Source organism: Pan troglodytes, chromosome 19, assembly GCF_028858775.2.
Source record: "Pan troglodytes isolate AG18354 chromosome 19, NHGRI_mPanTro3-v2.0_pri, whole genome shotgun sequence".
Classification (NCBI taxonomy): domain Eukaryota; kingdom Metazoa; phylum Chordata; class Mammalia; order Primates; family Hominidae; genus Pan; species Pan troglodytes.
The window spans coordinates 27,560,168-27,683,226 of NC_072417.2; the positions used below are offsets into that span (position 1 = coordinate 27,560,168).

General features: G+C 51.2%; 2 protein-coding genes, 1 long non-coding RNA gene and 1 pseudogene across 3 annotated transcripts; 2 read left to right on the forward strand and 2 right to left on the reverse strand.

Moving 5' to 3' along the window:
• Positions 1-14,021: 14,021 nt before the first annotated feature.
• Positions 14,022-27,322, reverse strand: LOC134808946 (uncharacterized). The gene is made up of 4 exons (XR_010153225.1): positions 27,138-27,322; positions 23,337-23,446; positions 19,655-19,845; positions 14,022-14,580 (listed from the first exon to the last, which is right to left on the reverse strand). It is a non-coding gene; the product is annotated as an uncharacterized LOC134808946 (long non-coding RNA).
• A 15,864-nt stretch (positions 27,323-43,186) lies between these two features.
• On the forward strand, positions 43,187-68,983 carry TNS4 (tensin 4). The gene is made up of 13 exons (XM_511476.7): positions 43,187-43,287; positions 48,307-48,840; positions 55,875-56,298; positions 57,391-57,815; positions 59,839-59,925; positions 60,237-60,362; positions 62,436-62,528; positions 62,646-62,723; positions 64,076-64,144; positions 65,004-65,172; positions 66,201-66,269; positions 66,516-66,542; positions 67,120-68,983. Exons 2-13 carry the CDS (start codon positions 48,402-48,404, stop codon positions 67,259-67,261), a joined length of 2,148 nt encoding a protein of 715 aa, XP_511476.7. The 5' UTR covers positions 43,187-43,287; positions 48,307-48,401; the 3' UTR covers positions 67,262-68,983.
• Positions 68,984-86,615: 17,632 nt separating this feature from the next.
• IGFBP4 (insulin like growth factor binding protein 4) lies at positions 86,616-101,085 on the reverse strand. Its single transcript, XM_511475.6, has 4 exons — positions 100,219-101,085; positions 91,212-91,369; positions 90,279-90,413; positions 86,616-87,895 (listed from the first exon to the last, which is right to left on the reverse strand). Exons 1-4 carry the CDS (start codon positions 100,565-100,567, stop codon positions 87,761-87,763), a joined length of 777 nt encoding a protein of 258 aa, XP_511475.2. The 5' UTR covers positions 100,568-101,085; the 3' UTR covers positions 86,616-87,760.
• A 2,459-nt stretch (positions 101,086-103,544) lies between these two features.
• Positions 103,545-104,969, forward strand: LOC468236 (large ribosomal subunit protein uL23-like; annotated as a pseudogene).
• Positions 104,970-123,059: the final 18,090 nt, after the last annotated feature.

Sequence of the window (123,059 nt, forward strand, 5' to 3'; positions counted from 1 at the left end):
CGGGGACAGTGCCTCTGGCCTGTCTAGGTCTCTGTGGGGTATCTGTTTTCTCCCTGAACTCTTGGCATTGTGCTGGGCACCGAGAAAGGGATTGATAAGACCCTTGACCCTCAAAAGAGCCAGAGAGACCTGGGATGGGAATAATTCCCAAATAAACCAGTGCTTCCCCTCTCTAAACTTTCTCATAACTCAGGGTCCTCCAAGCCTCAAAAACATCTCAGGGCCATGTTCTGCCACATACAAGCGATGAGGTGTCCTCAGAGTAAGTTCTCAATGGTTGGCGACTGTTCCTATTTTTCATCACATCAAAGGGCAGCCACCTTCCTCCGCCAGTGGGGCAACTGAGTGGAGGAGCTCCGTGCCCCAACCACCCACTCAACTTGTGGTCTTGGCGATGTACAAAGTGTCACAGCCGGAAGGGACACGAAGGTCACAGCCAGGAAAGTGTTTTGCTCAGCCTCTCACTCCCAGGCATCCACACTCACTGCTCAGAGTGTGACCTGAACCCGCAGCCTCAGCACCACCCAGGAGCTTGTGAAAAACCAGAGCCTCAGGCCCCAGACCTAAGGAATCTGAACCTGCATCTTCACAATGCCCTCAGCTGATTTTTAGCCCAATAGGTTTGAGACTCCCTACTCCCCCACGCTGGGCTCAGCCCGGGCCTAGGCCTCCTAAGAGCTACATTATGCCCAAAGAGCTGGTCAGCCATGCCCAAGAGAGGCTGTGGCCAACCCACCATGGCCACCACTGCCCTGTTCCTCCAGCCACGTGTCAGATGAGGTTGATGTTGTGCTGAGCTTAGGTCCTAGCTGCCCACGTTGAAGAAGAGCAGGGGGCAACAGCTTTGCTCCTCTGTGCACAGAGGACCTCCATGCTCTACTCTGCCCCAGATGCCACCTCTCCTCCACCTTCCAGACCTTGTCTTTCTTGAAGCAAGGGGCAGTGGTGGGCCACACGCTTGGTCTCATCTTATCTGACCTAAGCTTATAAGGCCAACTGGCTCACCCGCGCTCTAGGAGCTGACGGTGGTCACCAAGGTGACCCTGTACTCCAGTTCTGCCTGCCTCCTGTACCTTGGCTTGTGTCCCCTGGGTTAGATTCCCAGCCACAGACTAGAGCCAAAACGTGGGCCTCTATACTCTGCAGCAGTCAGCTCTCCAGCTGAGCCACAGGCGCTTCAGAGAGGAGAGTGGTGCTGCTGAGAAGGCCATGTGTAGAACCCGACAGCCATTAACAGCTATCAACACCCCTAGGGTGTGAATACCATTGATTCCTTTATTGCTATTAACATTTTAGTGTGAATTAGCTGCTGGCTGTTTGTCAATTGGCTGGCAGAGAGTGGCTGGGGCATCCATACTGTTAAGTTTTGATAGGAGATACTGGTCCTCCAGAGGGGAAAAGCCCAGTCCAGCTATTGCCACCTCTCCCATGCTACCCTACCTAGCCACACTTGCTTGTCTCAGCCTCACTTGGGCCCTAAAGCAAGGGGTGCCAGAGCAGATTCTCCCCAGAGGTGGTGAGTGCTGTAATCGCTCCCATCGCTATGCTAGGGTTCTGCACCTGGGGCTCAGATCACTACATTCCTTTTAACAATAGTGGTGCCTCAGATAAATCTCATCAGCTATTGGGTACAGCCAGTGTGCGAAGCTTGGAGATCACCTATTTCCTGTTGTTCTCCAGTCTTCTGGCCTGGGATTCTGAGGGGTTCTATGATGAAGGAGGCCACCTCTAAGTACGTACAGCTCTCTCAACTCAGATCTCTGCCCTCAAGGCAGCCATCATATTCCCCAGATAGAAGGAAGGAAGGAAAGAAGGAGAGAAGGAGGGAAGGAGGGAATGAAGGAAGGAAGGAGGGAAGGAAGGAAGGAAGGAAGGAAGGAAGGAAGGAAGGAAGGGAGGAAACTGATATTTAAGGGCTCCCAATATGTGTTGGTCACTATGTTAACTCTAACCATTAGCTCATCCAGTTCTCATAACACTGTGAGTTGGTGTTATTATTCCCATTTTACAATCAAGGAAACTGAGGCTGGAAGAGGTTAATAACGTGCACAAGGTTACCTAGTTAATAAGTGGCAGAGCCAGGATTAGAACCAAGATCTGTCTGATTCTCCCACTACCTGCCAGGTCTAGAGAAGTGAGGCCATGAGTCATGTGCTCTCATTCCAAGGCTGGCCAAAGGAAGTGGGCAGCTCAGACACGTCCCTCCTGATGGACTTTGGGAAAAAACTGGCAAAATGAGCTGTATCCTGTAGACTCTTCCTCTCTGTCTCTCCTCATAGGGAAGATTAACCAAAGGAAAGGGAGACGGCAAGCCAGCCTGTGTCGCAGCGGCTGATGACCTGGATTCCTGCCCCTCTTCTGGACCGAGTGGCTGTGCCAGTGTGGGCATGGGGCCCAAGGCTGCCGGCCTCCCAGGCATTCACATTCCACTCCCAGGAGCCCACAGCCTCTAGTGCTGCAGAGCTCCTGCCAGCCTGATTGGAGCAGCTTATGACATGACAGTGGCCAGAATGACACAGACCTCAGTCCCATAACCGTCCCTCCAGGTGAGCATGAGGGCAGGGGATGGAGCCAGCTAGGCCTGAGAAGGCGGTAGTGCTTCCAGCCACCACTGACCTTCTTCCCCCAAACATTTCAGGCACAAGATGAAAAGGGACAGGCAGCCACAGCCACCCTCCAGGCTGAACCACCAGTGGCACCAATTCACTGATCCTCTCCCCCTGCCCCCACCCACTCCAAGTGAAAAACTATTTGTTAAACACAACTATAAATAAGCCAGAGCAGCTATTCCATTTACCATGAGCAGTGGGTGCTGCTATTCCACATCACGTTGAGGAAACCAAGGCCCAGAACGGTTTACCAATGTGCCCAGGACCCACAGTCAGAAGCTGAGAGGCAAGCCCAGGCTTCTGGCTCTCCCTCAACTCTGGCCTGATACTTCCCTTTAAAGGTGAACCTGACTTGATTCTTTTTTTTTTTTTTTTTTTTGAGATGGAATTTCATTCTTATTGACCAGGCTAGAGTGCAGTGGCGCAATCTCGGCTCACTGCAACCTCAGCCTCCCGATCCTCCTGCCTCAGCCTCCCAAGTAACTGGAATTAACAGGCATATGCCACCATGCCTAGCTAAATTTTTCTATTTAATAAAGACAGAGTTTCACCACATTGGTCAGGCTGGTCTCGAACTCCTGACATCAGGTGATCCGCCTGCCTGAGCCTCCAAAAGTGCTGGGATTACAGGCGTAGCCCCCACACCCGACTTCTTTCCTCCACCTTTGCGTGGGCTCTCCCTTCTCCCTGAAATAACCTCCCAGCCATCTTCACCTGTCAGATCTTATGCCTTCTTCATGAGCCATCACAAATGTTACTTCCTCCCAGTAATTTTTTTTTTTTTGAGATGCAGTCTCACTCTTGTCACCCAGGCTGGAGTGTAGTGGCACGATCTTAGCTCACTGCCACCTCTGCCTCCCATTCAAGCGATTCTCCTGCCTCAGTCTCCTGAGTAGCTGGGATTACAGGCACCTGCCACCACATCCGGCTAATTCTTGTACTTTTAGTACAGACAGGGTTTCACCATGTTGGCCAGGCTGGTCTCGAACTCCTGGCCTCAGGTGATCCGCCCGCCTCAGCCTCCCAAAGAGCTGGGATTACAGGTGTGAACCACCAGGCCCCGCCCCCAGTAATATTTTAACATGAATCCTCCTTTCTTTGGTTCCCCATAGGTCTGTGCCTCTTTTGTGGTACTTCCCAGGGTTTATAGTTCTCTAAGTAATATCTCATTCCCCCAATCTATGATAAGCTCCTGAGTGTAGAAGCCGTCTTGTCTCCTGGTGCCCGTCACAGTGCAGGGTACACGGTAGGTGCCCAGCAGACCTGGGGGGGAATCACCTTGCCAAAGCATCTCTCTGGAGGTGGGTCTTGCACTCAGAGGGCTGAGACAGCTCAAAAAGAGCCTCTGGCTTCCTGAGGTGCAGGGTGTTCTTGAGCAAGACTCTGCCCCTCTCTGAGGCTGATTAGAGATGCCAGCTCTGTCACCGGGAATCATGAGAAATCTGGGAACAGCGAGCAGGGCCAAGGAATGTCCCACCCATGGCATCTGGAGCCACTTCCTTCCTGGAAGGAGAACAAAGCAGAAAGAGGAGATCAAGCCTCTCCCTGTGGATGGAGCAATGGGGCCCAAGGGGGTGGACCTCCAGGAAGGAGGCTGCCAGGTGACAACTGGGGCCCCAGAGGAGCTGGAGAGCCTCAGGGAGAAGGATGAGCATGGGGTCAGGCAAGCCCCCTTTCCTCCTACACCTTCCAGCCTCTCCTCTGTGAACCCCAGACTGTCCTCCCTTAACTGCTTTCTCTTTCTCCCTCCTCACCTCCTCCTCCCCACCTGGCACTCTTATCCCACAACCACCCCCTCCCCTGGACTATGCTGCAGAGAGACCATGCGTGACTCCGCGTCTCCACACCCTTATCTTGACGTTCCAGGCCTTCCGGGTGGGCTGCCAGCACACCTCTCCACCCCTTCCCGCCTTGGACTCTCTCTCGGCCTGGATTTTCCTGCCTCTTGACCGTTCATGTGACTCCCTCAGCTCACAGTGACCTTCCCTCCCTGCTCTCTCCATCCCACCCTGTGGAACTCCTGCCTCTCTCCAAGCCCCCTGGACGCTGTCTTCCCTGGGCAGCACTGCTGGATCCCCAATCAGCTCAATCCCCGATCACCCCACTTTTTAAACTCCTACTATGCTTTCACCCCCCCATCCAGGGCTTATCACTCTGTCCTGGATGGAAATAGCAACAGCAATCATGGGAATAGACATTTCTGTCACCAAAGACTCCTGCTTCCCCTTGCCTAGTGCGTGGGGTTGACATTGAGAAGTATATGGAGTTGACACTGAGATCTGACACTGCCCAGTCAGTGACTGTATTTCCCAGCCCCCGTGGCATTAAGATGGGGCCATGTGACTAGTTCTCACCCATGGAATGTGAGCTGAAGTGGCACTTCTGGGCCAAAGCAGTTAAGAAGCTGATGTGCCTTCTCCACTCTCTCTTCCCCACCCACTAGCTAGAAGCCGATGGCCAAAGTGATCTCAGAAGATACCTGTTAAAGATGGCAGGGCTAATTAGCCAGGCACACACCTGTAGTCTCAGCTACTCGAGAGGCTGAGGCAGGAGAACCATTTGAACCCGGGAGGTGGAGGTTGCAATGAGCCAAGATTGCACCACGGCACTCCAGCCTGGGCAACAGAGCAAAACTCCATCTCAAAATAAAAAAAAAACGGCAGAGCTGTCAGAAACCTGGTCTCTAGTTGAGCCTCACTGCTAACCTGGTATTTTCTTAGACCATTAGAGGGGCAAGAAACAAGATTCCATTGTCTCTAAGCCATCACACATTCTTGGGTCTATTTGTTACACCAGTTAGCATATCCTGACCAATACAGGTAGCTATCAATTTATGGAGCACTTACTATATACCAGGAACTACATGAAGTGTTTTTACATTTATTATCTCACTTAATCCTCACAGTACTTCCACAAGGGAGCTATTTTAAAGTATCTGTTTTATAGATGAGAAAACTGAGGCTTAGAAAGGTTAAATAACTTGGCCAAAGTGACCCAAGTAATAAATTGCGTTCTAAACTGCAACCAGAGTGCCTCACCACCTACAGTGAGCTTGGCACATGTCTGCTATCCTCCCCAGACCATTCTCACTGTGAAGATCAGAGTGGAAGAAAGATCACACCTTTCCCTCCTGCAGAGACAAGAGTCTGACCCACACTAGATTTTTTTTTTTTTTCTAGACGAAGTCTCATTCTGTCGCCCAGGCCGGAGTGCAGTGGCACGATCTCAACTCACTGCGAACTTCAGCCTCCCGGATTCAAACGATTCTCCTGCTTCAGCCTCCCAAGTAGCTGGGATTACAGGCCCCCGCCACCACACCTGGCTAATTTTTTTGTATTTTTAGTAGAGACGGGGTTTCACCATGTTGACCAGGCTAGTCTTGAACTCCTGACCTGAAGTGATCTGCCCGCCTTAGCTGCCCAAAGTCCTGGCATTACAGGTGTGAGCCACCACACTAGATATTTTGTAATATCATTACTTTTCAGCTCCCATTTTCCGAGAGCCTGCTAGGTCCTACACAGAGTCCGGGGGGCGCATTTCGCATATAGCAGCTCTAATCATCACGGAAGCCCTGCCAGGTGGGTATGTACTTTGCTGAGCTGGAAGCAGGCTCTGGGAAGCTCAGTAACCTCCCCAAGGTGACCTGCCTGAGTGGCCAAGCATAAAAGAAACTGGGTCTGCTGAGCTCTCACCTCCACTCTGCCTCTGCACTCCACCCCTCCCTTGTCAGACCACTCTGACCTGGGAGGCAGCTGGAGGTTTCCAGCAGAGCAGGGGTAGGGCGGGAATAGAGGAGTGTGTGTGTGTGTGTGTGTGTGTGTGTGTGAGAGAGAGAGAGAGAGAAAGTGTGTGTGTGTGTGAGAGAGAGTGTGTGTGTGTCCTACATGTGTATACCAATGTCTCACTGCTTTCTATCACTCAGTCTGGTTTTCATTTCTTTAGGGAAGAGGATGGGGCATGAAAGACCAGTGGAAGAAATGGGAATTCCTCAGGCTGAGGGAATAAAAGGTCAGAAAACATCAAAGTTGATGGAAACTGTGGCTTTCATGGCCAAATCCCCTGGCTTAGTCCAGGAGGAAACTCCGGCCCAAAAAAAAGGACTTGCTCAGGGAGTTGGGGTACAGCCTGCACTTCCAAAACCCCACTAATGCTTTTTGTACCAAGCCCTCTGCCCCAAAGCCAGGGAGAGGATAGATCACTCACAGTTCATAGCTCAGCTCAGATGTCACCTCCTCCAGGCAGCCTTCCTTCCCCCTCCACAGCCGCTCTGCCCCTCCTCTGGGAATATGGTAAAAACACTCACTCTTCATATTTACTGAATATTTACCAAGTGCTAGACTAGCACGCCACAGGTTTACTCACCTGTCTGTCTCACCCACTGGATTGTGAGAGGATGGAAACAGATTCTGTCTTGGTCACTGTAGCCTCCCCAGACCTCAGGAGACCCGGTACATAGTAAGTACTCAATAAACAACTGTGGGACTGAATGTCCAAATCAGTGAAAGGATCAACCGAATGGTTATACAAGCTATTCTACATAACAATGTCCTCCTGTGCGCACAGGGCTTTCATTTTTCAAATCACATTAATCACATCGTCTCAGTGGAACCCAGTGAGAGACCCCAGTAACAAGGAGAGTGGTATCAAGTGTATGCCCACATACACACCTGCACACCAGCACATGCAGCTCCCCTCCATGTTTATGTAAGTGTACAGAGACCCATACACCCATGCCTTCCTAGCCGGCAAGAAAGATGCCATGACGTGCTATTTCCTGTTTTGTCTGCAAACATGGAGGCCTCCCCCACCTTCTTCCCCACCCCGAGACACACACACACACACACACACACACACACACACACACACACACACAGAGCCAGTTTTCCTCTTCAGCTGAAAGAGTGAAAGAAAGCCAGCTGTCCACAAGGGGGCATTCAAGGACCATCCAACTCAATATCTCAAAGCTAAGACTGCTACTTGGTCTCAGAGAGACGAGATCCCAGGAAAAACTGAAGAACCAGGGTGGGGTCTCACGTGGAAACCCAGAAGAGGAGGTGGTCAGCCACTACAGAAGCAGGGCTGATGGAGATGGAGTCTCCGTCTGAATAATAGAAATGGTAATACCACTCACTCTACATATTTACCAAGTGCTAGTCCCTGGTCTAAGCACTTCACATGTCATGACTCGTTTAATCTTCCTCTCACCTCCTCAAGGCTTAGTGTTGCTATAATTCCTGCTTTATAGATGAAAAAACTAATGACTCAGAAAAATTAAGTAACTTGCCCAGGGTCACTTAGTGGTGAAGGCAGAATTCGAACTCAGGACCTGTTGTCCATAGGTCATACTGTTAACTGCTCACTCTGCTGCCTCGAGGCTGGACTTTCAGACATCCTACTTCTCAGCCCGGGATTCTCTGTGCTGGACTCCACTTCTCACATCTCCAGGCCCTTTTGGGTGGTTGATGAAGGACCTGGAAGCTGATTTCCTAAGAGTGAATAACTTGGTGCCCTGAAGCTGACCCCTCATCCGCTATAAACTGTCGATGCTGGGTTGGTATAGTGCCTTTGGAAAGCAGTAAAGCAATTACCAGCAAAAGGCATGAAGCTCTTCCTCCCCCTTTGACCCAGTAATCTCTTTTCCTGGGAAATTATTCCAAGGAAATTATCCAAACGAAGCCAAGTGTTATCTGCATACATGTGTGCATTGAAGTCTTTCTTTAAAGGTCAAAAACTGGGAACCACAATAAGGAAGTGGTTTAATAAACTGGGACATCAACACAATGGACAATCAGGCCTGGAAATCCACAGCTGTGTGACTGTGATGGGGAATGGGAACATGGAGAATGCTTCTACTACACAGTGTATCACCACTACACTCCCACCTAACTAGCTAATTCAACAAATCACGCTTGTCAAGGAGAGAGAAGTCTCTCTGTTCATGTTCAAAATAAACTCAGCCTCTGACACCACAAAGGAACAGAAGAGAAGCTTAAATGCAACAAACACAATAAGCTCAATAATTCTTGGCTTTTGAGTTTCCAAGGCCCCAGGTCCTGATGATGTATGACATTTTCTGAGAGTGATTTTGATGATTGGTTATTGATGATTTTCACCTTTCACACTGTACTTGTTATTAAGCCATATAATTCGTCATATTAAATTTTGTTAAGATACCTGGTGTGGTTTCTGTTTTCTGGCCAGACTCTGATACATACACAGACCATGGACCCTGATGAATGATATCTCCCCCATAATGATAAGTGATTTTTTAAGACTTCAAAATTAGTGCACCCACCATGATTTCAACTTATTCAAATGTATACTTAAGGAGGGTACAGGTATGGCTGGTCTCCTCCAAATTATACTTTGTACTAGTTGCCTCTTGATGCATAATAAAGTACCCTAAAGCTCAGTGTCTTCAAACAACAACTTTTATCATCTCACAGTTTCTGTGGGTCACAGATCCAGGTGCAGCTTAGCTGAGTCCTCCACTTCAGCACCTCTGCAGGCTGCAATCAAGCTGTCAGCTGAGCTGGAGTCATCTCAAGGCTCAACTGGGGACCCAATACCAAGCTTACTCGAGTGCAGGGTTCAGTTCCTCGTGGACCACTGGATTCAAGGCCCCGATGCCTTTCACTGCCTGTGCCCTCTGTTCCTCAGCACGTTGGCAGTTCCATGGGGCAGCCTCCAACATGGCAGCTGCTTCATCAGAACACATAAGAAAGAAGTCTCGAAGCGTGTGAGCAGGAGGGGAGTCCCAGTTTTGTATAGTCTAATCTCAAAAGTGACATTCCCCCACTTTTACCATATTTTACTCATTAGGAGCAAGTCACCAGGTCCAGCCTACACTCAGGGGAGGGGATTACACAAGGACGCGTGGTATGCCTACCACATACTTGAACATTTATAGCATCTTCTCAATAACAAAAACAGTATTTTCTCAAGTTACTTGTCTAATATGGAAACTTTCTAAATCCGTTGGTAAATGCCCACACCCATTTCTCTCAAGCAACAGCCCCCTGGTCCCCCTGGTCCCCCGCCCCCACCAGACTTAGTGGAAAGTCCCTGCTGGGTGAGTGAGTGGCTTTTTGCCAGATTGGGGGTGGGGTGGGTGGCAGGATGGAGGCAACATGGGCACCTTCAGAAATCAAATGTCAGAGGAGGGAGGCAACTCAGGACTCGCCTTTGAAAAAGGTTCAGTTGGTGCCCGCCCCAGGTCATTACCATTGCTTTAGGCTGAATTCTTAACCAGCCCAACAAGGCCTGGCCAGATGTGGCTCCGCCTGCTTTCTCCAAGCTCAACTCGCCTTTCTGTTCGCTCTCCACACACTAACCACAGTGGCCTCTTCTCTGGCCTCAGACAGGCCAGGCTCTTCTTCTCCCATCAAGGCATTTGCTATGCTCTTTCCTCTCCTGGATCCCCACCCTGCCCCCCAAAGCCTCACCTGCCTGACTCCTACTGAGCCTTCAGACCTCTGCTTGGACAGCGCTTCCTTGCAGGCGGCCACCCCCAAGCCTCCAGTCTCGGCCAGGTCCCTGAGCTACTGTGATTCCCCTCCCAGGAGATCTCTGATTCCAACCAGGAATAGCATTTCCAACCAGCCCTTAGGCAATTTTTAAAATAGGGCAAGTTTGGGAGGCACTGCCCACTGTCTTCACAAGCTCACATGGCACCCGTCCCTCTCCAGTTCCACTCAGCACACCTAGAGCTGATGAGTTAGTTCTGCCCTGTGGACCCCTGCGGGCCAGGCCCACATGTGTCTTGCCTAAGCCCAGTAGGGGTGAGTAGGTAGGGGGAGAGCAGGCTGGAGGGAGATGGACAGGCACTGCCAAGGCAAAGGTGGGGTGGAGTGAATGAGCACATTGCTGCTGAGATGGGCAGAAGAGAAGCTTAGCTGGGCACTGTTGGGGGAGGCAGGTGCCACAGGACATCCAGGTCCCACTGAGAACACTCAGGATGCTAAGAGACAGTCAGAGATCCAGGACGAGGGGAGATCTTCCAGTGCTCCTACAGTCACCAGGCAGAAAACCATGACCCTCAGGCTCTTTCTGGGATAGTGTAGGCTGCTCACAGCCCAACTGCTCAGGATTACAATGGCGGAGATTGAGGTTTAGGGTTGTCAGGTTTACCAAAGAAAAACACAGAAGCCCTGTTAAACTGGAATTTCAAATAAAAAACAAATAATTTTGTAACATAAGTATGTCCCAAATATGACTCAGGTATCCCATATTTTAGCTGGCAATCCTGCCAAGGTTATGAGTTGATGCTAAGGCCCCAAGGCTAGGGTCTATGATTACTCCAAGGGTTTCCTGGAGACAAGAATAAACTCAGGGCCAGGCACAGTGGCTCACACCTATAATCCCAGCACTTTGGAAGGCCAAGGTGGGAGGATCACTTGAGGCTAGGAGTTCGAAACCAGCCTGGGCAACATGGCAAAACCCTGTCTTTACAAAAAAAAAAAAAAGTTAGCCAGGCATGGTGGTACACACCTGTAGTCCCAGTTACTCAGAAGGCTGAGGTAGGAGGAACCCTTGAGTTTGGGAGGTTGAGGCTGCAGTGAGTCATGATCACACCACTGCACCCCAGCCTGGGCAACAGAGTGAGACCCAATCTCAAAAAAAAACGGGGGACTGGACACAGTGACTCACGCCTGTAATCCCAGCACTTTGGGAGGCTGAGGCAGGCAGATCACTTGAGGTCAGGAGTTCAAGACCAGCCTGGCCAACATGGCAGAACCCCAACTTTACTAAACATACAAAAATTAGCTGGGCATGGTGGCACACGCCTGTTAGTCTCAGCTACTTAGGTGGCTAAGGTACAAGAATTGCTCGAACCCAGGAGGCAGAGGTTGCAGTGAGCCAAGATTACGCCACTTCTTTCCAGCCTGGGCAACAGAGTGAGACCCTTTCTCTAAAAAAAAAAAAAAAACCTCCTAGGGCTCCCCTCTCCAAACAGTCCATGGAAGCAGTTTTCATTGTTATGATAGTTCAACACTGGAAGCAACCTAAATACACCTGAAGAGGCAGGGATTCATTTCCTAGGGCTGCTGTAATCAACTGCCACAAACTGAGTGGCTTAAAACAACAGAAATGGATTGTCTTGCAATCTGGAGACCAGAAGTCCCAAATCAAGGTGTCGGCAGGGTTCTGTTCCCTCCAAGGCTCTGGGAAAACTTCTTCCTTGCCTCTTCTAGATTCTGACGGGCGACTATCCGCCCTCAGCGCTTCTTGGCTTGCAGCTGCATCACACCAATCTTTCTTCTGTCATTGTGTGACATCCTCCCTGTGTCTCTGTTTCTGTCTCACGCTCACTCTTTTTTTTTTTTTACTTTAAGTTCTTTTTTTTTTTTTTACTTTAAGATACATGTGCAGAGCGTGCAAGTTTGTTACATAGGTATATATGTGCCATGGTGGTTTGCTGCATCTATGAACCTGTCACGTAGGTTTGAAGCCCCACATGCATTAGGTATTTGTCCTAATGCTCTCACTCCCCTTGCCCTTCAACCCCTGTCCAGCCCTGGTGTGTGATGTTCCCCTCCCTGTGTCCATGTGTTCTCATTGTTCAACTCCCACTTACGAGTGAGAACATGCGGTGTTTGGTTTTCTGTTCCTGTGTTAGTTTGCTGAGAATGATGGCTTCCAGCTTCATCCATGTCCCTGCAAAAGACATAAACTCATTCTTTTTTATGGCTGCAGTCTCTGTCTCTTTTTATAAAGGCACCAGTTATATTGGATTAGGACCCACCCTAATCGAGCATGGCCTCATCTTAACTTGATCATGTCTGCAAATACCCCATTTCCAAATAAGGTAACATTCATAGGTACCAGGGATTAGATACCTATGACTTCTTTTTTTTTTTTTTTTGAAACAGGATCTCACTCTGTCGCCCAGGCTGGAATGCAGTGACATGATCTCAGCTCACTGGTTCAAGTGATTCTCCTGCCTTAGCCTCCTGAGTAGCTAGGATTATAGGCACCCACCACCATGCCCAACTAATTTTTGTATTTTTAGTAGAGACAGGGTTTCACCATGTCGGCCAGGCTGTTCTCGATCTCCTGACCTCAGGTCATCCACCTGCCTCAGCCTCCCAGGGTGCTGGGGATGACAGGTGTGAGCCACAGTGCCTGACCTGGGATTAGGACTTCAGTGTAGCTTTTGAGGGCGATACAATTCAACCCAGCACAAGAGGAATGGGTAAATTAGGAACCAATACATGGAGGGATTCCATGAGAGATTTTTGAGTGAAAAAAAAAAAAAAACAAGGAAGGTGCAAGAAAAAAAACATATGTGGCATGATTTCCTTTTCAATCTTTAAAAAAATAGCTATCTATGAGCCTTTATGTGTGATTACTACTTATGCACTAGTTCAATCAGCAAGTATTTCCTGGGCACCCACCAGGGCTACAGCAGTGGGTAAGGCAGATGCCATCCCTGCCCTCCTAGAGCCTGCAGTTAAATATGCAGCTTAATGGAAGGACACACATCTACCCATTATTTCTTTTTCCAAGTGGGCTTGGAGGGGACAAGAGAAAGACTTTTTCCTTTCAATTTTTTTTTCTTTATTGCTTAAATTTTTATAACAAGCATGTTACTCATTTGTGACTTTTTTAAAAATGCTTAACTTTTTTTTTAATCCAAAAGGCCAGCCCTTTGGAAGCCTCTTTGTTGTCTTCCCGAGAGCGATGGCTGGGACACAGCTGCAGTAGTGGCACCGCTGTGTGTGACTGCTGGACCCTGCAAGGTTTGCCCTGAGTGTGGATAACTGAGAAGAAGTAGGAATCTTCACAATCCAAATGACCACTTACGAACATTTAATGGCTCAACAAGTGAAATATTTGTAATTGTCCACTTATTTGTGGTGTGTTTGATGTCTGTCTTTTCTATGAGACTCTAAACCCCAAATGGCAGGGGCCAGGTTTGTTTTGTACATCACAGAGCCAGCTGCCAGCACACACTCAACACATACTCAATAAAAAGGGGTCAAATGAATGAAAGAACACCGAAGCTTGGGATGGCCCTCATGGATCATCTAGTCTAACCTCCTCATTTTATATAATTGGTAAAATTGAAGCCCAGAGAAGTCAAGGGACAGAGTGAGTAAGTGGTAGCCAAGACTCAGAAGAGCCTTATCACTCTCAATCCAGGCTCTTACCTTCAAAAAGAAAATTTAAAAAAAATTTTTTAAACCCACATGATACACATTTTATAGTAAGATCAAAGGACATACAAACAAGGATAGAGAAGTATTGTCTAATAATTATCAGAATTTTAAACCAGTGTTTTCATCTAACTTTGGCTTTTCCCGCTGGGGCTAAATATTCAACAGATGTTGGGGTTTGCGGGTGCTAGTTAATCACATCCCTCACTTCTCCGAGGTCTGATCCAATTGAGAAATAGTCACAGGAGACAAGTAGGGATTAAAATGTCAGCTTTATTGCTAGTCCAGATGGACTGGAGGATGTGGCTAAGACCCAAGGCCCAAATGAGCTTTCTGTGTCTTCTCCTCTGACTTGAACTCACTCACCCACTCGCGGCAGAGCAGCTGGACTATTGAAGTCCTCCCAAGCAAGGGCTGGACCCGCCCTGGTGCTCATTGCCTGGAGGAGGCAGGAGCAGAGAGAGAACATGCTGCTTGCAGTCAGGTCAGTCCCAGAGAGAGAGCCAGGAACAGGCTGAGCCATGCACACTTGATACCCTTTTCCCAACAACACCAATCCAAGAGGTCCCTCCTCCTCTCACAGAGAGGAACCAGTGAAGATTGTACAGAGAAAATCGAAAAGTTTCTTCCCAATTCTTCCAAGAGGTTGTCAGTTCCTGTTTTATGGGCTGATAGGAGAATGGGGAGGGGAGATAGTTGCCCCCTTAACAGAGCCTTCAATTCATTCAATACCTTTTCATAGAATCTGAAAACTTCTGTGTTACAAGAAGCAGCTCTGAGGTGAAAGATTGTATCAATTGAAAGTGAATTTGCTGCAAATAACAGAAAATTGAGATCAGTAACTTAAACTAAAAAGGGACATATTTTTCTAACGCAACAGGAAATTCAGAGGGGGGGCAGATCTGGGCTGGGCATGCTCCATGATGGTGCCAGGGAGCAGGACTCCTGCCTTTCTGCTCCACCATCCTTAGAAAGTGGCTTTTGTCTTCACACTTTTAAGATTGCTCCTCCACGTCTAGGCATCCTGTCTACATTCCAGACAAGGCAGGGAGGACAAAGGGACAGCTAAGTCTGTCCCTTTTTATCAGGAAACTGATACCTTTTCCAGAAACTCTATTCAGTAAATGTGTGTTTTCATCTCATGGGCCAAAACTGTGTCACTTGCCCCACTCTCTGAAAGGGAGTCCATGAAATTGAACTTTGAACTTGGCAAAATTGGATTCTTTTCAATAAAGGAAGAAGACTGAATATTGGGTAGCAGAATGACGTCCACAAAAGGCACAAAATGGTGAAAGAAAATAGAAAATATTGTCCAAAAAGTGTTTTTTAAAAAAAGATGTGGACAATTGTTTTTTTTTTGTTTTTGTTTTTTTTTTTATTGATCATTCTTGGGTGTTTCTCGCAGAGGGGGATCTGGCAGGGTCACAGGACAATAGTGGAGGGAAAGTCAGTAGATAAACAAGTGAACAAAGGTCTCTGATTTTCCTAGGCAGAGGACCCTGCGGCCTTCCGCAGTGTTTGTGTCCCTGGGTACTTGAGATTAGGGAGTGGTGATGACTCTTAACGAGCATGCTGCCTTCAAGCATCTGTTTAACAAAGCACATCTTGCACCACCCTTAATCCATTCAACCCTGAGTGGACACAGCACATGTTTCAGAGAGCACAGGGTTGGGGGCAAGGTCACAGATCAACATGAGCCCAAGGCAGAAGAATTTTTCTTAGTACAGAACAAAATGAAAAGTCTACCATGTCTACCTCTTTCTACACAGACACGGCAACCATCCGATCTCTCAATCTTTTTGCCACCTTTCCCCCTTCTTTCTATTCCACAAAACCGCCATTGTCATCATGGCCCGTTCTCAATGAGCTGTTGGGTACACCTCCCAGACGGGGTGGTGGCCGGGCAGAGGGGCTCCTCACTTCCCAGTAGGGGTGGCTGGGCAGAGGCGCCCCTCACCTCCCGGACGAGGCGGCTGGCCAGGCGGGGGGCTGACCCCCCCACCTCCCTCCTGGACAGGACGGCTGGCCGGGTGGGGGGCTGACCCCCCTACCTCCCTCCCGGATGGGGCGGCTGGCTGGGCGGGGGCCGAGCCCCCCACCTCCCTCCCAGACGGGGCGGCTGGCCGGGCGGCGGGGCTGACCCCCCCACCTCCCTCCCGGCCGGGGCAGCTGGCCGGGCAGAGGGGCTCCTCACTTCCCAGTAGGGGTGGCCGGGCAGAGGCGCCCCTCACCTCCCGGACGGGGTGGCTGGCCGGGTAGGGGGCTGAGCCCCCCACCTCCCTCCCGGACGGGGCGGCTGGCCGGGCGGGGGGCTGACCCCCCACCTCCCTCCCGGACAGGGCGGCTGGCCGGGCAGAGGGGCTCCTCACTTCCCAGTAGGGGCGGCCGGGCAGAGGCGCCCCTCACCTCCCAGACGGGGCGGCTGGCCGGGCGGGGGGCTGACCCCCCCACCTCCCTCCCAGACGGGGCGGCTGGCCGGGCAGAGGCGCCCCTCACCTCCCGGACGGGGTGGCTGGCCGGGTAGGGGGCTGAGCCCCCCACCTCCCTCCCGGACGGGGCGGCTGGCCGGGCGGGGGGCTGACCCCCCACCTCCCTCCCGGACAGGGCGGCTGGCCGGGCAGAGGGGCTCCTCACTTCCCAGTAGGGGCGGCCGGGCAGAGGCGCCCCTCACCTCCCGGATGGGGCAGCTGGCCGGGTGGGGGGCTGACCCCCCCACCTCCCTCCTGGATGTGGTGGCTGCCAGGCGGAGACGCTCCTCACTTCCCAGACAGGGTGGCAGCCGGGCGGTGGGGCTCCTCACTTCTCAGACGGGGCGGTTGCCAGGCGGAAGGTCTCCTCACTTCTCAGACGGGGTGGCTGGGCAGAGACGCTCCTCACCTCCCAGACGGGGTCGCGGCCTGGCCGAGGCGCTCCTCACATCCCAGACGGGGCGGCGGGGCAGAGGCACTCCCCACATCTCAGACGATGGGCGGCCGGGCAGAGACGCTCCTCACTTCCTAGATGGGATGGCGGCCGGGGAGAGGCACTCCTCACTTCCCAGGTGGGATGGCGGCTGGGCAGAGACGCTCCTCACTTTCCAGACTGGGCAGCCAGGCAGAGGGGCTCCTCACATCCCAGATGATGGGCGGCCGGGCAGAGACGCTCCTCACTTCCCAGACGGGGTGGCAGCCGGGCAGAGGCTGCAATCTCCGCACTTTGGGGGGCCAAGGCAGGCGGCTGGGAGGTGGAGGCCGTAGCGAGCCGAGATCACGCCACTGCACTCCAGCCTGGGCACCATTGAGCACTGAGTTAACGAGACTCCGTCTGCAATCCCGGCCCCTCGGGAGGCCGAGGCTGGCGGATCACTCACGGCTAGGAGCTGGAGACCAGTCCAGCCAACACAGTGAAACCCACCAAAAAAACATGAAAACCAGTCAGGCGTGGTGGCGTGAGTGCAATCGCAGGCACTCGGCAGGCTGGGGCAGGAGAATCAGGCAGGGAGGCTGCAGCGAGCCGAGATGGCAGCAGTACAGTCCAGCTTTGGCCCGGCATGAGAGGGAGACCGTGGAAAGGAGAGGGAGAGGGAGACGGGAGAGGGAGATGGGAGAGGGAGACGGGAGAGGGAGACGGGAGACGGGAGAGGGAGACCGACAATTGTTTTTGCAAACATTCAAGAAGGAGATTATTCCCTGTGCAAACTCTTTCAGAGAATAAAAACGTAGAAAACTCAGTTCATCTTACAAAGCTAGCATAACCCTGGCACCTAAACCCAATAACAGAAAACACACACTAAATAAACAAATTAATTAAAACTACATACCAAGCTAACTTATAAACTGACAAAAATTCCATGCTTTTCTCATTCTTGGTTTCTCCTTTGTTTTACTGCTGCACATCCTCTATTGCTGTCTTTTTTTCCAGGAGCATTACCACAAGGAGTCTATAGGAAGTAAACTTCCTCAGTCCTCATGTGTCTTAAAGTGTCTTTGATTTGCCCTCTTAACCAGTAGACAGTTTAGCTAGGTATTGAATTCTAAGTTGAAAATCTCTCTCTCAGAACTTGGAAGAGATTGCATCATTGTCTTTTGTCATCCAATGCTGCTAGTGAGAAGTCTGGTGCCTTTCTGATTTTCATTCCTTTATAGGTGATTTTTTTCTCTCTGGAAACTTTTAGCATCTTCTTATTTTCCCAAGTATTCTGAAATTTCTAAATCTTGTGTGTTTTTTTTTTGCTGGGGGCTTGCTTGATGAATCCTGTTATTCTGAAGACTGGAGTGTTTTGTGTCTAAAAAATTCTGTTCAGTCATTTATTTGAAAATTCTCTCCCTTGATTTCTCTCTTCTGTCTGAAATCTTTATAAATCAAACATGGACCTCCTGTATTAATTTTTTATGTCTCATATATTATCTAATAAAATTCTGTTTCTTTAACCTTTTGCTTTATTTTCTGAGAGATTACCTTGACCTGAACTTTCAACATTTCCAATGAATTTTAATTACATTTTTCTATGTCTGGGGCTTTTGTGTTCTCTAATTGTTTCTTTTTTCATATCACTACTCATGTTTTATAGATTCAGTGTCTTCTTGAGTTCTTTTTTTAAGTTCTATTCTACGTATGAATTGTCTTTGTTTCCTCAGAGGTCTTATTTTCACTTTGTTTATCTTAGTCTCTCTATTTCATATTTCAGGCTTCCTCAAATAGCTTCTGGCTTATGGTTGTCCATTCATATTTAAGAATGAAGCAGTAGAAAACTTTCCTGGAAGCTCTGTGTACATGGATAAGAGGAGATGAATGGCAGGCTTTGTTTCCACGTAAACTGATCTTTATGCCTTGAGATTTCTAAATGTCAGCCTGCAATGTGCTTTGCTCTCAGATGCCACCTTAAAACCCAGCTATCCTAGTCTTCCTCAGGCAGTTTAATTTCTTTAAAGAAGAAATTAGGGGAAGGAGCAAAATGGGGGACAGAGCAAACATCTGCTGGCTGAACAGTTTGCATATAAGAGTCAGGGATTTAACTGTTCCATTTTTAGACTTCCAATTAAGCTCCCCCTTTTCAGCCACATATCCCTTTCCCACCCTCCATTGCACCTAGCACATCCAAGTCCTGAGCTTCTCTGGGCCTCTGCTGGTGGGTCAGCTCCCTCTTTGGCTGCAAACCCAGCCATGTGCATTCCACACAGCAGCTTCCTCTGTCCTGCTTACTCAGTCATCATTCCCCATCGAACCACTTCTCCAGAAATTTGTTGGGATTTCTCTTGTCCACAGGTGCCCCCTCCCAATTCAAATTCTCCTTTGGAAGCATTGATATGTTTATTATTTATTACAAAGACATTTCTGGAAGAGGTAAAGATAAGCCCATGTGCATTTAGTCAACCCTCTTGGATTGGAAGTCCCACCGACCTTGTAATGAAGGCTGGTGGGCATGGGTGTGTGCTTTTACATAGACAGACCTGAGCAGACTGTGCAGTCCTTCTAATCAATGACACATTTACAAGAAACTCAAAAATATGCACAGAGATGGAAGGAAAGCTTTTTTTTGTTACATAACACATTTCAGTGTCTGTTGATTATAATATATTTTAAATATGAAACTAAAATTATACGTGTCCCTAAAGCACCTCCTCAGAACCCTAAAAATTTTGTAGAATATACTGGGAAAACCACTGGCATGATTAAAAAAAAAGAGCATGGAGTTTGGAGTCAAACAAACCTGATTCAAATCCTGGTTCAACCATCTGTTCTCTCCAAATGTTAGTTCCCACATCAGTACCTACCTTCTCAGATTGCTGTGAGGATTAAGTGAGATAATATATATGCAGAGCACCTAGCACAGAATCCAGTGATTAGTAGGTGCTCAATAAATGCTCATTGCTATTCCTCCTTCCCACTCCATACTAGACTACTCACCATGCCCCACCTCGTTCATGCTATTTCCACCTCCCCTCTTCTGTACTTCTTGGGTCTCTGCTTGTTCTTCAAGGTTCAAATCAAACATCCCCTGATTCACAAAATCTTCTCCAACCTTCCGGAAGAGTAACTGCTCTTTCTTCTGTGTCCCCGTGACACCTGTTCATACCTTTGCTGTAGTTCCAATCTCTCTGCAACAAAGAGAGCTTTGCACACACCTGTCCCTCTGGTAGAGAGGGATTCCTTAAAGGGAGTGTCCTGATCTAATTCCTCATATTTCCCCTGCACCCAGTCCTATAGCTAGCACACAGTGGGCAATCAATAAGTATTGGAGTCTAATTGAGTTGCAGCAAGCTGAACTGGATTATGAAGATCCCAAACCCACTGCCAGGCAGAGATATGAAAGCCAAGCTATCATGGCCAGGTGCGGTGGCTCACGCCTGTGATCCCAGCACTCTGGGAGGCCGAGGCAGGTGGGTCACTTGAGGTCAGGAGTTTGAGACCAGCCTGGCCAACATAGTGAAACCCCATCTCTACTAAAAATACAAAAATTAGCCGGGCATGGTGGCATGCACCTGTAATCCCAGCTACTTGGGAGGCTGAGGCAGGAGAAATCACTTGAGCCCGGGAGGGGGAGGTTGCAGTGAGCTGAGATCGCACCACTGCAATCCAGCCTGGGCGACAGGGTAAGACCCTGTCTCAAAAACAAAAAAAAAGAAAGAAAGAAAGAAGAAAGAAAGAAAGAAAGAGAGAGAGAAAGAGAGAAAGAGGAAGGTAGGAAGGAAGGAAGGAAGGAAGGAAGAAAGGAAGGAAGGAAGGGAGGGAGGGAAAGGGAAGGGAGAGAGGGAGGGAGGGAGGAAGAAAGGAAGCCAAACTATGACCCAGACAGACAGATTCTAACTTGTCCACAACGCAAACACTTTGTTCCTTTCTTGCAGGAGCTTCTGAGCTGTTGTCATGACCTCTGTAGCCAACCCTGCCACTTTGCCAAACACAAGTAAACACGTTCCACCCCACGAGACAGATCCTTGGTTTGGCTTGGCCCTTGCCCCACCCCATGAGACACAGTCAGAGGAAGAAAGACAGTTAGACCAGACAGAGCTCACCTGGAATTCTGAGAACCCACTGGGTGGGGATGGAATTTTTCATTCTCTAGAATGACGTTTAGCTCTGGGGCAGGGCTGGGGCAGGATGCTTTCTCTGTTCTTCTCTTTACCGCCTTGGGCAGCACAAGTCAGAAGAAAACACCTCAGGCCTTGAGCTCTGCCTTCTTCCTCCCTCTACCTTTGCCTCCCACCCAGGCAGAGTTAGGCCCATTAGTCAGACAAATATGGAGCTAAGACACAGTCTGTGAGCAGGATCCTGTTCTCAGGCCTCGAGCAGAGCCAAAAGGAGGAAGAGCATCACCCACACTGGGAGTTGCAGGTCTAATGAAGAAAGCAGGACAGGAAGAATCCCTGTCCTCAAGGAGCTTCTCATCTAATATGGTGGGGGGTGGGAGGGCAGGGAAACAAAATAGAGTCCCAGGCTTCAAGTCACTCCCAGGCTGATGTGATCCAACCCACACTCAGGAAACACCCAGTCCAATATGGGAGACAGTACACGTGCACACAAGTGTCATCCAAATTGAGAGGATACAGCACCAGTCACTGTGCCTACTGTGTCCCTACTGTGTGCTAAGCATGTTACGTAGGGGTATCACTTATAACACCGTCATGCAAATGGTCCAGTCTCAAAGCTGTGTTATCATCAAGGATGGCAACCAGGCTGGGCGCAGTAGCTCATGCCTGTAATCCCAGCACTTTGGGAGGCTAAGGCAGGAAGATCACTTGAAGCCAGGAGTTTGAGACCACCCTGGGCAATATAACAAGACCCTGTCGCTACAAAAAAAAATTGGCTGCAGTGAGCTATGATCTCACCACTGCGTCACTCCAGCCTAGGCGACAGAGCAAGATCCCATCTCAAAGAAAAAAAAAAAGAGACAGAGTGGGAGAGGAGAGAAAAAATAGCAACCAAAAAATAATAATTTCACAATAACTCTGTTTACTTGAATTTCTTAAACTTGACTACAAAGATTCATGGATCATAGTGATGCTTCTCAAATCTCCTTTCTCCCACCCACTCTCTTCCCTCACCCATTACAGCTGCTCAAACCTCCCTCCTCCCTCAGTCTTGCTGCTAATCCTTCTTCCCTCTCTCTCTCTCCTCCCAGTTCTATATCGCCTATGCCTAAGGACTATTCCAATAAATCAGCACCTTTCTTAGAGGGTTAAGGGAGGCGTGCACACACATACACACACACACACATACACACACAATTCAAATAGGCCAAGTCAGGATTTCCTCTGATGAGCAGAGAGAAGGGAGAGACTGGGATGGAACACTCGACCCCCACCCGCCCCCGCCGATGGCTTTCCTCCTGCCACACACACATTATCTCACTTGACCCTCACAACCACCATATAAGGTTGATGCTATTATCCTTATTCTACCTATGAAAAAACTGAGATTAGCAAGTAATGCTTGACCCAGGCCATGCCATTAGTTAGCAGTGGAGCAGGGACTTGAACCCATGTCTGCCGAAAGGACAAATATCCTTGTTCCTGGCAGGGTGTCCAGAGTGAAGGAGTTGGGTGACTCAGGGCTTGGAGAGAGTGCTTTGTGGAAAGCAATCTTCAGGGTGTGGTGAATTCTTCTTCAATACCTCAGGATATGTATATGTTTGTGTCTGTGTGCGTCTGGGGATGGGGGTGACCTGACCACAGGGAGTTCTTCTCAGCCATGCTCCACTTCCTACAGAGTGGGAGGACATTCCCTGTGGAGCCAGTCATCCTGAGGCAGCTCAGGGAGGACTGCAAGGGCACCCTCCACAGCAGGGAGGATACGTGGGGACTCTCCCTGGGGGTCAGAGTGGGGCAGGGAACTCCAGAAGCCCGAAGGCAGGAGACTCCTGGGGGCCAGGCTGACAGTATGATTCGCTCATGGCATCTTGTTACAGGAACAGGAAGCTTCCGTCTCCTTAGAGCCTCCCTTCAGCAACATGAAGCTGGAAGGGCAGAGCGTGGCCCCATTTTACAAGTAAGAAAACTGAGTCCCAAAGCAGTTCCTCCACTGTAGAGGAGACAAGGCTAGGCCTCAACACAGACCCTCTGGCATCCCGCCACGCCCCACACACAGCCTAGGCTGCCAGGAGGACTCCACAGCCCTGCATCCCACCTCCACTTCCCCCGGCCCATCCGAAACAGTGCCTCCTTCTCTCCTTCCTGAGGCCACCAAGCGACTCTTGTCCCTGGACTTTGAGTCCTTCGGGCAGACCCAGAGGAACCTGTCCTGCCCGCTGTGTCCTGCTGGGGTCTGGCAGGAGAAGACACTGTGTGAATGGAGGGATGCAGGCGGCAACAGACAGGCTGGGGTAAGAGAGGGAGTGCTAGGCAGGAGGCCTCGTGACCTCTTCCCGCTCCACCACAAACCAGTACCCTGGGTGGTCTTGGGGAAGCCGCCCTCCATCTCTGCATCTCCCTCCTTCATTGCATAGGAGGGGGTGGGGACACATCAGGCTGCACAGAACCCAGGTGTGGGGGGTGCAGGAGGATGGAGAGGGCTGGACGGCTAAGGCGCTGACCCCCTCCCTCAGTGCCCACCTCCACCAGCACCCCCTCCAACTGGATTAGCCTTGACCTACCTGTTATATTAGTCTGCACTTACTGGTAAGCTTCTGTTTGAAGAAAGGATTCTGGCATCCACCTTCTTTCTTACAAATACCTCTGTATGGTGTCGGTTCATAATCCTGTTCTGTTGATTGTTATTAAATAAGGATTTTCCTGTACATTTAGGAGGAGGTTCCAGAGTAAGGGGTGGGAATGGGCTGGGGGATTCACTGCTTCACTACTCCTGGATCCCCCCACCCTGCTATTGGTACTGGAAGTATTCAACATGTGGCTTCCCTTTGAGACCGCCTCCATGGGACACCTCCCCTGACCCTCACCCCCTAAATATGTAAACCTTCTGAGCTTGTTGCCTATTTTACCCCAGTGGTTCTGCCCAATTCGCTTTTTTGTTTTTTTGTTTTTTTCTTTGATATGGAGTCTCACTCTGTCGCCCAGGCTGGAGTGCAGTGGTGCCCTCTCGGCTCACTGCAACCTCTGCCTCCTGGGTTCAAGTGATTCTCCTGCCTCAGCCTCCCAAGTAGCTGGGATTACAGGTGCATGCCACCACACCTGGCTAATTTTTGCATTTTTAGTAGAGACGGGTTTTCGCCATGTCGGCCAGGCTGGTCTCGAACTCCTGACCTCAGGTGATCTGCCCACCTCGGCCTCCCACAGTGCTGGGATTACAGGCATGAGCCATCACACCCGGCCGGTTCTGACCAGTTTGGATGCGACTCCCAAGAGCTTGTTCCTCAGTCCTTCCAGAAGGGAGTGTGTATGGGATATTTCTGAGGCCCTCAAAGGCACAGGCTGCCCCCAGTGCCCTCCGATCTTCCCATAGCCCCTCCTGCTTCCCTGGGTCTCAGTTGGTCTTTTTGCTTCACCCACACCTTGAAGCCTGTGGAGCTGCTCCCAGCTGTCGAGGACTCCACTTAGAATGCCTGTTAGAGATCAACTGTTTTTCTCTTCCCCTAAACTCTGCTGCCTCCTTTAAAGCTCTACAGTTCCGTGCTACACCATCCAAAGTCTGAGAGTGCTGGGATGCAGGGGGCAGGTGGGGGGAGCAGGCACCCTATTCTCCCAAGAGCCCCTTGATGTGATCTTAGGAGGCTGGGTGGACACCAAAGTGTAGTGAGACCAGAGCAAGGAAAGGCTCCTGCTTCAGGTCCCAGCTCACATTGGAGAGGGTCCTCCCCTTGGCAGGAAGGCAGGGACTGGAGCAGGTGACTGTGAGCTCCCAGCCCTGGGGACCAACCATGGGGCTGCCCCAGATGCCCTGGTGCTGGTCAGCAGAGTCTCTTTCCAACTGAACTTCTGCTGACTAGAAGGCAGCTCTTACCCTCTCTGTGCAGTTCTGCTGCGGGTCTATAAAGCAGACCCAGGAGCCCAGGCATGGGGCAGAGGAGGGAGCCAGACGCTGTCAGGAGACAGCACTGCTGTCAGTGCCCTCGGGAGTCAGGAAAGCCAGGCTGGAGAGCACAAGCTGACCTCCATGAGCCCCCAGCAGTCCCTTAAACCCGGCCCCATTTCCAGTCACAGCAGAGAGTACGACCTGGGGCTTTTTGGATGAAATGGACAGAGTGGGCTCTGATGGGGAAGCACCCTCAGAGACTATGTATACTCCCCACAGCCAGGGCGTGAAGCCCTCTAGACAGTCCTCAGCAGCAGGAAAGTAGTTGGGGAGGCAGCTGGAGCCCCACAAACCCATCCCACAACCTGCCACTCCATATAACAGGAGGATCCCTCAGAGCCCTTTGAGGGGCAGAGGGGTGGCGGGAGGGTGGTTGGCAACAAGCCTGTGGGTGAGAAACCCTCCTCAAGGCCTTGGAGGAGCCCTAATCGCCAAGCAAAGAAATATACCTGTCCTGCCCTCAGGGAGCTCCCACTCCAAGGGGGAGACCCAGGCCCTACTTGGGGATGGGGATGCAGGGATAGGGGTGGGGGCTCAGGCTTGCTCACTGAGACACCCCAGGGAAGGGCGCAGGCCTGCAGGTGGAGGGCGGAGACTCCATGAGTAATCAGGTTTACAGAGGAATGCACTTCCAAGGAAAATGAGTCAGAGGCAGGAAGAAGAGAGTGAGAGCCCAGTCTGGATGCCACCCTCACCTGACCTACAAGGCTCGCTGCCCCAGGCACTTGGGGAGACCCCTGTTCCCTCTCATACTCTCAGCCCTACTATAGGCCCCGGTGAAATGCAGGGAAGATCCCTGTAGCCAAAAGTCCTATAAATGATGGTGAGGAGTCAGGAAGGAGACCCTAATGAATCCTCTCCCAGCACCCTGTTTTCTCTTCTGCCTGGAACTCAAACAGTATTTGCAGGAAAGCACCCACTGAAGGTGCTCCTTCTTCCTCTGGGCATGCACTCTAGGAGGCATGCTTGCTATTTGAACATCCCTGAGCACTTTGCATTTTCAGCCTGGCCAATCTGCCTCCAACTTGCACTCCCAGAAGACTGAGAGCTGCCTAAAGGCAGAACCCAGCCTGGCTCTCTGGTCCTTAGAGTCATGGTGTTTAAAACTGTTGAATGGACAAATTCAACTCTACTGTATTGGACTATATTGGACTGTACTTACTAAGTACTGTACTTCTCAAAGCCAGTCATGTGCCTGTATCTCCACCACCACCACCCTAGGCTCCTGCCCTCTGCACTTGATCAGCTCCCCAACCCTTTAGCCATACCACACCCAGAGGATCTTGCAAAACACAATGTCTTGGGAGGATTGCTGGATCCCAGGAGGTCAAGGCTACAGTGAGCTATGATCATGCCACTGTACTCCAGCATGGGTGACAGAGCAAGACCTTGTCTCAAAAATAAACCAAAACAGGGCCGGGCACTGTGGCTCACTGCTGTAATCCCAGCACTTCAGGAGGCCGAGATGGGCAGATCACGAGGTCAGGAGATTGAGACGATCCTGGCTAACAGGGTGAAGCCCCGTCTCTACTAAAAATACAAAAAAATTAGCTGGGTATGGTGGCATGTGCCTGTAGTCCCAGCTACTCAGGAGGCTGAGGCAGGAGAATTCTTGAACCCGGGAGGTGGAGATTGCAGTGAGCTGAGATAGCACCACTGCACTCCAGCCTGGGCGACAGAGCGAGACCCTGTCTCAAAAATACATAAATAAAAATAAAAATAGATAAACAAAAACAAATAAAAAAAACCAAACACAATGTCATCACGCTTCTACAAATGTTCTGTTGCTTCCCACTGTTCTCAAGGTAAATCCAAAACCTCTAAGCTGGTGCACTGGGGCTGGCCCCTAGGTGCCTCTCTGGCCTCCTTGTTGTAAATCCTTCTGTCTTTGTCCACCAGCTGCACTGAGTTTTCTTCAGCTCCTCAACAGGACCGCTATCACTCACTCCTACCCCAGGACCTTTGCACCTGCAGTCTCTTCCATCTGCAAGTTCTTTCTCTCTCCTTTACCCTTTTTGCCTGGCTAGCTTCTATTGTATTCAGATCTTGGATTAATTGAGGCAGCTATCCGTGATCCCCTATAGGCATGTCCCTTGTTACACATTCTCAAGGCAACCTTGACTTTTCCTTCATAGCCTCTTTCACAGTCCGTAATTAGACATCTGCATGGTTATTTCATCAATGTCTACCCTCCATCCTCATCCCCCATCCTGTCCCAAAGACCATCAACAGGATGTGGACCGATGCCCAGGCCCAGCCCTAGCACCTGCCCCGCAGGAGGCTGGAATCAGAAGGACACGCCTGACCCAGAAAGGCCCCACACCCCAGGAGCCTGAGATCTGGGAAGTACTTGGCCCAAAAGGGCAGCCCCACCCTGTGCTGCCAAAGTTGCAAGAGGAAGAACTGGGGCTCTGGGTATACTTACCTGGAAAGAGAAAGCTGAGGAATGTTTGGAGACAGAGATAAGATGGCCAGAAAGCAGGAAATGAGCTGCAGATAGCTGTTGGCTGAGGCAGGGCAGTTTAGAATTAAGGCTGCAGATCAAAGCCACAGGAAGTGGGCTGGTATTTTTCGGTAACAGCAAAATCTGATAGAAGCCACACTTTCCTGTCTGGGTGGGACAGGCAATTCATTCACTCATTCATACATATTTGTTCCTATCATATGGTCATTCAACAAATATTGATTGAGCACCTTTCTGGGTGCCAGACACTGTGCAGTGGCCTGGGGGACCGCAGTGAGTACAAGTGAATTAAGTCCCTACTCTCCTGAATTTGCAGGCATCTATCTTGTTGTATAGACCTTTTTCCCAACTGCCAGCCTATAGTCCATTTAGTGAGTCACAGCCAGCATTTTTTTAAATGCAATACAGAATGGGATAGAAAATATCAGTGTAGCCCAAGCAGTGAGGATAAGCATTCAGTTACACATGTATTACATGAACTGGGTCCTGGCATAAAATGTATTTCTTCCTGTGGTTCATAATCAGAAAAGTTTGAGAAACATCATTCTAAGCATTATTTAAATAATTCCAAGGCCAGGCATGGTGGCTCACACCTGTAATCCCAGCACTTTGGGAGGCCGAGGCAGGTGGATCACCTGAGGTCAGTAGTACGAGGCAAGCCTGACCAACATGGTGAAACCCCATCTCTACTAAAAATACAAAAAAAAATTAGCCAGGCGTGGTGGTGCATGCCGGTAATCCCAGCTACTCAGGAGGCTGAGGTAGGAGAATCGCTTGAACCCAGGAGGCGGAAGTTGCAGTGAGCCGAGATCGTGCCACTGCATTCCAGCCTGGGCAACAAGAGCGAAACTCCGTCTCAAAAAAAAAAAAAATTCATAACCGAAGTCAATGATAGGGAGCATGAAGAAATACACAGAGTGCTACAGGAGGTTAGAACAGTAGGGCCCCAACTGGTCTGGGCTGGGGACGGTGGTCAGGGACATCTTTGCTGCAGAGAGGATGCCTGAGTGAGAAGGGGGTGGGGAGGGAGAAATGGAGGAGTGCTAAGGGAAGGATGGGGGAGGAGGTGTGAACTAGTACTGTGTCAAAAGGATGGCTTGGCGAAGGAGCAGTCAGGCAGAGACCGGCATGTGCCACACGCGCCATCGGGGAGGAAAGCACATGGAAAATTGAAGAGGAAGAGAAGGAGAGACCTGAGTGACTGCAGTTCAGAGGGTGGGGGGGGGTGGCGGGACGTGGAGGTGGAGAGGTGGGAAGGAGCCTTGTGAAGCTTATTGAACAGTTGGGTCTCGATCCTAAAAGCAATGAGAAGCCACTGGTGGGTTTATTCATTCATATATCCAACAACCGCTTGCTGAGGAATCCCTTCCCCTGGCATCCTGGTGCTGGAGACACAGAGATGAAAACACCCTGAAGCCACTTCCAGGCCAGTTGAGAGTCAAGACATGCTGGAAACATGAAGAAGCAATCAAGACAGGAAGCAGTCAATGCAGACGCACATCCTACTGAAGGAAACCAGTGTTTTAGAACGGGTTCCCCAGAAGCAGACTCTGAGACAAGGATGAGCATGAGATTCATTGACTTGGCAGGTGATCCCAGGAAGCACTGTAGGGAAATGGAAGAGTGACACAGAAAGGGGGAGGAAGCCAATGGAGGAGGACTGACAAGCACCTGTGGGCAACTGGGAACTCAAACGCAATCCCACCGGAAGCCCCTGGGAGATGGCAGAACACACCTACAGGAAGTGAAGATGGTTTTCATCATCCAGTTCGCATCTGTCACTGGCTGAAGGCTGCTCCTGGGGTCATCAACTCCACAGCACTCCTAACCTGTCCCATGCACAGGACAGACAGCCTGCTTCTGTCTGCAGAGAAGGCCTCTGGCAGAACTGCAGGGATGCAGGCAGAAGCCTCAGCATGCAGGGGAACAGCGAATGCTAATGGTGGATGCACAGGGCACCAAAGTCATCCTGTGCAGCTTCCAGAGCATTCTGTGGCCCCTTAACTCATCTGTATTTGATGTAGGATGATGAGCCCCAAATATCAAACAACAGCCCTAACTTTTATTTGGCCTCCAAATCTTTATATCAACTCTCCCTCAGACATCTCACTTTGGATGTCCCATGAGCACCTCAAATCATCAGGTCCTCAAACTTAATGCATATGCATCTCCATCCTCATCATTAAACCTATACACCTCCTGTTTCCCTACTGGGATGGATGGTGCCCCCAATTACCCAGTCACTCAAGCCCAAACCAGCTAAGCACAATCCCTCAATCCTGTTACTTCTCTCACTGCCCAGCCTTAGGGTGACTCCCCTACCCCACCCCATCTCACCCAGATCACGGTATCAGCTTTCCAGGTGTCCTCCCCACCCCCATCATGCCCTCTGTGGGGCAGCCCAGGCAGACTTTCCAACACACAGATCTGGTTGTGTCCATCCCCTGCTTGAAATCCTTCATGCTTCCCAATGCCTCGCCAGCCTAACATCCCCGCACCATCATTGCCACCATGCCACTTTGTATTATCCAACTCTTCCAAGTTATTCCACATTTCCCTGCCACATGTTCATTCCTTTGCACTTGCTGAGTCTGCTGCTTTTTGTTTGTTTATTCAGACAGGATCTCACTCTGTCACCCAGGCTTGAGTGCAGTGGCACCATCATAGCTCATTGCAGCCTCAAATTCCTGGGCTCAAGGGATCCTCCTACCTCAGCCTCCCAAGTAGCTAGGACTACAGATGTGCACCACTGCACCCAACCTGAACCCACTTTCTAAACTCAATGACCTCTGCTTTCGTCCACCTGGCAAATAACCCTTCTCGTTGTATCTCAGCCCTGCCTCCTCTAGCAAGTGGGAGCACGGAGGTCCTGATTCCCTCCGTGCTCCCACTGTGCTGCTCACCTCCTCCTCGGCAGAGCAAGGACATCATGAAATAGCCATCGTTAAACTGCAGGTCTGCCTTCTCCACTAGACTGTGAGCTCCTCCTTGAGAACAGGGACATTATTTTATTTTAGTTTCCCCAGCACCTTAGCACAGAGCCTGCTCCCAGGAATCCCTCCATATATGAAGTGACTAGGCTAAGGTGACCCCACTGGACAGTGTCTGAACCACGATGACACTCATTCCCACCTTCTCTCCTTCTGCTGGATAGAGCCACCAAGTACAGGTGACATGTGCCTGTTAAGGTGAGGGACAAAATAGAGCAGTGCTTCGTCTACCAACTTGGCACTCCTGAACCCTCCCAGCAGGGTTATAATAGTGGGGACAGGGTGCACCAAACCATCAGTGGCCTCTCAGGTTGGACGCAGGGTCACACCAACAGACAGGTGTGGAACCTGGGCAGAACGAGGAGATTCTGTCCCACTGGGCACTAAAGACAGCCTTGGCCTCAGGGACCCTGGATTCTACCCATGTGGGCCAAATGGCCAGAGAGCATCTGGAGCTAGATCTGCTATCTTCCTGGGTGATAAAAGTCAGGAAGATCTTCTAGATCTTCACTTGAGGAGCCTATTTTTCAGGGCAGTTTAATTCCACATTGTTTGTTCTCTGCTCTGCAGACGCCTAGGAATTCTGTGCCAGGAACCCAGCTGAGAAACTCCGCTGAGGAAACCACGGGAATCTCATTTGAAGATTCAAATGGAAAAGCTGCTTCTCCTCTCTGAGCCTCAATTTTCCCGTTTGTAAAATGGTAACTTGTACCCAAGTCCATTCCAGCTCAAAAATACTATGTCTCCTTTCTTAACTAGGAGGAGTTAAGGGGAAGAAAACTATTATTTCAACTGTGATCTTACCAAGGAACAAGTCTGAGGACTGAGTCGGGGGCCAGTGGCATGGTGTGGAGCACTCAGCATTCGAGGATGACCACCCTCTGCCCAGCCCCTCCCCTGGTACCTGTTACTCTTGGGGAGTCCCCTTCTCCTTTCTTGGTTTCCTTGTCTATAAAAGAGAATGATGCCAGCCACACCAGAGGACCACCGTAAGGAGAAATGCAATGTATTATATAAAGTGCCTGGAGCGGGCCAGGCGCGGTGGCTTACGCCTGTAATCCCAGCACTTTGGGAGGCCGAGGCGAGCGGATCACGAGGTCAGGAGATTGAGACCATCCTGGCTAGCACGGTGAAACCCTGTCTCTACTAAAAATACAAAAAAAATTAGCCGGGCATGGTGGCGGGCACCTGCAGTCTCAGCTACTCGGGAGGCTGAGGCAGGAGAATGGCGTGAAACCCGGGAGGCGGAGCTTGCAGTGAGCCGAGATTGCGCCACTGCACTCCAGCCTGGGCGACAGAGCGAGACTCCGTCTCAAAAAAAAAAAAAAGTGCCTGGAGCAGTCCTTGACCCATAGCTGACAAATCATTATCGACATAGTTTCCTTTCCCTGGGTAACAAGTGCTGGGTACCTCCCCTGCTCAGCCTGCAGAGCCTGGAGACCAGAACACTCTACTCTCACTCACCGCCTCCGTCCACCCCAATCCGTGGCTTCCCTCCCCGTCAAGCTCAGCTCCTTGCCCGAGTTGGTCCAAAGGCCAGAGTGGCCAGGTGAGCGTGGTTAGCCACAGACGTGACCACCCAAGACCCCATGACCCGAGTGGCAAGCCTGAATCCACACCGAAGCCTGAATCCACACCGAGGCCTGGGGACCAAGTCCAGTGCTTTTGTCACAAAATAGCAGACCCCATGCGATGCAGGCCCAAGGGCTCACTGCCTACTCGCTGTCCAGCCATCTCCCTCTGTCCCCAGGTGACCCCATTGCATTCCTGTGGTTTGGGGTTTGCTGGTGTGGCGGCGGCGACTGAAGTCTTGGCACCCTCCCACCAGTAAGTGGGGAGGGGGCTCCAGGGGCCAAATTCCTCTTCAAATGAGATTCCCGTGGTTTCCTCAGCTGAGTTCCTCAGCTCGGTTCCTGGCACAGAACTCCGAGGCGTCTGCAGAGCAGAGAACAAACAATGTGGAATTAAATTTCTCTGGAAAATAGGCTCCACAAGTGAAGAGCTAAGCATCTCTTTGGGCTTGGGTCCGATTGCTGTGCCCCGTGCCAGGATGGACTCCCTCCGCCCTACAGGCACAGCAGTTGAGCAAGCCCAACTCCTTCCCCCCACCCACCACCTCTCCCCACTGTCGGACCTCAGAGCTGTCCCCAGAGACGGGCTTTGGCTTTTCCCAGACTCTGCTGAGGCACCCTGACCAGAGACAGCTGGGATCCCCGAAACAGGAGCATCCTCCTGGGATGGGGTCACACCAGCTCCAGCTCTGTCTGATGTTGTCGCCACCGCCAGGCAGGATTCAGGATCAGGTTGCAAAGACTAGGGGACATGGTGAGACAGGCTGTCTCCCTGGGTCCCCGAGCCTCAGCAGCATATTCTAAAGTGACAAACCCCAAGAGGCATGGAGGAGAAAAAGAAAAAGAGGTAAAGTCACCAGCTGACCTCTCCCAAGCCCCAGCCCAATACCATCTTTGATCCTGGCAGGAAAGGCCCCTGGACATACGGTTTATCCGTGCAATGGAATGTTATTCTGCCTTAGAAAGGAATGAGCTGCTGAAATGAGCTCCAGCATGGAGGAACCTGAAGTCATTATACTAAGTGAAAAAAGCCAGACACAAAAGGCTGCATAGTGTGTGACTCCATTTATATCAACTATCCAGAATAGGTAAAGCCATAAAGACAGAATGCAGATTAGTGGTTGCCAGGGCCTGGAGGAGAGGGAGATGGGAGTGACTGCTTAATGGGTATAGAGTTTCCTTTTGGGGCTATGAAAATGTTCTGGACCGAAATAGAGGTGGTGGTTGCACAACATTGTGAATGTATTAAATTCACAATAGTGAATTTGATGTCATACATATTTTACTACAATAAAAGGACAAAATGAAAGGCCCTTGGCCTGGGTCCCCGGCTATAGAGGAATTCTGCTCTGGTCACCCCCATGGAATGAAGAATCTGTGGGTCCGAGTGGATGTCACCAGAACCACAGCCTCCCTTCTAGACCATGCATTGCCCATGGAGGACCATGGTATTCCTGCCCATACAGCCCTGAAACTCTTCTCCAGGTTAATTTCCCCAAAGCAAGTCACACCCTGGGCCCAAGGGATAGCTGTTTGAAGGAGAGCGGTTAGAATTTGGCTTCTCCAGGCTCTTCTGTCCCCCAACTTCTGGTGCAGGATGAAGCCAGGAATGAGAAGGTAAGAAGGACCAGACCACCAGCGAGGGACTGGGATCCAGGGGCCAGCCCTCCCCAGGCAGCTACCTCCTGGCACAGAACTCCTAGTTGTCAGAGAATTATGATTTTGACCCTGGCCTCCACAGTCATTATAAAAAAAAAAAAATCAAGGTAGATGGATAGAACATATTTTATTAACAGTTTGTAAGCTTGACTTATGACTTTTGAATATTTAGACTTATGGTATGTATTCATCTTCTACTTCTATATAAAAAGTGACCACAGATTTAGTGGCTTAAAACAACACCCATTTATTAACTCACAGTTAACACGTGGCTCCAGGGATGCCGTGTGCAAAAGGGCTGCCCCATGTTGTCAGTGACAACAAGCCAAACCCCAGAAGGGAAGACAAAGGTGGGCATGCCGCGGTGGGGCCAGGGAGGTGTGAGAGCACAGCATGTCCTCTTACTCAGCCGCCAGGCTCAGCAGGAGGCTTGACTCATCCCATGAGCTCACCTTGGGCCTAGGGCCATGCAGGATCGCACACGAGCTGGCCGGGGATGCCCTTCTCGTGGCCAGCGTCTGGACAGACGGTCCAGCAGCTTGGGTCATTGCTGCACAGGTACCGATGCCTCCAAGAGCAGCCCTGCACTTCCCCTCCTCCAAGGACAGCGAGAGGTCCAGGAGGGCAAGCCCAAGGACGGCAGTGCCCAGCCCCCCGCCTATCTGTTTCTGGGCACAGATGGCTGATTTGCTTTTCAGATCTAACTGAGGTGTACAAATCAGCAAATTATGTCCCAAAGCCAAGAACAACTTCCTTGGTTCTGAGAGGCCCACATAACTTACCCCTGGTCACGGTGATCTAGACTTGGTCTGAGAGGCCTGGCTCTGACGTGAGGAAGGAAGGGAGTGGGAAAAGAAAGGGACATTCTAATCAGAACCACACCTGTTCTTGGGCTCACCCGGTGCTGCTCCCCAGAGAGCACAGAGCAGAGCAGATGTTGAAGTTCTGGCCCTGAGTCCAGGGAGACAGGTATTCTTAGGGCCACAGGACCCTATGCAGGGGTGGGGCTTGCACAGGCTACCCTGCATCACCTCCACATCCACACTGTCAGGGTCCAGGGAGGATCGTGGAAGGCAAGGACCTGAGTTTCAGTCTGGCATTATCACCCCATTGGCAATGGGGCCCATAGGCAACCCCCACACTAAGCCTCAGCTCACCTGTCAGTCCAATGAGGTTGCACATACATACTCCAAAAGTACTGTGGAATGTGGAAAGAAAATTTTAGAATTCATATACATGTATTTGTATCTAAAAGTAAGAAAGAGGGAGGGTGCAGTGGCTCATGCCTGTGATCCCAACACTTTGGGAGGCCAAGGCAGGAGGATTGTTTGAGTCCAGGAGTTCAAGACCAGCCTGGGCACCATAGTGAGACCCCCATCTCTACAAAAATAAAAAAAGAATAAATTTTTTTTTAAAGAAAGAAAGAGGCGGGGCACAGTGGCTCAAGCCTGTAATCCCAGCACTTTGGGAGGTCGAGGAGGGCGGATCACCTGAGGTCAGGAGTTCAAGAACAGCCTGGCCAACATGGCAAAAAACACATCTACTAAAAAATACAAAAATTAGCCAGGCGTTGTGGCAGGCGCCTGTAATCCCAGCTACTCAGGAAGCTGAGGCAGGGAGAATTGCTTAAACCTGGGAGCTGGAGGTTGCAGTAAGCCAAGATCACACCACTGCACTCCAGCCTGGGTGACAGAGTGAGACTCTGTCTCAAAAAACAAAAACAAAGAAAGAGAGAGAGAAGGAAGGAAGGAGAGAGAGAGAAAGAAGGAAGGAAGGAAGGAAGGAAGGAAGGAAGGAAGGAAGGAAGGAAGGAAGGAAGGAAGAAAGAGGCAGGGCGCAGTGGTTCACGCCTGTAATCCCAGCACTTTGGGAGGCCAAGGTGGGTGGATCACGAGGTCAGGAGATCAAGACCATCCTGGCTAACATGGTGAAACCCCGTCTCTATTAAAAATACAAAAAATTAGCCAGGCGTGGTGGCGGGCGCCTGTAGTCCCAGCTACTCAGGAGGCTGAGGCAGGAGAATGGCGTGAACACGGGAGGCGGAGCTTGCAGTGAGCCGAGATCACGCCACTGCACTCCAGCCTGGGCGACAGAGCGAGACTCCGTCTCAAAAAAAAAAAAAAAAAGAAAAAAGAAAAGAAAGAGAAAAATAACTAAATAAATAAATTCAGGTCAACTAATATTTAACATACAGATTGACCTAGGCACCCTCACTCAGTCTGTTTGTTGGCCAATTGTGTCCCCTGAATTAGTCACTCCGTCAGGCAGAGAACTTGAGGGCTATACTCTCACTCTGTTGCTCACTTTCAATGTATTGTGACATATTGATGTCTGCATATCCCAGTTTATACTGCCTGATTCAAACTAAATTAGCCCTCCTTCAAAAAAAAAAAAAAAGGATAAACGGCCTAAAAAGATTTCTGCAAAGAAACAGCAAGAAAATAGTAGAAGATCGCCTCATTTGCCATATCACAAAGGAAGAACAAGTATTGCCTATTGAGTGCTACAGTAGAGATTTCCAAAAATGAAATCTCTTTTCATCAGGATAAAGGTGAAGTGCAGCCAAGTTATCAAGGAAGCAACCGTGGGGGAAGGAAAAGAATATGACAGAGCATTTGAAAATAAGGTTTGAAAGTGTTCCTATTGTTACATGATTTTGTGGCTGAAAACCTCATGTGTTCCCAAGATCCTTCATATCTGCCCTTCAAACAACGAACTAAAAAAGAAATGTTTAATTTGCTTAAAAATCTTCTAAATGAAGAGTTTGAGTGGGTTTAAAAGCCATTTGCTGAAAGTATTATAATGCAACATATTCCAATTTCTTTGCAAGAACAACTGATTGACATGAGAGAAGATGGAAATTTGCAAGCCAATTTTGAACAAAACCTTTGCATAATTGGTGGATGAAATTGAAAATTGAAAATTAATGTCATGATTTAATGAGCTGAGCCCACAATGCACCCCATCCGTCTGGATCTAGGTATCTTCGTGAGGCCTTCTTTTCAGCTGTGACAACCATTAAAACTGAATATTGAAATAAACTGAATTTAGAATGAGACATTCAAATCACTGTTCCACATAGTGTTTTCAGATTTCACAAACCAGGATTTTCAAAAATAAACAAGCATATTCAATCACGTTGCTCTTATTGTGAGAACAAAAGGGTTTTAATTAAATGAAATGCCATAAAATTACTTTTAAATATATCATTGAAAAAGATGCAATGTATTTTTTCTTCATCTTTATTTAAAATTTTAGAATGTATATAATATAGTTTACACATATATGTATAATGAGCATAACATATTTTATAATGTACATATATTTTGGTAATGTAAATACTAATATATTTATGTATATATAGCTCATGTATATAATTTGTAAAGTTCCACGTACGTAATGTTTTTGGGTTTTTTTTTGAGATGGAGTCTCGCTCTGTCATCCAGGCTAGAGTGCAGTGGCATGATCTTGGCTCACTGCAACCTCCACCTCCTGGCTTCAAGCGATCCTCCCACCTCAGTCTCCCAAGTAGCTGGGATTACAAGCGTGCACCACCACATCCAGCTAATTCTTATATTTTTAGTAGAGATGGGGTTTCACCATATTGGCCAGACTGGTCTTGAACTCCTGACCTCAAGTGATCCACCCACCTCAGTTTCCCAAAGTGCTGGGATTATAGGTGTGAGCCACCACACCTGGCCTATATATCTGTAATTTATAAACAAATAGTTGTTAGGGTGCCTGCTCAACATTTTTTACCGATGGGATGTGTGAACAACAGAGTTTGAGTCTGAGGATGCGGCAGTGCCTGAGGGGCCCTCCATTCTGGGGTTGGAGAATGCATGGGGCCACCCTGACCTGGATGTAAGCCTTCATAATAAAGATGTTCCTGAATTGGACTTTACCTGCCCTGCAGAGGCAAGCCATTGACTAGAGCTTCAGGCATGTGGGTGTTATTATTATTATTATTTTTATTATTATTATTATTATTATTTTGAAATAGGGTCTCACTCTGTCACCCAGGCTGGAATGCAGTGGCACCATCATGGCTCACTGCAGCCTCAGCCTACCTGGGCTCAGGTGATCCTCCCACCTCAGCCTCCCAAGTAGCTGGGACTACAGACAGGCACCACTATTCCCAGCTAATTTTTTTTTTAAGGAGATACAAGGGTTTCACCATGTTGCCCAGGCTGGTCTCAAACTCCTGAGGCTCAGATCCACCTGCCTCAGCCTCCCCAAGTATTGGAATTACAGGTGTGAGACACTGCGCCCGGCCAGGCATGTGCATTTTATAGCTAGGGGGGTCAGAGGTCCAAAAGCATAAGACCTGAGAGCAGCCCCATTGGAAAGAACATCATCTCCTCCCCTGGAAAAAGAAGGACCCCTCTCGCCACTGCCCCTCACCCCTCCTACACAACAGGAGGAGGAAAACTTTCCTCCCTCTCAGAGGGACTTCAGAGGCCCTAAAAGGGTAACTCTCTTTCCTGGAGTATCACAGTAAATTGGCAATGGAGACTAAGTGTGAATTCAGACACCCAGAGCGCCAGTGCCGAGCTTTTACCTGCTCTGTTCTCTCTTGATCCCGAGCCTGGTTTTTGGTTACCAAAATTCTCACTATCCTCTGTACTGTAAAGTCCTCCCTGCTATTCATTTTAGATTTGCATGTTGCAAATAAAGCCTAGAATGCTCAGGAGGCTAAACACTCAAAGTCAATGACCTGCCCCATTGAGGCAAAGAACATCTCTCTCCAATCTTTTGGGTCTGTCTTAACCCCAAAGAAGAGGGACTCCCAGAAAGCAGTGAAGTCTGCACCTCTGCTACCTTCTCAGGGGGCTCAGCACCTCCCTGAAGCAACAGGACCTCCCTAAGGCACACATATGCTCATGTCATTCCCTCCCTGACCTTGCCCTGCTTAAAGGCTCCCCGTGTATCTCCACTGCCCACCACAGAAAATTCCCACTGCTCAGGCCAGTCTATACCCTGGCCCCACCCATTCTCATCAGTCACCTGCAAGAAACAGAAGCCACACTAGCTAGTGTAAGCAGAGAGGAATTTCATGCAGTATTCTGTCCTTAGAAAATGATCAAGAGGGCTAGAGGAGCAAGCTGCACTGCAGGAATAGCTCCCAGAACACAGGGGCCGAGCAACCCACCTGGGAGTCTTGCCCTCTGGTACCATCAGGAGAGTAAGGAATCAGGAGTGGCTGGGCACAGTGGCCCACACTTGTAATCCCAGCACTATGGGAGGCCGAGGCAGACGGATCACTTGAGGTCAGGAGTTCCAGACCAGCCTAGCAACATGGCAAAACCCCATCTCTACTAAAAATATTTTAAAAAAATCTGGGCATGGTGGCACACACCTGTAGTCCCAGCTATTCGGGAGGCTTGAGGAGAACCGCTTGAACCCAGGAGGTGGAGGTTGCAGTGTGAGCTGAGATCGCGCCACTGCACTCCAGCCTGGGCAACAGAGTAAGACTCCATCTCAGAAAAAAAAAAAAAGAATCAGGAGCCGCTCAGGGTCTGTGGACTTCAAGAACCATCATCACAACTGATTCAGGAAGTTGTTTCAGCAACAAGCTCTTCATGCCCACAAAGCTGAACACTGGATGTTAGAAAACAGCTGCTAAAAAATATACCCAGTGTCCAGCTGGGCGTGGCGACTCAGGCCTGTAATCACAGCAACTCGGGAGGCTGAGGTGGGAGGATCAGTTGAGGCCAAGAGTTTGAGACCAACCTGGACAAAATAGTGAGACTTCCATCTCTACAAAAAAATTAAAAGCTTAGCTGGGTGTGGTGGCATGTGCCTATAGTGCCACCTACTCAGGAGGCTGAAGCAAGAGGATTGCTTGAGCCTGGGAGTTCAAGGCTGCAGTGAGCCATGATGGTACCACTGCACTTCAGCCTGAGAAACAAAGCAAGACCCTCTCTCAAAATAAAGAAAATAAAAGGGAGGCAAAGGGAGACTAGACAGACAGAAGAGGAGAAGGAGATGTGAAGACACAGACTGAGACTGGAGTGATGTGGCCACAAGCCCAGGAATTCCAGGACAGCCACCAGAAATTTGAAGAGGCAAGGAATGGATTCTCTCTTTCAGTCCCTGAAAGGAGCATGGCTCTGTCCAATTTCAGGCTCCAGACTGTGACAGAATAAATGTTTGTTGTTTTAAAGCATCAGGTTTGTGGTAATTTGTTACGATAGTCTCGAGAAACTAATAAAACACATCTTAAAAAGTAAAAAGAAGCAGAGGAAATTAATTTTAATAATGTTTTTATTTAACCCAGTATCTATAAAACAGCATCATTTCCACACACAATCAATATAAAAAATTACTGAGCAAGCATGGTGGCTCACACCTGTAATCCCAGCCCTTTGGGAGGCCGAGGTGGGAGTATAGCTTGAAGCCAGGAGTTTGAGACCAGCCTGGGCAACATAATGTTACTGCATTTCTAGAAAAAAAAAAAATTATTCAATTACTATTGAGATATTTCATATAATTTTTCATACTGAGTCTTTAAAATCTGAATTGTATTTTGCACCCACAGCACATCTTTGTTTAGACTAGCCACATTTCAGGCGCTCGGTATCCACACGCGACTAACGCTGACAGAAGATGGCTCAGCTCCAGCCTTTTGTAGGCCTCTTGGTTGCACCAGGCTGAGATTTGGGGGCCTTTCTGTCTATGAGTCATACTCCCCCATGAACAGTGTGCTCCTTGCGGGCAGGAGCCTTGTCCCATTCATCTCTATATCCTAACATCTGAATGCAGGGGCACTCAATAAATTGTTGTTTTTTGTTTATTTGTTTGTTTGTTTGTTTTAGATGGAGTCTCACTCTGACACCCAGGCTGGAGTACAGTGGCGTAATCTCAGCTCACTGCAACCTCCACCTCCCAGGTTCAGGAGATTCTCCTGCCTCAGCCTCCCGAGTAGCTGGGATTACAGGTGCCCACCACCATGCCTGGCTAGTTTTTGTGGTTTTAGTAGAGACGGGATTTCACCATGTTGGCCAGGCTGGTCTCAAACTCCTGATCTCAGGCGATCTGCCCACCTTGGCAGTGTGCCCTCCCAAAGTGCTGGGATTACAGGCGTGAGCCACCACACCCAACCAAATAAATGTATTTTGAATGAATGAGTAATGTGGGTTCTCTACAAGAAAAAAACTCAGTCAGAAATTACATTTCTTAGTTTCTTTTTTTTTTGAGATGGAGTCTTGCTCTGTCACCCAGGCTGGAGTGCAGCGGTGCGATCTCGGCTCACTGCAAGCTCTGCCTCCTGGGTTCACGCCATTCTCCTGCCTCAGCCTCCCGAGTAGCTGGGACTGCAGGCACCCGCCACCACGCCCGGCTCATTTTTTGTATTTTAATAGAGACGGGGTTTCACTGTGTTGGCCAGGATGGTCTCGATCTCCTGACCTCGTGATCCACCCACCTCGGCCTCCCAAAGTGCTGGGATTACAGGCGTGAGCCACTGCACCCGGCCATTTCTTAGTTTCTTTAATTGATTTTCCTTCTCCCTTAGTAAGAGACATGCAGAATACATCAAAATATAGGCTGGACTTTTTTTTTTTTTAATCTACTTGGAATCCCTTCTCTCAGAAGAGTAGATGTAGGACAAGGTGCCCCCGTCAACTAGGGAAATAGTGTATTTTGAGGTTGAAAAGAAATGCTGTGAATAGGCTTATATCTAGCAAAGAAATTGAATTAATAATTAATAACCTTCCAAAACAGAAAGCACCAGGACCAGACAGTTTTACTGGTGAAATCTACCAAACATTTGAGGAAGAAATAGGACCACTTCTCTACAACCTCTTTCAGAAGATAGAAGCAGAAGGAACACTTCCCAACTCATTTTATAAGGCCAGCATTGCTGAAACCAGAGATACAAAAGAAAACTAGACACCAATATCACTCATGAACATAGATGCAAAAATCCTCAACAAAATGTTAGCAAATTGAACCCAACAATGTATTAGAATAATTATACAGACCCAGGCATAGTGGTACATGTCTGTAATCCCAGCTACTCCAAAGTCTGAAGTGGGAAGATCACTTGAGTCCGGGAGGTTGAGACCAGCCTGGGCAACATAGCAAGACCCCATCTCAAAAAAAAAAAGAATTATATACCATGACCAGGGGGTTCATCCCAGGTATGCAAGGAGGGTTCAAAATTCAAAAGTAAATTAATGTAATCTATCACATCCATAGGCTAAAGAAAAAATGTCATATCTATAGATGTATAAAGAAATGCCACTCCATCCATCCCTTGATGATCATGGCAAAGGGCAGTGATGTGGTGTTGGGCAGGGTTTGTGAGGCAGCTGGGGCTGAAATCACTGTTCTGAGACCATCTTAAGCTAAAGGAAGCAGCTGGGTGTGAAACAAAAGAGCCAATCTGCCAAGAAAGACCATAACCCCAAGGTATGGGTCTGTAAGGTTGGAGGACCCCCTGGCCCTGAAGAACCACTGCAGAGGCTATCCATACCAGTCCCAGGGGAGATGGCCAGGGTTACCCCGGAGTTGCCACAGTCTCTGCCCAACACTTCGCCCTACTGTAACCTGCCCCTTCCACTCAAGAAACTCACGAGTCACCCCTCCCACTCTCCCACAATCATGAGCCACAGCCTCATGGGGGAAGCCGCCATGTGCAGTGACATCCACTCCAGGGCAGGAGCACCACATTTTTCATCCAAAGACATAATTGCTCATCAAGCCAACAAGGCTGCATGGACACCTAGGGACACCTTTTATGTCACCATCAGGAAGGGGCACCTTATATAACTTTCCATAGCTTTGCTCACCGGCCTCCCATGCACTAGTTCACCATGCCTCAGTGAAACCCCAGGGCATAAAAAACTGTAAGGCCAGAAGCCCTTCCACTGGGCATAATGGGGGCATGGGGCAACCCACCCCTGAGATTAGCCTACTGGGATCACCATGAGTCCCTGGGCTGGAGACTTCACCAGCTCCCTCACTTCAGACCAGCGCTCCCAGACCAGGCTCTGCCATCAGCACCCTCCCCTCACCATGTCTGAACACCTCCTTACAACATTCTAGGACCCCTGGCCCCTCTAGAACAGGGAGAGAGTTGGAACCATGGAGAAGGAGCTACCAGACCAGACTTCTGGGCTTCCTGATCTCACCCTCCAATGTCCTCCCCTCAGGGAACTTCCACCCTGGGGCACAGACCAGACGAGGGACAGAGATAGCCCATGAGTGAAGGAACAGCTATAAGCCCCTTCTCAAAGCCCTCCAGACACTTCAGCCTCCTTTCGTTGAGTTAGAGGCCCCATCCCAGGCTAGAGTCATTACTGTAAAAGGAGAGAAAGAAGAAAAGACAAGCTCGTGCCTAGCCTTACTTCCAGTGGGCCCTTACCCTGTGCCTGTCCCAGTGTGACCCAGCACAAAGGGGGACTGCAGAGGGTCTCCTGACCACTGGCATCCTGCTTTGTCAAGGCCCTCACTCTCTGCCAGCTCTGCCAACCCATGGCCTCTGCCCCAGCCAGCACCTGAGGAGTGCCCACTGCACACCTTGATTCTAGCTATGCCCTGTCCAAGCAAGGACTCCCTGGCCATGTGGTGCCACGAGAAGCCCAAGCAGGAACTTGGGAGCCCCTCACACACACCCAGACCCAAAACCCACCACCCAGTGCTTCCCTTCCGGCTGCCTGTGCCAGCCCCACCTGAGCTCATTGGACCCAGCAGGGGTGGGGCCTACTGCTGTCAGGGCCACGTGCAGGGCCCGCCCGGAGGGGAGGAGAGAAGGCGGGCAAGCTGCTTTTAAGGCAGGTCTGGAGGTGAACTGGCGCCTCTCCTGACTCTTCACCTGGACTCTGAGTCGTCTTGGTCCCAGGAGCCAGTAGTGAAGGCAACAGTCTGCCCACCTGTGGACACCAGGTAGGTGCCTTTATTCTTTAAGAAGAGAGGAACACGGAGCACCTTTGCTGGCCCTGATTCATTTAAACATTTAATTTTTTTTTTTTTTTTTTTTTTGAGATGGAGTCTTGCTCTGTCACCCAGGCTGGAGTGCAGTGGCGCGATCTCGGCTCACTGCCAACGTCTGCCTCCAGGGTTCAAGCGATTCTCCTGCCTCAGCCTCCCAAGTAACAGGGATTACAGATGTTTGCCACCATGCCCGGCTAATTTTCTTATGTTTAGTAGAGACGCGGTTTCACCATGTTGGCCAGGCTGGTCTCAAACTCCTGACCTCAGGTGATCCTCCCACCTTAGCCTCCCAAAGTGCTGGAATTACAGGCGTGAGCCCAGCCTCATTTAACCTTTTGTCTTCAGCTTCTCCATTTCTCAGGGCTCAGAGTGAAGGTGGGGAGAAATGGGGTGGAGGATGTGGATGAGACAGAGATGGTCTCAGGATCACAGACCGCGGAGTTCAGCAGTTCAAGGGAACTAAACCTGTGCCCCTCGGCAAATAGATGAGAGAGCTGAGGGCCAGAGAGAAGAGGCTTGCCTGAGGTCATGGAAAGGGACTGGACACAGAACCCAGGCCTCTCGCCTCCCAGCGCTCTGGGAGCCCTCTGGGCACTTCAGAGGTAGACAGGAATGGGAGATGGGGCGGCTGGCCTTCACTGGTCCTATGGGTCCCTGCCTGCGGTCCACGTCCTGCGTCACCGGGTCTGGGTGGGAGGGATGGGAAGATCGGGAGCCAGTTTTCAAAAATAGGGGGTGCAGTGGAGATTGGGCTAATGAGGCAAAGTGCTTTGGGGGAGACTCAGGCTTTACCCTTGCCCCACCCTCTCCCTTCACTGACCTGGGCTCATCGGGAGAGAGTAAGTCAGGAGAAGAGGTTGGCAATGACACGGAAGAGGGGATTCGCCAAGGCACCAGGACTCCCCAGAGTCCTTGGGAACAAAGAAAGAGATCTGAGTCAGAATCAGAAGTGGGAGCGGGTAGGGGGCACCTACAAATAGAGCAGAGGTGGCTGGAGCCCTCCTTGCCCCCGCCCCGTGCCTCCCAACCACACAGAGCCCCGGGCCCAGGGACTCTCCCCACCACTTATAGCAAGAAAGAGCAAGTTAGAGGAGTGTGCGGGGCCGCGAAGGGGGCAGCATTCAGGAATACAGGAGTAAGATGGAGCCCTGCCCTGGTACATCCAAGGGCGACGCAGAGCCTTAAAAGTGAGGGGAGGCTGAAGAGGAGCATAGGGGCTGCCTGCCCTTTGCTCAGCTCCAGGTCTGTCCCTCTTGGTTCCAGAATCCCAGAAGGGGCAGCGGTGGACAGGGTTCTTAAATATGTGAAGCAGCAGCAGAGGCTAAAAGTGTGGGACCGTGGAGCAAGACCACCTGGGTTTAAACCCCAATTCACAGTTTGAGTTGTATGACCTTGGGCAAATTCCTCAACCTCTCCAGCCCTGCAGCAATAGCACCCTCCTCAACAGAGAACTGTTGAGAAAATGCAAGGTGTTCAGTGTCTGTTATTATCACATCCCCATCACACAGATGGGACAACTGAGGTCTGCCCAGAGAGGAAAGGACGCTTGCCCAGCGTGGCACAAAAGCTGTGTCCAAATTAGTAAGCAGGTATACTGGGTCCTGGTTGCGAGGGGACACCCAGCCCTCCTTGAGCTCTGCAAAGTCAGCCGCCCCAGCCTCCTCTGCAGGACACAGCCAGAAAACCCTGCAGGGAGCGCCCAGATCCTGTCCCAACAAACCCAGTCCACTTGGAGCCTGTGTGGAAAAAGCTGCGGTTCCGGCTCTGTGTCCTCAGCTGTCCCGGGAGGGCGGGAGCGCAGAGGCCGGCTCCCTTCCACTTCCATTTATAGAAAGCTTCCCGTGCCCGGGATGCCCCGCCCCCTGCAGGACCTGGCCAAGGAAAAGTCTGGCATCAGACCTACCGGAGCCGCGGGCGTTGGGGGAAGCAGGAGAGGGGAAGGGGCCCTGGCTTTTCTCATGAAACCTGTGCGACCTTCAGCCAATCATGCCCCCTCTCTAGATCCCAGGTGTCCCTCTGCACTTGAATTCCATGTAGCATTGTAGCAGGACGAGCCGCAGACAAAACTCCTCAGACACCAAGTTAAAGAAGGAAGGGGTTTATTCGGCCGGGGGCATCAGCAAGACTCCTGTCTCAAGAGCCGAGCTCCCCGAGTGAGCATTTCCTGTCCCTTTTAAGGGCTCACAACTCTAAGGGGGTGCGCGTGAGAGGGTCGTGATCGATTGAGCAAGCAGGGGGTACGTGACTGGGGGCTGCACGCACCGGTAATTTGATGGGAACAAAACAGGAAAGGGATTTTCACAGTGCATTTCTATACAGTGTCTGTAATCTATAGATAACATAACCGATTAGGTCAGGGGTCCATCTTTAACTACCAGGCCCAGGGTGTGGCACCGGGCTGTCTGCTTGTGGATTTCATTTCTGCCTTTTAGTTTTTACTTTTTCTTTCTTTGGAGGCAGAAATTGGGCATAAGACAATATGAGGGGTGGTCTCCTCCCTTAGCATAAGGAATTAAGATTCCAAAATCCCACACCTGGGTTTGAATCCCAGCTCCACCATCTTTCTGGATGTGAAGCGTGTTTCTTGACCTCTCCGAGTCTCAGCATCTTCATCTGTAAAATGGACTGACAACTCAAAATAAATAAATAAGGCCAGGCACAGCGGCTCACACCTGTAATCCTAGCACTTTGGGAGGCTGAGGAAGGAGGAGCACTTGAGCCCAGGAGTTCAAGACCAGCCTGGGCAACAAAGTGAGACCCTCTTTCTACAAAAAATTCTCTGGGTATAGGGCACAAGCCTGTAGTCCCAGCTACTCGGGAGGGTGAGCTGGGAGAATCGCTTGAGCCCCAGGAGGTCAAGGCTGCAGTGAGCCATGACTGTGCCACTGCACTCTAGCCTGGGCAACAGAGCGACACCTTGTCTCAAGAAAAAAAAACAAGAGGACTGACAATAGGGTGCAGTGCTTCCTAGAGCTGTGAGAGGATTGAGTTACCAATGTAATTCGTATGTAAACTACTTGGCACATGGTCAGCGCTCAATAAATGGAAGCTACTATTATGAGGCTGTTATACTCCATAAGTCCTTATTTCTAAGTACTATTTAGAATTGCCTAACTACCTTCACAAGGAGCACCTCACTGGTTCCATAACACTCTCTGGGAGGGTGCAGGAATTCTCACTACCATCTCACAGATGAGGAAACTCAGGGTCAGAGTCACACCATAAGGAGCTATTTGAGCTAGAAGTCAAATCTAAACCTTCGGATCCCAGAGTCCATTTTCTCTTCTCCCAGGCTAGTCTCAGATACCTTTTCCAGTGCTAAGGTCTGACTCCAAAACAGGACGTAAAGGAGGCATTTTGGCAATGAGAAGAAAGAGAGTTGGGGGGTGTTGGTGGGGCCTGGGGACCAGCAGCGAAGCTCAGAGCAGGCAATGGGAGTGCAACCAGCACATTGCAGCTCTGTACAGTTTTCTTGGCAGCCTCAGTCCCAGAACTTCTTACCTCCTTACCAAGCCCCACCTACAAGAAACTAGCATGTGGCATTAAGGTTAGACAATGGAAAGGACTTTTCACAGTAAGGAAAATGAGGAGGTTGAGACATCTCTTTCCCAAATGAGCCCCAAGGAAATGAATATCATCTGATGATGTCACTCCCCAGCTCAAAACTTTTCAGAGCCTCCCTGTTGCCCTCAGGGTTGAGCTGGCAGTCCTGAGCCCAGCCTGCAAGGCCCTACGGGATCTGGCCAGCCTGCCTCCCCAACCCCATCTCCTCCACCCACCCCGGGTGCTCTGTTACTCAGGTGCTCAACAGTGTCTTGTGAGCTTCCCTGCTGGCCAGACTTTTGCACAAATGGTCCCCTCTACTTTGTTTATTTGTTTGTTTATTTAGAGACAGAGTCTTGCTCTGTCATCCAGGCTGCAATGCATTGGCTCGATCTCGGCTCACTGCAACCTCTGCCTCCCAGCTTCAAGCAATCCTCCTGCCCCAGTCTCCTGAGTAGCTGGAATTACAGGCACGTGCCATCATGCCAGCTAATTTTTATATTTTTAGTAGAGATGGGGTTTCACCATGTTCGCCAGGCTGGTCTCGAACTCCTGACCTCAAGGGACCAGCCCACCTCAGACTCCCAAAGTGCTGGGATTACAGGTGTGAGCCATCACGCCCAGCTCATCCCCTCTAACTTAAATCTTCCTCTCTGCCTCCTCATCCCTACTCACCTTGCGCAGCTACCTCTTGCTTTTCCTTCTTATCTCCCTTTACGTGTCCTTTCCTCCAGGAAGATCTCCCTAACCTCCCCCACTGAACTAGAAAAGTCCACTGTCCCTTCCCTCCTCTCTCGTGACACTGCTTACGGTTGTTCACCCACTTACTTGTCTGTTTCACCAACCGGCCCAAGTGCAGGTGCTTGGACATCAGGCAGCCGAGGGCCCAGTCCTTCTCTACACTTGTTGGCAGTGTGACCCTTGGGCAAGTTACCTACCTCTCTGTGCCTCAGTTCTCTCCCTGTAAAATGGGATAATAATACCCACCTTATACAGTTGTTATAAGGATTTTTAAAGCCTTTATGTAAAAATACCAGAGCTTATGTGGATAATAATTACTTAGCAAACGTTAGGTAGTATTTACTTAATAAACACACCTGGGATGTAGTAGATGTTCAGTAAACATCTACTGAAGTTATTTTATTTAATGATCACTTACATAATGCTTATCATGTGCCAGGCACTGTTCTAAGCACATTACAATGATTAACTTGTTTTATAGACAAGGGAACTGAGGCACAGAGAAGTCAATTAACTTGCCCAAGGTTATACAGCTAGTAGGTGGTGGAGCCAGGCTGCAAACTCAGGTGGTCTGGCTCCAGCATCCATGCTTTTAAATGAATGAATAACTTAGCCCTTGTACGGAGGGTGGGAGGCAGGGGCTTCACCTGCAGAAATTACTCCGTTCCCACTCTTGGACTCTTTCAGATCCTGGGAGCTCCTGGTTGGCAAGTGAGATCTCTGGGATGTCAGTGAGGCTGGTTGAAGACCAGAGGTAAACTGCAGAGGTCACCACCCCCACCATGTCCCAGGTGATGTCCAGCCCACTGCTGGCAGGAGGCCATGCTGTCAGCTTGGCGCCTTGTGATGAGCCCAGGAGGACCCTGCACCCAGCACCCAGCCCCAGCCTGCCACCCCAGTGTTCTTACTACACCACGGAAGGCTGGGGAGCCCAGGCCCTGATGGCCCCCTTGCCCTGCATGGGGCCCCCTGGCCGACTCCAGCAAGCCCCACAGGCGGAGGCCAAAGCCACCTGCTTCCTGCCGTCCCCTGGTGAGAAGGCCTTGGGGACCCCAGAGGACCTTGACTCCTACATTGACTTCTCACTGGAGAGCCTCAATCAGATGATCCTGGAACTGGACCCCACCTTCCAGCTGCTTCCCCCAGGGACTGGGGGCTCCCAGGCTGAGCTGGCCCAGAGCACCATGTCAATGAGAAAGAAGGAGGAACCTGAAGCCTTGGGTAAGGATTTGGGGCACAGTACCAGGAGGGGGGCTTGGTGCCAGACCTCATGAGGAAGAAGGATTTTCCTATGTACAGAGAAGGGGACCCTGTCCTGTTGGGAGATGCTGTGCAAACCTAACCAAGTTACTAACCCCTCTGTTTTCTGTGCTACACAAAGGGGATAAATACAAGCTTCCCTCACTAGCCAATTCTATTTGGTTCCTGAGTTTGGAAAGTGATAGATACTGATTTTCTATGATTTTATGAGGACTTAAATAAGCTCCTATGGAAAGTGTTTTGTGCAGTGCCGTGCCCATAAGGAAGAGCTCAATAAATGTGGATCCCTGACCCCCACTGTCCTAGGGTGTCTCACTTCAGAGCCTAACCTGGGCCCCCCTGAAATTTTGGTAGGATTGCTATTGGGACCTCTGTCCTTGTTTAGGGGAGTATCTTTCTGGAGAGGCCCACGCTGGAAATGGTAGGATTGGGGCATCTGTTTAGGATAAGGACCCGGTAGTGTTCAAGCAGTGGTATGCTGGTGAATGTTTACCTGGCTCTCTGGTTGGGGAGCAGGGGCAGAGGGAGCTGATTTGAAGCTTCTGCCCATTTCCACAGTATAAATTCTCCCACCGTGGCCAATTTCAAACTACCAACATGATGTCACTGAATGAGGAGCTGGAGACATGTGGAGTAGCAGGCTGTCACACAGCATTGCCACCACACCAACACAATAGATGTAAATAACCCTGAGAGCACAGATAATAGTATGGAGGGTGGGGAGACACTGTCGTAAAATAATTGGGACGTGACGAATTTTAAGTATTTATTACCTTTGTTTTTAATGTAAGTTATTTCATTGTAAGTGTACATAATGTAATTATTCATAATGGCTGGGTTTAGTAACTAGCTAGACAAAATCCTGAAAATTTAACAATCAGCTCTTAACCAGCTGATACAAGCCAATTCCAGGGCACCACCGAGTCCAAAGGAACCTGGAAATTCCTACATCTGGCTTCAGTTTCCTGAACAAAGAGTTTCAAGTATGCTCTTGATGAGGATCAAGGAGCAGCCCCATTAGACAGGTTGGAAGACTGAGGCCTCCAAGGCTTTAAACTACCAGCAAGGGTGAAGGGGTGCATGATTAGGATTAGAGATAGGAGCCATAAGATATTACACTTACTGGACACATATCAGGCACTGTGCTGAGCACTTTATGTAGAATCTTCAATCCTCTCAATCCACTCCCTGAGCTGAATTTTTTTTTTTTTTTTTTTTTTTTGCAATGGAGTCTCACTGTCACCCAGGCTGGAGTGCAACAGCACGATCTCGGCTCACTGCAACCTCCACCTCCCGGGTTCAAGCAATTCTCCTGCCTCAGCCTCCCCAGTAGCTGAGATTACAGGCACCTGCCACCATGCCCAGCTAATTTTTGTATTTTCAGTAGAGAGAGGGTTTCACCATGTTGGCCAGGCTGGTCTCGAACTCCTGAGCTCAAGTGATCCACCCACCTTGGCCTCCCAAAGTGCTGGGATTACAGGCGTGAGCCACCACGCCCTGCCGAATATTTTATCTCTGTTTTGCAAATGAGAAAGCTGGGGTTGCTGGGGTTAAGTAAGGAGCCAGTCTAGCCTAATGGCTGGCGTCAAGCAGAGCTTTCACAAGCTGCTTGCTTCACTGCTATGTGTCACAGATTCCCCATCTGAGAAATGGAGATAATGAGAGTTCTTACCTCAAAGGGTGTTATGGGGATTGAAAGAAATTACATTTTTTGGCTGCTTATCACAAATCCTGGCACACCATATGCCATTCTAAATGGTAGCTGTTTTTATTAAACATTGGGGTTGCACGTTGGGCTAGCCCCAGGTTTGGGCTCTGAGGTGGAGGCCAGCCCAGCACCCAGGCCCTCTGGCACCCAGGGTTCCTGGGCTCCTGGGCTCCTGCCTGCTCTGTCCCCTCTCACCAAGCATTGCCTGCCAGACCTGTTAAAGAAACTGTCCCTCAAGGGTCTTCCTGTTTCTTCAGGCCAGTCAGTCATGGGCATGTCACTGCAGGAAAGGCATCTTGGGCCTAATTACTGTTGGCAGGAGCAAGCCCAGGGTTTTACCGTTCATGCCCCAGGACTGGATTTCCACATGTCCAAGGCCAGCTGGGGCAAAACCAGTCCCTGTGGAACGTCCTCAAATGTTGGGTGGGGGTTGGTGACAACTAGGCCCTTCCTCCATGGAAGGGGCTCATGATCAGCTTAGGGCTGATGGCATGGGTCCACATCCACAGATGCCCTGGGCACCACATGCCATTGTGAACATGTGTCCACCCAACTCTGGGGAACAGGGAATGTAAGGCAGGCAGTGGCCAGAGGGTCCTGAGGAAGCTGCCTCTCTGTGCCCTGGCCCCTTCTGATGGAGAAAAAAAATCTCTTCCTCTAACGTCTGCCTGGACACCTGCAATGCCTGGGAGCTCACTACCTCCTAAGACAGCCCAGCCAGGTCAGCTCCCCACTGGGAAGTTCTCCACCATCACTAAGAATAGCAGACACCTGCACCCAAAATCCTCCCCGCAGACCCTACTGCTGGTGACAAATCTCTCACTGGCCTATAGCAGTGTACAATTCTGAGCGTTGTGGTGAGTTCTCTTACCTCGAAATGTATTCAGAGTGGAGGATCCCCTGCCATTTTACAATCTCATCCTTCCTACTTTTGGGCTGTTCAAGGAAAGACACTCTGACATTACCGTGCTAGGAGATGTTTACTGTTCCTTTTTGTCCTAACTTGGCAAAATTTAAAAATTAAACATTGGCAATTCTATATTGACATTTCCCCTAAATATATATACATATTTTTTTTGAGACAGAGTCTCGTTGTATTGCCCAGCCTGGAGTGCAGTGGTGTGATCATAGCTCACTGCAGCCTTGAATGCCTGGGCTCAAGCAATCCTCCCACCTCAGCATCCCCAGTAGCTGGGACTACAGGCACATGTCACCACGCCCGGCTAATTTCTTATTTTTTTTTTTTTGGTGGGTGATGAAGTCTTGCCTCCCAGGTTCAAGCAATTCTCATACCTCAGACTCCTGAGTAGCAGGGATTACAGGTGCCCACCACTATGCCCAGCTAATTTTTTTGTATTTTTAGTAGAGACGGGGTTTCACCATGTTGGCCAGGCTGGTCTTGAACTCTTGACCTCGTCCACCTCGGTGATTCGCCCACCTTGGCCTCCCAAAGTGCTGGGATTACAGGTATAAGCCACCATGCCCTGCCAACCTGGCTAATTTTTAAACTTTTTGTAGAGATGGAGTCTCGCCATGTTGCCCAGGCTACCTCAAGAAATCCTCCTTCCTCAGCCTCCCAAAGTTCTGGGATTACAGGCATGAGCCATATCACCCAGCCCAGGCTTAAAAAAAAAAAAAAAAAAAAAAAAAAACTAGTCCATGTACCAGCCTGGCCAACATGGCGAAAACCCATCTCTACTAAAAATACAAAAATTAGTTGGGTGTGATGGCATGAACTTGTAGTCCCAACTATTGGGAGGCTGAGGTGAGAGAATCACTTGAGCCTTGGAGGTGGAGTCTGCAGTGAGCCAAGATCCCGCCACTGTAATCCAGCCTGGGCAACAGAGTGAGACCCTGTCTCAAAAAAAAAAAAAGAGTCCATGTAATCCATGATCCCAGTGTCTGGCTTTTGAAGGAAATAGTGGAAACCTCCTTTTACAGATGAGGAAACTGAGGCTCGGGGTGGGTATGTGATGGCTCACAGTCACACAGTCAGGGAGAGATAGGTCAGGCCTCAAATCCCAGGTTCTGGGCTCCATAGGCCACTGTCCTTTCTCTCTTTCTAAAGTCTAGTCTTCTGCCCTCTGGGGCATCATGGAATCCATCCGTTTGGAGGCAGCCTGCAGGCTCCTGAGACGCGACCTCCTGGGCGTTTCACAAACCTTCCCCAGGTTCCCTGCCCCTGCCTTCCTTTAAACTTGCCCTGGGGGCCCCCATCTCACAGAGAATGTGGTTCCTAGAAGCAAACACCATATCCCTTTCTTTATCCTCTCCAACACCCCCCACCCCATCTTTGGAACAGGCCCCCCACTTTCATTTTCCAACAATGTCTGCCAGGCAAGGCTGTTTACCCGCCCCAAGTGAAGGGTATTTAATAACTATCTCTCCACCCCTCACCCACACGCCCTCCCTCCACTCACCAGCCTGCCTGGGGCTGGCGCCGGCACCCACCCAGCACTGCTCAGACTTGCCCCACAGGCCAGTAAACAGCGACTGCACTCCTGCGATGGGTAGAGGCACCAACCCCACCCCCCAGCCACACCCACCTTGAGGTGAGCACGGGGCTCCTCCCTCCCCTCCCGCTCTCCTTACTCAGTGACCCCAGCAAGGTCCCTGATGGATGTTTCAATGGCCCAGTGAGTAGGGAGCCCAGAGCTTCACTGTGCCAAGAGACCCTCCCCAAAGCAGCCAAGCACCTTCTCACAGGGCAAGGCCTTGGAGCAGGGTCCCAAGGAGCCCCTCCTCATCCTGGAAGAAGCAGTCCCTAAACAGAGCTCAACAACACTCCCTGGCTGTGCAGCATTGGATAACTCACTTCACCTTTCTGAGCCTTCCAGATTTCCCATCTGTTATATGGGCATTAATAATATCCCCTACTTCCACAGAGTTGTCATGAGGGTTAAAGGAGCTAATACAAGCAATGTGTTCATAGTGGTCCTGGCACATTGCACTCAATAAAGACCAGTCTCTGTGAAACATCGTTGTACACTAAGTGTTAGCTCCATCCCCACTCTTCTCCAAGCCTCAGTTTCCTCCTCTGTAAAAAATAATGCCTGCCCTGCTCAAGGGCTATTATAAGGTTCAGAGGAGATTATGGGTGTAAACACTATAAAGTCCTATAAAAATTGAAGTTGTGCTTTCCAGCCTTCCAGAAGAATCCAACCCATTCCAAGATCTCTTTTCTTCCAGAGCCCACAATGCAGTGCCCCAAACACTCTCTTCTTGCAGTCATCTTTCTAAGCAGAGAGATCCCCACCTTAGCCAGAAAAGGGCTCCATTTGGCCAATACTGCCCCCAAAAAGCAGGCAGGTAGGAAATGCTCCTCTCTCGAGCCTCACCATGGCCCAGGCTCCCGGCTATTGTATTTCATCCTCATCACAATCTTGGAAGACTGATTTCAGATCCTCACTTTGCAGATAAGGAAACTGAGGCTCAGAGAGGTTAGGAAAGTTGCACAATGCCCTTGGCTGAAAAGCAGCAAAGCCAGACTCACCCCAGGTTTGTTTTGCTACAAAGCTAGGCTCTTCCTCCACCCACTGAGCAGCAAGCCCCAGTCAGCTGCCAGCCCTTGCTCATCTGATGTAACTCCCCACCCCCACCGTGGCCCAAGCAGGCTCAGACAGAGGCAGTAACCGTGAGCAGGGCCAGATGGCCCTACCCAGGAGCGGGCTGGGGCAGGCTGGGGCTCCACAGTCATAATGGGGAGGAACAGTGCATGTGCCAGGGCCCCAGGCAGGTGGGAGCTGAGGGTGCACGTTCTCCCCAATTTCCCCAGCCTCCATCCCAGGAAGCTAGAGGCAAGACTCACACTCTTCAGGAAGGAGCGGCTCATTAACCCCCACCTTCCTCCAGCTTTGCTGGAACAGCACCAAGGACAATTCCCTTCCCCCAGGTCAGGAGGAAGGGTGTTCATCCTCACCTTGGGGAGAACCTCAGAGCAGCCCACTCCAAGGCCGACCTCGGGAGAGGAACAAGGCCTCAGAATCCCAAGAGTCCTGGATGCCCCGACCAGGGAGTGGAAAGAGTGCTGGAGCGCGTCGGCAGCCTGGGGTGTGTTGGGTGACCCCTGTGTACCAGCTACCATCCCCAGGAGATCCATAGCTCAAGAATGCAGCAAGCCCTGTGCTCAGGGAGTGCCTGCTCCAAAGCAGGGTTCTCAGACTCCACTGCATATTCACATGCCCTGGGTGGCCTCGCTAAAATGCAGATTATGTTTCTGTAGGGGTGGAGCCCAGGTGATGTGGTCCTGCTGAGCCATTCATGGTCTACTGGACTCACCTGAAAAACTGGAAAACAAACAAAACTGAGGCCTGGGTTCACCCCCTGGAGAGTTTAATCTAATTGGCACGAGGCGCAGCCTGGGGTGAGTCTAGTGTGTAACCAAGCTTGAGAATCCCTGCTTTCACTGCAGGTACAGAGAAACCACTTCCTTTTTTTTTTTTTTTTTTTTTTTTTTTTTTGGAGATGGGGCTTCACTCTTGTCACTCAGGCTGGAGTGCAGTGGCGCAATCTCGGCTCACTGCAACCTCTGCCTCCCGGGTTCAAGCGATTCTTGTACCTCAGCCTCCCAAGTAGCTGGGATTACAGGTACCCGGCTAATTTTTGTATTTTTGGTAGAGATGGGGTTTGCCATGTTGGCCAGGCTGGTCTTGAACTCCTGACCTCAGGTGATCCACCCGCCTAGGCCTCCCAAAGTGCTGGGATTCCAGGTGTGAGCCACCGCGCCCAGCCTCAGAGAAACCACTTTCACACATCCTGAGTAGCAGAGGCATCAGAAAGTGTCACTGGTACAACCCATCAAGTGGCCATTTCAACCTAGGAACAGGGCACAGACAAAGGAGAGAGTTGCCCAGTTTTTAAGCACCTGGTCTGTGCCGGGAACAGTGCTGTGCTGCCTACATGAGTTTCACTTCATCCTTTTTGTATCACCAAAAGGCTGAATGCAGTTGCCCCACTTTACAGGTGTGGAAACTGAGGCCCTGGGTGGTGAAGTCTTTTGGCCAAACTCTCTCAGAAAATAAGTGGCAGAGCCAGATCTGAAGCCTGGGTCTGTCTGATTCCAAGGCCTGGGTCCTCCACTGCATCTCCTCACCCAAGGGAAGTTGTCACAGGGAGGGTGACTGGAACTGGGCCCTGAAGGTGGAGTTGGGCTCTCCTCTCTGGGCCTCAGTGTCCTCATCTCTATAAAAGAGGGGGGACAGAATGACCTTGAGGACACTTCCAGCCTCTCTGTTCTATGAGTCCAGGCTCCTGCATTTCACCAATGCTCTGCTTTTCTCCCCCAAAGACATAAAGTACATCGAGGTGACCTCCGCCAGATCAAGGTGCCACGATGGCCCCCAGCACTGCTCCAGCCCCTCTGTCACCCCGCCCTTCGGCTCCCCTCGCAGTGGTGGCCTCCTCCTTTCCAGAGACGTCCCCCGAGAGACACGAAGCAGCAGTGAGAGCCTCATCTTCTCTGGGAACCAGGGCAGGGGGCACCAGCGCCCTCTGCCCCCCTCAGAGGGTCTCTCCCCTCGACCCCCAAATTCCCCCAGCATCTCAATCCCTTGCATGGGGAGCAAGGCCTCGAGCCCCCATGGCTTGGGCTCCCCGCTGGTGGCTTCTCCAAGACTGGAGAAGCGGCTGGGAGGCCTGGCCCCACAGCGGGGCAGCAGGATCTCTGTGCTGTCAGCCAGCCCAGTGTCTGATGTCAGCTATATGTTTGGAAGGTAGGTTCTGTAGCTTCTAACATTGCACACACACACACACACACACACAGGCACACACACGCATGCACCCCCTAAAATCACTGAAAGGGACCCTGCTCTGTCTGAGCAAAATCTGGGCATGCACCAAAACCAGAAGCAAATGTTTGCTTTTACAGCCTTTCAGATCTCAAGCTGTCCTCAAGCATTTAGAATACAATTCAATATAAAAAGTCTTGACTTATATCTACCTTTTGGTAAAAGAGCTGTTGCCTTAATGAGGCTCATCTATATCCTTTCCAGCCCTCATACAACCCATCTCAAGGAAGGTTTTTTTAAACCCCAAAACACAGGGCTATAAATAGAATTGGGGGGCCTGAGATGAACTATTTAGGAATAAAAAGGTTCCTTCCTCTGTTGCTGGCAAAACCTAGCAAAGGAGTGAGGCAGCCCTGCCTGGGAATCACAATCATCCCAGCTCAGTTCTCTATAGACCTCACAGCAGAACTGCAGGCACATGCGCACTCATTCTGCCCCAGGAAGACTGAACCACAGGACTCTGCTTCCCACTCCACCTCCAAAGCCACTGGCCAAGGCAGTCCCTGGCACAGAGGCTGGGGATTCCACAGCCATGCCCACTGGCACAGGCCCCTGAGCTCAGGAAGAAGTCTGGCTGGATGTGAAGCTGGCCTTCTCCTGCAGCTGGGGAGTTCCCTCTGCATCAGCCACGGTGTGGTCCAGCGTAGGTTCAGCCCATCTGCAGGGCTCCTGGGAGTCATGGGGGCCTGAAGGAATCCTGATCCGACAGCTCAGTCACAACGGCCTGGCTGGGAAGGCAGACGGAATGTGGGCCAGCCTATGCCCAAAGCCTGCAGGGGTCAGCTCATTGGCTACTTTAAGTGACCAAAGACCCTACCATCCAAGGACATTTCTGTATCCTTACCATCCCTTGAGGATTAGGTGGGCATGCACTTTGCTGTGGGCTGTAGGGGGTGGGGTATGCAGTGTTCTATTTGGCCGAAGCCACGGGAACCCAGACCACCAGATCCGGAGCCTGACTCTAGCCCCTGAGCCACCTGTTGCCCTAACACCCTGTCTGACTCTCTCCCGCTGCAGCAGCCAGTCCCTCCTGCACTCCAGCAACTCCAGCCATCAGTCATTTTCCAGATCCTTGGAAAGTCCAGCCAACTCTTCCTCCAGCCTCCACAGCCTTGGCTCAGTGTCCCTGTGTACAAGACCCAGTGACTTCCAGGCTCCCAGAAACCCCACCCTAACCATGGGCCAACCCAGAACACCCCACTCTCCACCACTGGCCAAAGAACATGCCAGCAGCTGCCCCCCATCCATCACCAACTCCATGGTGGACATACCCATTGTGCTGATCAACGGCTGCCCAGAACCAGGGTCTTCTCCACCCCAGCGGACCCCAGGACACCAGAACTCCGTTCAACCTGGAGCTGCTTCTCCCAGCAACCCCTGTCCAGCCACCAGGAGCCACAGCCAGACCCTGTCAGATGCCCCCTTTACCACATGCCCAGAGGGTACGTCGTAAACCAATATTTGAAGCAATGTAAGATTTGGGGAATAGACAAAGTGCCAGTGGGTTTCTGCAACAGCCAGTCAACACATTTATTGAGCAACTATTGTGTGTCTGGCACTATGCCAGGTAGTGAGGACACACAGAGGGACACAGTTTAGAAAGAGACAAAAACAAATCATCACGGTAGGGTAGGATAAACGCGGAGGTAAAGAGATATTCTCAATCATATTGGCCAAAGCTGAAGGAATGATTCTTTCAGTCTGGAGAACAGAGGAAGCGACATCCGAGCTGGATCTGGGAAATGGATCAGAAGTTTGTGGCCAGAGAAGGAGAGGAAAGGCATTCCCAGCAGAGAAAGCAGGGGGTCCACAGTCATGAAGGTGTGGAAGCGCATGGCATGTTCAGGAAATGCCGGAATGTTGGGTGCAGGTTCAAGTCATTGAGAGTAATTTGAAACCAGATTGTGAAAGGCCTTAAATGCCAAGCTAAAAAAAAAAAAAAACAATGGAATTTGCCTTTTAAGCAATAGGGTACCATCAGAGAGCCTCCTCACACAGGAGAGTGATGGGGTCAGAGGTGCTCGCTCAATGGATCACCCTGGCAGCTCAATGGATAGCAGGGTCCTGAACCGGGATGGGGCAGTGGGGGTGGAGGAGAGAGGACAGAACCAGGCGACCCTCAGGATGTGCTTGATGACTAACTCAAGGAGAGCGAGAGGGCGAGTCAGTTCTGACTCTGACGTTCGTGGATGATGAGAACACAGAGTGGGTGGATGGGGTAATAGAGACAATGCATTCCAGTTCAGACAGCCGAAAACCACAAAACAGCAAACACCCTCCTTCCCGGAGTCTGAGACCACAGGCGTCCAAGGAGAACAAACCCAAGCAGTAAACCCAGAAGCTAAGCTCTAGCACCCTGTGGATGCCTCTGCCATGAGCAGAGTCCCCTGCCAACCCCCTGTTCCCCCTCCCTCGGCCATCAGGGGGCTTCTCAGCCCCCACTTGGCCATGACGCTCACAGGCATCAAGGCGACTCCAGAGGGGGTGGGGGTGGAATGTTTACTATAGCCCACTGCTCACTCCCACTCACGAAGCCATGTGGAGGCAAGCAGGAGAAAATGACACTTCTGGCGTGCCTTTGCATCTGCCCTTTTCCTAGGACAAATCATTTGCAGATTTCAGTACTTTTTTTGAATGAGTTACTTGAGAGTAAGTGGTCACAACACTCCTTTTCAAGCCGCCAAGGTTGACAGCTACTGCTCTCTGCCTTAGGGACCCAGGGAAATGGCCATTTTGGCATCCCAAAGAGCACATTTACTTAGCCTAGTGATATTCCCATCCTGCTTTGGTCCCATAATATCACTAACTATACCCCCAGATCTTATCAAATTCTGCAAAATATTCCTAAAACAAAATTCATTTTAATTCCATAGACTACTAGAACATTAAAGACCCTCAGAAGTTGTTTAGTCCACTTGGTCCCCTCTGAGCTTCAGTTATCCCATATCAGAGTCAAGATCCAGGCTCCCGCCTCCCAGGGGCATGTTTTTCTGCCCAGATCTGCTATTTTCCTCTCCTTCATGTTTTCTGCCATTTTCTTTTCCAAGCTGAATATTCCCCTAAGGAATTCTTAGGATTATGAAGACGAATGAGAATGTAAAATCAAACATGATGCATTTGAGAATTCCTTGTTTATCTCTGATTTCAGTCCTCACCAGGGGACTCAACAGTAGATTTAAGAAACCATTTCTCCTTAAACTGAGGTTATATCTATTCATTTCTTATTCATTACCAAGGATACAAGGGCACTTCTGAGTTCTAGATGCACCAAACCCTGGCATCCTTCTGTTTGATTTTCCCTCATCGTAGGCAGTTTGGAGATACAATGGGGTTAGGGTCTGGGATGGTGGTTGAATGAAACCTTGGGGCAATAGAGTAGGGAAGGGTCTCCAGCCTTCTCTGGTGAACATCCCTCAGCTCCCGTCTGTCCAGCCTACAGGGTCCCCCTTCTCTGTCTGTCTCCAGGTCCCGCCAGGGACATGCAGCCCACCATGAAGTTCGTGATGGACACATCTAAATACTGGTTTAAGCCAAACATCACCCGAGAGCAAGGTAAAAGGAAGCACGAGTGACCCCAGAATAGGGTCTGGGTCTTGCACTTTGCATCAGGCAGGGCCCTGGGTTACAGTTAAGGAATGGCAAATAGTGGGTCCTGGGAAGCGGGGGAGGGGGATGTCCTGCTGACCTCATGACCTCCCGAGGAAGTAGGAACCACAGCAAGAATGGTGGAGATTTGACAGTACAAAGAACTTCCTGGGGACAAAAGGTGACTCTGTAACATCTGCTCTGTGAAGACCCTACGGGGCTGGGGACAGGGTGTCCAGGTGGGGCGGTGTCCATCTCTGACTCAAGGATTGTTCCAGCAATCGAGCTGCTGAGGAAGGAGGAGCCAGGGGCTTTTGTCATAAGGGACAGCTCTTCATACCGAGGCTCCTTCAGCCTGGCCCTGAAGGTGCAGGAGGTTCCCGCGTCTGCTCAGAATCGACCAGGTATGCGTCTGTCTCTGTGCTCACTCGAGGCCTCACTGAGGCAGCGGGGTGTGGTAGGTTCCAGTCCTGGCTCTGGCACTAGCTTTCAGGGTGACATGGCGCCAGTCTTATAACAGCTCCTAGGAGAAGCGTCCACCCCAGTGTTCTCCCCGATGCCCTCCAGCCCCAAGGCACCCTGAAAAACGCCTTTCACAGCAAGCCTGCGTGCTTCTGCCTTCCCGAGCCCCACCCTCACTTCCCTGCTTTTTCCTGATGGTGGGAGAGAAGGAGGAGGGTCCTAGCCCCCTCTAGGCTGCTCTTTTTGGAGTCAAACTGGATTCATTTCCAGGGAACCTAATGTGTGATTACACACGCAGCTAGCTTATCTCACAGGTGATAGCTTACCAGGTTTGTGTACTAGCTCAGCGCACGTGTGTGTGATAGCTTATATGCTTTCCTGTGGTCTCCCATGCTTATTTGATAGCAAACATCTATGGGGCATCACCACACACCAGGCACTGTGTGAGGCAGCAGGGATACAGTGGAATCAGACACAGATGCCACCTCACTAGGGAGACAGACGAAAACAGATGATTACAGTACAAGGTACCTGGGTCATAGGCCTCACTCAAACCCCAGGATTGCACCCTCTTATTTAACGGATGAGGTAACGGAGGCTCCCAGAGTTACTTAATGACCCCAGAGCAATTAAGTGATAAAGGGAGGATGAAACACCCAGCCTTGTGTTCTTGACAGTATGCCTCACTGTCACAATAAGAAAGTGACCTCTGGGGAGGGTGTTACTTATAAAGGACACCTTGCAAGAGGCAATGAGCCCAGACTGAGGAGGACACTGTGGACTGGTAGAAATGAGTCAGAAGGTCATTGTTCACCTCCCCACCCCCGGGGCCAGCGTGGCTCCAGCAGAGATGACCTGGTGGGCAGGGGGAGACAGAAACCAGACCAAAGAGTCGACATTTATCTAAATAATTAAGAAGTTTCCTTGCCAGGCACAGTGGCTCACGCCAGTAATCCCAGCACTTTGGGAGGCCGAGGCAGGAGGATCACTTGAGCCCAGGAATCTGAGACCAGCTTGAGCAATATGGCAAAACCGTGTCGCTACAAAAATTACCCAGGTGTGGTGGAGCACACCTGTAGTCCCAGGTACTTGGGAGCCTGAGGCAGCAGAATCACTTGAACCCAGGAGGTCTTTGAGGCTGCAGTGAGCCATGATCACACCACTGCACTCCTTCCTGGACCAAAGAATGAGACCCTGTCTAAAAACAATAAAATAAAATAATCCCTAGGCCGAAGCAGGAGAACTGCTTGAGCTCAGGAGTTTGAGACCAGCCTGAGCAAAACAGTGAGACCTTGTCTCTACAAAAGAATTAGCCCGACATGGTGGGGCACGCCTGTAGTCCCAGCTACTCAGGAAGCTGAGGTGGGAGGATTCCTTAAGCCCAGGAGGTTGAGGCTGCAGTAAGCCGAGATCATGCCGCTGCACTCCAGTCTAAGAGACAGAGCAAGACTCTTTCTAAAAAAAAAAAAATCCCTGATAACTCTTGACCAGCAGAAAGGTTTCCCCACCCCACCCCCAAAAAAAGAAGAAGAAGAGAAAGGTTTCCTGAAGAGGGTGTGGCTGGAGCCATTGAGCAGATGTGTTGGCACCTCCTCTGTGGGAGGGAGAGGCAGGGGGATGGACAAGGTGGAATTTTTTTTTTTTTCTGGTGAGACAGAGTCTCACTGTGTCACCCAGGCTGGAGTGCAGTGGCACAATCTCGGCTCACTGCAACCTCTGCCTCCCAGGTTCAAGCAATTCTCCTGCCTCAGCCTCCCGGGTAGCTGGGACTACAGGCATGTGAACCACGCCCGGCTTTGTGTGTGTGACTCTGTGTGTGTGTGTGTGTGTGTGTGTGTGTGTGTGTCTTTAGTAGAGACGGGGTTTTACCATGTGGGTCAGGCTGATCTCGAACTCCTGACCTCAAGTGATCTGCCCACCTCGGCCTCCCAAAGTGCTGGGATTATAGGCGTGAGCCACCGAGCCCAGCCACAAGGTGCAATTCTATCTGAATGCACTCTTTCTTCTCTGTCCAGGTGAGGACAGCAATGACCTCATCCGACACTTCCTCATCGAGTCGTCTGCCAAAGGAGTGCATCTCAAAGGAGCAGATGAGGAGCCCTACTTTGGTGAGACTCCCCAGCCTCCAGGCTCCCCCGGGATGGGGGGCCAGCGAAGTCTCCGTTGTGAGCTGAGGGGTGGGTTGGGGAAGCTCTACTCATGCAGGGCTGCTTGCTTCCTTTCAGGGAGCCTCTCTGCCTTCGTGTGCCAGCATTCCATCATGGCCCTGGCCCTGCCCTGCAAACTCACCATCCCACAGAGAGGTGGGTCTGGGCCCCAAAGAGGCAATGCCAAGGTGGGGGACCTGTTTGTTCTCATTAGAAATGGGGTTCACTCCTACCTTGTTGGTGGATTATTTTAGTGTCACGGTTAAAACTGTGTGCACTGGAGTCGCTCAACATCTCCACCTCCTAGCTGTGAAAATTTGAGAATGTTGACCTCTCTGAGCCTCAGTTTCCTCATCATACCTACTTATAGGATTGCTGTGCAGACTGAATGAGATAGACCGGGCAAGGCTCTTAGCGCAATGCCTGGCATAGAATGGATGTTGGATAAATAGCAGCCTGCTTTGAGAGGGTGAAAGAGCCTAAATCAAATAGTTTGGAGAGGTTTTCTCTTTCCAGGTCCAGCATTTGTTGAGCACTCACTCACCCATTCATGCTTCACTACAAGCTTGTGAAGTAGACTTTGCTGTTATCATCCCCATTTCACAGATAAGAAAATAAGGGCTGGGCGTGGTGACTCATGCCTGTAATCCCAGCACTTCGGGAGGCCAAGGCGGGCAGATCACTTGAGGTCAGGAGTTCGAAACCAGCCTGGCCAACATGGTGAAACCCCGTCTCTACTAAAAATACAAAAATTTAGCTGGGCGTGGTGGTGGGCGCCTGTAATCCCAGCTACTCAGGAGGCTGAGGCAGGAGAATCACTTGAGCCGGGGAGGCAGAGGTTGCAGTGAGCTAAGATCGCACCACTGCACTCTAGCCTGGGTGACAGAGCGACAGAGCGAGACTTCATCTAATAAAGAAAGAAAGAGAGAAAGAAGGAAAGAAAGGAAGGAAAAGAAAACGAGGGTTCTAGATGTTACGTAATTTGCCCAAAGGCCCACAGAGTCAGACCTTGAACCCAGATCAGCATGCCCTATCCAGAGCATACAGCCAGGTAGGGGGGCAGCTCAGATGAAATAGATCATCTCAGGGGTGTGCAGGAGAAGCTCGAGAAGGGCTGTTTCTGGAGGGGCATCAAGGCAAGGAAGCCCCAGAGGAGCGATGGTGAGAGCCTCCTCGCTTTCTGCAAAGACAGGTCAGGGGTTGGGACAGGGTCCAAAAGAAGTGAGGAGGTCAGGGGCCTGTGAGGACAAGATCATGGCAGCCATCTAAGAGGTGGGGGGGCGAGGAGGGGATGAAGAGATCAAAAGGATTGCAAACTAAGCATTTAGGGAGCCCAAAGTGGCCTGTTTGCCTAATTACGGTAATCACACCTGGTTTGAGTCACTTCCTGGAGATGGGGGTGGAGGTGGGAGATCTTCAAAGGGATTCATGAGGCCTGTTCCTGTGAGAGGGGTCCACTCACTCCACCCCCGCCCCTTTGGGGGGCCTGTTTCTTTGCCTTGGCTCAGAACCGGGAGGTGCAGATGGGGCCTCGGACTCTACAGACAGCCCAGCCTCCTGCCAGAAGAAATCTGCGGGTGAGTGGTACAGGAAGGGAGGCGCCAAGCTTGGCTGTGCCCCAAGAGGGCACCTCCCAACCCTGCACACACGCACGCATGCACGCACACACGCACAGGCCCACACGTGTTTCCCATCTCAGCTTTGTTTCTGCATCTTTAACAAGGTACCACACCCGCTCCCCATCACCCCTGTAAAACAGAAGATGAGAGGCCAGCAGGGAAGTGGGGCAGGGTGGGGGGTGGGGGGAGTGGCAGAACTTACAGTCCCTCCTGCACACACATGGGCACGTGCACACGTGCTAGGGTCTCTCTGGGTCTGAGAAACCTGCCCTAGAGGTGGTTCTGGGTCTGGGATCCTCTATGGGGTGTCAGGTCTAAGTCCTGGAGCCTTCACCAGGGGAAAGGTCCCTGACCCACACTCCCAGAGGCCAGCACACATAGGCACTTGTCTCAGTGACTGTTCCTGCTCTATGCCCTGAGCACGAACAATTTCCCTCCCCATTCTTGTCTTCTGTCCCTACCGTTGCCAATGAACCAAGACCTTGAAGATGGAGGTGTGGGGAGGGGAGAGCAGCCGTTAAGTGTGGACAGAAGGACGTTTTCCTGGGCACCTCTACACACAGGGCAACATCCCCTCCCCTGCCCCATGCTGGAGGGCCAGGGGCCAGGGCGATGCAAAGCCACAGAAGATCCCAAAGCCCTCTGGGGTTGGCCTCAAACTGTGATCACCCACACACCCACTTTCTGTTGGGTGGCGGCTCTAAGAGGAGCTCCACTGGATTCCTGAACAGGAGACTCACCCCCTCCCCTGGCCCTGGGCAGAGGGAGAACCTGGGCCCTGGGTCAGTGGCCCCAGCGCAGTGTCTGCCTCCCACAGGCTGCCACACCCTGTACCTGAGCTCAGTGAGCGTGGAGACCCTGACTGGAGCCCTGGCCGTGCAGAAAGCCATCTCCACCACCTTTGAGAGGGACATCCTCCCCACGCCCACCGTGGTCCACTTCAAAGTCACAGAGCAGGGCATCACCCTGACTGATGTCCAGAGGAAGTAAGGGCCTTCCCTTGCCCTGGGGCTCCGGGGCTGGCGGAGTAGAGCTGGAGGGGATAGCTGAGACAGCTGCGGATCAGGGATGAAGGTCGAGTTCAGGGTTCTGGATGACCCAGCGGGGCCAGTGATGTGCTGAGTGACTCCAGGCAGCTTCCCTGCCTCCTCCAGGCCTCACTCCACTGCCAAAGCCCCTGTTCATCATGACTGATGAAAATGGAGTTAGTGGGGGCCGGGCACGGTGGCTCATGCCTGTAATCCCAGCACTTTGGGAGGCCGAGGCGGGCGGATCACCTGAGGTCAGGAGTTCGAGACCAGCCTGGTCAACATGATGAAACCCCGTCTCTACTAAAGATACAAAATTAGCCGGGCATGGTGGCACGCACCTGTAATCCCAGCTACTTGGGAGGCTGAGGCAGGAGAATTGCTTGAACCCAGGAGGCGGAGGTTGTAGTGAGCTGGGAGCACGCCATTGCACTCCAACCTGGGTGACAGAGTGAAACTCCATCTCAAAAAAGGAAGGAAGGAAGGAAGGAAATGGAGTTAACTAGTATTCATGGGTGCTGATTATGCCTGCACCCATTGATGGAACATCTTCCCTCGGCCAGACTCTGGCTGACCACTGGGACCCAGAGAGGAATGAGATCGTTCCTTCCCCAGGCTCGGATCTCACAGTCTAACAGGAGCCTGATCCAGGGCTGAGCACTTCACAGGGAGAAACAAGAGATGACCAAGACGTAATTCGTGTCCCCAAAAAGTTAGGGGCCAAAAAAAAATTAAATGGCGTGGTAGGGGTGTGATAGAAAACCCCAGAGTGTAAGACACAGGCAGACAAGCCCCATGAGAGGAGAGAGGCAGGAGCGGGGCGCCAGGGCCCCCCAGTGGGAAAGGCCATAGCGGTCGTCAAGGTCTAACCCAGAGACTTCTTGGAGGACAGGGCACCTGAGCTTGGGGGGAACGAGAGATGCTGGAGGCAGGATGACACTGGGACAGGCTCTCATCACTTCCCTTCTCTCCCCGCCTCCTCCTAGGGTGTTTTTCCGGCGCCATTACCCACTCACCACCCTCCGCTTCTGTGGTATGGACCCTGAGCAACGGAAGTAAGTTCAAGGCTGGGCCAAACTAAGAAGCCCGTCCAGGGCCCAGCTGCCCACCAAGGTGTCCTGCCGACTCTGGGACTGGGATCCCAGAGGGAGCCTGTGAACCTCAAGGGGTCAGGGTGACAGAATGAGGGTAGGGTGGGGCATGGTGGGGTGGGGACGCAGCTGGCCAGTCCTGCTGCTCCTCCAGGGTCCTGTGGCATGGAGCGAAGCCTCATTACTCGGTATCATGTTCTTTTCCTACAGGTGGCAGAAGTACTGCAAACCCTCCTGGTAAGGCCTTCCTGTCTCAGGGCCCCAAACCCAACATGGGGAGGGAACTGCAGAAGGAAAGAGGCACCATTCTGACTTTAATAGTCCAAAGTGTTGATGAGGGCACAGGCCCTGGTCCTCAGGGAGCTCCCATCTGATGGGAAAGACTTTGACTGCCCTCAGAGCCTCTGGGCTGATGGGGGTGACATGAGCCTGGGAGCCCTCAATCTTCTGCAAGAGGCACAGGCTCTAGCTTCAGGGAGCCTCAAGCTATTGGAATGTCCCAGTCTGATGATCAAGATGCATCCTTGCCCTCAGGGAGCTTCCACTCTAATGGGGAATGCACAGGTCCTGTCCTCAAGGAGCCCTCACTCAAAACAAAGGAAACCCAGAGCTTGAACTCAGAAATCTCCCAGTCTGACGGGAGAGGCATCTCCTTCCTCAGGGAGCCCCACCATAAGGAGGTGCTGGAGTCAATTGGCTAAGGGAGGGGCAGGGAGGAATGAGGTGCAGGCTGAGGGCCCCCCACCACCCCATTCCCACCAGCCTGATGCCTCCCTGGGTCCCACCCCTCACTCAGACTGCCCTCCCCCACCAGGATCTTTGGGTTTGTGGCCAAGAGCCAGACAGAGCCTCAGGAGAACGTATGCCACCTCTTTGCGGAGTATGACATGGTCCAGCCAGCCTCGCAGGTCATCGGCCTGGTGACTGCTCTGCTGCAGGACGCAGAAAGGATGTAGGGGACAGACTGCCTGTGCACCTAACCAACACCTCCAGGGGCTCGCTAAGGAGCCCCCCTCCACCCCCTGAATGGGTGTGGCTTGTGACAATATTGACAGACCAATCTATGGGACGAGGGGGATTGGCATCAAGTTGACACCCTTGAACCTGCTATGGCCTTCAGCAGTCACCATCATCCAGACCCCCCGGGCCTCAGTTTCCTCAACCATAGAAGGAGACCAATAGACAAGATCAGCTGTTCTTAGATGCTGGTGGGCATTTGAACGTGCTCCTCCATGATTCTGAAGCATGCACACCTCTGAAGACCCCTGCATGAAAATAACCTCCAAGGACCCTCTGACCCCATCGACCTGGGCCCTGCCGACACAACAGTCTGAGCGAGAGACCTGCAGCCCCTGTTTCATGGCAGACAGCAGGTGCCTGGCGGTGACCCACGGGGCTCCTGGCTTGCAGCTGGTGATGGTCAAGAACTGACTACAAAATGGGAATGGATAGACTCTATTTCCTTCCATATCTGTTCCTCTGTTCCTTTTCCCACTTTCTGGGTGGCTTTTTGGGTCCACCCAGCCAGGATGCTGCAGGCCAAGCTGGGTGTGGTATTTAGGGCAGCTCAGCAGGGGGAACTTGTCCCCATGGTCAGAGGAGACCCAGCTGTCCTGCACCCCCTTGCAGATGAGTATCACCCCATCTTTTCTTTCCACTTGTTTTTTATTTTTTATTTTTTTGAGACAGAGTCTCACTGTCACCCAGGCTGAACTGCAGTGGTGTGATCTAGGCTCACTGCAACTTCCACCTCCCAGGTTCAAGCAATTATCCTGCCTCAGGCTCCCGAGTAGCTGGGATTACAGGCATGTGCAACTCACCCAGCTAATTTTGTATTTTTAGTAGAGACAGGGTTTCACCATGTTGGCCAGGCTGGTCTTGAACTCCTGACCTCAGGTAATCCACCTGCTTCGGCCTCCCAAAGTGCTGGGATTACAGGCGCGAGCCACCTGGCCCAGCTTCTTTCCATTCCTTGATAGGCGAGTATTCCAAAGCTGGTATCGTAGCTGCCCTAATGTTGCATATTAGGCGGTGGGGGCAGAGATAAGGGCCATCCCTCTGTGATTCTGCCTCAGCTCCTGTCTTGCTGAGCCCTCCCCCAACCCACGCTCCAACACACACACACACACACACACACACCCCTCTACTGCTATGTGGCTTCAACCAGCCTCACAGCCACACGGGGGCAGCAGAGAGTCAAGAATGCAAAGAGGCCGCTTCCCTAAGAGGCTTGGAGGAGCTGGGCTCTATCCCACACCCACCCCCACCCCACCCCCACCCAGCCTCCAGAAGCTGGAACCATTTCTCCCGCAGGCCTGAGTTCCTAAGGAAACCACCCTACCGGGGTGGAAGGGAGGGTCAGGGAAGAAACCCACTCTTGCTCTACGAGGAGCAAGTGCCTGCCCCCTCCCAGCAGCCAGCCCTGCCAAAGTTGCATTATCTTTGGCCAAGGCTGGGCCTGACGGTTATGATTTCAGCCCTGGGCCTGCGGGACAGGCTGAGACCAGCCCACCCAGCCAGTGGTCGAGCACTGCCCCGCCGCCAAAGTCTGCAGAATGTGAGATGAGGTTCTCAAGGTCACAGGCCCCAGTCCCAGCCTGGGGGCTGGCAGAGGCCCCGCATTCTCTGCTACAGCTCCTATCATGAAAAATAAAATGTTTGTCTTTGCAAAACAGTAAGTTCTGAGGCAGTCAGGGCTGTGCCCTTGGAAATGGAGACCTGAACAGAGAAGGGGGACTGACTTGGGAGGGCGTGGCTGTGTCTTAGGGGAGACCAGGTGTGCCACACTCCCTCCCGCACCCCTGGCCACGGCGCTACAGGCTCAGCAGGCTTCCACTTCGTAAACCATTGCTTAAACCCTCTGTGTCCCCCACATGCCCAACACGCTTGTTCTTCTTTCTTCATCGCCCCTTTCCTGCCACTCTGCCAGGGAAACAAAAGGATTGTGATTTCCCGGGGCCCAAAGTGAGTGTGTACGGTGCCCCTGACGGATTCCAAGGTCTCACTCAGCCCGCACTGAGAGACAAGGAGAGGCGGGCAAAACATGAACCCCTCAAGAGGAGTCCGGAAGAGTCCCCGAACCCAGATGGCCCCAGAGCTGCCAGCTCCGCCCTGAAGAGCTGGACTGTGGTCGGGTGTGGTGGCTCGCACCTGTAATCCCAGCACTTTGGGAGGCCAAAGCGGGAGGATGGATTGAACCTAGGAGTTGGAGACCAGCCTGGGCAACATAGGGAGACCCTGTCTCTACAAAAAAATACAAAAAGTTAGCCAGACGTGGTGGCACATACCTGTAGCCCCAGCTACTTGGGAGGCTGCAGTGAGAGGATCCCTTGAGCCTGGGGGATCAAGGCTGCAGTGAGCTGTGGTTGTGCCACTGTACTCCAGCCTGAGTGACAGAGTGAGACCCTGTCTCAAAAAAAAAAAAAAGAAAAGAAAAAGAACGGGACCATGGCCTCTTGATCCCACCCTGGGCCTGGGGATTTCTACCCCCAGCTCCTTCCAGTGGCAGTCCTCCCCTAAGCCAGTCCCAGAGGGATGCCTCCCTCCCAGACCTGCTCCAGACTTCGCTGCAACTAGGGAGCCAAGACTGGCATGCCCTGAGAAGGCCTCAGCAAGCGATGCAAGAGAGGCTATGGCACTTCTGTTCTCCTGAAGAGTTTTGGGAATGGGAGAGCCCCTCCTTCTCTCTGGGCTGAGCTATGTGACCCAGTGGCAGGGGCCTTGAACCACCGCCGGTTAGCCCCTGCCTCCCTTTCCACCGCCCCAGTGCAGTTCCAGATGGAGACTCCTCTCAGTCTCCTCTCAGTCTCCTGCTGTGGCCCCGCCTGGCCCAGCATGGAACAGAGTTCGTGGAAGGCGATCATTTCTGCTGCATTTGCCACAGCTCATGTTTCCCCTAAGAAGGTTTAGCGGAGAACTTGACTTAAGACTGCTGAGGGCAAAGCAGCCAGCCCGGCAGGGGTAGGAGGGCTGGACAGCAGAGGGGAGGCAGGATAACCACTGAGCCAGGAACCAGGAGGGGAGGAGCCATCTTATCCACCCAAGGACACCAGAGGAGTGTTCTCTCCAGGAGGCTCCAGGCCTTACAGCCCTGGGTCTTAACCCCTGCCGCAGCCCTCGTTCCAGTGTCTCTCTCCCCAGTCTTTTCATCCCTCTCCATCCCTTTCTTGATCTCCGTACACACGCATACCACCCACCCTCCCTCCCTCTCTTCTCCCACTTCCCCTCTCTCCTTTCTCACCATCTCTCCTCATTATGCCTTCTCTACTCGATAACCCCTTTGCAGAGAAACCTTTCCTCCTTCTTGCTCTTTTCCAGTTGAATTTCCTCGCCTCTTTGTCCCAGGTGGCTGGACATGCAGCAGAAGGGAACTGGGGAGCCTCTCGCACTGCCAATCATTTCTCAAAACTCAGGTTCCAGTTTGAGACCCGCCTGGCCAACATGGTGAAACCCCATCTCTACAAAAAATACAAAAATTAGCCGGGCAAGGTAGCGCACCTGTAGTCCCAGGTACTCGGGAGACTGAGGCATGAGAATCCCTTGAAACTGGGAGGCGGAAGTTGCAGTGAGCTGTGATCGTGCCACTGCACTCCAGCCTGGTTGACAGAGCAACATGCTATCTCTAAAACAAACAAACAAACAAAAACTCAGGTTCCCACACCCTCTAAACCCTGCCTCCTCTCAGGCTACGGAGACCTCTCCAGGAGGCTGAAGTGCCCTTACCCCGACCATCTGACCAGCCACCGCCCCATGCCCGTGCCCCACCGAGGGCTGAGGCTGCTCACTGCTCTGTTTTATCTCACTGCTCCTCTGATCCTGCACTCTTGTGCCAGGGCTTAGACCCATGGCAAGGTCTTAGACCCAGGGCAGGGGTAGGGTTAAAGGCTTTCAACCCAGGGGCCAATGCCTTAATTCATGCAACAAATGTTTTCTGGCTGTGTGCTTTATTCATGTGAACCAGGAAAACAGAAAAATATGACAGTGTTTCTAACAGAGGTTTATAAGTGCTATGCAGGGCTGGTGGAAAGAGTAGAAACTGAGAAAGATAAACTTTACCCACTTGAAGGGAAGGAGGGCAATGTTACCAAGAAGGTAACATTTGAGTTGGGTCTTCAAGGATGAATAGGAGTTCGGCATGCAAAGAGAGTTAGAAACCAACTTTTAGGAGTGGGGAGGGGCTCTCATGTGCTACATACAGTCTGAGGCACATTATATATGCCTAATCCCATTTTACAGATTAGAAAACTGGGGCTCAGAGGGTTAACTTGCCCACATTCACCTAACTGTAAATGGCAGAGAAACAGGATTTCAAGTCCATGCCCATCCTGTTGCCTCAGCATTCACAGAAAGCAGATGGAGACATTCGTGTGTGAAGCACACAGGTATGAAAAGATGTACCAAGTTTGGTGTGGCTCAAGTACACGGTACCTAAGGGAGTAGGTGAGAGAGAAAGCAGAAGAAAAATACAGCAACAGGACCCTCAGGACCCTTGGGTGCCAGCTGAGAATGTGTGGAGATTGAATACTTGCTGAATGAAGGAGATGGGACTCAGGCCTACTGTGTATGATTTTGTGGGCTATGCAGTGCATGGTCATACATGGCACCCTGCTTGGGCTTTATCCCATAAGTAATGAGGATGAGATAGGAAGCAGGACTGCACTCCAGAGGCAGGGCTTGGACACAGGTCCAAACTGAGGACTAGCTAAAACAGGGATGGGGTGGGAGGAGCTTTCCATAAGACACACCCACCAGTGTGACATGTCAGTTTACCATTGCCGTGGCAACACCCAGAAATTACCACCCCTTTCCATGACAGCAACAACCTAATGACCCAGAAGTTATCACCCTTTTTCTACAAATCTCTGCATAATCTGCCCCTTAATTTGCATGTGTTTAAAAGTGGGTGCAAATATGAGTGTGGAAGCTACTGAGCTGCAGCTCTTAGCACACTGGGGTAGCCCTGCTCTGCAGGAGCAGTCACAGGGCTGTGACACCGCCACCTCTAGAAGGCTGCTTTCTTCTACCACCGCTTGCCCTTGAATTATTCCCTGAATGAAGCCAAGAACCCTCCCAGGCTAAGCCCCAATTTGGGGCTCACCTGCCCTGCATCAGGGAGACATTTCAGCTGAGGAGTAATTGACCAGATTTCTGCTTTAGAAATATGGCAGTGGAGGCAGGAGATGGCATCTGAGGCCCAGACTGGGGAGAAGGGTGCTGGGATGAGAACCTGGAGTTCAGACCAGGGAAGGGATGAGAACCTAAGAAGAGGAGCTCTCACCCTGAGAAAGGCTGGTGCAGGAGCCTGCTCAATCCAGGCCTGGGTCCCTGGTTCCCTCTGAGCTTGGGAGGACTATGTGAGACAGAGCAGGACAGGGGCCTGCATTCCCCCTTGTATTATTCATCTTCTCAGGCTGCCATAACAAAATACCATAGACTGGGCAGCTTACACAACAGAAATTTATTTTCTCACAGTTCTGGGGGCTGGAAGTCCAGGATCAGGGTGCCATGATGGCCAGGTTTGGATAAGGACTCTCTTCCTGGTTTGCAGATGGCTGCCTTCTCCCTGTGTGCTCACATGGTCTTTCCTCAGTGTGTGTGCATGGAGAAAGAGATCCCTCTCCCTCTCTTCCCTTTCTTATAAAGCCACCATCCTGCCGGGCGCGGTGGCTCATGCCTGTAATCCCAGCACTTTGGGAGGCTGACGCGGGTGGATCATGCACTCCAGCCTAGGCGACAGAGAGAGACTCCGTCTCAAAAAAATAAATAAATAAAATACAATAAAATAAAGCCACCATCCTATCTGATTAGAATCTCACCCTTGTGGCCTCACTGAACCTTAATTACCTCAGAAAAGCCTTATCTCCAAATATAGTCACATTGGGAGTGAGAGCTTCAGCATGCGAATTTGACGGGACACAGCTCAATCCACAGCACCCATCCAGGCAGAGTCCTGCCCAGTCATGTTCCCCATCCCCACCAAGCTGCAGTCCTGGCCAGGCTGGAGCCCTCAGCCCCAGGAAAGGAGACCCTCGATTTCCCAGGCTCCCAGGGCCAGCCAGGGGCTTCTTTTGTAAGTGTTTCCTGGAAGGCTTTTCAGTGTTCTCCTCTCCCCATCTGGACTAGCCAAGAAAGGCAAGTAGAGCTTGGCTGGAGCAGGCCTGGGGGTCAGGGAGACAAGCCAGGAAGGAGGGAACCAGAGAGGAAGAATGAGGAGGGGGGTAGGAGGGCAAGCAACACACACTCATTCATTCACACATTCAACAAATATGCGCTGCACTCCCAGTGAACTACGCAGAGCCAGGCAGACAGGGTTGGCCAGGAGCTGGGGGAGGGGCCTACGTGTGCCCCAGGAAGCAATGTTCTCTCCTCCAAGAATTCAGACTTGACACCCTGTGAACACTGACAAGGACATATCCTTAGTTCACTCCACTCCCATCTATGCGTGCACACACACACACACGCATGCACACACACACATGCGCACACACACACACACACACACACACACTTGCTTCTTCTGCATCAGGAACTGGAAGCCGGCCAGGTGTGGTGGCTCATGCCTGTAATCCCAGCACTTTGCGAGGCTGAGGCGGGCAGATCACTTGAAGTCAGGAGTTCGAGACCAGCCTGGGAAACAAGGAAAAACCCCATCTCTACCAAAAATACAAAAATTATCCAGGGGCAGTGGTGCATGCCTCAGCTATTCGGGAGGCTGAGGCAGGAGAATTGCTTGAACCCAGAAGGCAGAGGCTGCAGTAAGCCGAGATCATGCCACTGCGCTCCAGCCTGGGCAACAGAGTGAGACTCTGTCTTAAAAAAGAAAAAAAAAAAAAAAGAAATGGAAACCTGGGTGGTCAGGCAGATCTGGTGGCAGGTCCCTTCTGCCACTGGTTAGCTGCACAGTTTGGGGCAAGTCACTTCTCTGGGCATTGAGCCTCAGTTTCCTCAACTGTAATACCCACCTCACAGAACGAAGGTTGTGGGAAGCCTTATAAATGCACCAGTCATGAATGCACTTCAGAGTCTCTGGGGTGCTGTATAAATGCTCCTTATGGGAAGGGCAGCATATCTGCAGCTCTCTCACTGAGCACTCAATGTGTGCTGAGTGCTGGGCCACGGGAATGAGGGCTCCATGAAGAAAGAGACTTGTCTAGTTCACCACTGAATCCCCAGCGTCTAGAACAGTGCCTGGCACATGGTAGGTCTGTAGTATCTGTTAGAAGCTTTGCCATATGTTAGCTCATTTAATCTTGACAACAACACTACCTAAGTACTATTATTTATCCTCATTTGATGGACATGAAACTGTGGATTCAAAAATTAGGTAAATTTCCCAAGGTTCAACCATAAGTGGCAGAGTGGGATCTGAACCCAGGCAATCTGGTCCCATGGCTGCTGATGATAATGATGACGATGGTGATGGAGATGAAAGCAGACATTTGGAGTTTATTGAGCCCAAGGTCATCAAATCCAATACCCTGCCTTCAGGCACACCAGGACAGGGTTGTCTGTCCCTCCTGGTGTCTCTGCCAAATGCCTCTTCTTCCATTGGGGGTTAGGTTCCCCCTCCCACCCTGATCCCTAGCCCCAGGCTACTCAGGAAATTGAAAAAGCCATGCCTCTCTCTTTCTGCCTAGAAGCCAGCACATCTCCCCTGTAATCCCCCACCCAGAATCTTCCATCAGGACCAAGGATCCAAACCAAATGCTCCAAGCAAATTTACCTCCTCCTACAGTGCTTGAAACCCACTCCTGCCAGAGCAAGTCTCCTTCGTGGACGCCCCATAATGAGACCCAAGGATCCTGGCTGGGAAAGACAGAGACCGCTGGGAAAGACAGAGACCCCCGGGAAACCACTCTACCCCCAGCTACTTGTGAGTAGATGGGATGGGGAGAAGGGAGGGAAGACAAGCAAAGAGAGAGGGAGACAAAAATAAAAAGTCAGGGCCAGGCACGGTGGCTCACACCTGTAATCCCAGCACGTTGGGAGGCTGAGGGGGATGGATCACCTGAGGTCAGAAATTCGAGACCAGCCTGGCCAACATGGTGAAACCCCACCTCTACAAAAATACAAAAATTAGCCTGGCGTGGTGGTGCACACCTGTAATCCTAGCTACTCGGGAGGCTGAGGCAGGAGAATTGTTGAACCAGGGAGGCAGAGGTTGCAGTGATCACGTCACTGCCCTCCAGGCTGGACAACAGAGAGAAACTCCTTTTCAAGAAAATAAAAGACAGGAAAAAAAGAGAAATGGAGAAACAGAAAAAAAAAAAAAAGAGGGCATGTAGAAACAGACCAGGAGGAGGGCCATCCGAAAAGAAGGAAACCCAGAGAGAGAACAGGGCCAGAAGACAGGAGACCCAAATCGAGGCAATCTACAGAGACACATTCCCTCTTACAAAATGGAGAAATAAGTCAGGCCCAGTGGCTCACACTTATAATCCCAGCTCTTTGGAAGGCCGAGGCGGGCAGATCATTTGAGGTCAGGAGTTCGAGACCAGCCTGGCCAACGTGGTGAAACCCCATCTCCACAAAAAAGTACAAAAATTAGCCAGGCATGGTAGCACATGTCTGTAATCCCAGCTACTCGGGAGACTGAGGCGGGAGAATCCCTTGAACCCGGGAGGCGAAGGTTGCAGTGAGCTGAGGTCACACCACTGCGCTTCAGGTTGTGACAAAGTGATGGAGACTCCATCTCAAAAAAAAAAAAAAAATGAAGAAATAGGGCTACTAGGTGCCAAGGGTACAGAGCACAGGAGAAAAGCATCTATGGGCAGTAGGCATTGAAGAGACAGGCAGAAAGCCCCTTGCTACATTTATTCAGTAATCATTCAGTATCTGCCTCAGGCCTCCTGTTTATCTGGCACTGTGCTTAGCCCTTAGAGATGGGGTTGGGACACACTTATGCTAAAAAATTATTTGTTCTTTATCTGAAATTCACACAGAACTGGATGGCCTGTGTTTTTTATTTTCTAAACATGTAGCCTGGAACTACACTGATGAATGAGGCTCCTGACCTCATGGAGCTTATAAAAATGAAGGATAGCCGGGCATGGTGGCTCATGCCTGTAATCCCAGCACTTTGGGAGGCCGAAGCGGGCAGATCATGAGGTCAGGAGTTCAAAACCAGCCTGACCAACATGGTGAAACCCCATCTCTACTAAAAATACAAAAATTAGCCGGGTGTGGTGGCGGGCGCCTGTAATCCCAGCTACTCAGGAGGCTGAGGCAGGAGAATCTCTTGAACCCGGGAGGTGGAGGTTGCAGTGAGCCAAGATTGCGCCACTGCACTCCAGCCTGGGCAACACAGCAAGGCTCCCTCTCAAAAAAATAAAAAGAAGGCCAGGCGCGGTGGCTCACACCTGTAATCCCAGCACTTTGGGAGGCCAAGGCGGGTGTATCACGAGGTCAGGAGATCAAGACCATCCTGGCTAACACGGTGAAACCCCGTCTCTACTGAAAATACAAAAAAATAGCTGGGCATGGTGGAAGGCGCCTGTAGTCCCAGCTACTCAGGAGGCTGAGGCAGGAGAATGGCGTGAACCCGGGAGGCAGAGCTTGCAATGAGCCAAGATTGCACCACTGCACTCCAGCCTGGGTGACACAGCAAGACTCCATCTCAAAAAATAAATAAATAAAATAAAAAATAAAGAAAGAAAAAGAAAAAGAGGGACAAAGATACAGAGTAACTGCACTGTGAATGCCTAACTAAATATTCTTCCATTGAGAAGATGCTCAAGGTGCTCTGAAATGAATACTCGGGAGAATTGACCTGCTCAGGGAAGTCAGGGAGGGCTTCCCTGAGGAGGTGATGATGGCTGAGATGAGAGCTGAAGAAAAATCCATTGTCAGGGGGTGTGGAGGAGGGGGCATTGGGAGCATTGAAAGCAGAGGGACCAGCATGTGCAAAGACCCTGTGGTGGAAGGGAATGCAATACAGCCAGTCTGGCTAGCGGCCCCAGAGAGCAAGGGGGTGTGAGGGGCAGGGGGCCTGGTGAGGTCAGCAGGGGCTAGGCCAAGCAGGACCTCCAGCCCATGTTGGGGGCTTTGGTCTTGACCCTTCCCTGAGAGGCCAGGGAAGCAAGAGGCTGACAGGACTCAATTTCCTGGTATTGTAGGAAGAACTGATTGGGGGCCAGGTGCAGCGGCTCATGCCTGTAATTTCAGCACTTTGGGAGGCCAAGATGGGTGGATCACATGAGGTCAGGTGTTCAAGACCAGCCTGGCCAATATGGTGAAACCCCATCTCTAATAAAAATATAAAAATTAGCCGGGTGTGGTGGCATACGCCTGTAATCCCAGCTACTTGGGAGGCTGAGGCAGGAGAATTGCCTGAACCCAGGAAGTGGAGGTTGCAGTGAGCCAAGACTGCACCACTGCACTCCAGCCTAGGCAACAGAGCGAGACTCTGTCAAAAAAAAAAAAATCTGGGGATTAATAAGCTGAGAATGGCTGTGGAGTAAGCAAGGGAAGCAATGGTGGAGGCTACATCTAGGACCTGGATGGAGGCAGGACAGCAGGGATAGAGCGGAGAGATACTGAGAGTTAAAATCCACAGGACTTCAAGATGGAACAGGAGTGAGAAGTAGGGGAGGGGGTTATCTAGAAGGACTCCCAGGGTTCCAGCCTACAGGAATGATGATGGAACCCTCTACTGAAATGGGGAGGGCCAGGAGGATCCAGCTTAGGATAGGGATGAAAACCTGAGTTCTGAGTCAGGGCCCCGTCCCACCCCTCCCATCAGCCGGGCAGGACTCTCTGAGATACCCTCATGAGGACCATCCTCCCAGACAGGGCAGCCAATCATTCTCCCAAGTTGCCAAGATGGAAACCAATGCATGGTGGAGGAGAGGAGGAAGATGAACAAAGAACCACCCACTTTGCCCTGCCTGAAGGGTGGGGGCCGCCTGAGCCCTCAGACAACGTGTTTGGGGGCAGGTGTGTGGGGAGATCCCTGGTGCCTCACCCTCACTTCCTCCATCCACCTCCCCTCCCAAAAGCCAGGCAGCCTTGGCGTTATGACAGAGCCTATCTCGCACTGCGGAGGGTCTTTTGTGGTGGCAGGAGAGGGCATGCCTCGGTTCCAGGAAGACCATGGAGTAGTGTCGGGGAGCGGGACGCAGGAAAACCCAGTGATGGGGCAGATTTAAGAGGTAGGGGGAGGCCAGGTGTGGTGGCTCATGCCTGTAATCCCAGCTCTTCGGGAGGCTGAGGCGGGTGGATCACCTGAGGTCAGGAAATCGAGACCAGCCTGGGCAACATGGTGAAACTCCATCTCTACTAAAAATACAAAAATTAACCAGGTGTGGTGGCGTGCGCCTGTAATCTCAGCTACTCAGGAGGCTGAGGCAGGAGAATCACTTGAACAAGGGAGGAGGAGTATGCAGTGAGCTGAGATCACGCCACTGTACTCCAGCCTGGGTGACAGAGTGAGACTCCATCTCAAACAAACAAGCAAACAAAAAAAGAGGTAGTGGGAGAGGGAGATGAAGAGGGAGAAAAGGGACAGGAGCACAGGACAGCAAGACACAGAAAATGGAAAGATAAGAACCAAATAAGAGAACCAGGACCAGAGGCAAAGGAACCCACAGAAAGACAGAGGCATAGATAGAAAGATGGCTAGCTTGCTGGGGTGGCTCATGCCTGTTATCCCAAAACTTTGGGATACCGAGGCAGGAGGATGGCTTGAGCCCAGGAGTTTGAGACCAGCCTGGGCAACATGTCGAAGCCCTGTCTCTACAAAAAAAGTACAGAAATTAGCTGGGCGTGGTGGTGTACACCTGTGGTCCCAGCTATTCAAGAGGTGGGAGGATCTTTTGATCCCAGAGGTTGAGGCTGCAGTGAGCCATAATCACACCACTGCACTCCAGCCTGGACGACAGAGTAAAACCCTGTCTCAAAACAAAAACAACAACAACAAAAAAGAAAGATATCCAAATGCCAGCTTTCTTTTTTTTTTTTTTTTTTTTTTTTTTGAGACAGAGTTTTGCTCTTGTTGCCCAGGCTGGAGTGCAATGGCGCGATCTCGGCTCACCGCAACCTCCACCTCCCAGGTTCAAGCAATTCTCCTGCCTCAGCCTCCCAAGTAGCTGGGATTACAGGCATACTCCACCACGCCCAGCTAATTTTGTATTTTTAGTAAAGACAGGGTTTCTCCATGTTGGTCAGGCTGATCTCGAACTCCCGACCTCAGGTGATTCGCCCACCTCGGCCTCCCAAAGTGCTGGGATTACAGGCATGAGCCACCTTGCTTGGCCTCAAGTGCCAGCTTTCTTGTTGCACTGAGCTCTCCTGTCCCAGGAAGGCTTCTGCCACCTGGGCTGTCCTCAGGGACCCCACGGGGCTAGGGTAGGAAGAGTAAAGAGAAAGGCAGGACTCAGCAGAGGACCCTGGTCCCCTTATAAGAAGACTTCAGCCCTGCAGCCACCCAGGACTGCTTCCTGTTTCCTTTTTTATTCATTTATTCATTCAATAAGCATTCGTTGAGCTCCTACTGTGCACCCGGCTCTGGAGATTCAAGTGTAATTAAATAAGACCAGCATGTGTTTTAGCAAAACAGGGGAACCCAAGAAACAATTGTGAAAAACATTATGCAGGAAATAAACAAGATGGTAGAAAAGTAAGGTTGAGGGAGATTCTTTAGCTAGGATGGTCAGGGAAGGACTCTCACGGGAGGTGACATTTGGCTGAAGGCTGGAGGTAGGGGAGCCAGCCTTGTGAAGAGCAGGGGTGAGAGTGATTCGGCAGAGGGAACAGCACGTGCAAAGGCCCTGAGGCTGGCAGCGTCACACTAAAGGGGCTGGAGAAACTCGGAGAGAGCTCTACAGGCCAAGGAAGGTATTCAAAGGAGGCCTCTGGAGGGTGTTACACAGGGTCCTAACCAGATGCCTCTCCACTGCCTTCCTCTGCCCCTGAGCTCAGGTACATAAGGCCACCACATAAGTGTGTGGTCCCCAGCAGGACCTCACACACTTCCGTCCCCCTCATGTAGGATCATGGCTCTTCTGCCCAGAAACTGCACCCCCTTCCTTCCTTCCTCCCAAATGAAAGCCCCTGGCCTAGCTTCACCTCTCTGGTGCCCAAAGTGCCCCTTCCTATTTAGGTTCCCCTTTTTATCTCACCAGGAGACACTGGGGGAAAGAATACTGCCCTGAGTTCTAATCTGCTTCCACCAGTTCATTTACACATTCCGACAAGCCAGTTCAGGCCCATCGAGGCCTCGGTTTCCCATCTTCATTATGGACCTGCCAGAGAGGAACATGTTGGTCCCAACCCTGCTCTTCTTGGGGATGACCTTTCTCAGCCACAAGATAGAGCCATCCCTTCCCTTCCCCCGAACACGTGCACACATGCGCACGCACACAGGCGCACACACACACACACACACACACGCACACACACACCCTGCTCTCTCCTCTCCAGCCGTGACCCTGCCCTGCTCTCCCCAAAGCCTCCTGTGTGGTCTGCCCCCTCTCCTACCTCCCACCCCAGAACCTTGAGATCTGCCTCCTGGCAGCCTCTGCTCGTCCCCCTTTTACCCCCTCCCTGCCCACCTGCCACTTAGGATTGCACCGACCCTCCTGTCCTCTGCCAGTGTCCCAGGGCTGCTGACTGCAGACAGTACAACTGGAGGCTGGCCCTTCCCTGGCCTGCAGGGCCTTCCCCACTCATTAGAGCCCTAAGAACATCCCCGTGGAGGGGTTTACAAGGCCCATTTGCAGTCTTTTTTTTTGGGGGGGGGGACGGAGTCTCGCTCTGTCACCCAGGCTGGAGTGCAGTGGCACGATGTCGGCTCCCTGCAGCCTCCACCTTCCAGGTTCAAGCGATTCTCCTGCCTCAGCCTCCCGAGTAGCTGGGAATACAGGCACACACAGCCACATCCAGCTAATTTTTGTATTTTTAGTAGAGACGGGGTTTCACCATGTTGGCCGGGATGGTCTTGATCTCCTGACTTCGTGATCCACCCACCTCGGCCTCCCAAAGTGCTGGGATTGCAGGCGTGAGCCACTGTGCCCTGCCCCATTTGCATTCTTAAGACAACCACCACTCCCCGCCCAACCCTAAAAATAAGAAACTGTCTCAAAGTTGTTAAAGCCCCAGTTTATATTGTAACATAAACCCCAGTGGGCCTGGGCCTGGGCTGTAGGAATCACCCGCCCCTAAACTCTCCTCTCTTTTAGAGGCAGGTTTCTGTTTCCACCGCAGCCCCTCCCTCATTGTGAGGCGCTGGGGCTGCCCAGAGACAGTCCTGCGGGCCTTGTCTCCACAGCAGACCTCGGGAGGCTTTTGGGAGTGGGGGTGGTCACAGATTCTGGGAGCTCGAGTTCTGTGCTGGCCTGGCCTGACCCCTCACAGGGCCGGCGGCCGAGCGGACCAGGGTCACAGAGCAGTCACATGTCACTTTGAATGAGAAGTTTTGAACTGTGGCTGAGAAATGAAGTTGGAAAACAGCTCAGCCAAAGGCAATTGGAGTTTTTTTGTGCTTTTTTAAAAAATTTTTTTGGGGGAAAAAATCCTCTATTGTCCGACTAGGCTTCCATGATGCTGGAAAATTGAAATTATTTCCTGGGCAGTCTGGTCTAATTTCCCCTGGGTGGGGTGGAGGCTGAGCTCCCCTCCCCACTGCTCCAACTTAGAAGTTTCTGGTTCTACTCAAGAGACCAGGACCCAGGAGGGAAGCAGAGACAATCTGCAGCTGAGCTGAGCTCTGAGAATGGGGGGCAGGGTAGGGAGGTGAGGGCAGCGGGTACTGCTCCTAGAGGATGGCATCAGGTAAGGTGGCAAACTGCCCACCCATGCCTCAGTGAGAGGCTGTCCACAGCCAGCCACCCTCTGTAGGCTAATAGAAAGGTTTCCAGGCCACAAGAGAGACGGAGAAGGGAAGAAGGGCTCTCCCCCGCAGCCCCTGCGAAGAGGGACCCCACACACACCTCCACCACTTGCCCTTGGTCTACCCCCGCCTTCTCTCCTGGGGGAGGACACCGAGTGAGTAGACAGCTTAGGCCTCCAGCCGCAGCAGACCCATCTGGTTCCAATCAGGAGAACAGGTTCCCAGATCATAGAGGACACATGGGGAGGGAGGCCACAGACAACGAGCAGCCCGCCCTTGCTGCAGGACCCCCAAGCCCCTCCCCGAGCGCAGCCCCTGTCCCATTTGGTCTCCTTTCACCCTCCAGATGGGCCTCACACACAGCCACAGGAGGGCCACGTGGGGCAGGGAAACCTTAGGGGGTGCAGACCTCCCTTTCCTACCCAATCGTCTGACCACAGACCCAGACTTCTGTCCCTAGTTAGACATTCAACCCACAGAAGAAAGAAGGAAAGGGAAGGAAAGAAAGGGGCTAGAGGGAGGAAGAAGGGCTGCCAGCATAAAAAGAGCAAGCGAAGCTTCTAAAAGCCATCAGATCCCAGCTGGATCTTGTTATAAATGAGGAAACTGAAGTCCAGAGAAGGAAGTCTAACAGAACTTAGTGAGCTCAGCCCCAAGCCTGTTCATGCATCATGCCCATATAATGGTCTCCACAACTCTAGATAGGAATTACTATTCCCATTTGACAGATGGGAAAACGGAGGCTCACGGGAGCAAAAGGTCTTACCTGCCCAACCTCACTCAGCTGGTCAGCAGCCAGATCTGCCTGATGCCAGAGTCTGGGCTCCAGGCCACCCACCAGAAGTGATGGCCGCCTCGACAGCCCAAACCCCAGGGTCATTTTCCCTTCCCCACTGTCTCCAGACTTTGACCAGGTGGGAATCTAGCTCTGGAGAAGTCTGCCCTCCCCATCCAGGGTCTGCCTTGGTTCCCACCCCTTATCCATGCGGCCCCAACCTCAACCTCTGTCTTCAGGCCCAAGGTCAAAGGACACAAGCCTGAGGAAAAAAAGCAGCCTCTCTAGTTATGGCTTAGTGCCAGAGTTTTAATCCTGGCTCTGGACAACCTTGGTGTCTGGGCCTTGACTTCCCCATCAATAAATGTACTGGGTTGTCTAAAACTGGGATGGACAGTGATTCTGTGATTCCCCAACCCTCTATTCCTATCCTCCTGAACAAACCTAGAGGCTTCCCCTTGGCTTGGGTGGTCTTCAGAAAAAGGGTTCTGACCCCAATTTCAGAATTTAGAGCTGGCAAGGGGACCAAGAGAAGGAGGGGACCCAGCCAGCCATGGAAGCCACTAATCTCCATCTTTCCCTGGGGGACTGCACTGCCGCCTCCACTGAAAGCAATTTGTCATGCCCTGAATTAAGTGACTCCAACAAGGGTTTAATTTCAGTTTAATGGCTCTGTTTTTATGTGTAATTAAATACTATAGCATGGCAAAAATATGTTGTTTGCACTTTAGAGACTGTGTAAGGGCCTAGGAAGCCAATCCCACCGAGTTGCTGCTCCCAGGCTCCACCAGCGCCTCCCCCAGTTTGGCTGGAATTGTCCAGGTAGATGGGAAGGGGGCTGGGGACCTAGGGAAAAGAGGTGGGGGGCGGGGGTGAGGGGTGGGGTGGTCCTGGTGGCGCCTGCTCACTCGGTAGAGCATGTTTCTAATTATCTGCAGCTACTCCCTCCACTTACACTCCCTGACCCCACCCTCCCCAACCCTGGAGCTTCAGACATAAGAGGGGACAGGTCACTCTGGAAGTGAGGATCTAATTAGACCCTTGGTTGGCTGCAGCAGTGTCTGCTCCTCCATGGGTGTGCCCAAAAGTCTGCCCCACGGTCCTGACCCAACATCCCAGAGGCCAGCCTGCCTCCCAGCTCCATTCCACCACATCACCTTGACTTTCTCTTTTGAGGTCAGAGAGGCCTGGAATACAGGGGGAATCTCTGTCAGGTAACACTTCAGGCCATTTACCACACAGCCACATAACAGCCCCCCACACTGGGAAAGAGGACCGAGCAGGCATCCCAAATCCTGCATGCCTCGTAACATTCCTGGAGCAGCTTGGTGGCAGAATGTGGCTCAGGGGACAGCGGGGTTAGGACAACCAGCCTTTTCCTGGAAAGAGGTGGGAGATGGCAGTGGCTGGAACTTCAGGGCCTGAAGAGCAAGCAGGGCCCAGAGGCTTGGCCAGCTCTCCAGAGATTCCCCAACCTGAATCCAAGGCTGGAATCAGTTCAAGTCTCCATTTTTCCTCCCTACTCCCACCCCGCCTTCTTGCCAGTGGAAAACCCAAACCCAGCCCCCAACCCCCAGCCAACATCAGGGCTTGATCTCTACTAGTGAGCTGGGAAATGGAAACCAAATGCTTGATGTAGATCAGCTAGGGGTTGTTGGCAGGCGGGATGTCCCATCCCCTGCTCCAAGTCAGTGGGAGGGAATGACATGTCTCCAGGAGGCAGGACAGAGCACTCAAGGACTTCAGTTCTCAAGTCCATCCAGGTTTAGTGGTGCCACCAGTACCTCCCTCCCACATCTCCCAGAGGTGCTGACACCCCTGCGGCAACTAGAGAGACCATTTGGGTATTCCCACCATTTCAAGGGTGGGAGGGCCTAGCTGCAAACACGAAGCTGCTTTTATTTGCTTTTTGGTACTTAGGACCTGGCTCCAGGATCCTGTGGGCACGAAGCCTGGACAGGGCAGTGTTTCTGTGGGATGTGAAAGTCCTCTCCCAAAAGCACATGTTCGTTCTCTAGTGTCAGACATCTCCCCACAAACCCTGAGGTGGGATCACCTAATGAGCGAGAGTCCAGTCATCCACAGCCAGGAGAGACAGGCGTGCTCCGTGAATGTCTCACTCCCTCTCTCCTCACATCGCACACGTGTTCACATGCCACATATACACACCACACAAATGCACACCACACAAATGCACACGCCACATATACACACCACACAAATGCACACCACACAAATGCACACGCCACATATACACACCACACAAATGGCACACCTTCCCTTCACACATCAAACAGGCATGCACACCCCCAAAAAGCCCATACACTCACGTTTCAGGTGTCACTGCGTCGTACTCACTCACATGCATGCACACACACATACTCCACAAATGCACGTATGTCACGAAGGTACACCCAGGCCATGCACACAGCTACTTCCAAGCCAATTTGGCTTTTTTGGGAGGCCCATGAAAGAAAAAGGACCTCCTACCACCACTGCCAAGGGTGCAAGCCTAGAGCATCGGGAAGGGGACTAGAGACAAGGGGGGTTGAAAAAGATGCCTTAGGGAAAGAGATACTTTCCCTAAACTTGAAACCTAAAACTTAATCTTCAGCGTGCACCACCTCTCATCCCCACAGGCCTTGGCCTGGGCTCCAGAAGGAGGGGACTCTGTGAAGAGTGGCTGGGGCTGAGGAAGCAACCCTCAACACCACTTTGTTCTTTATCTCCTGCTGCTGGCAGCCGCCGTGGTGCCTCAGGGAGACCAGATGGCTGCAGGACTTTGCTGCTGGGGCAGAGCTAGAGAGACAGAACTGCAGACCCAGCCTCAAGATGCAGACGGGACAGGTGCCAACAAAGTTGGGGCCCAGTGAAATCAGAAGCCTGGAAGCGCCTCTGGAGCTGGGGAGGGGGCTGAGAATCCAGGACACAGCTAGACAGGAGGGAGCCCGCGCAGCGGGCGGCAGGCTCAATGCAGCGTCTCCAGACTGCCTGCAACCTCCTGGAAAAAGGCCCCCACCGAGAGATCAGCTTCTGCTCCCGGACCCTCCACCCCCTGCCACACACATGCGTGCACACACACACACGAGGCACAGAGGTGTGGGAGGGGAGGGGCATTTGGAGGATGGCCAAGAGTCCAGGCATACCATGTGAGCACAATCTCTGAAGCTGTGGCTGGCACTGAGTCTACAGCAAAGTCAACCCCTCCCAACCTCAGAATCCAATCTCAGCACAATGCCCGAGTCAGAGATCTCGGCAGTCAGAGCTGTGGAATGTGCTGAAGCATCTACCCCCTTTCCTCAAATGCAGGGCAGTGTCCCTGCCCCTCCCCAACAAATTAATAAATCAAATCCAGATGCAAGCCCCGTCCGCCCGATGCCCTAGGAAATGCCCCAGCCCCACATGCCAGCTGATCCCAGAGACAGCTCTGCCCCCACAGGGCTGTTCTTGGTCATGCCCCCCTTTCAGGAGCCATTGTTTGCCCACCAGGAGTCTAAGTAAAGACAGCGCAGACTTTGAAGCCAAGGAGTTCCCTAGGAAACTTCCCTTGCAGGGAAGAGGAAGGTGGATTGGCCGTCCTTCTGCAGTCCCTTACCATACAGGCAGGTCTGGGGACCACACAATACTCACCTCCCAAAATCTGTCCCCGTCTCTCCACCCCTGGTGCATCCCTGTGTCTAACTGAGAATAAATCAACCAAACACAATCATCTGGACATTTTTTGGTTTTGTTCTGTTTTGTTAAAAAAAAAGAAAAAGAAAAAGAAGAAAAGACATCATGGCCAACTGGTAGGTTCCTAAGTCTCCTTCCATCCAGTCAAGCCAGAAGATGCCCAGGGGAGTAGGGAGCTGTGGGGAGGGAGGTGTAGGGGAAGGAGATATGGAGAGGGAGGCAGAGCTACAGGGAGCGAGCCACTGGAAGGATAGGTTCATCCCGGTGACTTCATGGCTGTGACCACAAATGGGGTAGGGAACGGGACCCAGGAAGCCCCTCATCCCCTAGCACGTGGGTCTTCTCCATTAGGCACATTCAGTCCACTCTTGCATTCTTTCTTCCCACCCTGACTGCTCAGAGAAATGTACCCCACCTCCCTAGCCCTCTGTGCTTCAAGTCTTCCTTTGACCCCCTTTGCTCTCCCACAGCAGGGCTCTCAGCTGCCAGCCAACCAAGCAGATGGGGCAACAACCAGACCTAAAGGAAGGACCTGGGGAAGAAGAGAAAGGGAGCCTGGCAAGTCTGAGCTTTGGGAGTGGGTCTGGACCTCGTGACCATTACTCCATCTGCTACCCCATGCTTCCTTAGGCTCCCACCCTCTGGCTAGCTTGAGAGGCGGGACGGTCGTCAAGGTACATGTCTCTTCTCCTCTGACTCTGGGAATGAGATTTTTCTTCTCCCACAGGCTTGAGCTCTCCTTATAGGAGTGTCTCCACATGCCAAAATCAGAGGAAGTCAGAATAAAACCTCCCAAGGCTGAAAACTAGAGCTGGCACGTAGTACATGGTCAGTAAATGTTTTTAGGTGGCTGGATGAGTGAAGGAATGAGTGAGTGAGTGAATCCAGGATCGATCTGGAAACACACCAGGGCTCAGACCTCTTGGGCTAAGTGCCACTCTCAGTCCTCTTGGGCTGTGTAATACCAAAGAGAACACCCCAGGCTCTGGCTTACCCCAAGGGCACACCCATGCTCACAAACACACACACACGCACGCACACGTGCACACGCGCATTTGAGGGAAACTTCTGGGCCGCAGGCAGAGACAGGACTCAGACTCAGACTCCACTCTGGGTCAGCTCTGCAGCCTCCAGAGCACGGGAGTAGCAGGGGACACTGAGTCCCTGGCCTGCTGGCAGGCCTCACTCTCGAAAGCTGTCAGCCAGCTGGTGGCAGTCCAGCTCCCCCTTTGGCTCCAGGCCCCCCGGAAGCTTCACCCCCGTCTTCCGGTCCACACACCAGCACTTGCCACGCTGCCCATCCAGAGCTGGGTGACACTGCCAAGAGAAGGGCATGAGGGGTCAGTTCCGACACAGGAAAAGAGACCCCAAGTGACCCACCCCAATCCCAGCCCAGCCCAGCCCCCAAGTCAGACGGTCGCTGCTTCAAGATGGCCTCTGAGGGTGGTGACTCTTTTTTGAGCATGGGTCTTCTGAGCTCACTGGAGCAGGGAGAACATGGTCAAGAAGGAAAGGTCCAGAGAGTTCTGGAAGGCAGGACCTTAAGAAAGCCCTCGGGTTTAAAGGCACAGCTGGATTTGAAAGGCTGGGTTCAAGTTGGAGATGTTTTGGGTACATATTCTGATTGGGTTGGGACTTTAAGAATGGGATTATAGTTATGAGGTGGATCCAAGTTGGGATTAAGGTAGGACCAGGGTTAGATTTGCAGTTGAATTAGGAAATATGACTAAAAGTTGAGTTGGATGAGTTGGGTGAGGGTTAAAGCCCAGGTAAAAACACAATTGGGATAAAGACAGAGGTCAAGGTCAGAATAACTAAAGTTAAGCTAAAGTTTGGGTCAAAATTAGTAGGAGGTTCAGGGGGCGCAAATGTATATTTCAGTGTGAGAATTAATCTTGGAGTGAAGGATAGCTTAAGGATCAGAATTGGTCTGGGGATAAAGTTCAAGTGTCAGAACTTTCAATGGGATAAAAATCAGAGGAAGAAGCTAGTGGCTCAAGCCTGTAATCCCAGCACTTTGGGAGGCCGAGGTGGGTGGATCACCTCAGGTCCGGAGTTCGAGACCAGCCTGGCCAACATGGCAAAACCCCATTTCTCCTAAAAATACAAAAAATTAGCCGGGTGTGGTGGCGGGCAACTGTAATCCCAGCTACTCGGGAGCTAAGGCAGGAGAATCGCTTGAACCCGGGAGATGGAGGTTGCAGTGAGCCGAGATCCCACCATTGCACTCCAGCCTCGGCAACAAGAGACAAACTCTGTCTCAAAAAAAAAAAAAAAATTAGCCTGACATAGTTGTGTGCCTGTGGTCCCAGCTACTCAGGAGACTGAGGTAGGAGGATCACGTGAGCCCAGGATGTGGAGGTTGCGGGGAGCTGTGATCGCATCACTGCACTCCAGCCTGGGAGACTGAGATCCTGCCTTTAAAAAAAAAAATCAGGAGAAGAAAATGCATAGAATTTTACAACACAAAAAGTGAACCCTAATATAAACCACTAATTAATAATAATATACTAATATTCGTTCATCAATTGCAACAAATGTAAGATGTTAATAATGAGGAAACTGGGGTGGATGACAGTACATTGAAACTCTGTACTCTTGCTCAAGTTTTCTGTAAACCTAAAACTACTCTAAAAAATAAAGCTATTAATTTTTTTTTTAATTAAGAGAAAAAGTTTTTAAAATTGGGACAAGGATAAAATTCGTGTTAGGATAAAGGTTAGAAATAGGCTGGGCATTGGTTTTGGGGTGCCCTCTCTGGCCCTTCACTCATACCCTTTTCATGTCATCCTGGGATGCACAGACTCAGGGCAACCTTTGTCCTTCTATCTAGACTTCTGCTGGCAGAGTGGCAGCTCAAATTGTGGATTTGTCTATAGCTCATGGAGCAGGGAAATGAGTCTGTCTACACCGACAAAGAGCTCCAGGATAGGGTTCCCCAGGCAACACCCAGCAGGAGGCACACCAGAGCCCTGCCCAGACAGGCCACCCATTCTGATGGGCCAGAGATAGGCTGGAAGAGGCCAACCCTGCTGACCATCCCAGCCTCCTGGAGGCTTCTCAGAGGACCCCAGCTTCCAAGGGCAGGAAGGAATAGGGAAGTTGCTGCCTTTGTGTCTTCTCTCCTGCCCCACTCCTTCCTCTGCTTCTACCCAAAGTGCCTGTCTCCAACCGTCCAATCTGGTTTTACCTTCACCCTTGCTGTACCCCAGGTGGTTTTGCTACTCGCCTTGCAGGGAGGGGTAGGCTGAGTTTCCTCTCTGACTCCTCATGACTTTGGCCCTCCATTCCCAGAAGAAACCTCACTCAGTGACAGGAGGAATTACTCATAGGAATAGAGTAGAGTGAATGAGAGAGTGTTGGGAGCCAGAGGTTGTCAGGGTTGCTAGGTCTGCACCACAGATGGTGAAATTCAGGGGTGAGGGAAATTGCCCTGGATAGGGAGGCAAGATCTGCTGGTAACTTGTTCTATGACTCTGGACTAGCCCGGTGCTTTTACTCCTCTCTGGATCACAGTCTCCTCATCTCCAAAATGAGTGAGGTTCTGATGCTGAGGTAGGTTTAGGGAGGCTCCAAGGGGTTGGGTTGGGGTTGAGGAGTTTCCCCTTCCTGAGATCTCCATCCAGGACCATCCTGCGGAGAGGCCGGAAATGCCCCAGAGCTGAGTCCAGGGCCAAGCCAGCGGGAGACAGAGACCCACCTGCTTGGGGTGGAAGTTGCCGTTGCGGTCGCAGTTGGGGATGGGGATGATGTAGAGGTCCTCGTGGGTGCGGCTCTGGGAAGCGGCCAGCCGCTCCAGCGCCCGGTGCAGCTCGCTCTGGCAGGAGCCCTGGGGCTGGAGGAGGGGAAGACAAAATTGCTCAGCAGAAGGAAGAGAGGCAGGAGGCCCCGGCCTGGGGTCAGAGCTAAGTGAGAACTGAAGGCCCCGGAAGGAGGCCTGAGCCCCAGGGGCTGGGCAGGACCCAGTGAGGTGAAGAGAGAGGCCTGGGTCCGGAGGACACACTGGGAGGGTAGAGACGTGGAGGAAAGGGTCTCGAGCCAAAGAGCTTCTTCAAAGGAGGGGTGGGAAGTGAGGGGACACTGTGGGGAAAGGGGCTGTGGGAACCTATGCAGAAAGCCAGGGAGGGGGTGATTTCTGTGCAGAAGGGACAGATAAAACTTCCAACTGACAACTTGTAAGACCTTCAGAAGGGACATTAGCCAGACCCTGGAGCAGGGTCCCAGGCCCCCTGCTATGGCCAGCATTTACCCTTTGGTTACTGAGAAGGTCTGGGGTGGGGAATCCAAAAAAGGCCAAGAAACCCCAGGGCGCTTTGGGCAACTGCTTTTTACCAATTGGTATAGAAGTTTTTCAGTATTTAATAATCACTTAAGCTGCCCCGATGTATATAACTGATGGGCAGGAAAGGAATCCCAAGGAAGGGAATGAGTGCTTTCTCTGGGTCCTGATGACTCACACTAGTTGCACCTTGCACACAGTAGTCACCCTAGAATGTGTGCTGAATGAACACGCCCCAGATCTGGTGGTGATGGTGTGTGTGGGTGCGTGCATGTGGGGGGCGGGGGGCGTGTGTGTGTGTGTGTGTGTGTGTGTGTCTATGCACATGCACATTTGTGCGTCGGAGGTCCTTACCACAGGCCGGGCATCCTCCCGGGGCGCCCCATTGACCTTCATCTTGCCCCCACTGGTGCTCCGGTCTCGAATTTTGGCGAAGTGCTTCTGCAGGCACCTGCGGTCATGGGCGCTACAGGGGCTGAAGCTGTTGTTGGGGTGGTCGCCCTCATCCTTGTCTGCATTCAGGTAGCGATAAGGAGAGGTCAGCACCGGAAGAGGTCAGAGCGTCACACCAACCCAGCCTCCCACCCACGTTCTCCTTCCTGGGGATTCTTCGGCTTGGCGCTGGAGAAGAGCAGGGGGCCTGGGGAGCGGGAAGAAACAAGAGCAGCCCCCTACCTCCTCCCCTCTCCCCTGGATCTCTCAGGAGAATATTCCTCTTGAAGTCCTTGACTTGTCCCTCACCCCACCCAGGCCAGCGCTCAGATGAGTCACCAGTTGCAGCTGCCCAGATGGCAGGAGGGTCCCCTGGGCCCTGCAGGGAGGTCTGAGGCAGGCAGGGGGACCCCCTGCTGGATCCTGTCCCCTTTCCATTCAGCTCCCACCATTCCCCTCTCCATCTGATCGTTCTCCCTGTCGCCTCTCCTGATTTTTTCGGTGTCTGGCTGAGCCAGCCAGGGGATCCCCAGGGCTGTGGACTCTGCTCGCCCTCTTCCAAATGGCCTGAATCAGAGTTTCCATGAGCAATGAGAACTCTAGCCCAAAAGGCTCTCCCCATTGGCTGGGTGGGAGAGAAGTGGGAGTTAGTGTATCCGCCTGCATGAGGAAGAGTGAGTGTATGTGTGTGTGAGTATGTGTGTAACACAACCTGTGTGGCCCCAGGACCACAAGAACAGCCTCACACATTCCTTCAGTCCCCCACCTCGAAGTTTCCCATTCTTAGACTTCAGACTCCATCCAAAGTCCACAGGGGTTGCCCAGAACCAGGGCACCAGGGATCTGGAGACGGGAGTGATGAGGCTGGACCTTCAACCCCTCTGTGGGATCTCCTGAAGGCTCTATCTGAGCTCAAGAAAAACTCCATCCAAATGGGGCATTGTGGCTCACGCCTGTAATCCCAACACTTTGGGAGGCCGAGGAGGGAAGATTACTTAAGGCCAGGAGTTCGAGACCAGCCTAGGCAACATGGCAAGACCCCATCTTCACAAAAAATTTAAAAATTAACCGGGTATGGTGGCATGTGCCTGTAGTCCTAGCTACTCAGGAGGCTGAGGCGGGAGCATCACTTGAACCCAGGAATTCGAGGTTAACAGTGAGCTATGATCACACCACTGCACTCCAGCCTGGGTGACAGAGCAAGACCCTGTCTCTAAAAAAATAAAATAAAATAAAATACATTTTTTTTAAAAAAGAAAAACCCCATGCTCGAGTCCCAGAACTGTAACCACTGCTCCTCCCTCCAAGCAGTCAAAACCAGAATACAGGGCTGAGCTGGAGAAAGAGGTTGGAAGACCTCTCTGCAGATCAGAGCCACCTCTGAAATGCTCAGGCTTGGCAGCTCGCTGCCGGCCTGAGTGCAAAGCCCCTGCCAGCATTCCAGATGTTGGCAGCCGGACAGGAGGTTACATCTGGTTTGCGTCAGGGTTTTTTTTTCCTGAGGAGTTAGCAGGTTCCTCCATGCGTGGCAGCGATCCCAGAGCTGCCTCTGGGTCAAATGGTATTTTTCTGCCTAGCCAAAGCTGGGGGGGTTGGTTCTCTTTTCATTCTCCTGGTTTGGGGGGTGTGGGGAGAAATATGTGGATAAAGGCAAACCAGGCAAGGAGGAATCTAACCAGAAAGTCTTTGTCAATAACCTTCCACACCAAAGGTTATTAATAAAATTCACCAAGGATGGAAGAAGATTTTGTTACGGTGGAGAGCTGGCTTAGAAAAGAGGAATAAAAGGGAAGAAATAAATAGAGTAGACAGATATAATCCATCCTTCTGCACATTTAAAATCCCAAGAAGGACAGTCCAGAGGGGACTCCAGTCCTACATCAAGTTCCTAAGAGTCAACCAAAGAGAAGACACTATAGCAAGACCCCCTGGCCAAGGTAGGCAGCAAAAGAAGAAACATAAACTTCAGAAGACGAGGATTGTGCCAAGGGGACCATAAGGAGATGGATCCTGAGCCCTCGGTTAGGAACCAGAGAAAGATCTGGGATCCAGGCCCTTCCTTTGAGACCCTCCCAAGGAATTCCTCCAGCCAAAGAAACCTAAGCTGCCCCAGTGATCACCTCCCTCCACACCCCCACCTTGCACAAAGCCATAAGGCTTGAGGATGGAGTCACCGTGTTTCAGGGGTGTAAGCTGGAACTGGGGAGTGGAGAGAAAAAGGAAATGGAAGACCTCAAAGAATTAGAACCAGGCTGGGTGCTCACGCCTGTAATCCCAGTGCTTTGAGAGGCCGAGGTGGGAGGATCACTTGAGGCCAGGAGTTCAAGACTAGCCTGGGCAACATAGCAAGACCCTGTCTCTACCAAAAAAAAAAAAAAAAAATTAGACCTGCCTGTGGTCCTAACTTAGAAGACTGAGGTGGGAGGATCGCTTGACCCCAGTACATCAAGGCTACAGTGAGCTATGATTGTGCCACTGCACTCCAGCCTGGGTAACAGAGGAAGACCCTGTCTCTTAAAACAAAAACAAAAACAAAAAAAACAAAAAAAAAAATTCAAGAATTAAAGAATTAGAACCAAATGTCAGAAGGACAGAGGCTGAGCTGAGATGTGGACAAAGGCCCCACCCTGTTACTTAAGTAGGGCTGGAGGAGATCACCTGGACTTGTTTGCCACAGCCCAGGACACTAACACCAGGGGGCACCCTTCCAACCTGGAAAGCCTTTGTTTTTCCTGAGTTTGCTTTCTTTTAATGACCATAAAAGAAAGTACTAGGGGCCAGCTGGGGTGGCTCACGCCTGTAATCCCAACACTTTGGAAGGCCGAAATAGGTGGATCGCTCGAACCCAGGAGTTCAAGACCAGCCTAGGAAACATAGTGAAACCCTATCTCTACAAAAAATTAGCCTGGTGTGGTGATGCACACGTGTAGTCCCACCTACTTGGGAGGCTGAGGTGGGAGGATCACCTGAACCCAGGAGGTCGAGGCTGCGGTGAGCAGTGATCACACCACTGCACTCTAGCCTGTGCAACGAGTGAGACCCTGTCTCAAAATTTTAAAAAAGCAAGCACTATTTTGTACAATGATTCATTCCTCTCAGTAAATGGGTAGAATATTCTTTGGTTCAAGGAGTGAGGAAGGTTTTTCAGGAGTTCAAGGAGTGGGGAAGAGTTTTCAGGAGGTAGTGAGCTCCCACCCTGGAAGTGTGGAGAATTAGGGTGGTAGCAGCCTCAAAAATCTCAAGAGATATGGAATAGAAGCACGACCACAACTATGCTTTCCATGCTGAGTTTCTTTTTCTCTCTCTCTCTCCTTTTTTTTTTTTTTTTTTTTTTTTTTGAGACGGAGTCTCGCTCTGTCGCCCAGGCTGGAATGCAGTGGCGCAATCTCGGCTCAATGCAAGCTCCACCTCCCAGGTTCACGCCATTCTCCTGCCTCAGCCTCCCAAGTAGCTGGGACTACAGGCGCCCGCTACCATGCCCAGCTAATTTTTTTGTATTTTTAGTAGAGATGAAGTTTCACCGTGTTAGCCAGGATGGTCTCGATCTCCTGACCTCGTGATCCACCCGCCTCGGCCTCTCAAAGTGCTGGGATTACAGGCATGAGCCATTGCGCCCGGCCTTTTCTTTTTTTTTAAGAGACAGGGTCTCACTATGTTACCCAGGCTGGTCTCAAACTCCTGGCCTCAAGTGATCCTCCTGCCTAGACTTCCCAAAGTGCTAGGATTACAGGCGTGAGCCACAGTGCTGAGCTTTTACGAGTCAAAGTTCACAAACAACTAACCCTCAGAGGATTATTAATGGATATTTAAGATGTTTACCATTAAGAAGGATTAGGTATGCTCACTGAAGCCTAGGGCTGCATGGGGCACAGGGTGAGTCCAGAGGCATGGCTTATGCTCTTGGGTTGGTATGGCCCCATGTCACATCAGAGGGTTACCTAGGAAAAGCTAAGCCAGCAAACTGCCTGGCTTCTCCCTTGTTAGGTTCCCCACTAGCCATCCTACTTATCCCCAGTTCATGTCTACACGGAGTGGCACCCACCGGATAGGGAGAGTAGCTCCCTCCTTAGTCTCATGGGGACACAGGGTAAATCCGTATTTGCCTACTCACACAGACAGGCTCGGGCTCAAGAACTGCAAGTGTACACAAACAATCACGTGTCCAGACACACACTCATCCACATGTGCCTTACCCACATGCGCTTGGGCACTCTGACCCTGCCCTGGTCAGAGACACAGAGCCAGGGCAGGGCACGCTGACTTCAACAGCTTCTCTGCACCGTGGTTTGTTGACTTTCCATGTAATCTGTAACTTTTCCTTGCCCAACCCTGCTTAACTGGCAGACTGAAGAGCCACCCCAGGATCCACCCCTAAGCACCAGGTTTTTGTGGGGGTAAGGGTTATAGCATTGAGTCTCTTGATAACGTTAACCTTCTCATCTCCAAAACTGGCTAAATACTTGCTATTTCCCTGCTCACACAAGAGTTCCAGCCACCTGGTGCTACTCATCCTGGTAGTGCCCTCTGGAGAAATTCCAATGCCTGTGGGTTCCCCTCTGAGCAGGAGTGGAGTCAGACCTATTCCCCTGAAAAGTCTGACCTCCAAAAAGCTTGTTTGGGAGATGGGACTTCCAAGTAGGCTTGGTCCTCCTACAGCCCCCAGCTTGGAGCTAAGCCAGTTGACATCTGACTATAGGGGAAACCTCGGTCTTTGCTCCAGCAGCAGAGGAAGGGAAGGCGCCAGAGAGAGAAGAGGCCACACGGCTTTGGCACCACTGGCTGCAAAGTTTGTGGCGAAAGCCAGAGGATTTCCTCTTTCCTGTTGCCTGATTTTACCCTCACAATTTCTCCCCAACGCCAGCCCCTGGCCCTCGAGAGACACCTAGGCTATGAACTGAGTGGGCCCAGCCATCCCGACCAGAAGTTTCAGCTGTGATCCAGAGGGTCACCCACCTGTCCTGCTAGAAAGGTCTTTTCCCTCTTCCCCTAGACTCTAGCTGGAGAAGCCAAGACCGCTGGTGCTGGGCACCAGGCCCTTTCTCTGAGGTCTGGCTCAAGGGGTATCACCCCCAACAGCTGTGTCATGCTGCCAGCCTCAGAATAAAAAACAGATAAGGCAACTTGGCCTGTTCTTCCCATGTTGACAGCAGCAAAATGCACCAAAGGCCACCCCACCCCTCTCAACTCCTCTGAACGTTGCCCCAAATTTGCTCCCTCGTCCTACCGCTTCCCTAAGTCCCAGCATCAGCTTCTTCATCACCATCTTCCTCATCACTTCAATTTATTGAGCTCTTATCCCATGCCAGACGCCCCAACCCTGTGAGGCAGGTCCTGTTGCCCTCCCCACTTTAAAAATTAGGAAAATGAAGTAGACTGGGTGGAAGGGGAGGAGGAGAGACTTAGCTCTGCAGCACTCTGTCTTTAAGTGGAAAGACTCCTGATACCCGAGGCACCAATACTGCTAGCTTTGCCAGTACTAAATTAAAAATGGGAAGCGGCCATGCTCCTCCCTCCCCCTCCCCACAAGGCACAGAATTTCTGGGAATGCCCTTGTTCCCATGACATAACTGGATTCCCAGTACTGAAGTAGGGGGGCAGAATTTGCTGCATTGACTAAAAATTAACCCAGCCTGCCTGTTCCCTAACCCTGTCCCAAAGGGACTGAGAGCCCAGCTTAGGAACTCCCCGTCCAAACGCTGATCTTTCCGCTGTCCACTCCCCCAGATTCCATGAGTCTAGGATCAGTACCAGGATGCAGAGGTGTGGACTTTTGATGCACACGCCCCGCCTCATCTCTGGTGGCCTCAGTGGTGTTAAGCCACAACCTGGCCAGCACATGGAAAGCTGTGACAGGAGGGCAGGCAGGGGTGGCTGGAGACGGAAAGGGAAGATCTGCCCCTGGGGCAAACAGGAGGCAGCTGGACCATAGCAGCCAAAGAAGGGGGCATGCCAAGTGGCCACCATCCCCCAGCCACCTGCTGACACTCAGCCCCAAAAGGAAAAGGCAGAAAAAATAGACAGGTACCCTCGACCAAGCTATTCGCGGGCCAGTGGGCCCAAGCCTTGGGACCTAAAGCAGACAGTGGCCTACTGACTGTGTAAGGCTAAAAAGATGGGTGGGTAGGGGCTTGGTCATCTTATCTCACCCACAGACCCTGCAGGGCTGCAGCAGAACTCTAGAGAGTGCCTTTTACATGGTGCCATGTGGCCCAGGTCACAGCAAGGGATTACTTCTATGATGACTAGGAGGTGTGGGAGGGCACGGACATAGCTTGCTCAGTAGGTACCTCCAGGCTTCCCTCGTCTCTCTCCAGATACCTGCATCCATTGCATGGCTGGAGGCTGGAGGACAAGGCAAGGAGGAAAGGGGGAGGGGCATTACAGACCTTGGCTGTGTCATCCAAAGGGGACCTAAAGCCACCCCATTCCAAGACACCGTTTTTTGTTTTTTTGTTTATTTGTTTTGTTTTCTTTAGACAGAGTCTCGCTCTGTCACCCAGGCTAAAGCGCAGTGGCACAATCTTGGTTCACTGCAACCTCCACCTCCCAGGTTCAAGTGATTCTCCTGCCTCAGCCTCCCAAGTAGCTGGGACTACAGGCACGCACCACCATGCCCAGCTAATTTTTGTATTTTTAGTAGAGACGAGGTTTCACCATGTTGACCAGGCTGGTCTCAAACTCCTGACCTCAGGTGATTCACCCTCCTCAGCCTCCCAAAATACTGAGATTACAGGTGTGAGCCACTGCGCCCGGCCTACCTTTTTTTTTTTTTTTTTTTTTTTTTACGAAATAGAGTCGCCCAGGCTGGAGTGCAATCATGTGATCATAGCTCATTGTAACCTTGAACTTCTCATCTCAGACTCTCAAATACCTGGGACTACAGGCATGAGCCACAGCAGTTGGCTATTTTTTTTTTTTTTTTTTTTTTTTTTTTTGTAGAGACGGGGGTCTGGCTATATTGCTCAGGCTGGTCTCGAACTCCTGGCCTCAAGCAATCCTCCCAAAGTGCTGGGATTACAAGCATGAACCTCCACACCCAGCCCCTAGACATTCCTGGAGGCCAGTTTGCATTATATCCAGAGGACAACCACAAAATTCTCCCCAAACCCCTAGGGGATCTTATTTTCCTCCACTACAGGATGGAGTATTCCTACCCAACCAGAGGCTGAGGTATTCCTACCCAGCCCTTTGAGGGCTCTTCTGTCTTGCATTCAAAGTGCTGAGAGAGGAGGAGGCTACCAGCCATCCTTATCTGGTGCCAGATACCCTCTGGCTGGTGGGGGATGGAGATTCAAAGGGAACGTGACTCTGTTGTACCCCGTGAACCCAAGGGCTCGGCCCTTGCTCCCTCCCAGTCTCAGTACCCCTCCTCTACCATTGCCACTGGCATCTCTGCCCCAAGATTAGCGACTTTCTCCCCCAGGACCCCCCTTCCCAGATATGCTGGGTGCCAGGCTGGCATTTCTCCTAGAATGTTTTCTGCTGACCCATCTCTCCCTACCCAGGGGCAGGAAGGGCAGAGAGGCCCGAGGCCCAGACCCCTGGGGTCCACCTCCTTCCTGTTTTCCCTGCATCCTGCTCTCCTCGGCTGACAAGCTGCAGAGGATTGAGGAAGTGGAGGGTTTGGGACCCAGGACAGGAAGCTTGGGGCTGGAGTCCCAGCATCCGGACTGCAACAATGGAAGCTTCAAGCACCAGGAAAAGAGACAGAGACAGACAGAGGCACATGAGAGCAAAACAGGGTCGGAGATGGAATGAGAAACAGAGGCATAGATACAGAAAGACAGACAGAGAGATTCCCAAAGTAACAGAGAAAGACAAACAGTGACAGAGACACAGAGAAACAGCAACAGAAAGAGAGGGAGAGAAGCAGAGCAACTGAAACAGAAACACAGAATAAGGTGGAGAAAGAAACGCACGATGGGCAGAAGACACTGAGGAAAACAGAACTCGAGAGCATGACTAGTGAAACTAGAGGTTGAGAGACAAATCAGGAAGAACAAAAGAGCAAGAGAAAGAAGGAAAAGAGACTGAGAGTCTAAGGAGAAACTGAGAAACAAAAAAAGAAAGTGTAAGAATGAGGTTAGGGCAAGGGCCTTCTCAGAGTCTCTCTCTCTCTCTCTCTCTCTGTTTCTTTCTCTCTCTCTCTCTCTCTGTTTCTCTCCCCTGGCGCCCTGGCCCCTTCTCTATTCCCTATCCCACACACATGAGGCTCCTGCAGCTCTGGGCTAGGAGCCAAGACTTTTCTACCACCTCAAATCCTACCTGCCTGGAGAAAAGAACAGGGGGCCTGTATACCAGGGCAGGCAGAGGTGTCCAGGCCTGGCAGAGGGACCCCTGTCTTCCCACTGCCTCTCAAACAACAAGGTGACCTGGCTCTGGGCTTTGGGGAAGGGCAAGTCTAATGCCCCTCAACGCCAAAGTCCCTCTAATTTGTATGTCCCACTCCACCACTGGACCATGTAAAAAAAAAAGTTCAGGCCCTGGCTCCCCAGACCACTGGGATTTCACCCTCGGCCTGGATCAGGAACAGAAAGCTTTCCCCACTCCCTCATCCTCCCCAACACACACCCCACCACCATCCTCCAGTTCTCTGGCCCTAGACAGCTGACTTAACTGGACCTTAATCTGCTACTCTTGCACCAGCAGCCAGGCCTCCCACTGGGACCCCCTATCAAACAGACAACCCTTGGAGGTTTGAGATGGAGCGGTGGGACAGTCTCCCTTGGTGGTGGCAACAGGCTGCTAGGGACTCGGTAGCAGTTTCCTTGGTGAGCCTGTCCCATGCCAGTCGGGCCCTGCCACGTACCTGCCTTCTCTTCAACTCACAGGGGATTTTTAAGGGCCTTCCAGGGCGGCTGGAATGGGGAAGAAGCCGCTGAGAAGGGAGCGCACTCAGGAGGGAATTGGGAGGCCAGGGGTACCTTACCAGAGGGCTGCAGGCTTTCCTGGATGGCCTCGATCTCCGCCAGCTCCATGCACAAGCCTTGCCCGTGCATCAGTGTGTGCAGGGGCTTCTCCACCCCTCGGGGCGGGTAGCAGCGCAGGCCCGAGCCGCAACGGGGGGTGTACACCCCGCAAGGCATCCCCAAGCCCAGGGCGCAAGTGGCGCAACAGCCGCAGCCCGGCTCTCGCACCAGCTCCTCGCAGCCCACGGGGGGGCGGCAGCGCGCCAGCTTCTCCTCGGAGCAGGGCGGGCAGTGGATGGCTTCGTCGCCCAGGCTCGGCCCGGGCCCGGCGGCCAGCAGCAGGGCGGCCACGAGGCAGAGGGGCAGCATGACCGCGCGAGGACTGGGCGCGGGCGCGGGGCGCTGGGCGCAGGCGGGGAGCGCGGGCGCGCGGGCGAGCGGCGGAGGGCACACGGCGGCAGCGCCTGGCGCTCCTGGAGGACCCGACCCGGAGGGCGCGGGGAGACGGGGCGGCCCGGCGGGCGAACGGGGACGTAGCGGGGGAAGTTAGCAGGCGGGCCGGAGGGGAGCAAGCCTGGCCGCCGAGGCGCTGCGCCGCATCCTCGGCCCGGCCCAGGCAGGCGGCGGGCGGCGAGGGGCAGGGGGCTGAGCGGCTGCCCGGGACCGGCTCCCCCGGACTTTATACCGGTCCCTGGCCACACCCCCAGCGCCTTCCCAGAGGTGGGGGAGCCGGGGCGGGCGAGGGGGAGAGGGAGAGGCGGCCGTTAGGGGGAGGGGGCGCTGTCCTGAGTCGCCGCCGCCGCCGCCGCCGCCGCCGCATCTGAAAGTCCTTTTCTGCCGAAGAAGGAAGCGGCGCAGTTTGGAAGCTGTGGCAGGCGCCCAGAGCGCCTCTGAACCGGAGCCCCGGAGGGGAGGCAAGGGAGAAGGGAAGCCAAGGGGCTGCTGCGGGGCCCCCTTTCCCGACCTCGGAGGAGTCTCGTCCCGCCCCGCCAAGGCGGCCTCAGTCTCCCACCGAGAAAGGAACTTCCTAGCCCGGACTCCCGGCTCTGCGGATCCGGTCTTCCTGGACAGAACCCTTTCCACCGCACCCTGGTGCTTCCAGCCTCAACCGCTGGAGACCAAGCCTCCTGAGGTGGGGTAAAGCGTACAGGCACAGCTAGGGGCACAGAAAGGCCTGGAGGCCCTAAGACGTTAACAGGCTCTTGCCACTTGCCCCTTGCAACCTCTCCCTCCCCCGCAATCTCCCCAGGGCGCATTTGGGCCCTGGTCCACCCTGCTTCCCCAAGATGGAATCAGCAGAACTCCCGGGGAGGGAGGTGCCGCCGAGCCTCTTCCTCCTTCTTGGATGTTTGCCTCTCAGGCCCATTCAGACCCAGTCGTGGAGGGAGGCAGGCCTAGGAGATTGCCACTTGCAATGTGCAAGTTTTGCGTTGAACAACTCCAGTGGGGCACCATTCCTTGTAGTCATTGTGTATTTGTAGAGCTGTTGTGATCATTTCCCAGATGGCAGTGAAGGATTTGAGGGGCCTGCAGCAGTGACTCACACCTGTAATGTCAGCACTTTTGGAGGCTGAGGCGGGAGGATCACTTGAGCCCAGGAGTTCAAGACCAGTCTGGGCAACGTAGTGAGACCTTGTCTCTACAAAAAAATTTTTAAATTAGCCAGGTGTGGTGGCGTTCGCCTGTGGTCCCAGGTACTCGGGAGCCTGAGGCAAGAGGATCACTTGAGCCCAGGAGTTGGAGGCTGCAGTGAGCTAGAATTGTACCACTGCACACCAGCCTAGGTGAAAGAAGGAAACTCTGTCTCTAAAAAAGAAAGAAAGAAAGAAGGCCGGGCGCGGTGGCTCACGCCTGTAATCCCAGCACTTTGGGAGGCCGAGGCGGGCAGATCACGAGGTCAGGAAATCGAGACCATCCTGGCTAGCACGGTGAAACCCCCTCTCTACTAAAAATACAAAAAGTTAGCCGGGCGTGGTGGCGGGTGCCTGTAGTCCCAGCCTAGGGAGGCTGAGGCAGGAGAATGGCATGATCCCGGGAGGTGGAGCTTGCAGTGAGCTGAGATTGCGCCACTGCACTCCAACCTGGGCGACAGAGCGAGACTCCATCTCAAAAAAAAAAAAAGAAAGAAAGAAAGAGAAAAAAGAAGGCCAGGCGTAGTGGCTCATGCCTGTAATCCTAGCACTTTGGGAGGCCAAGGTGGGCAGATCACCTGAGGTCAGGAGTTTGAGACCAGTCTGGCCAACACGGTGAAACCCCATCTCTACTAAAAATACAAAAATTAGCCGGGCGTGGTGGCGCATGCCTGTAATCCCAGCTACTTGGGAGGCTGAGGCAGAAGAATCGCTTGAACCCCAGGAGGAGGAGGTTACAGTGATCCAAGATCATACCACTGCACTCCAGTCCAGGTGACAGAGCAAGACTCCGTCTCAAAAAAAAAAAAAAGAATTTTAAGGAAGGGATGCTTTTTTAATTCACCCAGTGTTGCTACTTGGGCTAGTGTTGGGCCTGGCTTGACCCTCTGTAAAATCCTATTGATCCCTATTCCCCCAGCCTTGCCCAATCCTGCCCAAATTGAGAAGAGCCCTGGAGTGGCATTTGGAGCAAAGATCCATCTCCTAGGTTCCCTCTCAGGCCCCCCGTAATTCCCACCCATTCTTCCCTACAAAGGTTTCTGCTGTACTGGAGCTGGTTTCAGGTTAAGCGTACCTGTCCAGGAATAATCAGTAACCCACTGTGGATTTTTTTTTTTTTTTTTTTTTGTCTCGGCCTAGAAAGCTGCAGGTCAGCCAAGCTGAAATGCAGTTCAGAGACCCTCTTCCTGCTTCTTCCCCCGGGACAGGGGTCTTTCAGCCTCACGGGGATTGGGCTACCTCCTACTTACTGAGAGATGATTGCAGGGAGATTGGGACTGGCAGCCGGACCTGCAGGACAGACCAAAAAGTTGCAAACTGACGGCACCTACTGGCAACCATCAAGACTGCAGAAGGGCTGGAAAGTGATGGCTGGGGCCAAGATTCTGAGGTTCTCTCCATTCCATCTCATAGATGAAGTGGGGACCCTTCTGCCCCATATGCCTTGGAGAAGGGCAAACAGAACCAGCTTCCTCAAGTCCCTGGGGAAGCCCAGCCTGTGCCTGATTCAGAAAACTGCCCCCAGGCCGGGCATGGTGGCTCACGGCTGTAATTCCAGCACTTAGGGAGGCCAAGGCGGGTGGATCATGAGGTCAGGAGATCGAGACCATCGTGGCTAACACGGGGAAACCTCGTCTCTACTAAAAATAAAAAAAATTAGTCAGGCGTGGTGGCACGCGCCTGTAGTCCCAGCTACTCGGGAGGCTGAGGCAGGAGAATCGCTTGAACCCAGGAGACGGAGGTTGTAGTGAGCCGAGATCGCACCACTGCACTCCAGCCTAGGCAACAGAGCAGGATTCAGTCTCAAAAAAAAAAAAAAGAAAACGTTCCCCACCCCGTCTCCCTCCTTGATCATCACTGGACCCTGTTCTGCCACCAACTTGCACGAACTTGGAGTTTGACTGACCTTAGCTGTAACATGGAGGTAGATCATCTCCACCCATCCTACCTCTTGAAGCTCTTGTGAGAGTAAAATGAATGGAGAAGAGTAGTTCTGCTCCCAATGCCAGACATGTGCCCTGTTCAGCAAGCCCAAGAGGAGAAAAGGTGCCAGGACACAGAGGCAGGAGTGCAGGAGAGGCCGGACAAACCCACGCAACATGCCTGGGATGAAGCATGAGTGCAGGTGAGTGTGGGAATCTGCAAAGGTTGCCAGACGAGACAGATTCCCACACCTCAACGCCAGCCCCTCAGTCCATCCTCTGGTGTCCCTCCACCCCTCATCATTGGGTTAATTCCAAGGAGGCAGGAAGAGGCACAGGAAAGAGGCCTTCCAAGCACCTCCTACCATTCATGTAACACGGATTTACTGAACGCCTAATATGCACAGGCTTTATGCTACATACCAGGGATGCGGAGATGACCAAGATCACCCCCTGCCCTCAAGGAGCTCACTGCCTAATGAGGGACGATAGTATGTAAATAAAATAAATCTGAGAAGTGTGCAGGTGCCCTGGGAGATGTTCATATGGGGCACAATGGGGATCCAGAGCCACAGGTGGTCAGTTTTACATTCAGGGCATACAGGCTGAAAGTCTTCATTAGAGATGATCCTTTTTCACAAGACGGTGCTGAAGGCAAAGAAAGAATCTCCTGCCCCTCTTAAAGCCGAACTCAAGAAGGCAGTGTTGAAAGGTGTCCACAGCCACAAAAAGAAAGAAGAGCCGCAGGTCACCCACCTTCCGGCGGCCCAAGACACTGCGACTCCGGAGGCAGCCCAAATATCCTCAGAAGAGCGCCCCCAGGAGAAACAAGCTTGACCACTATGCCATCACTAAGTTTCCACTGACCACTGAGTCTGCCATGAAGAAGATAGAAGACAACAACACACTTGTGTTCATTGTGAATGTTAAAGCCAACAAGCACCAGATCAAACAGGCTGTGAAGAAGCTCTATGACATTGATGTGGCCAAGGTCAACACCCTGATTCAGCCTGATGGAGAGAAGAAGGCATATGTTGGACTGGCTCCTGATTACGATGCTTTGGATGTTGCCAACAAAATTGGGATCGTCTAAACTGAGTCCAGCTGTCCAATTCTAAATATATGTATATCTTTTCACCATAAAAAATAAAAAGAGAGAGATGATCCTTGAGCCAATGGCCTTCCATGCTACAAGAATCAGCACAGTGTGAGTGTCACAATGACCTGGATTCTGACCCCAGCTGTGTCACTGGGCTCACTAGGAAACCTAAAACAAGTTACTTGAGCTCTCTGAGCTTCAGGCCTTATCTGGAAAATGGGACTTTGCAGCAAGAAAGAGAGAGAGACCTATCCAAATTGCCCGGCACATAGTAAGCACCAAGTGTTTGCTCCCTCCTACCCCTCTCCTGCTGGGAACTGTAACTTCTCCACATGGCTGAGACCCCCTGGTGGCAAGACCTGTGTCTCCCCCACTGAACTAGAGGCTCTCAGAAGACTGGGTTTAGTGTCCCCCTTCAGCCTGCAAGTGTCGTGTCTGGGAGAGGCTGTATAAAGAGCATGGGGCCAGGCATGGTGGCTCGCGTCTGTAATCCCAGCACTTTGGGAGGCCAAGGCAGGTGGATCGCTTGAGCGCAGGAGTTCAAGACCAGCCTGGGCAACCTGGCAAAACATTGTCTCTGAAAAAAAAAAATACAAAAACTAGTCAGGCGTGGTGGCATGCACCTGTGATCCTAGCTACTTGGGAGGCTGAGGTAGCAGAATCACTTGAGCCCAGGAAGTCGAGGTTGCAGTCAGCCAAGATAGCTCATTGCACTCCAGCTTGGGCAACAGAGTGAAACCCTGTCTCAAAAAAAAAAAAATTAGCCAGCTATGGTAGCATGTGCCTATAGTCCTAGCTATTCAGGAGGCTGAAGCAGGAGGGTCCTTGAGCCCAAGGGTTCAAGGCTGCAGTGAACTATGAGTGCCACTGCACTCCAGCCTGGGTAACAGAGACAGACCTGGTCTCTTAAAAATAAAAAATAAAATTGTTTCTAAAAAGAGCAGGCCGGGCGCGGTGGCTCACGCCTGTAATCCCAGCACTTTGGGAGGCCAAGGTACTTTGGGATCACAAGGTCAAGGGATCGAGACCATCATGGCCAACATGGTGAAACCCCCTCTCTACTAAAAATACAAAAATTAGCCGGGCGTGGTGGCGTGCACCTGTAGTCCCAGCTACTCGGGAGGCTGAGGCAGGAGAATTGCTTGAACCTGGGAGGCAGAGGTTGCAGTGAGCCGAGATCGTGCCACTGCACTCCAGACTGGCAACAGAGCAAGACTCCATCTAAAAAAATAATAATAATAAAATTAAAAGAGCATGGATTTGGAGTCAGAGGACTTGGGTTCAAGTTGCAACACAGCCTCTTAACAGCTGTGTGACCTTAGACCTGTCACTTAACATCTTGGAGGATCATTTCCACCCTTTGTAAAAAAAAATTTCATCCGGGCGCAGTGGCTTATGCTGGTAATCCCAGGACTTTGGGAGGCCGAGGCAGGTGGATCAGTTGCGGTTCAGGGGCTTGAGACCAGCCTGACCAACATAGTGAAACCTTATCTCTACTAAAAATACAAAAATTAGCTAGGCATGGTGACGTGCACCTGTAATCTCGGCTACTCGGGAGGCTGAGGCAGGAGGATCACTTGAACCCAGGAGGCGGAGGCTGTAGTGAGCCAAGATTGCACCACTGCACTCCAGCCTGGGTGACAGAGCAAGACTCCCTCTCAAAAAAATTATTTAATTAATTAATTTAACATTTTTCATATATATATATATGTAGAGAGAGAGAGAGAAGAAATGGGCTTATCTTCCACAGAATGGTTGGAAGAAAAAACAAGATAATGAATGAGAAGAGGCTCTGGAACCCAAGGAGAAGGTGCAGGTGCTGGTCGTCGGTTTTTTCCACCTGGCTTCTGTCTCCTCGTGGACTGGGAGCTCCGACTAGGACCCTCTCCAAGGCAGAAATCTGGCCCTCCTTCCCTGACATTTTTCTCAGCCCAGAGCTCTACCAGAAAATGAAACCTCCTCTCCCACAGCATCATTTTCTGTCCCTGCCTCCTGGGTACCCTAAGGACTGGGAAGACACTCCTCCTGATGAATGGATGAAGAAAATGCCTACTCCCTCCCAGCCTCCTCCACTTCCCACCCTAACTGGCTAGTTACTTAGAAAGTCTCACTGGCTTCCTTCTTGGTACAATTTCCAACCTCTGCAGGGTTCAGGCTGGGCGTCTTAGAGAATAGATAGGAAGAGGCCGGGTGCGGTGGCTCACGCCTGTAATCCCAACACTTTGGGAGGCCGAGGCGGATGGATCATTTGAGGTTAGAGGTTCGAGACCAGCCTAGCCAATATGGCGAAATCCCATCTCTACTAAAAATACAAAAATTAGCCAAGCGTGGTGGCAGGTGCCTGTAATCTCAGCTACTTGGGAGGCTGAGGCAGGAAAATCGCTTGAACCCGGGAGGCAGAGGTTGCAATGAGCAGAGATAGCACCACTACACTGCAGCCTGGGCGACAGAGCAAGACTCTGTCTCAAAAAAAAAAAAAAAAAAAGAGAGAGAGACAGAGAATAGATAGGAAAAAAGCAAGCTCAGTTCTCAGTGGAAAAGACACAGTTCTGCCCTGAGGGAACCTCTGAGTTGATGGGCTTGCCCTAGGGATCATCTCATCTGATGGAGTAGACAAACTATACGTAATAATGAAAGTTAGGCCAGGCGTGGTGACTCACACCTGTAATCCCAGCACTTTGGGAGGCCGAGGCAGGCGGATCACCTGAGGTCAGGAATTCAAGACCAGACTGACCAACATGGTGAAACCCTGTCTCTACTAAAAACACAAAAAGTTAGCCAGGCATGGTGGCGTGTGCCTGTAATCCCAGCTACTGGGGAGGCTGAGGCAGGAGAATCGCTTGAACCTGGGAGGGGGAGGTTGCGGTGAGCCAAGATTGCACCATTGCACTCCAGCCTGGGCTACAGGAGCGAAACTCTGTCTCAAAAAAAAAAAAAAAAAGTTAACACAGTAGTCACAGACTACATGCAGGATAGGGATCTAAGTGCTTCACTCATGAGCACTTCACAGCAACCTCGTGAACTACGCACTATCAACATCCCGTTTTTAAGACAAGGAAACAGAGGCATGGAGAGGTTTGTAACTTACTCAGAGTCACACAGCAAGTAAGTGGAAGAACAGGGATGTGAACCCAGGCAGTCTGGCTCCAGAGTCTGTACTATTAGCCCCTATGCTTTACTGCCTTTCAAAACAGCTGTCAGAGCACTCTAATGCCAACAAGGGCAAAAGAGTCTGACACAGAGTACAAGCTGGGTGGGGAGATCAGGGCAGAGGTGGCATTGGTAGGGGACTGGGCCCCAGGCCTCCTCATAACTTTGGCCTCCCAGCCCCTTTCCTGATTGCCCTGGAATGTCCACTGTGCCCACACTGAGTAGGGGATCTTAGCTCCCCTCCATGTCAGCTGACATCCAGGTCCCAGACAGGGCACCCCCACAGTCACCGCAGATGTGGGCTGAGCAATGGTGTATCAGTACAGCTGCCTTCCTGCCCACCAGGGCCCCATACTTGGAGAGACCAGATCAAGAGAGCCAGGATCTCCATAGAGACAACACAGTGCAGAGGGAGGCCTGGTCCAGCCCAGTCCCAGACTATGGAGCCTGGGTCCTTCCCTGGGAACACATGGTTCCAGAGGTGAACACCCAGGCAAGAGATGGGGAGGGGAGAGGAAAGCCATCCACAGTTGGGCTGGCCAGGATCCAGTTTCATATCTCCAGGCCATCCTGCTTAGCTGCTTACCAGCTTTGTGACCACTTCCTGTTCCTCAGCTTCAGTTTGGCCATCTGTAAAATGGGGGAAGGCAACTTGTTGAATTGTGAAGGCCCTTCCAGCTCTGGCAATCTAGGAATCTAGGACCTCCGGATTCCTTTTGCATGGTCCAAGGCCCCATGCTGGCATGGCTTCCAACACTCCAGAGCCTGCAACGCTTCCAGGCCAATTGGCACCAACAGGAGCGCTTTCTCATTGTCCAAAGCCTAAGCAGGAGACAAGCCAAATGAATGATGTTGGGCCCTGTGAGAGTTCTGTCACCATCCCGAGAAGTGATGAGGCTAATCCAAGAGTATACAGCTAGCAAGTAATTGAGCCAAGACTTGTGCCAAATACATTTACTGCCTGCTACAATCTTAGCCTTCTTTGACCGTGAGCTTTGGGCTCAGAACTCGAGAAAGATGGTGGTAGGAGCAGAAGAAGAAAGTGCAACCTGGGAAAATCTTGCAGAGGACACTTGCAAAAACAACGACACGCAAGGCACTTTGAGCAGAGAGAGCCAGAGGTTGGGCTGGGAAGTCGTTTGCCCTGCTTCCCCTAATGCTTGTTGAGTCAAAGGGCAGGTGGCCTGACAGATCAGAGGCCCAGAATCAGAGCAGACACCCTGTCCACATTCCCTAGAGGGCCTCCAGGCCCTGAGTCCTGCTTCCCCAACCCTGAGGAAAAAAGTGCCACCTTCCCCTTAGGAAATCCTAAAGAGACCAAGGGACCTCTGAACCCAGGAAGTCCTCCAAAAGGGCTTTAGGCTTAGAGACGCCCCCACAGAGGGGGCATAAGACTTTAGACTCGTAAGCCCCCAGAGTTTGCTGGACCTTCAGAGTGATCTCCAACACCCATGCACACAGGGCCCTTACTCCCCAGCTGCATGCCTCCCCCTTTCCCCACCAGCAGTAGGAGCTTACAGATAGCACCAGTCATGCCTTCTGCATATGCCCAGACTCTCTTCTGGCCCCATTATTCCATAGCCAGAGCCAGGATCCTTCATGCCAGCGTCTATGCCTCATCCTTTCTCTCCTCCTTACCCCTGCCCACTTCATCCCAACCTTCCTCTTCTCCCTTCCCAAAAGAACATCCTGGCCTGAGGGGCCTCTCAAGATTGGTAGTGACCAGACATCCCAATCCCACTTGGAAAAGTAGGGAAGGGCCTCCAGGAAAGGTGAGGGGACTGCAAGAGAGGAAAGAGAGTAACGGCATGCCTCCATTTCCTCATCTGTGAAATACGCAGTGCATGGGATTGTTAGGAGAAACTGTACGGAGTAGGTGGTAAGAGTGCCTGCTTCCAGTTATGCCTCATTTAATACATACACATGGAAAAACATAATGGGAAACCACTCCATACCCACCAGATGGGTAAAAAAATAAAATACTGACAATACCAGAATGTGGAGTAAGGGGATTCTCATATAATGCTTGTAAGAAAACAAATTTGTACAACCACTGAGAAGCAACCAGTAATTCCACCCCTAGATATATACCCAGCAGAAATGTGTGTGTGTGTGTGTGTGTGTGTTCCAAAACACATGTTCAAGAGTGTCACAGCAGCACTCTTCAGAATAGCCAGAAATGGAACCAATAGTAGAATGGTTAAGTCTCGACTTGAATATGCTGTTGATACATCCATCAATATAGACAAATCATATGTTAGCAAAAGATTACTGCTGTATCACTCTATATAAACTCAAAAACAGGCAAAACTAATGCTACGGTTTGAATGTCTTCTCCAAAACTCATGTCGAAATGTAATCACCGTTGTGACAGTATTAAGAAGTGGGACCTTTAAGAGATGATTAGATCGTGGGGGCTCTACTCTCATAAATGGATTCATTGTTATCACAGGAGTGGGCTAGTTATCATAGGAGTGGGATCCTGATAAAAGGATGAAGTTTACACCGTAATCTCAGCACTTTGGGAGGCCAAGACAGGAGGATCACTTGAGTTCAAGAGCTTGAGACCATCCTGGGCAACATGGCGAAACCCAGTCCCTACAAAAAATACAAAAATTAGCTGGGTGTGGTGGCGTGCACCTGTAGTCCTAGCTACTCAGGAGGCTGAGGTGGGGGAATCACCACCTGAACCTGAGGAGGTGGAGGCTGTAGTGAGCTGTGATTGCACCACTGCACTCCAGCCTGGGCAACAGAGTAAGGCCCGGTCTCAAAAAAACAAAACAAAACAAAAAAACGGTGCCAGGCACAGTGGCTCACGCCTGTAATCCCAGCACTTTGGGAGGCTGAGGCAGGTGGATCACCTGAGGTCAGGAGTTCGAGACCAGCCTGGCCAACATGGCAAAACCCCGTCTCTATTAAAAATACAAAAATTAGGCAGGCATGGTGGCACACACCTGTAGTCCCAGCTATTCGGGAGGCTGAAGCAGGAGGATCACTTGAATCCTAGAGATGGAGGTTGCAGTGAGCCGAGATCATGCCACTGCACTCCAGCCTGGGTGACAGAGCAAGACTCCATCTCAAAAAAAAAAAAAAAAGGATGAGGTTTGGCCTCCTTCTGTGTCTCACACACTTGCTTCTGCCCTTCTGCCTTCCGCCATGGGAGGACCCTTGCCAGATCCCAGTGCAATGCTCTTGGACTTTGCAGCATCCAAAACCATGTGCCAAATAAACTTTTATTGTTTATAAATTACCCAGTCTGTGGTATTCTGCTATAGCAGCAGAAAACAGACTAAGACAACTAATCTATATTTTTAGAAATCAGGATAAAGTTTACATGTGGGGAGAGGAGTGAAGGTAGCCTTATGGGGTACAGGTAATATTATTTAGTTACAACCTCACTAAGTGAACATTTATTGAGCTAGACATTTCTCATTTCTGCACTTTTCTGTATGCATGTTATACTTCCATTTTTACTGAAAAAAAAAAAAAAGGCTTTTCCTTTTTATTTTTTTAAAGAGTGCTGGCTCTCAAGTCAGCCTGCCTGGGCTGGATTCCTGGCAGCAGAAACCAGGATAAGTTAGCCTGTGCCTCAGTGTCCTCATCCTTCATATTAAATGAACATCATTATAGTGTGGCTATGATGACTAAATGAATGAATCTGCATAAAACACTGAGAATGCTGCCTGCCAAACATTAAGCGCCCAATGAGTGTTAGTTATTAGCCATGACCAGCCAAGTGAATGAGATTAAGAGCCTGGAGCCAAAAGGCCTGCACTGAATCCTGGATTTGCCATTTACTAGCTCTGTGACTTTGGCAAAGTGGCATCCTCCCTCTTATCCTCAAATGCCCTCAGTTGTAAGAGAGATAATGCCAGCCCAGCCTGATAGGGCTGTGCAGAAACCTACTGAGACAATGTGTGTAAAGCACTAAACACAGTGCCTGGCATGGAGTAAGGCTCAATGCCTGTTATTATGATCATTGGTTACCATGGTAACCCTATAAACCCATTTTATAGATGGGGCTCCAGGTAGTAAAAACATGGGCTTAAGGTCACATGCAACTAAATGTCATTCAAACTCATTTTTGGGACAACAGAGCCTGTGTTGCATTCACACCCAGCCTCCAACTGGCACCTCCCGCTCCCCACCTCCAGAGGCAGCACAGCCTTGGAGACTTTTCCCCAAACCCAATCAGCACCTTTTCCTCCTGCCCAGTGGGCCCTGCTACCACAGAAGCCCTTGTCTTTCCAACTCCAGTTGTCAGATTCTGTGTGCCCAGAGGGGGTTGTGTCTTCCCTGCTGGCCCAGCTCTAGCGCTAACCTGAGAGTTCTGGTGCCCTCAGTCAGGGTGCATCCCGGGCCCCAGATCTAACCTCAGCTACGCGAAGAAAGGGTCTCAGAGAGAAGCCACAGAGCCCAGCAGGCTTTCCATGCCAGGGGCCTCTTTCACTGCAGTCTCCTTTTGTCTTTGGCCTGAGAGAGGTAAAGATGACTGGTTGATGGCTGGAGAGAACTTGACGGCAGAGGAACAGGGCTGGGTAGGCCCAGCAACAAGGCCTATTACACCTGGAACTCCTAATCCACAGAGCCTCTGTCTCCTCTCCTGAAGCCTGGATTCACTCCCTTGGTCTGCACCATTTTCAGAGACTTGATGTTTGGAGCCAGTAAACTTTGAGAGCTGTGCAGGCTGTTTCTTACCCCCACCCAGTCATGATGATCTAAAGAGCAGCAGAAGCTGGGCCCCAAGCCAGGGGAAAGCCAGACAGCCTGAAATGGAAAAGAGCTTTGCTCCCAGCTTGGGATGCACAAACTGTGGGGCAGTCTGCACTGGTCCTGCAGTCCAAGCCAAGGGTTCAGATCTCAGCTCTGTCCTTATTAGCTGTGGGCTTGTCTCTTCACCACTGTGAACCTCAGTTTCCTTATCTGTAAACTGGGGATGCTATTCCCTACTTCACTCTGGCAGGCTGTTAAGGAGGATCAAATGAGGCTGTCTATAAAAATGACAGACTTGTACACCAGAAAGCAGGTTACAAATTGATGGTGTCCTTATTATGACCCTCTTGGGTCTCTTTTGATGCTAAGATTCTATGATGATTTGGAGTGAAAGGATAGAGAGAAGAGGAGGGAGTACTAGCAAGGGAAAAACCAAGAGAGGGAGGGGCTGAAAGAGGGAACAGGACAGAGAGATGGAAAGGCACAGACAGGTGAATAGATGTGATGAAATGAAAAACTTGGAGAGGTGGGAGAGATTTAGAAACAGATATGAAATCAGATATCAGAAAACAGATATGAGTAGGTGGTGGGTGGATGACAGGTGATGGCATTATTTGGGTAGAAGAGTGGTTGAAGGTCCTGTGAATTAAGGGTCTGGGGTAAACTCTCCCTCTTCATTCATTTGTTCATTCTTCAGAGGAAAGAATGAGGTAGTAGCTGTCAAGCTAGACCAAGTCTCAGAGCCCACATCTACTCATCAGGCTTGCTCCCAGCAGCACCCAAGAGCCCTCTGAGGGCAATGGACTGGAGGATGGGTTTCTGCTGTTCCTCAAGTCAGACCCCTGGGTTCTGAGTCCAAAGTCCGAGGCAGGGGTCAGCTACCTGGAATGCTGGTCCCCTGCCCCCACTCCCCACCCTGACTTCCACTAATGAATGGGAGTTTCATTAGGCTCTTTCAGGCCACACTGACCCGTACCCCTCAGTACCTGGCTCCTACACAGGCAAACAAGTAAGCAGGCATGGGATAGGGGAGGGAGAGAAGGTGTACAGCCTGAAAAGGTGAGATGGTCAGGGAAACAGATGGATGCTGGGTAGAGGCACACAGCACTCCACCCCCTCCTACTCCTCTCTTCTTGGGCCCCACCCTATTGCCTCCCAAGGACCTTATGTGGAATGTCAGAGCTAGGGAGAAAGTGACAGGTTCATGTGACCCTATTCCCCACCACATGAGGAGGCATCACTGGCTTTCTCACCCCATCCCCCAGGTCAGCTTGCCGCCCCGTTGCAGTCATCTATGGTTACACCTCTCTTTGGGCCTTAGTTTTCCCATTTGTACAATGGGGAGGTGGGACTTAGTAATCTAAAAACCAGCCTGATTCTAACCTCTCTTCCAAGCCTATCTCATCCTGCTCCCAACTCACCTTCTGGATGTGCCTGCCCTGCTGGGCCCCCTGAATGTCAGATAAGTGCCACCCTGGGTGAGAAATCTCTGGGCCTTTGGGATCCTCTGGGATGGCAGTGGAGGGGAGGTGGGTGAACAAAAGGAAGACTGAGGAGCTGGAGTGAGACAGAAAACCCTCTCCTCCCTGCTTCCATCTCTACTGCATGTCCCGTTTGTTCCAGCAGGGAAAGCAGGGGCAGAGGAGTACCCCAGGACAGAATGGGCCTCTGGCTTTCCTGGTGAAAGGGAGCTTTAGGGATCCCGAGATTCCCTGCTCCTTAGGAACTCCCCAGGGGACCCCCAGACCCTCCTCAGAGACCCTAGCCTCCCAGCACCCTCTGTGGCTCCTGATTAGCACTACTTTTGGAAGGAGCAGCTAGACCAGCGGTGAGGGTGGATGGTATGCAGTTGGTAGGAAGTGGGTGGTGAGTTGATGGTAGGCAGACAAATGGGTGGATGGTGAGTGGGTGGGGAGGAGAGTGAATGGTGGATGGGGCTGAATGGATGGTGGGTGGGTAATGAGTAGGGTGGGTGGACGACAGGTGATGGTATTATTTGGGTAGAATTGTGGTTGAAGATCCTGTGAATTAAGGGTCTGGGGTAAAGGTGATGACAGGAGTCTCAAGCTAAGAAACCATATTGTCTCTAACTATAGAGACGATCTCTATATTTACACCCAAGTGCTGGGATAGGACCTGGAACTCAGTAGCCCCACCCCCAGGACCATCTTGGATTTCCCTAAGTGATCTCAGGGCCGTGGGCACTTTCCCATGTGCACGCTCTACTCCCAGCAGGGTTCCCACGCTTGGCCCCACTGACTGCCCCTGTAAGAGACCCCTACCTTCGAATACACACCCCTACTTCTGTGGTTCACATCCATGACTCCAGCCTCTTCTTCCAGTTGCAGGGTGGAATTGGGCCTCTGGACCTCCTGGCAGACCAGGATCTCTATGACCAATAGGACCTTAGGTCTACTCTGGCCATGAAGGGCCCCAGGACCACCCTAGATGCCCAGGAGTTTCTGGGCTGCCAGGAACCCTGTGGACACTGGGCCTTTCAGGGTTGCCCAGCCCAGACAAGCTCCTGGGAATCCATGGAGCTCAAGAACCAGTGAAGCCTCTGGGCCAGGGTCTCCTCAGGGACAACCAGGCCAGCCAGGTCTACAGGTGAGAAGAAGCCACCTACCCTGCCAGCCCACTCCTCTGTCCCAAGCCCTCCTGAAACCTTCCTTGACACCCCCCTTTTAACTTATCTCAGGTGACTGCTCACTTATCACTGAGCTTTTTAGCCACCCTTTCTCTAGATGTCCGATTGCCACAACTAGAGTATGAGTTAAGAGACATTGATGGCCGGGTGCAGTGCCTCACACCTTTAATCCCACCGCTTTGGGAGGCCAAGGATGGAGGATCACGAGGTCAGGAGATTGAGTTCATCCTGGCTAACATGGTGAAACCCCATCTCTGCTAAAAATATTAAAAACTGTCTGGGCATGGTGGTACGTACCTGCAGTCCCAGCTATTTGGGAGGCTAGGACATGAGAATAGCTTGAACCTGGGAGGCAAAGGTTGCAGTGAGCCAAGATCGTGCCACTGCACTCCATCCTGGGCAACAGAGCGAGACTCCATCTCAAAAAAAAAAAGAGAGAGAGAGAGAATCGACAACTGCGTCTTTCTTTCTTCCCCTTCCCCTTGTTTCTTCAGTCTCTTCCTTCTGTCTCTTTCTTTAGCATCCCCTCCCCCATCCTTCCCTACATCTTTTCCTACAACAAATGCTGCTTACATGGATGACACCGTGTCCTACACATCCCTGTGTGTTCGGAAACTGACGCCTAATAGATGCTCAGTCATGCCTATTGGCTCACTAACCCTGTACCTCACTCCCCTAGGATCTCCCCCTGGGGGGTTCCCCAGGGGCTGGAGAGTTCATCTTATCCTGTATTCTACCCCCCTTCCCAATACAGGATAGAAGAGAGAGCAAGGCTTGCATAGTGGGAGAGGCTTGGAGGGGCCTCCTGGAGCCTCTGGTCCACCTGGAAAGGTGATCTATGCTCAGGTGGGTCTCCCTGAGAGAACAGAAGAGGCCTGTGTCCTCAGGCCAAGGCTCCCTTTCTTTATGGCTGCCCTTTCCTCTTTCTCTTTTACCTCCTTGTGATGGTTAGTACTGAGTGTCAACTTGATTGGATTGAAAGGTGCAAAGTATTGATCCTGGGTGTGTCTGTGAGGGTGTTTCCAAAGGAGATTAACATTTGAGTCAGTGGGCTGGGAAAGGCAGACCCACCCTTAATCTGGCTGGACACAATCTAATCAGCTGCCAGCACAGCTAGGATAAAAGCAGGCAGAAGAATGTGAAAATACTAGACTGGCTTAGCCTCCCAGCCTACATCTTTCTCCCATGCTGGATGTTTCCTGCCCTCGAACATCAGACTCCAAGTTCTTCACCTTTGGGATTCGAACTGGCTTCCTTGCTCCTCAGCTTGCAGATGGACTATTGTGGGACCTTGTGATCATGTGAGTTTAATATTCCTTAATAAACTCATATATATATATAAACTCATATATATATAAACTCATATATATATATACTCATATATATATATGTATATAATATCCTATTAGTTCTGTCCCTCTAGAGAACCCTGACTAATACACTCCTCTTCCTCCTCAAAGCAACATCCTCAAATATTCCTGTCAAATATCACCTCCTACCATTAAGGATTAATTCCCTTGGCTTTGAGGAAGCAGTGTGTACAGTAGAACATCCAATAGACCAGGAATTGTGATCTTACACATGTCAATTTTTTTTTTGAGACGGGGTCTTGCTCTGTCACCCAGGCTGGAGTGCAGTGGTGCGATCTCACCTCACTGCAAGCTCTGCCTCCCGGGTTCATGCCATTCTGCCTCAGCCTCCCAAGTAGCTGGGACTACAGGCGCCCGCCACCATGCCCGGCTAATTTTTTGTATTTTTAGTAGAGACAGGGTTTCACCACATTAGCCAGGATGGTCTCCATCTCCTGACCTCATGATCCACCTGCCTTGGCCTCCCAAAGTGCTGGGATTACAGGCGTGAGCCACGGTGCTCAGCCACACATGTCAATTCCTATATGTCAGTGAAGCCTATGAAAATGTCTTTCTCGGCCGGGTGCAGTGGCTCACGCCTGTAATCCCAGCACTCTGGGAGGCCAAGGTGGCTGGATCACGAGGTCAGGAGATCAAGACCATCCTGGCTAACACGGTGAAACCCCGTCGCTACTAAAAAATACAAAAAATTAGCCAGGTGTGGTGGCGGGTGCCTGTAGTCCCAGCTACTCGGGAGGCTGAGGCAGGAGAATGGTGTGAACCCAGGAGGCAGAGCTTGCAGTGAGCCGAGATCGCACCACTGCACTCCAGCCTGGGCAACAGAGCGACTCCATCTCAAAAAAATAAAAATAAAAGAAGAAGAAGAAAATGTCTTTCTCTTCTCAGAATAAATAATTCCAGATGCCTCCCCTGCCCTCTCTTCTCTCACCTATCTGCTCATAATTTAAGCCATTGGCAATACCCTGCCACTCCCCTCATTGTTTCATCTGCTCCACTTCTCTCAAAGTTCTCTGGCAGAAGTGGATGCTCTCCCTCCTCCCTACTGCCTCTAATGCCACCATCATTACCCCTAGCACCTTCTGCCTCCAGGTGTTCCCCCAGTAACGGAAGAAGGAAGGTGTCTACAGAGACACTCTGTGACTGTTCCCTGTGACTGTTTTGCCTCCGCTTCTAGAGGACAGACATAACCTGGTTCCTCAATCAGACCCCTGCTGACATTTTATCCACTTCCCAGCTAGGAGCAGGGTTCATTAGCCGTAGTGGAGAATTCCTCTCCCCTTTTACCTATGAGATGCAGCCCTACTCAAGAGAAGCTTTCTCTGAGACCCTTGCAACTGACCCCTTCTTCCCCTTCTGGGTTTTCTTTCCTGCAGCTTCCTCACTGGGTGTCTTAGTCTGTTTCATGCTGCTATAACAGAATACCTGAGATTAGATAATTTATTTAAAGCATGGATTTATTTCTTACAGTTCTAGAGACTGGGAAGTCCAAGATCAAGGGGCCTGCATCTGGTGAGGGCCTTCATGCTGTGTCATCCCATGGCAGAAGGCAAAAGGACAAGAGAGCAAGAGATCAAACTTGCAGCCTCAGCCTCAAGTCCTTTTATAATTGTCATTAATCCATTCATGAGCGCGGAGTTCATGACCTACAAACCTCCCGTTAGGCCCCACCTTCCAACACTGTTGTGTTGGGGATTAACTTTCCACACATGCTTTTTGAGGGACACATTCAAACCGTAGCACTGGGTCTTTGAGTCCAAGGTAGAGATGTTCCTGCATAGCCCCAGTGTCCCCAAGGACAGCCCAGCTGATGGCAGCAATGAGTACTGTACCTTCCACTGAATCCAAAGAGGATGCAGCAAACTGCTGGTACAGTCATCCCTGGCTTCCATAGGGGCATAAGCAGAGGCTTGTGTGGACATTTCCCTTCACTTAGGAGTTTGACAGCCCAGCCACCTGGCCAGAGAGCTGGCTTTCCTGCACAAGGGGTCTGGTAGCTGGGTGTGCTGCCTCCAGGTGGACAATGATAGTGCTAATAATACCATTCACAGAAGGCCTCCAGTGGGTGGGCATTGTACTAAGTGAGGGTACCAAAGAAATAAGTAAATCCCTGACTTTAGAAGAGCTTGCGGTTTGAAGTGGGAGACCTGTGGGTAAACACACAGTGCTGTGTAATAGAGAGAAATGCACAGGAAGCCAAGAAAACAAAGACAAACCAAGGCTGGTTAGAGCAAGCTTCAAAGGAAGGTGATATTGAGCTGGGTGTGTTGGGTGACAAAATCCCAGCTTACTCTGCAGGCTGAGGCAGGAGGATCCTTGAGCCCAGGAGTTTGAGGTAATCTTGAGCAACATAAGAAGACCCCATCTCATAAATAAGTAAATAAATATTTTTTTTTAAAGGAAGTGACATTGGATCTGTGTCTTGAAAGATCAGTAGAAATTCACAATCTTGGGGACATTGCCTAACTCTTGCAAGCCTGAGTTGCCTTAGTTTAAAGGATTGTTGTAAAGATTAGGGAGAAAGTTATGTGAAGTGCTTATAATTGGCATTCAACAAACTATAATCAGCAAAACTATTGTTGGAAATAGAGTGTGTATCAGTCAGGATTCCCATCTTCCTGCTCCTGTAGCTTCTCTCATGATCAGGAAGGAAGACAGAAAACCACATAAGCAGCACTTAACTCCAGGCCTTTGGGAAACACCATTATTTTCTTCAATCCTAAACAGAAGGATCTAACTTTCTATTTTCTTCAGGTGAATAATTTGCTCCTAGCGCCACTCCGCCCCTTTCCAACCTGCCTAGTGTCTCAGATCGTCAGTGAAGGGGACCCTGTAGACATAAACTGGCCCTGATTGCCTTGGAGATAGCAGCAGGGGGGGACAACTGTCAGATAACGTCGGAGGGAAGACACTCCAGAGACGTACTTTTTTATTCCTCTTCTGAGGTAGAGGATTCCAATGCAGAAGTTCCTCGGTGATGACCTTCCATGTTCCACAGTGACCAAATAAAACATACTGAGGGCGATCATTCAAGTAGCCTGAGGACTATCAAGATACTCAGTCCAGTTCTGCCTCCCTTTCCTGGTGTGAAAAGCTGAGAGAACAGAGAGGCCCAGCCCTGGCCTCTGCTGTCAGATGGGAGGGCTACTTTACCACTTCCATTCTGTGGACTGCAGAGGAAGGATGTGGGGAGCTGGAGAGTTTAGGGGTGAGGAAGCAGCAAGGGGCTCATTATGTTTGCCCAGGTCTTGCTGATCAAGTCTCCAGCAGGCATAAAACTAAGGCCAAGCTCCAGTTCCAGCAGCTGCCATCAGCAGGCACTGGTGCCAGAGAGGGGCAATTGGGGATGTCTTAGGGAGCTGGCAGAGTCCCAGCCATACCGCTAGGCCACGAGATGGGGGAAGGGATGTCACATAAAGAGTGAAAAGGATCCGTGGCCCTCCTCTGCCTCCCCATACACCAGGGTTCAGCCCCAATGGGCTTGAGCTCCTCTGCAGCCCTGGTTGGGCTCTGTGGGGGGGAAAGGAAGACAAAGCTGCAGGCATACCCTGATTTAAACCAACTCAATAAATGAAAAGTCATGTTTGGAATTACAGTGTCAGAACTTGAAGAGCCCTTAACAGTAATTTACCCATGAATTTTAAAAATCTAAGCAGTGGAGCCCTGTGTTTAATGAAGTTTTACACAGAACCTAAAATATGAAAAGATGAAAGTGGGACTGTTCTGGATTGGTTAACTGGGCCTCACCTCCTCCAAGTGCTTTCACTATCACCTCTCTCTTTTTTTTTTTTTTTTTTGAGACGGAGTCTCACTCTGTCACCCAGGCTGGAGTGCAATGGCGCGATCTCGGCTCACTGCAAACCCTGCCTCCCGGGTTTGCACCATTCTCCTGCCTCAGCCTCCCGCATAGCTGGGACTACAGGTGCTCACCACCATGCCCGGCAAATTTTTTTTTTTTTTTTTGTATTTTTAGTAGAGACAGGGTTTCACTGTGTTAGCCAGGATGGTCTCCATCTCCTGACCTGGTGATCCGCCCGCCTCGGCCTCCCAAAGTGCTGGGATTACAGGCGTGAGCCACCATGCCCGGCCTCACTATCACCTCTCTGAGACTGTGAAGAAGGCATTTTGCAACCCAATCCTCTAGCTGGGGTACCTCAACTTCAGTTTACAGGTGGGGAAACTGAAAACTAGAGAGAGAAGGGGATTTACCCAAGCTCGTGCAACTAGGGACAGCAGAGCTGGTCTGGGACTTCTCACCACAGCACAGTGTCCCTTACTTTGGTCCAAAGATTTAATTTTTCTGCAGAGTTCTTAGCACTGAGTTCCCAAGTCTACTGATAATCTATCTTTATCTATAAAAATTACATTCTCACACAAACTTGTATAGACAGGTATGCCTGCCTTCAATGAGGTGGGGGAAAGTGACAGGGGTGAGAAGGGTGACCTTACTTTTAAATTTTCAAATAGGAGGAAAAATACAAAAAGCAACTCTTGGCTGGGTGCAGTGGCTCACGCCTGTAATCCCAACACCTTGGGAGGCTGAACTGGGAGGACCACTTGAGCCCAGGAGTTGGAGACCAGCCTGGGAAACATAGCAAGACCTCGTCTCTATAAAAAAAAATTTTTTTAATCAACCAGGCTTGCTGGCACAGGCCTGTAGTCCCAGCTACTCGGGAGGCTGAGACAGGAGAATTGCTTGAGCCCAGGAGTTTGAGGCTGCAATGAGTCATGATGGTGCCACTACACTCCAGCCTGGGCAACAGAGCTGAAACTGTGTCTCAAAAAGAAAGAAGAAAGGAAGTCTTCCTTTCCCTCTACCTCCTTACAATTCCTTCCAGATATTCTCAATCCATATATATATACATATATATATACTCAATCCATATATATACACATATATGTGTATACACATATATGTATATATAATATATACACATATAGGTATACACATATATGTGTATATATAAGATATACACACATATATGTATATACACATATATGTGTATATATAATATATATAATTTTATTTACTCAAATGGAATTATGCTCTACACAGTATTTGCCTCACTTTTTAAAAAACTTAACAGTATATCTTAGAGATACCTCCATATCAGTACACTTAGACCAATGTCCATCTCTTTAATAGCTGCATATCATTTCGTTCCATTAGCTTGCTGCCAGTTATTTTCTATTAAAAACAATATTGCAATAAATAGGCCGGGTGCAGTGGCTCACACCTGTAATCCCAGCACTTTGAGAGGCCGAGGAGGGTGGATCACTTGAGGTCAGGAGTTCAAGACAAGCCTGGCCAACATGGTGAAACCTCATCTCTTCTAAAAATACAAAAATTAGCTGGGCGTGGTGTCATGTGCCTGTAGTCCCAGCTACTCAGGAAGCTGAGCCAGGAAAAATCACTTGAACCCGGGAGGCGGAGGTTGCAGTGAGCCGAGATTGCACCACTGCACTCCAGCCTGGGCGACACAGCGAGAATCCATCTCAAAAAAAAAAAAAAGAAAAGAAAAAGAAAACCACCAACATTGCAATAATCCTATACATATGTACATACATCTTTGCACAATTCCACAACTGAATTGAATTGATTGAATTCAGTATTCCTAGAATTTAAACTGCTGAGTTACAAGGTGTGTACATTTTAAAATTTTTGATGGATAGGGAACTTCTGTGCAGACTTAGGGATTACTCAACTCTGGTCCTGAACTGCTCTCCTCTGTAAACTCCCTTGCTCTCCTCCCAACTTTGTCCACATTTCTTTGACAGGGGCCACCTAGAGGCTAGGCTCTATGGGACATTTTGGGTTTTCTTGGCCTCCTCCAACCAGAGGCTGGTATCCCTGGTAAAAAAATAAACAAATAAAAATAAATAAATAAATAAATAAACTGACCAGGCTCGCCAGTTGTCAACCTCAAGGTAAACAGAGCTTCTTGGCCCAGCCCTAACCACCTGAGTACTCTGGCGCTGGCCCAGCCTCATCCAGGAATTCCCAGTGGGCTCCAGCCTAGCCAGCTCCAAACCCCAAATCCAGAGCCACACTTTCAGTCCAGCCTCCTTCTGCTGGGAAAGCCTGCAAAAGAGAAGAAATGCTGCTCTTTCTAGGGGACCTTCCAGATCCATGAAGGGGACACTATGCCTCCAGGACCTTCCCTCCCCTTGCCAAAGAGCAGAAAGAACGGAAGCACACAACCCAGGAGAAAACAACCGAAGAATACTTATAAAAGGAACTTATCTGCATATGCAAATATACCTCAAAAGACTTGAGGAGGTTCAATGAAAAAGACTGTCAGAGAAGGCTCCCTGGGTAGGAGAATTTTGAG

Excerpts from the sequence above, each read along its gene's own strand:
- IGFBP4 (XM_511475.6), bottom strand. The coding sequence starts at position 100,567 with ATGCTGCCCCTCTGCCTCGTGGCCGCCCTGCTGCTGGCCGCCGGGCCC. Across the intron at positions 91,370-100,218 it reads GGAAAGCCTGCAGCCCTCTG|ACAAGGATGAGGGCGACCAC; the intron begins GTAAGGTACCCC and ends ACCTGAATGCAG. Across the intron at positions 87,896-90,278 it reads GCAACTTCCACCCCAAGCAG|TGTCACCCAGCTCTGGATGG; the intron begins GTGGGTCTCTGT and ends TTCTCTTGGCAG.
- TNS4 (XM_511476.7), top strand. The coding sequence starts at position 48,402 with ATGTCCCAGGTGATGTCCAGCCCACTGCTGGCAGGAGGCCATGCTGTC. Across the intron at positions 60,363-62,435 it reads GTCTGCTCAGAATCGACCAG|GTGAGGACAGCAATGACCTC; the intron begins GTATGCGTCTGT and ends TTCTCTGTCCAG. Across the intron at positions 66,270-66,515 it reads ATGGACCCTGAGCAACGGAA|GTGGCAGAAGTACTGCAAAC; the intron begins GTAAGTTCAAGG and ends CTTTTCCTACAG.